A 140,496-nucleotide genomic window follows, 5' to 3' on the forward strand; every position below is an offset into this window, starting at 1 on the left:
ATAAGCCCCCTCCTGTACTCCCTGTTCACCTATTCCTGCCTGGCCATGCACACCTCCAACTCAATCATTAAGTTTGCAGACTAAACAGTATTAGGCCTGATTACCAACAATGATGACACAGCCTACATTTAGGGGGACAGGGCCCTGGCAGAGTGGGGCCAGGAAAATGAACTCTCTCTCAATGTCAACAAAATGAAGGCGCTGATCTTGGACTTAAGGAAACAGCAGAGGGAGCACGCTCCTATCCACATCGACGGGACCGCAGTGGAGAAGGTGGAAAGCTTCAAGTTCCTCGGCGTACACATCACTGACAATCTGAAATGGTCCACCCACACAGACAGTGTGGTGAAGAAGGCGCAACAACGCCTCTTCAACCTCAGGAGGCTGAAGAAATTTTGCTTGGCCCGTAAGACCTTCAGAAACTTTTACAGATGCACAATTGAGAGCATCTTGTCGGGCTTTATCACCTCCTGGTATGGAAACTGCACCGCCCGCAACCACAGGGCTCTCCAGAGGGTGGTACATTCCCGCCAATACATCACCGGGGGCGCACTGCCTGCCCTCCAGGACACCTACAGCACCTGATGTCACAGGAGGGCCAAAAATATAATCAAAGACATCAACCACCCGAGCCACGGCCTGTTCACACTGTTATCATCTAGAAGGTGAGGTCAGTACAGGTGCATCAAAGTTGGGACCGAGAGACTGAAAAACAGCTTCTGTCTCAAGGCCATCAGACTGTTAAGTAGCCATCACTAGCCGGTCACTTTAACTATGTTTACCTGCTGCTTTACTCATCTCATATGTATATACTGTATTTAGTCAATGCCAATCCGACATTGCTCATCCTAATATTTATATATTTCTTAATTCCAGTATTTTACTTTTAGATGTGTGTATTGTTGTGAATTCTTAGATACTACTGCACTGTTGGAGCTAGGAACACAAGCATTTCACTACATCTGCAATAACATCTGATAAATATGTGTGTGACCAATAAAATTTGATTTTGTATTACTTTCCTATTTATGTGCTAAAATATCGCAAAAAGTGATTCATCCATTGATCCTGAGAGACAGTGAACACAAATATAGCTTAGTTAAAATCAAAATGTTTTACCTACCCTACAGCCATCATTAGCATTGCTACTAGCGAAGCATGCCCAAATCCTCAAAGTGACTTCAAACCAACTGTTATAGCCACCAAAATACCATAACAAGTTGCACATATAGAATTTGAGGGTTTTATATGAATTATGGTTTTTACGGTGCGGTCTGAAATGATTTACACACTTGATAAAGATGAGTAAAAAAAATATTGTACAGTATGTAACAAAAATGGGAAATTATGTTATTTTACACTTAATACAATTGCTCAGAGAAAGAGATTTTGTTTAACAAGCAATACTTTTCAAAAAAAATATATATATATTGATATCCCTGTTTTCAACACCTTTTAATACCTCACCTTGTGAGTAAAATGGCACTGAGCCTTTTTTCTATGTCATCCAACAAATGTAACCGGTGCTTTGGTCAACTGACACAAAAATAGAGCTCTTTGGCATCGAAATGAGAATGCATACAAAGCTATACAGCTATCTTTGTAGATTCAGATCATATCTGAGTTCTGTATTGCAGTTCCATCAAGTATTTATACCATTGGCATACTTTTTATACCATTGGCAGATTTTATACTTACAAAAATAAGGTATTCTTTGCTTTGTACACTGTCATATGATATGTGGTATAGAATAATACAATCATAGGCGAGTACATGGGGAGCTATATCTCTGCAGATGATCTGTTTATTTGGTCAGAATCACTTATACATGTCCCCCTCCCTCCACCCTCTGGTGGTATCGATAACTTGTTATTATATCTCCAGAGAAAACTAGATTCAAATAAAGGTCCTATCTATCAAATTACTATAGGCAGAATTAGGTGTTTTTGTGGTATATGGCCAATATACCACTGTACTTGTAAAACACACAATTGTCAATTGCATTACAGCATATCAGACAATACCACAAGTATGACGCAGAACTACTTTATTACTGTTTATGTTCGTAACCGGCTTATAATAGCAGTGGGAGTTTGTGGTACATGGACAATATACCACTGCTAAGGGCTGTATCCAGGCACTTCAATTCATGTTGTGCCTAAGAACAGCCCTTAGGTGTGGTATATTTAAGAAATAAGGCCAAAGGTGGTGTGGTATATTGTCTGATATACACATGGCTGGAATGCTTTTTCAGCCAATCAGCATTCAGGACCAAAACTACCTGGTTTATAATTAAGAAATAAGGCACAAGGGGGTGTGGTATATTGCCAATGTACCACGGTTAAGTTCTGTTCTTATGCAGAACGTATCACGGAGTGCCTGGACACAACCCTTAGCCGTGGTATATTGGCCATATACCACAAACCCCCTGAGGTGCATTATTGCTATTAGAAACTGGTTACCAATGTAATTAGAGCTGTAAAAATACATTTCGTCATACCCGTGGTATACGGTCTGATATACCACGGCTGTCAGCCAATCCTACAAATCAGAGTGATCATTCTACAGTAGTCACTGCAGCATACGCTCAGACTGGTGTGATTACAACGCATATTTAGAACATCCAAAGAGCAGCATTTGAACTGGCCACACTGCTTTTTCACAGAAGCATTTTGCACAAACACAATACTTCCTTCTTCACGGTCCTTCCTTTTTCCAGTTCTTCAATAACACAGACTCCAAGGCAAATCAGGGGGAGAAAAATATATTTATTCAAAGAGAACAAATCATAGTTGTTATGCTGGAAAGTATTCTTCCCTGTCCTCAATCAAGAGCCAACTCCGGGATGCTGGCCTTCGAGGCAGAGTTCCTCTGTTCATTGTCTGTGTTCTTTTGCCCATCTTAATATTTTATTTTTATCGGCCAGTCTGAGTTACGGCTTTTTCTTTGCAACTCTGCCTAGAAGGCCAACATCCCGGAATCGCCTCTTCACTTTCAACTTTGAGACTGGTGTTTTACGGATTCTATTTAATAAAGCTTAAAGTTGAGGACTTGTGAGGCATCTGTTTCTCAAATTAGACACTCTAATGTACTTGTCCTCTTGCTCATTTGTGCACCGGGCCCTCTTTCTCTTCTGGTTAGAGCCAGTTTACACTGTTCTGTGAAGGGAGTAGTACACAGCGTTGTACAAGATCTTCAATTTCTTAACAGTTACTCGCATGGAATTGTCTTCATTTTTCAGAACAAGAATAGATTGACGAGATTCAGAAGAAAGGTCTTGGTTTCTGGCCATTTTTAGCCTGTAACCAAACCCACAAATGCCGATGCTCCAGATACTCAACTAGTTTAATTTGGGATAGGGGGCAGCATTTTCACTTTGGGATGAATAGCGTGCCCAGAGTGAACTGCCTCCTACTCTGTCCCAGATGCTAAAATATGCATATTATTATTAGTATTGGATAGAAAACACTCTGAAGTTTCTAAAACTGTTTGAATGATGTCTGTGAGTAATAACAGAACTCATATGGCAGGCAAAAACCTGAGAAAAAAATCCAACCAGGAAGTGGGAAATCTTAGTTTTGTAGATTTTCAACTCACCCCCCATTGAATATACAGGGTGATATTAGTTATGTTTCACTTCCCAAGGCGTCCACTAGATGTCAACAGTATTTAGAACCTGTTTTGGGGACTCTACTCTAAAGGAGGGGCTCATAAGGGCTCTTTGAGTGAGTGGTCTGGCAGAGTGCCACAGCCTCAGTCTGGCGCGCTCACGTGAAAGGTAGCTACGTTCCACTTAATTTGTACAGACAAAGGAATTGTCCGGTTGGAACATTAATTAAGTTTTATGTTAAGCAATGGCTTTTTTTCTGGACACTCTTCCATAAAGCCCAGCTCTGTGGATTGTACAGCTTAAATTGGTACTATGGATAGATATTCCAAACTCCCCTGTGGTGCTTTATAGCTCCTTCAGGTTTATCTTTGGTCTCTTTGTTGCCTCTCTGATTAAAGCCCTCCTTGCCTGGTCTGTGAGTTTTGGTGGGAAGCCCTTTCTTTGCAGGTTTTTCGTCGTGCCATATTCTTTACATTTTTTAATAATGGATTTAATGGTGCTCTGTGGGATGTTCAAAGTTCTGTACTGATCTGTACTTCTCCACAACCTTATCCCTGACCTGTTTGGAGAGCTCCTTGGTTTTCATGGTGCCACTTGCTTGGTGGTGCCCTTTGCTTACTGCTGTTGCAGACTCTGGGGCCTTTCAAAACAGGCGTATATTTACAAATCATGTGACAGATCATGTGACACTTAGATTGCACCAAGGTGGACTTTATTTCACTAATTATGTGACTTCCAATGGTAATTGGTTGCACCAGATCTTATTTAGGGGCTTCATAGTAAAGGGTGAATACATATAGACGCACCACTTTTCTGTTTGTTTTAAACAAGTTATTTCTCTGTTTCACTTGACCAATTTAAACTATTTTGTGTATGTCCATTACATTAAATCCAAATAAGAAAATCTGTTTAAATTACAGGTTGTAATGCAAAAAATTTTGGAAAAACGCCAAGGGAGATGAGTACTTTTGCAATGCACTGTATGAGGGGGCGTTGGAGAATTCACAGATAGATAGAGAGAGACAGAGACAGAGAGAGAGCTGAACCGTTTCACAGGAAGCCATCATCAGTTCCCCCTTCTGCTCAGTCTATTGCACTCCTCAATAGAAATATTGATGTTTCCTGTGTTGCTCACAACATAGGAAAGAAAACATGAAAAAACGACAATGGAGTGAAAACAGCAGGCATGTATTGATGCATCTTAACATTGACCATAGGCCAAAAAGGGAAAATATAGTCTACATTGGTTCCAGAATACATTTTCTACTGTAAATTATTGCAATTGAATGACGTGACCTGAGAACATGCTAGCTCCTTTCAGCTGTAGTGAAGAAAAAAATCTTTGATATTCTCCTGGTTCTCGACTGTTCTTCTTCTGACAAATCTGCTGACAAAATGCATGGTGACGTGTGGTGCACTACCTCTGTATCCACAGGGCTGTCAGGGAGCCTGTGATTGTAATGGGATTCATATATGAGCCATGACTTGAATAAAACAACATTTGATAAGACAGTTATCGATGCTATGTTATCGCTTTCACAAAGTATGCCATGTTGATGTAAAAATCCCACATTTCCAGCACTTGACGACCAACTGGTGGGCATGGATTCACATTGAGAACACAATGCGTCCTCTTGTGCAGTAATCGTTTGATAAGTTTGTGACTGTATGAACATAGTTGGAACTCTTTTGGATCAATCAGCTTACAATAATGGCATAACTGTACATTTGCCGGATTCCCGACATACTTCACTTCACTCTTTGGAAACCACATCAGTTGTGTAGCATAAAAGAAACTGTGTGTTTGATTGAAATACAAAAAGAAATTGAAGTTCATAAGCACTCAACTCCAAAGGGAGGTGTGGAGGAGAAAAGGGGGGGGGGGGGTAATATACTTTGTATTTCAGGTGTTTCATCATATTTACCTCACATTCCTCTCAGTTGAACACATCGTCCATGTACCAGAGTGACAACTTGACCCACTTCTCTAATCCTACACTACCACAGGATGTGCTGCATGTGCAACACGTTATCACTCCACTTCACAGTTCCTGCTTCTGTTCATCTGCTTCAGCCAAATTGAAGGGAAATTGAGGGTGAAAAAGAGAGGGGTATGGAGAAGATAGGCTAAGAACAAAATGTGTCAGCTTCACATCTATTAACAAGCATGTTACATTGAGTCGCAAGAACTAATGACTTTTTGGGAACTCACCAGTGGTAAAGGGAACACAACACAATCACCCCACTGACCACAGTCGTCAATTCAACGCCTGTTCCATTTTAGTTCAATGTAATTTCACTGAAATGAAATGGAAACAATGTTGATTCAAACAGTGTGTACCCAGTGGGACCAAATGCAGCGTGTCCTTAAAAATTAAGGTAAAAAAATAAATAAAAAAAACAGGAGAAAAAAAAGGAAATGACCAAGTTTGATTTTTTTCCTAATCCCGCTGTAATGGCATAGTCTTAGTGTCACAAAGAACTCCTTCCACAAACTCCTATAACAAACATACCCACACGCATTGTGTATAACAGTCAGTGCTCGCAACCAACTTTCTAAATATAACTGAATGTCCTCAGTATGCCCCGCTTTATTTGTCAGTGAATGAATATTCCATTGCCAGGGACCAGGGTCGTTTTCCAATCACTGCATCTGAGAGACGAGCCTCAGGGTGGCACTTAATGCATCTCAATCTCCCAATAAACTCATCAACATCACCCATCACTGATGTTTATTAAAAGTAAAGAGTGATTTAAGTGATTTAAGCCCACAGAACGTACAGTATGTTATTTATTCATTGTCTTCTATTACAGACCTCACAGATCACAATCCAGGGATTTGAGTTCTTCAGAGTCTTATAAAGATAGGATGGTAATCACAAGGTGACAAATAAACAGAGCAGCTATTTATTGGCACAACTCTAGGTTAAAGCATATTTGTAGTAGCCTAACCTTTCTCTACTTTGTCATTAGAGCTAGTCTTTTGAGTCATGTATTATATTGTGTGAATGATTTCAACACATGTTTATGTCACCACTCCTCCCTCTATTCACCAGCAGATGCCACTCTTTAATTTGTATTAAATCTCATTGTAAACATTATTAACTACTTTGATTATATATATATATATATATATATATATATATATAATCAAAGTAGTTAATAATGTTTACAATGAGATTTAATACAATGTCCATACAATACAATGTCCAAGCACAATGCAAATATAATGCAGTCAGTGTTTGGCAAAGATGCTGCTGTATTTGCTGTTTTGTGTCTGTGTCTGTGTGGCGTCCTCTGGAGGACATTTTACTACATCACACTTTAGTTGACGAAGAGCTTATTGAAACTCTGACAGATGTACTTCCCTCAGTTGTTTGTTAAAATTGTCATGGAAAGGCAACACATTTGAGAGTTAGTAAATACCCGTGTCTGTGTCCTGAAGTTAAATTTAAGTTATTCACAAACCACGGTTTTATGCATGTAGAGTCACACAGTATTAATAGAAATCAAGACAGCTGTGATGGAAACAGGAAGTTTCGATTCAATTGTAGAAATGGCTGAAGATAATTTTGGATCTTTTCGCTTCTGTAAAATCAATTATGCGCGAAATGCCAGTGGAAACGTCTTTATGCGCAAATATTGATATAATAACCATCATATTGAACTAAGGTTAGACACAATGATATGGTGTGTGGTCCTTCCACTACAACTCGGGAAATCAGGCAGTTTATTCGGCTACAGAGTCAATCATTTATGATGAACTTCACAGAGTGTTGAAAGTGCACGGTGGTCTGATTCTGGTGACATGATGATCTACACTTTACTGCCATTTGACAAATACAAATATTCTCGCTCTTATCTGTGAGCTGTTGGCTAGAGTGCAAGTGCTAAGACCAGAGCAGGCACATTTGCTATTTAATGCAACAGTGTTTGTGAGAAAACACTATCGGTAGCGAAAAAACAACAACATGAAAACACATTGAATTTGAGATTATTTTTTGGTAATGAAAACTTTTGATTAAAAAAGTATGTGTGCACTACATCTGATTTTTATCCGCAACGTCCATTTGGTGGAAACACACCACTTCTTGGTAAATGCGAATATTTTCTTCATGCTGATTTCTTTATAGTCACATGAAATCATCTGTCACCAATTGGATGGAAACCGAGCTTGTGTGGACAAAAGTTCTGGACTTCTGCAGGAAGAGTTACAGCAGATACATTCCACTGAGACCACAGGCATGGTGGCAACACTTGATTAAATGTGGTAAGGTGTAAAGTGAAACCACATCCTGCCAAGATAACAACACACTATGTCATTGGATTTCGTTTAAAAGTCTAGTGGAAAAAAAACATTGATTACTTTTTTCAAATCCAATCAGTTTTCCACGTTGATACAACATCAATGTTGATACAACATCAATGTTGATACAACTTCAACATCATCACATTGGATTTGTTGATGTTGTTGAAATGATGTGCCCAGTGGGATTGTTTCAGATGATCCAATATGGCTAATTTTACATGTATTAGCCTACACACTGATGTAAAAAATAAAATCAATAAATGAGTTTACCCTGATAATTTACTTGGTGTCTAACTCCCAGTCCACCATACTGTGAGATTGGAACGCTGTTTCAGTAAGAAAGTATTCTGCTTATTCTTAACAGCCTCTTTTGTTGCCATGACAAAACAAATCAAACCAGCATATCGCACCCAACACTACACTTGTCTGTCCAATGCATGTACATAGTTTACCTGCTCCATAGCAAGCTGCTCTATGCATTGGTGAAGTAATTTAATGTTGAGCTAAATTTAAAAATATATATATATATTTAAGAGGTTTAAAAAGGAACAGAAAGGAGCGACCCCTGACTACAACCAAGGTTCAATATCAAACAGTTACACAGGCATCCTCTCTTTGACCAAGTCCAAACAGAGAGAGAATGAGCCGTGGCCAACCTTTTTTACTACCACTGAGTAGGAAGGGGAAGCCATGCAAGCCACCAGCATTGTGACACACCCCAATGAACTTCCCCCTATCTCTAGCAGAAGCACACAATGCTGGATGGAGGTTGTATGTGAGGGTGATGGGTATTCCTCCTAAAACTACTGTAGAGAAAGAGTGACCGTGTCTGCATCAGTCACTCAGATACGGAGACCAGCAGCCAGAGGATATGGAGCCAAAACAGATCAAAGAAGGATACCTGGTCAAAAAGGTGTGGGTGATAGAGGAAAACATGTTCGTCTTAAAAAAAACTTGATTACTATAGGTCTTTGTGTTGAACTTGGGCCAGAATGTAATACTGTAGATGTGTTGTGGACGGCTTAGTTATCAGAAAATAGATGATCTCACATTTGAGAACGTTAGGGACAAGATCCATCAATGGAGAGACTGACTAGAGCTAGTAACATTGTCAGCTGGCACTATATTTGACTTTTTACATGTCCTACATAAGTTGTCAGTCAAGTGCTCTAAATTAAACTGGAAGTTAGTAGATTAGTTCTAGAACTATTTGCATTTGCCCTGAGACTTGATCGCTTCCCACATGAAAAAAATGATATAGTGTGTACTATGGTAGAAATACTACAGTATTCACTAATGTTGTTGCGGACTTTACTGCAGTATTTACTTCAGTCCGATAAAACACTACAGTGAATACTGTAGTATTTACTGCAGTATTTACAGTTTACTATAGTATAATTACTGTAGTAAAAAAAAGAGTAGTATATACTAAAGAAATTACTGTAGTGTTTTTGCTGATTGTAGTATGGTATACTGTAGTATTTACTGTACTGCATTTGCGGACTGTAATATACGTATGTAGTATTTACTGTAGTGTTTTGGGGGACATTACTGTAGTATTTACTGTAGTATTTTTGTTTTATTACCTTTGACATAGAAGTGGGGGGCTTTTTCCTTGAGGAAACCTACTGGAGAAATACTAAGAGAGAAAATGTGCCATAACCTGTAGGTAGGGCAAACTGGGTTCTGAACAGAGAATTCAGCGCTTCTGCTCTTGTCTATAACCATACGCTTTATACATGGCATGTAGGTTTCTTACTTACGAAGTGCACAAATTGGGATATGGGGGACGGGAATGGGCAGAATATATGCAAATTACATACTGTAGTATTTACTATAGCTAAAGAATGTAGTGTTTTTGTGGACTGTAGTGTTTTTGCAGAGGTTTTTGTAGTATTTACTACACTGTTTTTTTGTGTGGATAACACTGTAGTATTTACTATAGTATTCTACAGTATACTACAACATTCTAAACTAAGTACTACACATGATCGAGGAATAGTACAGTCTAGTATAAGTACTACACATGATCTAAGAATAGTACAGTGTGTAGTGTAGTTTTCTATAGCAAACTTAGTTTTTTTGTAAATTAGCTAAATTTGGAGAGAGACATGAGCAGATAGCAGCAACTGTTTCCCCCACATACCACATTATCTGAAAATAGTCTTCACTCTGTATTTCTCATGGCCTGACAAATGACTAACTCAGATGATTGGTCCCGTGACTCTAAGTTTGGGGTCAGATGAAGATGGATAACCCATGATGACCTCACTGGATTAATCATAATCTATATAACTTAATCTATTGAGTAGAAGATGATTCTGTCATGTCACATACTACAACTGTTCTTTGCGTATAAACTTTTGCCTGTGCTATTCTTATGCACTCCAATTGTTATCAGTTGTACAGTATCATTGGTTCATATTAGTAGAAGTATAGGTAGTGCCTGTGATACTTTTGCATCATAACTCTCTATGGTGAACCTTCATTAACAAAGATAAGTGAAACTGAAAAGAGAACATTTCACGAAATTGAGTTTTGGATTGATGATTTCCTATGGGTATGCTTCCTTTTTGTATAACCTTTTTCTTTTTTGCTCTTGAGAATATTCTCTATTTGTAAGGATTGATTAAGCAACATTAAAATATTAAAATACATTATTCATGTTAGCTATATATTTCATGCCCAGCATCCAGGCAAGCCGATATGGATTTGATAACACTTTACATGATACTTCTCTTATACCTGTCTATTAACAATGTAATCTACTTTAATCTACATGTTTCTAATTGCAATGTATTTGAATTTGAGGAACAGAGTTGAGAGGTTGTGGAATATCTGTGGTATAGGGACAGATTAACTTGTGTAATAACAGAAACAGCTCAACTCAATGACTACACAATCACAATGTGATTACAAATTCTATTATTATTATTATTATTATTATTCCTTTATTATTCAGGGCACAGTGCTGAACTCATGGAAGGTGGTGTGGGTGGTGTTGTCTGAAGATGGGGTGGAGTTCTTCAAGAGAAAGACAGACAACGCTCCTAAAGGAATGATCCCACTGAAGGGAGCTGTTCTGACCAGCCCCTGTCAGGACTTCAGCAAGAGGACGGTACAGTCACGTCACCTTTCAGTATTAAATATGAGTGTACGTGTCTATCCTTACTGTAGTGCCCCTCCCCCCCATGTACTGCAACATTGTCATTTTCTTGCAGTTTGTTTTTAAGCTGAGAACGGCCAAGAACCAGGACCATTACTTCCAGGCATCCCACCTGGAGGAGAGAGAGTCCTGGGTGAAGGACATCAAGAGAGTCATCAGCTGTCTGCAGGGGGACAGAAAGTTCACCAGGAAGTCCACAAGGAGATCCATTCGCCTCCCTGATACCATCAACCTCAGGTATGACCTATGACCTGACATACAAACTACCTATAATCCATGACTACACTTACAGGAGCTACATACAGGTAATTGCAACTAAGTCATTTGATAACTTACGAAGTCTTGTCTACTTTCTTGTCTGCCTTTTCTCAGTGAGCTGTACATTCTAATGAGAGACCAGGAGGATGGTGTCAAAGAGCTGAAGCTGGAGAAGGAGAAGAGAGTCTACAATCACTGCTTCACAGGTACAGTAGCACATAAATGTATTAGGACTTAGGTGACAGTGCATTTGCTTTAACTTGTTTTGAGTCATTGAATCTCATTGAGTTAGATCATACCACTTTTGATTATCTTCTTTATGCATGTCTCTTCAGGTGGTACGGTGGTGGACTGGCTGATTTCTAAGAACAAGGCCAGGAACAGGCATGAGGCTCTGATGTTGGCTACAGGACTCCTGACCGAAGGTTTCCTGCAGCCCGCAGGGGACCTGTCCAAAGAGGCAGTCGAGGGAGGAGCAGAGTCTGCCGTCCTCGATGATCCAGATGCACTCTATTACTTCGTGAGTGGATGGGTTGATTGTTGTTGTTAGTAATGTAGCTGTTAGTCTCAATATATTATTCCATATATGCTAGAAGATATGGAGATATAGTGGTCCTTTGCTAGAAGACACAGATTGAGATATGTTTGACCACTTCTGATGTTAGAAACATATATGTACTGTACGTATAGTACCAGTCAAAAGTTTGTACACACCTACTCATTCAAGTTTTACATTTTTATTTTTTTACTATTTTCTACTTTGTAGAATAATAGTGAAGACATCAAAACTATGAAATAACACAGAATCATGTAGTAACTAAAAAAGTAATTTAACAAATCAAAATATATTTTAGATACTTCAAAGTAGCTACCCTTGATGACAGCTGTGCCCACTGTTGGCCTTCTCTCAACCAGCTTCACCTGGAATGATTTTCCAACAGACTTGAAGGAGTTCCCACACATGCTGAGCAGTTTTTGGCTGCTTTTCCAACTCATCCCAAAACATCACAATTGGGTTGAGGTCGGGTGATTGTGGAGTCCAGGTCATCTGATGCAGCACTCCATCACTCTCCTTCTTGGTCAAATAGCCCTTACACAGCCTGGAGGTGTGCTGAGTCATTGTCCTGTTGAAAACAAATGATAGTCCCACTAAGCGCAAACCAGATGGGATGGTGTATCGCTGCAGAATTCTGTGGGAGCCATGGAGGTTAAGTGTGCCTTGAATTCTAAATAAATCACTGCACCCCCACACCATCACACCTCCTCCTCCATGCTTCACGGTGGGAACCACACATGCAGAGAACATCCGTTCACTTACTCTGCGTCTCACAAAGACATGGCGGTTGCAACCAAAAATCTCACATTTGGACTCATCAGACCAAAGGACAGATTTCCACCTGTCTAATGTCCATTGCTGGTGTTTCTTGGCCCAAGCAAGTCTCTTCATCTTATTGTTGTCATTTAGTGTTTCACGCAGTCTGATTCACGCAGTCTCCTCTGAACAGTTGATTTTGAGATGTGTGTTTTGCTTGAACTCTGAAGCATATATTTGGGCTGCAATTTCTGAGGCTGGTCTAATTAACTTATCCTCTGAAGCAGAAGTAACTCTGGGTCTTCCTTCCCTCATGAGAGGGAAAAATCTACAATGTATTATAAGTGAGTTTTAAATTATGAGATAATACTGTATCCAAATGGGAATTTACTTTGTATGGTGTGTTGCAGGCAGACAGTGGCTTCTTCTGTGAAGGCTACTCCAGTGATGAAGATGTGATTTTGAAGGAGGAGTTTAGGGGTAACATAATAAAACAGGGCTGCTTACTCAAACAGGTAAGACTGTCTAAAAACTCATTGAATATCTAGGGGATGAACAATTGTGATTATTACCGGTTACAATTGTGATTATTATTACCATACCACCCTGCATCCCACTGCCAGCTTGCTTCTGAAGCTAAGCAGGGTTGGTCCTGGTCAGTGCCTGGATGGGAGACCACATGCTGCTGGAAGTGGTTTTGGAGGGACAGCAGGAGGCACTCTTTCCTCTGGTCTTAAATAAATATCCCAATGTGCCAGGGCAGTGATTGGGGACATTTCCATGCTGTCTTTCAGATGGGATGTTAAACGGGTGTCCCGACTCTCTGATGTCATTAAAGATCCCATGGCACTTATCGTAAGAGTAGGGCTGTTAACCCCAGTGTCCTGGGTAAATTCCCAAGCTGTCTCTCATACCATCACAGTCACCTAATCATCCCCAGTTTACAATTGGCTCATTCATCCCCCTCCTCTCCTCTGTACCTATTCCCCAGGTTGTTGCTGTAAATGAGAATGTGTTCTCAGTCAATTTATCTGGTAAATAAAAAATGTGATATTTTGGGATGTCCTGAATGATGCTTTATTCCATACTTAAGGGGGTAATCTGCAGGCAGAAATTGTGTAAAGTGATAAATCTTTAAAAAGGATGTAAAGTACCCCACACACAGCACCATATCTGTGGTCGGTGCTGTTTTCACAACTGATAGTACCATCCATGAGGGTTTGTTTTCATGCTCTCTCTTTTCCCCCAGGGTCATCGGAGGAAAAACTGGAACGTGCGGAAGTTCATCCTCCGGGATGATCCTGCTTATATTCACTATTACGACCCCACCAAGGTACAGGATTACAGCAGAGTGGAACATGACAAAATTATTTTCAATTTCAATATAATTTTTCAAGAATATAAAAATGTGTCTTTCTCAATCTTTCCCTCGCTCTTGGCTAATGTCTTTCATTCATCTCCATCCTGACTTTGTCTCTCTCTAGCTAATCTGTTATTTTCTCTCTCTCTTTGCCCTCAATCCCTCTTTCTCCCCCTTCCCCACCCTCTCTTTCTGTAGGGTGATGAGAACCCTTTGGGGTCTATCCACCTGCGAGGGTCTGTGATCACAGCAGTTGAGTTTGTTCCTGAGGGTGAGTTAATTACTGGGGGGTGGATTTAGACCAATCCAAATCCCACACTGAGTTCATTTACATGCACAGTAATAATTCGATATTAAACTGATTATGGCAGCAGGCAGATTATGCAATAGTCATGTAAATGCCATACACTGCTTTTCTTAATTAGCGTACGGTCAAAATCGAAGTAAGTGTACGCCGATTAATAACACCTGTTTTTTTTTGTAATCTTTCAAATTGTTAGTACAGTGACAAGAAAACGTATGTGAACCCTTTTGAATGACCTGGATATCTGCATAAATTGGTCGTAACTTCACATCTGATATTCATCACAATAGTCAAACACAGTGTGCTTAAACTAATAACAAACAAATTATTTTATTTTTCTTGTCTATATTGAATACATCATTTAAACATTCACAGTGTAGGTTGGAAAAACTGTGAACCCAAAGCTATTGACCACCAAAAGTGAATTGGAGTCGGGATTCAGCTAACCTGGAGTCCAATCAATGAGACGAGATGTTGGTTAGAGCTGCCCTGCCCTACAAAAAAACACTCACAAGTAGAATTGCCTAATGTGAACCATGCCTCGAACAAAATAGATCTCAGAAGACCTAAGATTAAGAATAGTTTACTTTCAAAAAGCTGGAAAGGGTTACAAATGATCTCTAAAAGCCTTGATGATCATCAGTTCACGGTAAGACAAATTGTCTATAAATGGAAAAAATTCAACACTGCTGCTACTCTCCCTAGGAGTGGCCATCCTGCAAAGATTACTGCAAGATCACAGCACAAAATGCTCAATGAGGTTAAAAAGAATCCTAGTGTGTCAGCTAAAGTCTTGCAAAAATCTCTGGAACATGCTAACATCTCTGTTGACAAGTCTACGATATGTAAAACATTAAACAAGAATGGTGTTCAGGGGAAGACACCATGGAAGAAGCCACTGGTGTCCAAAAAAACCTGAAGATCGCAAAAGAGCACCTGGATTTTCAAAAAAATTATGTATACAATCTTTATATGTCCGAACTCAAAATCAAATATGCTTCCCGGAAATAAAATGGTCGCTGTGGTAGAACATTTATTTTGATTATTTTGATTTTCTGCATTAATCAGAATGCCATAAGGTAGCCTATTTTTAGATGTGTCCATATAAATATGTTTATTAGGGAAATCGTTCTTCTTGCAAGGCATGTAAACGTTGTAATCAAACTATTAAATTAATCTGACTATCTCCCACAATAATCACAATATTGTATGCATGTAACTGTACTCACTGTGACTTAGTGCTTGATTCATTGCGGTTGTTTTGGCGGTGTCAGAGGTGGAACTGAGTTAGAGCTGTCAAATCCACAAGTGGCTCCAGGCATTATACCTAAAGATGCCATTGCCCATGCAGCCTTGTTTACAAGTTTGAAACACTAGAATGTGACATATAATCTACACCTTGATTAGGATTGTAGAAATACTCAATATTTTGTTTCATGATTTTTCAATTTGAGTGTAAATATGGCCTACACTTTCTCATTCTGAACTACGTGAATGGGGTGGGTGTGGCTTCGTGACCATGATCACAAGAGCAGCTGCTCACCGATGTGACTGCTCCAACCCAGTTCCACCTCTGACACTGCCAAAACATCCACTATGCGGGTGTCTGCTATCCCGGTTAATGCTTGATCTGATTGAATCTAGGCCTAGGACTATGAAGTGTACTGTTTACTGTTAGCAATTCCCTTCAAACTCTTTTGACAATTTTTTCTTCTTCATTGTTTCTTGGTTCAGCCAAGAGGTATGATGTTGATGGGAATCTCTTTGAGATCATCACTTCAGACGACACACACTATTTCTTACAAGCGACTTCACCCGAGGAGAGGAAGAAGTGGATCAAAGCCATCCACACTGTGTCAAAAACCGGAAAGTAATCACAACAGGCCACATAGATAATTTGAACAACTTACATGGAGGGATATGGATTATGGTTGGCATGTACAAATACTTGTTGCAGAGCCAGAAGGAATCTGAATTGAAATCATTTAGCCCTAGAATTTGATGGATAAATGTCTGATCCAAAATTCAGCTTACGTGTTGTATGTTTCTTATTGTAATTATGTTGCATGATTACACATTTCCTGTACATATAGATAATATGCACCCTCACATGATTTTCATGATTCACCATGATGTGGGTCACTCTCACCTTTAGATATGAGATACAGGCAGACTGTGAAGAAGGGTACACTGTTTTGTGTAGAAAGGTGTGAAGTTCTGTAATGGTTTCTGGTGTGGCCTTCTGCTTTTCCATCCAGCTGCCTGAAAGAAATAGGAGTGTTAGAAGAATCTCACCATTGCAGACAGTTCCTACGACTGAACACACTTATCTGAACACACTTAACACTTTTCATATCCTGCCATTGAGGACCCTTGTCACTCTGTGGTTTTCATGATGTTCTTATCCCATTTCACTTGATATGCACATGGTCTATGTACTGACTGTATATCGCTGTGTTCTAAATCGAGTGTCTGTCAAAAAGTATCAATTAAATATCTACTCTATGTCTCCAACTTCTGGGTTCTGTCAAAAAGCAAATGTCCCAAAAAATGTGTTTTCAAACAACCAAGAATTGTGTGCCCCTACTATTTGACATGTATCTTTGACTCTCCTCGTGTTAATCTACTCTGACCAGGCGTTATGACATCCTGAAAGATGTATTGCCTCCCGGATACAATAAAAGGCAGGGTTCAGAACTTTCATGAAAAGCAGAATAGCAAACATATCATATCAAACTGTGCCTTTCCAAATCATGTCCAATCAATTTAATTGTCGATAGGTGCACTCCAATCAAGTTGAAGAAACATTTCACGGATGATCAATGGAAACAGGATGCACCTGAGCTCAATTTCGAGTCTCATAGCAAAGGGTCAGATACTTGGATACTTGTATGCTTGTATGCTCAGTCAGATTATATGCAACGCAGAACACGCTAGATAATATCAAGTAATATCATCAACCATGTGTAGTTAACTAGTGATTATGATTGATTGTTTTTTATAAGATAAGTTTAATGCTAGCTAGCAACTTACCTTGGTTTACTGCATTCGCATAACAGGCAGTCTCCTTGTGGAGTGCAACGAGAGAGAGGCAGGTCGTTATTGCGTTGGACTAGTTAACTGTAAGGTTGCAAGATTGAATCGCCCGAGCTGACAAGGTGAAAATCTGTCATTCTGTCCCTGAAGTTTCTAGGCCGTCATTGAAACTAAGAATGTGTTCTTAAACTGACTTGCCTAGTTAAATAAAGGTATTTTTAAAAAAAAATGAAATCGGCAAATCGGCGCCCAAAAATACCAATTTCAAATTGTTATGAAAACTTGAAATCGGCCCTAATTAATTGGCCATTCCGATTAATCGTCGACCTCTAGTCTCAACGTCAACAGTGAAGAGGCGACTCCAGGATTCTGGCCTTCTAGAGTTCCTCTGTCCAGTGTCTGTGTTCTTTTGCCCATCTTAATCTTTTCTTTTTATTGGCCAGTCTGAGATATGGCTTTTTCTAGAACTTTAGAAGGCAGATTTAAGTAAAAACTGTATATTGGCCACTCAGAAACATTCACTATCTTCTTGGTAAGCAAATCCTATGTATATTTGGACTTGTGTTGTAGGTTATTGTCCTGCTGAAAGGTGAATTCCTCTAGGAGTGTCTGTTGTGAAGCAGGTTTTCCTGAAGGAATCTTCCTGTACTTATCTCCATCCTATTTATTTTTTCCCCGGTACTGTACCGGGTAATCAAGCATACCAATACCATGATGCAGCCACCATCATGCTTGAAAATAAGGCGGCAGTTACTGTGTTGGATTGAACCCAAACGTAAGGCTTTGCATTTAGGCACAAACTTTTTTTTAGTGCTTTGTTGCATACAAGATGTATGTTTTGGAATATTTATATTCTGTAAATTTGTATTATTATTTTCACTCTGTCATTGAAATCATCCTCAGTTTTCTCCCATCACAGCCATTCAACTCTGTAACTGTTTCATTCGACTCATAATCAAATCCTGGAGCGGTTTCCTTCCTCTCTGGCAACCGAGTTAGGAAGTATGCCTGTAACTTTGTAGTGACTGGGTGTATTGATACAACATCCAAGGTATAATTAATAACTTCACTGCGCACAAAGGGATATTCTAAATCTGCTTTTTTCCCCATATATATGTACCAATAGGTGCCATTCTTTGAGTCATTGGAAAACCTCCCTGGTCTTTGATGTTGAATCTGTGTTTGAAATTGAGAGACCTTACAGATAATTGTGTGTATGGGGAACAGAGATGAGATAGTATTCCAAAAACATGCAACTTATAGTATGTGACTTGTTTAAGTAAATGTTTACTCCTGAACGTATTTAGGCTATAACAAAGGGGTTGAACTCTTATTGACTAAAGACATTATAGCTTTTAATTTTGTATGAATAAAAAAGTTAGATATAAAAACATAATTCCACTTTGACATTATGAGGTATCTAAATGTAATAATTTTAAATTCAGGGTGTAACACAACAAAATGTGGAAAAAGTCATGGGGCCTGAAATATTTTTGAAGGTGCTGTATAAACCATACAGAGTGTAGACATAGGAGCACCCTATTACCATACATACTGTACATAAGTACCAAGCAAACTTAGACAACACATTCTAATACTTAAAAAATCCTTAGTTGACACTAAAATGTATATTCTATACTCATTTGAAAATAAAAAATGTTATTATTTCTTTAATATGATAATATATTTTCAAAGGTGACTCCCTTTAAATGTCAGTGGAACGGACACTATTGGGGTCCCGACATCATGTTTGGGAACCACTAACCAAAATTATGAAAAGAGACCAGACATATCCGAATGACTCACAGGGGAGCACGTTGGTATCCAACATGACATTAACTGAAAAAAATGTATTATGTGGAGCCATTACTCAGACATAAAAATACCCTGTCCCCAGAGAGCTGCTTCCTGTTTGAACCTTCCTGTGTAGAATCATTACTGGGTGTCTAGCTTCACAGAAACCCAGGCATCAAATGAAACAGTGGAGCAAAGTATGCTATCCCACACATGCACACTTGAACCTTTCAACTTCAGGGCACTTTAAAGTAAAAGTCAAAAATAGATGTGTAGAGGTGTGTAGTTTTCTCTGATCTAAGATGCAAATCCTCAACAGAAAATAAGATGATATGAAACAGTTGATCATCAGCAGACTAGGGATTCAAGGCACTTTGACGACAACACCTTATTACAAGAATCAATGTGAATTGAAGTTTAAATCTACATGCGCAACTCCAACTCTAGATCAGGGATTGACAACTCCAATCCTCGGGAGCTGGAGTGGTGTCACAGTTTTCCCGATCTCTAGCAAACACAACTGATTAAACTAATTGTATTCTGAAGATCATAAATAGTTGAATATTGGTGTGTTAGCTGGGGCTGGGACAAAAGGCCCCGGTGGATTGGAGCTGCACATCCCTGGTCTAGATACTTATGTAACAATCATTATCTTGGCTTTTCTTTGCAGACACCAACGTCTACCACAATCAGAAACTGGATTTTCCCTCTCTTTTCTAACATAGTAACTTCACACTTCTCAAATGTGATCATTTTCTAATTTCACAACTCTCTGCTAGGATGTACCTCAGGGGTGTCAAACTGATTCCATGGAGGGCCGAGTGTCTGCGGGTTTTTGGATTTTCCTTTCAATTAAGACCTAGACAACGAGGTGAGGAGAGTTCCTTACAAATGTGTGGGTGCACATTTAGGTTTTAAACCCTAGCACTACACAGCTGATTCAACTAATCAAAGCTTGATGATGAGTTGGTTATTTGAATCCGCTGTGTTGTGCTAGAATGGAATAATGTCTGTAATGGTTTAAAACACATCCACTCCATTCCAGCATTTATTATGAGCCGTCCTCCCCTCAGCAGCCTCCAGTGCTGCACACACATTGATCTGTTAATCTTGACGCTACCCATCCCGTTGGCGGTATCATTTTCGTCAGCAACCGCTGAATAGCATAGCGCCACAGTCAAATAATATTTCTAAAAAATATTCATATTCATGAAATCACAAGTGCAATATTGCAAAACATAGTTTAGCCTTTTGTTAAACCACCTGTCGTCTCAGATTTTTAAATGATGCTTTACAGCGAAAGCAATCCAAGCGTTTGTGTAAGTTTATCGATAGCATACCAAAACATTATGTACACTAAGCATTAAGTAGCTAGGTCACGAAAATCAGAAACGCAATCAAATTAATCGTTTACCTTTGATGATTTTCGGATGTTTTCACTCACGAGACTCCCAGTTACACAACAAATGTTCCTTTTATTCCATAAAGATTATTTTTATACCCAAAATACCTCTGTTATGTTCAGAAATCCACAGGAAAGAGCGATCACGACAACGCAGACATAATATTCCAAATAATATCCATAATGTCCACATGTCAAACATTTTTTATAATCAAGCCTCAGGTTGTTTATAAAATATATATTCGATAATATATCAAACGGGTGTGTAGGTTTTACTCTTTACTCTGTAGCGCAAAACTCACTCTGAGAGCCCCCACCTATCCACTTACGCAATGTGATCTTTCACACTCATTTTTCAAAATAAAACCCTGACACTATGTCTAAAGACTGTTGACACCTTAGGGAAGACATAGAAAAATGAATCTGGTTGATATCCCTTTAAATGGAGGATAGGCATGCATAGGAACAGAGAGTTTTCAAAATAAGAGGCACTTCCTGATTGGATTTTCCTCAGGGTTTCGCCTGCAATATCAGTTCTGTTATACTCACAGACAATATTTTTACAGTTTTGAAAATTTTAGAGTGTTTTCTATCCTAATCTGACAATTATATGCATATTCTAGTTTCTGGAGCTGAGAAATAGGCAGTTTCAAATGGGTACGTTTTTTAGCCAAAAACGAAAATACTGCCCCCTACATGCAAAAGCTTCAGAGGTCAAGCTTATGTAATTGTATTCTTAACCTCTCTGCGCACCGAATCCGTTAGCAGTATGAAATTCCACAACATACGGTGATCGCTACATAAATGGTCATATTAAACAAATACAGGTGTCTCCCGTGTTTCGAAAGCCTAGAATCTTGCTAATCCAACTTCGTTGTCAGATTTAAAAAAGGATTTACTGCGAAATAATACAATGTGATTATCTGAGGATAGAGCCACATAAAAAAAAACAAATATTTCAACCAGCACAGGCGTAACAAAATCACAAACTGCAATAAAATAAATTGTTTACCTTTGACGATTTCCTCTGTTTGCAATCCCAATGCTCATTGTTACACAATGAAAGGTCTTTTGTTTGATAAAATCAATTTTTATAGCCTAACACGAAACGTTTTATGAACCGCTTGTGTCTTGAATTCCGTCTCATTCCATTTTCGACAACACATTCGATGAAAATACACAAACTAAACGTGACTTTTCCAGTCATGTTTGGTTTAATTGCAATCACCTGGTTTGTTTGTTACACAACCAAACCTGATGGGTCATTTCGCGGGACGTATTGATTCCCAAATGGAGGAATAGTTTTTGAACGGAGAGGGCATCGTTTTGGACTGGTAAGTTTTTCTCATGCCAATGCCGTTGTTTGAAATTAATAATATAAAATATAATTTGTGAAATGAAATAGCCTGGTTGAGGGGAGGGCAGGCCCACAACAATGGCCAAAGTGAAATGGAGACAGTAGATACAGCTGGTCTGTTGCAATATAATACAGACAGTAGATCTGGCTGAAATGTCATAATATAAATGAGACAGTAGATCTAGCAGGTCTATAATAATATATTCAACCTTATGTTCCCTGTACTCTATATACACCGTGGGACAAAAAATAATTTAGTCAGCCACCAATTGTGCAAGTTTGTCACGACTCCGACCGAAGGACACTCCCCTTCCCATTCGGGTGGCGCTCGGCGGTCATCGTCGCCGGCCTACTAGCTGCTACTGATTATTTCCTCCCCCTCCTTATGTGTTGATTGAGTGCACCTGTTTTGAATTAGGTAGTAGGCTTTATTAGTTAGCCGGCCCGCAGAGGTCCTTGTGCGGGATTAATTATTGTGACCATCTGTTTAGTGTACTTGTGTGCACGTCTATGGGGTTTTGTGTTTTCCCATTTTATGGGTTTTCCTTAGACCGTTTAAGTCCCCCTGTTTGGGGGCATTTGTTTGTTCATTACGCCCTGTGTGTTCGTGAGGGTTGGTTTATGTTCACTGTTTGTCGGTGCATTAAAATAGCACTCACCTGAACTCTCTGCTTCCTGCGCTTGACTCCTCACCCACTACACTCGGATCGTTACAAAATTCTCCAACTTAAAAAGATGAGAGAGGCCTGTAATTTTCATCATAGGTACATTTAAACTATGACAGACAAAATGAGAAGAAAAAAAATCCAGAAAATCACATTGTAGGATTTTTAAATGAATTTATTTGCAAATTATGGTGGAGAATAAGTATTCTAATTGAACATTTTCTTTCACAGTGACACTGACTCCGAATGAGAGCCCCCAGTGCCAAGGTGTCCATCCCCCACTGAAGCTGGTTGTGTACAGCTAATTTGTATACAGCATCCTTTCTAACCCATGAAAAACTGACAAAAACTAAATGAAAAGACCCCACACTTCTAAATCAAACAGACTATGAACCACTAACAAATATTAATTAACAACTGAGTTGTGTGTGGGTGCTGGCATTTGTGTGGCAAAAATCATAAGGTAAACACGGAAAAATGTCCAGGCCTTGCTTAATTTTGGAGGTTCTTTAACAGCTGGATCTGTGCACTTTTAACTGCTCTCGCAAGGCAACTGCCCCAGGACACTTTCAAGGTGAGAGATACGGAATCTTTGATAAACATGAAGAAAACAAAACTGTGCAACTGACATTCCATCAGTACTTGGAAGAAAGGAAATAAACATGTACTTTGTTTTCACTAACAAATATTTAAATCAGTCCTTAATCTTTTTGACTTGTTGCATTGACATATAATTATGTACAAACTGTCCCAAATTTCCCACTGTGTCTCTCACAGCCTGTTTGAGTTCAGTGTGTACTGGCGGCTTTCTATTGTTCAACAGGATGGTTTTCGCTAATCCAAACAACAGATGACTTAAACACAAGAGCGGTGGACCAGGCCTTGAAGAGTGAGCAGCCTCAAATGTAAAATTAGTTCCAATGCTGCATCCCTCTGTCGTACTTCTTCAAATTACTAAAATATTGCGTTATTGTTGAATATAAGATATGCATATTATTAGTAGATTTGGATAGAAAACACTCTGAAGTTTCTAAAACTGTTTGAATCATGTCTGTGACAATAACAGAACTTATGTAGCAGGCAGAACTCAGAGGACAAACCGTTCAGAAATTGTTTTTTTGAGGTCTCTGTCTGTTCAGTTTTTTCTCATTGGGAAAACAATATTTCTTAGGTACTTGTTTTAAGTTCCTACCGCTTCCACTGGATGTCACCAGTCTTTGGAATTTGGTTGAGGTTATTCCTTTGTGCAATGAAGAAGTACGGCCATCTAGGAAATGGGTAACACTGTTGAGAGTTGCTCAAGACTTGAAATGTAGCGTTAGTTTCCTCCCATCCTCTATTGAAAACAGATAGACCCGTCTTCAATTTGATCGATTATTAACGTTTGAAAATACCTAAAGTTGTATTACAAAAGTAGTTTGAAATGTTTTGGTAAAGTTTACAGGAAACTTTTGAGATATTTTGTAGTGACATTGCACAATTTGGAAGCTGTTTTTTTCTGGATCAAATGCGCCAAAATAAATGGACATTTTGGATATATATGGATGGAATTAATCGAACAAAAGGACCAATTGTGATGTTTATGGGACATATTGGAGTGCCAAAAAAAGAAGCTCGTCAAAGGTAAGGCATGTTTTATATTTTATTTCTGCGTTTTGTGTAGCGCCGCAGGGTTGAAATGTGCTACCCTCTTTGTTTACTGTTGTGCTATCATCAGATAATAGCTTCTTATGCTTTCACCGAAAAGCCTTTTTAGAATCTGACATGTTGGCTGGATTCACAACGAGTGTAGCTTTAATTTAGTATCTTACATGAGTGATTTAATGAAAGTTAGATTTTTATATAATTTTATTTGAATTTGCCGCGCTGCATTTTCCCTGGCTTTTGTTAAGAAAAGTGGGGGTGTGGCTATATACAGTGAGCGGAAAAAGTATTTGATCCCCTGCTGATTTTGTACGTATGCCCACTGACAAAGAAATGATCCGTCTATAATTTGAATGGTAGGTTTATTTGAACAGTGAGCGACAGAATAACAACAAAAAAATCCAGAAAAACGCATGTAAAAATGTTATAAATTGATTTGCATTTTAGGGAAATATGTATTAGACCCCTCTGCAAAACATGACTTAGTACTTGGTGGCAAAACCCTTGTTGACAATCAGAGGTCAGACATTTCTTGTAGTTGGCCACCAGGTTTGCTCACATCTCAGGAGCGATCTTCTCCAAGTCAAATCAAATCAAATCAAATCAAATTGTATTTGTCACATACACATGGTTAGCAGATGTTAATGCGAGTGTAGCGAAATGCTTGTGCTTCTTGTTCCAACAATGCAGTAATAACCAACAAGTAATCTAACTAACAATTCCAAAACTACTGTCTCATACACAGTGTAAGGGGATAAAGAATATGTACATAAAGATGAGTGAGTGATGGTACAGAGCAGCATAGGCAAGATACAGTAGATGGTATCGAGTACAGTATATACATATGAGATGAGTATGTAAACAGTGGCATAGTTAAAGTGGCTAGTGATACATGTATTACATAAGGATGCAGTCGATGATACTCTATATCAGTATATATATATATATATATATATACAGTATATACGTATGCATATGAGATGAATAATGTAGGGTATGTAACATTATATTAGGTAGCATTGTTTAAAGTGGCTAGTGATATATTTTACATCATTTCCCATCAATTCCCATTATTAAAGTGGCTGGAGTTGAGTCAGTGTCAGTGTGTTGGCAGCAGCCACTCAATGTTAGTGGTGGCTGTTTAACAGTCTGATGGCCTTGAGATAGAAGCTGTTTTTCAGTCTCTCGGTCCCAGCTTTGATGCACCTGTACTGACCTCGCCTTCTGGATGATAGCGGGGTGAACAGGTAGTGGCTCGGGTGGTTGATGTCCTTGATGATCTTTATGGCCTTCCTGTAACATCGGGTGGTGTAGGTGTCCTGGAGGGCAGGTAGTTTGCCCCCGGTGATGCGTTGTGCAGACCTCACTACCCTCTGGAGAGCCTTACGGTTGTGGGCAGAGCAGTTGCCGTACCAGGCGGTGATACAGCCCGCCAGGATGATCTCGATTGTGCATCTGTAGAAGTTTGTGAGTGCTTTTGGTGACAAGCCGAATTTCTTCATCCTCCTGATGTTGAAGAGGCGCTGCTGCGCCTTCTTCACGATGCTGTCTGTGTGAATTCAGCTTGTCTGTGATGTGTATGCCGAGGAACTTAAAACTTACTACCCTCTCCACTACTGTTCCATCGATGTGGATAGGGGGGTGTTCCCTCTGCTGTTTCCTGAAGTCCACAATCATCTCCTTAGTTTTGTCGACGTTGAGTGTGAGGTTATTTTCCTGACACCACACTCCGAGGGCCCTCACCTCCTCCCTGTAGGTCGTCTCGTCGTTGTTGATATTCAAGCCTACCACTGTTGTGTCGTCTGCAAACTTGATGATTGAGTTGGAGGCGTGCGTGGCCACGCAGTCGTGGGTGAACAGGGAGTACAGGAGAGGGCTCAGAACGCATCCTTGTGGGGCCCCAGTGTTGAGGATCAGCGGGGTGGGGATGTTGTTGCCTACCCTCACCACCTGGGGGCGGCCCGTCAGGAAGTCCAGTACCCATTTGCACAGGGCGGGGTCGAGACCCAGGGTCTCGAGCTTGATGACGAGCTTGGAGGGTACTATGGTGTTGAATGCCGTGCTGTAGTCGATGAACAGCATTCTCACATAGGTATTCCTCTTGTCCAGATGGGTTAGGGCAGTGAGTGCTACGGGGCGGTAGTCGTTTAGCTCAGTTACCTTGGCTTTCGTGGGAACAGGAACAATGGTGGCCCTCTTGAAGCATGTGGGAACAGCAGTCTGGTATAGGGATTGATTGAATATGTCCGTAAACACACCGGCCAGCTGGTCTGCGCATGCTCTGAGGGCGCGGCTGGGGATGCCGTCTGGGCCTGCAGCCTTGCGAGGGTTAACACGTTTAACCTCTTGCTCCTATCTGACACGCAGGCGTCCCATCTAGACATCTGGAAATGCAAATGCGTTAGGCTAAATGCTAATAGTACTAGTTAAAACTCAAACGTTCATTAAAATACACATGCAGGGTATTGAATTAAAGCAACACGAGGCGATGTATATTCTTTAGCTGTCCTTCTGGAAATAATGTCCGGGCAAATCTCAACCAAAATATCCGGTCGGAGACCGGAAGAACTGCGCTGCCTTGCGTCTATTTGACCAAGAAACAAATAGTAGGCAAATGACAAGACTCTAGACATCGTGTGGAAGCTGTAGGTATTGCAACCTCAGCCCCATTAAATGTGGTTCACCTTTATCAATGGGTTCAAGTCGCGCATGGATATATTTTTCAATTTTCAGTGATCAGATTTTCCTGCACTTTTTGATGAAACGCACGTTCTGTTATAGTCGCAGCCGTTATTTAACCAGTTTTATAAACGTCTGAGTGTTTTCTATCCACACATACTAATCATATGCATATAGTATATTCCTGGCATGAGCAGCAGGTCGCTGAAATGTTGCGCAATTTTTAACAGAATGTTCGAAAAAGTAGGGGGTAGGAGTAACAGGTTAAATGTTTTACTAACCTCCGCTGCAGTGAAGGAGAGTCCGCATGTTTTTGTTGCAGGCCATGTCAGTGGCACTGTTTTGTCCTCAAAGCGGGCAAAAAAGTTATTTAGTCTGCCTGGGAGCAAGACATCCTGGTCCGTGACTGGGCTGGTTTTCTTCTTGTAGTCTGTGATTGACTGTAGACCCTGCCACATACCTCTTGTGTCTGAGCCGTTGAATTGAGATTCTACTTTGTCTCTATACTGACGCTTAGCTTGTTTTGATAGCCTTGCGGAGGGAATAGCTGCACTGTTTGTATTCGGTCATGTTACCAGTCACCTTGCCCTGATTAAAAGCAGTGGTTCGCGCTTTCAGTTTCACACGAATGCTGCCATCAATCCACGGTTTCTGGTTAGGGAATGTTTTAATCGTTGCTATGGGAACAACATCTTCAACGCACGTTCTAATGAACTCGCACACCGAATCAGCGTATTCGTCAATGTTGTTATCTGACGCAATACGAAACATATCCCAGTCCACGTGATGGAAGCAGTCTTGGAGTGTGGAATCAGCTTGGTCGGACCAGGGTTGGACAGACCTCAGCGTGGGAGCTTCTTGTTTTAGTTTCTGTCTGTAGGCAGGGATCATCAAAATGGGTCGTGGTCAGCTTTTCCGAAAGGAAGGCGGGGCAGGGCCTTGTATGCGTCGCGGAAGTTAGAGTAATAATGATCCAATGTTTTTCCAGCCCTGGTTGCGCAATCGATATGCTGATACAATTTAGGGAGTCTTGTTTTCAGATTAGCCTTGTTAAAATCCCCAGCTACAATGAATGCAGCCTCAGGATGTATGGATTCCAGTTTGCAAAGAGTCAAATAAAGTTCGTTCAGAGCCATCGATGTGTCTGCTTGGGGGGGAATATATACGGCTGTGATTATAATCAAAGAGAATTCTCTTGGTAGTTAATGCGGTCGACATTTGATTGTGAGGAATTCTAAATCAGGTGAACAGAAGGATTTGAGTTCCTGTATGTTTCTTTGATCACACCACGTCTTGTTAGCCATAAGGCATACGCCCCCGCCCCTCTTCTTACCAGAAAGATGTTTGTTTCTGTCGGCACGATGCGTGGAGAAACCCGCTGGCTGCACCGCCTCCGATAGCGTCTCTCCAGTGAGCGATGTTTCTGTGAAGCAAAGAACGTTACAGTCTCTGATGTCCCTCTGGAATGCTACCCTTGCTCGGATTTCATCAACCTTGTTGTCAAGAGACTGGACATTGGCGAGAAGAATGCTAGGGAGTGGTGCACGATGTGCCCGTCTCCGGAGTCTAACCGGAAGACCGCCTCGTTTCCCTCTTTTACGGAGTTCTTTTTTTGGGGGTTCGCCGGCTGGGATCCATTCCGTTGTCCTGGTTGAAAGGCAGGACACAGGATCCGCGTCGCGAAAATCATATTCTTGGTCGTACTGATGGTGAGTTGACGCTGATCTTATATTCAGAATTGACGCTGATTTATATTCAGTATTCGACCATAATGTGCTTCTTCTTGAGCCACTCCTTTGCTGCTGTTGCTGTGTGTTTTGGGTCATTGTCATGCTGGAATACCCATCCACGACCCATTTTCAATGCCCTGGCTGAGGGAAGGAGGTTCTCACCCAAGATTTGACGGTACATGGCCCCGTCCATCGTCCCTTTGATGCGGTGAAATTGTCCTGTCCCCTTAGCAGAAAAACACCCCTGAAGCATAATGTTTCCAGCTCCATGTTTGACGGTGGGGATGATGTTCTTGGGGTCATAGGCAGCAATCCTCCTCCTCCAAACACGGCGAGTTGAGTTGATGCCAAAGAGCTCCAGACCAAATGTCTCATCTGACCACAACACTTTCACCCAGTTGTCCTCTGAATCATTCAGATGTTCAATGGCAAACTTCAGACGGGTATATATATATGTTTTCGTGAGTAGGGGGACCTTGCGGGCGCTGCAGGATTTCAGTACTTCACGGCGTAGTGTGTTACCAATTGTTTTTTTTGGTGACTGTGGTCCCAGCTGCCTTGAGATCACAAGAACCTCCCGTGTAGTTCTGTGCTGATTCCTCACCGTTCTCATGATAATTGCAACTCCACAAGGTGAGATCTTACATGGAGCCCCAGTCCAAGGGAGATTGACAGTTCTTTTGTGTTTTTTTACATTTGCGAATAATCGCACCAACTGTTGTCCCCTTCTCACCAAGCTGCTTGGCGATGGTCTTGTAGCCCATTCCAGCCTTGTGTAGGTCTACAATCTTGTCCCTGACATCCTTGGAGAGCTCTTTGGTCTTGGCCATGGTGGAGAGTTTGGAATCTGATTGATCACTTCTGTGGACATGTGTCTTTTATACAGGTAACAAGCTGAGATTAGGAGCACTCCCTTTAAGAGTGTGCTCCTAATCTCAGCTCGTTACCTATATTATTATTATTATTATATAAAAGACACCTGGGAGCCAGATATCTTTCTGATTGAGAGGGGGTGTTTTAATGAGCAGGCTTTCCTTCATGATTTGTTTTATTTTGACTGGAGCAAGATTGGGCTTATCCCTGATGTGGAAACTGCCTCGAAATTATTTCATGATGGTTTTTCCCAAATAGTAAACAAACATGCCCCATTCCGCAGGTTCAGAGTTAAACAGCTTGAAAATTCCAGAAAATTATGTCATGGCTTTAGAAGCTTCTGATAGGAAAAATGACATCATTTGAGGCAATTGGATGTGTATCTGTGGATGTATTTCAAGACCTACCTTCAAACTCAGTGCCTCTTTGATTGACGTCATGGGAAAATCAAAAGAAATCAGCCAAGACCTCTGAAAAAAACATTGTTGACCTCCACTAGTCTGGTTCATCCTTGGTACGACTGAGGGTACCACTTTCATCTGTACAAACAATAGTATGCAAGTATAAACACCATTGGACCATGCAGCCATCATACCGCTCAGGAAGGAGACGCATTCTGCTCCTAGAGATGAACGTACTTTGGTGCAAATCAATCCCAGAACAACAGCAAAGGACCTTGTGAAGATGCTGGAGGAAACAGCAAAATTATCTATATCCACAGTAAAACAAGTCTTATATGCACATAACCTGAAAGGCCGCTCAGCAAGGAAGAAGCCACTGCTCCAAAAAAAGCCAGACTACTACGGTTCAAAACTCCATATGGGGAGAAAGATCGTACTTTTTGGAGAAATATCCCCTGATTTGATTAAACAAAAATAGAACTGTTTGGCCATGATGACCATTGTTATGTTTGGAGGGAAAAGGGGGATGCTTGCAAGCCGAAGAACACCATCCCAACCATGAAGCACAGGGGTGACAGCATCATGTTGTGCGGGTGCTTTGGTGCAGGAGGGACTGGTGCACTTCACAAAATAGATGGCATCATGAGGTAGGAAAATTACGTGGATATATTGAAGCAACATCAAGACATCAGTAAGGAAGTTAAATCTTAGTCACAAATGGGTCTTCCAAATGGACAATGGCCCCAAGCATACTTCCAAAGTTGTGGCAAAATGGCTTAAAACTTCTTAGGGCGAGGGGTAAGTATTTGGACGTTCGGATGACTGACATGCCCAAAGTAAACTGCCTGTTACTCAGGCCCAGACACTAGGATATGCATATAATTGGTAATATTGGATAGAAAACACTCAGAGGTTTCAAGAACTGTTTAAATCATGTATGTGAGTGTAACAGAACTGATACTGCAGGTGAAAATCCGAGGAAAATTCACCTCGATTTATTTTTTTTTAGGTCACCACCCATTGAAAATAATTATTTATGGGAAATTCAAAGGAAATCCTCCCAGATTGCAGTTCCTATGGCTTCCACTAGATGTCAACAGTATTTAGAAAGTGTTTCAGACTTGTTTTTTGAAAGATGAGCTAGAATTTGTAGTTTGTCAAGGCGGCTCTAATTTTGTCTGTTGTCTTGTGGCGCATAGGTGAGGGCGCGCATTTCGTTATTTATCTCCGGTATTGAACACACTATTCTCCCTCTTAAATTGTATCATTTATTTACATATTAGGGTACCTAGGGATTGTTATAAATGTTTTTGGACTTGTTTGGTAACTTTTGGGATTCCATTGTATGCACTTTGAACGAGTGGAACAGGTGGATTACTGAATCAAGCGTGCCAACCAAACTGACTTTTTGGGGATATAAGGACTTTTTCGAAGAAAACAACCATTTGTTGTGTAACTGGGACCCTTGCGATTGCAAACAGAGGAAGATCTTCAAAGGTAAGTGATTTATTTTATTGCTATTTCTGACTTGTGACACCTCTGCTGGTTTGGATTTTTTTAAATGCTTTTGTATGCTGGGTGCTGTCCTCAGATTATCACATGGTATGCTTTTGCCGTAAAACCTTTTTTTGAAATCTGATGAAGCGGCTGGATTAACAAGAAGTTAAGCTTTTAAATGATGTATGGCAATTGTATTTTCATGAATGTTTAATATTACGATTTTTGTATTTTGAATTTTGCGCACTGTAATTTCACCGGATGTTGTCGGAATGGGGCGCTAGCGTCCCACCTTTCCCAACAAAGGTTTAAGGACAACAAGGCAAGGTATTGGAGTGGCCATCACAAAGCCCTGCCCTCAATCCCATAGAAAATTTGTGGGCAGAACTGAAAAAGCGTGTGTGAGCAAGGAGGCCTACAAATCTGACTCAGTTACACCAGCTCTGTCAGGAGGAATGGGCTAAAATTCACTCAGCTAATTGTGGGAAGCTTGTGGAAGGCTACCCAAAATGTTTGACCCAAGTTAAACAATTTAAAGGCAAAGCTACAAAATACTTATTGAGTGTATCTAAACTTCTGACCCACTGGGAATTTGATGGAAGACATACAAGCTGAAATAAATAATTCTCTCTACTATTATTCTGACATTTCAAATTCTTAAAATAAAGTGGTGATCCTAACTGACCTAAGACAGGTAATTTTTACTAGGATTAAATGTCAAGAATTGTGAGAAACTGAGTTTAAATTTATTCGGCTTTGGTATATGTAAAATTCCGATATATGACAATGAGGTAGTCACCTGGAATGCATTTCAATTAACAGGTGTGACTTGTTAAAAGTTAAATCGTGAAATGTATTTCCTTCTTAGCGCGTTTGAGCCAATCAGTTGTGTTGTGACAAGGTAGAGGTGGTATACAGAAGATAGCCCTATTTGGTAAAAGACCAAGTCCATATTATGGCAAGAACAGCTCAAATAAGCAGAGAAACAGGAAAGGAAGACCCAGAGTTACCTCTGCTGCGAGGAAGAAGTCCATTAGAGTTAACTACACCTCAGATTGCAGCCCAAATAAATGCTTCACAGAGTTCAAGTAACAGACACATCTCAACATCAACTGTTTAGAGGAGACTGCGTGAATCAGGCCTTCATGGTCAAATTAGTGCAAAGAAACCATTACTAAAGGACACCAATAACAAGAAGAGACTTGCTTGGGCCAAGAAACACAATTAATGGACATTAGTCCGGGGAAATCTGTCGTTTGGTCTGATGAGTTTTCAACCGCTGTGTCTTTGTTGAGACTCAGAGTTGGTGAATGGATGATCTCGGCATGTGTGGTTCCCACCATGAAGCATGGCGGAGGAGGTGTGATGGTGCTTTTCTGGTGACACTGTCAGTGATTTATTTAGAATTCAAGGCACACTTTACCATCATGGCTACCACAGCATTCTGCAGCGATACGCCATCCCATCTGGTTTGCGCGTAGTGGGACTATCATTTGTTTTTCAACAGGACAATTACCCAACACACCTCCAGGCTGTGTAAGGGCTATTTGACCAAAAAAGAGAGTGATGGAGTGCTGCATCAGATGACCTGGCCTCCACAATCACACGACCTCAACCCAATTGACATGGTTTGGGATGAGTTGGACTGCAGAGTGAAATAAAAGCAGCCAAAAAGTGCTCAGACTATGTGAGAACTCCTTCAAGACTGTTGGAAAATCATTACAGGTGAAGCTGGTTGAGAGAATGCCAAGAGTGTGCAACACTGTCATTAAGGCAAAGGGAGGCTACTTTGAATAATCAAAATATATTTTGATTTGTTTAACACTTTTTTGGTTACTACATGATTCCATGTTTGTTATTTCATAGTTTTGATGTCTTTACTATAATTCTAAAATGTAGAAAATAGTCAAAATAAAGAAAAACCCTTGAATGAGTAGGTGTGTCTAAAGTTTTGACTGGTACTGTATATTTACACAAGTTTTACACTTTTTTTGTTGTTGACCAATTGTGACCTAATCGGCCAGCCATCACTGAAACTATATCCTGTTTCAACCATCCATATGATCTTTCCTATGTAGGCTACAATAAGGAGAACACACTATTCTCTGGAGTTTACTAGCCTACATTTGGCACATTAGTAACTGTATATGGCCTGTAACAAACTGCACAGCATGCTATTTCCACTTTGTCATGTGGTAAATCAAGGCCATGTTCGAAAATTCCCCCAAACAAAGACCTAGAAAAACGGTTGATTGGAAACAAAGGGTCTCCTTATAATGGTATATTTGACACAGCAGTATTCTCCCTCGCTTGCCTTTTGTTTGTTTTTATTTTTTTTGGCTTGGTCATCATTGGCAGAGCGTTTGTAACGTCAGCCACAAAGGCTAACAAACTCTGGAAGGTCCCACGCGTGAGGCTTGCGTGGGAACAGGCCAGCGTGAGATTTGTGGGGGTCTATTTCGCAGGCGCCCAGGGCCAGGCAACCTTTAGTCTAGAATGAGACAGCCGAGGGTGAGCACCTGAGTTTTCACACACTAAAGGTGCCGCAGGGAAGAACGCACTCCGGGGATAACATCAACCGAGGCAGCGGGATAGCGACAACAACCACCATGTACAAGACCAGTTACCGGCGCGAGGTGCGCAAGGAGAAGTATGAGCGTTCTGATGTCTTCGAAGAGCCCTACGGCCCTGATGCATCCGCAGGCACCTCAGCCATCCAGGGCTGGGAGAGCCTGCAGGAGCTAAACAGCCGCTTCGCCCGCTATATTAATCGGGCACGCGTGCTGGAGCAGCGCAATTCCGTGTTCCGCAAGCAGCTAGAGACGCTGCAGCGGATGGAAGAGGCCAGTGGGCTTGAGGAGGCCTTTACTGAACAGATTGGCCTGAACCGGAGGCGCATCTGCGAGCTCTCTGCCGACCGTGCCAAACTTGAGCGCCAGCTGAAGGACGCATGCCGCATGCTGGACGAGTTCACCAACAAGTAAGTATGTGCTTGCTTATGAAAGTGTTAGTGCGTGTGTTTGTGTGTGCGTCAGTAGGGATATGTGTTTTTTTTAAACTGATGTGTGGATCAGAGAGAAGGAAAGTGTGTATGGGCCACTCTCTGTTCATGCACAGACAGGATTTAGATGAATGCTGCACAGGTGGTTGTGTTCTGAAAAAAGGGAATCAACAGCCATTGCAAGTGCTCTCAATGAGAGCCAGGTTGATTAAGGGCAATGACGAGTTAATCAATACAGACATTGTAAAGTCAGAATAGCCCTATAGATGAAAATCAATGTGCTCAACACACAAACGTGTTCAAATTAAAGATCAATAAAAGGTAGGTCACACATCATTGTGGAATTCCTGAATGTATGTTTTGTGATTTGTGTTTTGTCCTCCATAGATACAGAAATGAGTGTGAGTATCAAGAACAGCTGCGGGGTACATTGGAACAACTCAACAGGGTATGTGTGTTTGGCACAAAAAAAATATGTATTATATAATCTGTCTGGTTAATAATCTACAAGCTTTGTCCAGGGTGTCAGAATCATAATTAAATTGTGTAACTGCATCCCTGGTAGGACTTTTTGGTCTGAGAGACAAAGCTTATGAGATCAGGACAATACAGTGAGTGTGGTGATGTAACTGAATTAAAATAGCTTCTATTGATCTTAGAGGCTTTGGATTTAATGGAGGAATGTACTAGTGAAGAAAAAGGCTTTGTGTGGTGTTCAGTTCAACAATATCAGCATTGTCATACTGTTTGAGGCTTTATGAGAATTGGAGTCGATATATGGACCTATTGACTTCTCTTTCTTCTCTCCTTTTCTTCCATCTTCATCTCTTCCCTTCTCTCGTTTTTTTCTCTTCTTCTCTCCTCGCCACTCATCCTTTTCCCCTTTATTCTCCTTTCCTAGGAGGCTGACCATAACCTGCTCAGGAACCTGGAGTTTCAGATCCAGACTCAGTTCCTTCAGGATGACATCGACTCCACCAAAGACAGACACAGAAAGGTAAGAGGTGTACAGCATACAGTGCATTCGGAAAGTATTCAGACCACTTGACTTTGTCCACATTTTGTTATGTTACAGCCTTATTCTAAAATTGATATTTAAAAAAAAAAACTAATCAATCTGCACCCAATACCCCATAATGACAAAGCAAAAACCATTTTTTGGAAATGTTTGGAAATATATAAAAAATAAGAAAATGCTAAATCACATTTACATAAGTATTCAGAACCTTTACGCAGTACTTTGTTGAAGCACCTTTGGCAGCGATTACAGGCTTGAGTCTTCTTGGGTATGACGCTACAAGCTTAACACACCTGTATTTGGAGAGTTTCTCCCATTCTTCTCTGCAGATCCTCTCAAGCGCTATCACGTTAGATGGGGAGCGTCGCTGCACAGCTTTTTTCAGGTCTCTCCAGTGATGTTTGATCGAGTTCAAGTTTGGGCTCTGGCTTGGCCACTCAAGGACATTTAAAGACTTGTCCCGAAGCCACTCCTGGGTGGTCTTGGCTGTCTGCTTAGGATTGTTGTCCTGTTGAAAGGGGAACCTTCACTCCAGATGTGACGCTTGGCATTCAGGCCAAAGAGTTTATTTGTGGTTTCATCAGACCAGAGAATATTGTTTCTCATGGTCTGAGAATCTTTAGGTGCCTTTTGGCAAACTACAAGCCGGCTGTCATTTGCTTTTTACGGAGAAGTGTCTTTCTTCTGGCCACTCTACCATAAAGGCCTGATTGGTGGAGTGCTGCAGAGATTGTTGTCATTCTGGAAGGTTCTCCCATCTCCACAGAAGAACGCTGGAGCCCTGTCAGAGTGAACATCAGGTTCTTGGTCATCTCTCTGATCAAGGTCCTTCTCCCCTGATTGTTCAGTTTGGCCGGGTGGTCAGCTCTAGGAAGAGACTTGGTGGTTCCAAACTTCTTCCATTTAAGAATGATAATGGAGGCCACTGTGTTCTTGGGGACCTTCAATGCTGCAGAACTGTTTTTGTACCCTTCCCCAGATATGTGCCTCAACACAATCCTCTCGGAGTTCTACGGACAATTCCTTCGGTCTCATGGCTGTTTTGGCCCTGACATGCACTGTGAACTGTAGGACCTTATATAGACAGGTGTGTGTCTTTACAAATCATGCCCAATCAATTGATTTGACCACAGCTGGACTCCAATCAAGTTGCAGGAACATCTCAAAGATGATCAATGGAAACAGGATGAAATTGAATTCCTTTAGAATAAGGCTGTAACGTAATAAAATGTAGAAAAAGTCAAGGGGTCTGAATACTTTCCGAATGCACTGTACAAATCACCTGCAATCTATTACAAACTCATTCTGCCTTTATACTGTACATTTATACGTTTCCATCAGATTTATTGCAAATGATACAGATACAGTGTGCATAGCATCCCGTATTACAACTTACAAATGTAGGATCTTAATTTGACCAATTCTGTCACTGGTAAAATAATAGGGTGGGTGATTAGAGTACAAAGATATTGTGTACTATACTTGCAACCTTGTTAAATACACCCACCCTATATGACATTTCTCATTATTTTCCTCAGAGTTGTGTGCGCTGTGTATGTGGAGTCCAAGGTCTAATCATTTCTTGGGAAATTTCTCCTCCCCCCGTAGAACCTGTCAGAGATCCAGACCTACGTGAATATCCTGCACCAGATCAACCAGACGATACACCTGGTGCCAAATATGGCTGTGGGCACCTCTGAGGTAAGGTCTCCCCCTGTCACATGCATTTGTCTGTTTCCAGGGGAACCAGCTGAGTCAGACCAGAGGTGTCAGACCAGATAACAATAGGGCCTTGAAATCAGCTACGTGTGCAGAACTTTGTGGATAACCGTGTGTCCATGACTGGAAAATGTGTTGTGATGCTTTCGAATGTGTTCCAATGTGTTGAGGTGTACTGAGCTTTCTGTGAAGTGTGACTGCATTTTATAATAAGCTTCTGTGTGTTATGACAGGTAATCCCAGCTCACGTTGTGTCTCAGCAGAAAGATGCAGTCAGTTAGTCTGTAAGCTGCTTGCTTGTCTGTCTTTGAAGTTGCAAGTAAATATAATATATATATATATATATATATATATATATATATATATGCCATTTAGCATTTAATATAACAGGCCTGTCTTGCCTCTGTGTGATCAGTGTGTATTATAACTGGTATGTCCTCCCTCTGTGTGAAGGAGCAGGAGAAGCAGCTGGCCCAGAGGAGAGTTCCAGCCCTGCAGAGTCAGCTGGAGGAGTATAAGAGCGCCCTCTGTCAGCTCCAAGCACAGAAGCAGCATCTGCAGTACGAGGTAGGTCCCTGTCTCTGTCACTATGACAATTTAGGAAGCATCTCAAGCTCAATTGTTTGAAATTGTCCCACTCCAAATCAAACCATAAGCCCTACCCCCCTATGCATATTAGTGAGGAAGGGAGATGAGGTAGCCGCTTTACTTGAGGTAGAAAGTTGAGATGTACCCATTGAGTACAGTACATACTGTAAATTGGTTGTAGTTTCAAAGGGGTGCCAGTAGGTGCCAGTCATCACCTTCAGATTAGTGAGTAAAGGTGATAAAAGCTACAGAGAAGTAGGAAAATACAGGTGTATTTCTTAGAAAACTAATATTAGTAAAAAAAATAAGACAAACATCAAAGTCCATGTTTATTTTCTCAAAAGTTGTGAATCAATTGAATAATATTTTAGATGAACATCCCTTCAAATGAGTTTCATTCTGTCCCTACATATTTTTTCTACCTCAGCTTTACTCTGCAATTATGCTTTTCACTTTGTTCATTTTCTGTAGCTTGTACCTCATAGCTGTCTGTGTTCCCTAGAAAAAAATGTTTTCAAATTGTGTTCTATAACTGAAATACGTTTTATTTTAAAATGTTTGAATATAATTGTTGCAAGAAATCTGAATATTTTACCTAATGTTTTTCTCCATATATTCCTCTAAAGACTCAATTCCATTTTCAATCCGAGATAGGTTGCCATGAAATATTCAATATGTGGGTTGAACACCTTTGCAGTACTACAGCTGTCACCACAACATCCTCAAAGAGTACAGTAGTCATGAGTTTCTCTTGACAAAAGTTCTGATTTATTCTGTCTTTGTATAGCCAGGCACCTGGAACATGAGGTAGCTCAGTGACCACAGTAATCCACCAACTGAAGTTCAGTCATATTCAGATCCATGAAGGACAAAGATTGCATAAATAAATGCCATTTAGCAGACAATTTTACGTATGGGTGGTCCCAGGAATCGAACACACTACCTTGGCAATACAAGTCCATACTATCCCAACTGAGCTACAAAGGACCACACAAATACATAATCTGAATTAGGCAAGAAATGTTTGTTCACCCAACTCTGATATACAAGGTATGCTTTGGTTTAGTTTCCCTGGCAGTGGGTGGCACTGTTACCAAATGCTATTAATCAAACTAATGATATTTAATGAACTTTGGTGACCTTCACAATCAATTGTAGAGACTTTCGGATGATCTGGACATTACTTGAATGGGATTTGTGCCACAAATGCTAAAACGTTAGCATTTGGAAACAGTGCCAGAGAAACCTAACCAATGCATGGAGTGCTGTCACATCTTGAACATAGATGCTTTAGAGGGTAAGGACACCAATATGACATTTTGTAATTTGGGTGAACTATCCCTTTAAGTTTGGTTGTCATTAGCTTAACTCTTAATGGAAATATGAAATGCATTCAGTTTCTTTTAAAGAAGCAGTTTACAGTATCTCTCCGTCCATCCGTCTGCCTGTCTGTGTCAGACGTCAGTGTTGGAGAGTTCCATCATGAGCACCCAGGAGGGCTATGACGATGAGATCCAGCTGTACAACGAGCAGATTGAGTCTCTGAGGAAGGACATCGAGGAAGCCGAGAGATCCCTGGACAAATACACAAATGAGTGCCGCCACCTGGCCATGTACCAGACCTCACTGGAGAATGAGCTGGAGAGGTACAAAAGGATCATCGAGAACGAGGACAACAGGTAATTTTCTAACCACAACACACAGTGACCAGTGTCCTGCTGCTACTGGATATAGGCAGCACTTCAACGTGTTGGCTCTTGGAAAACCAGTAGTAGACTATACTGTATCAGACACATGGCGGCAATTTGAGATATTATATTTGTGTGTTTTCGACCTCAGATTTGTTTGATAATGGTTGAATATCTCTTCAGTGTTATTTATTTTTTATGTACTATTTAATTCCCTTTAATATTGCCAAATCTTTCTTTTGTTTACTGTATTAACATGTTTTCTTTTCAGTCTCTCAATGCAAAAATCTAAAAGTATACTGCACAAAAATATAAACACTCCCATGTTTCATGAGCTGAAATAAAAGATCCTAGAAATGTTCCATATGCACAGAAAGCGTATTTCTCTCAGATTTTGCGCACAAATGTGTTTACATCCCTGTCAATTGTAATTTCTCCATTGCAAAACTAATCCATCCACCTGACAGGTGTGGCATATCAAGAAGCTGATTAAACAGCATGATAATTACACAGGTGCATTTTGTGCTGGGGACAATAAAAGGCCACTCTAAAATGTGCAGTTTTGTCACACAACACAATGCCACAGATGTGTCAAGTTTTGGCATGCTGACTACAGGACTGTCCACCAGATCGGTTGCCAAATAATTAAATGTTAATTTCTCTACCAGTAGCCACCTCCAACTTTGTTTTAGAGAATTTGGCAGTACGTCCAACAGGGCTCACAACCACAGACCACATGTAACAACGCCAGCCCAGGACCTTCATATACGGTTTCTCCACCTGTGGGATCGTCTGAGACTTGCCACCCAGACAGCTGAAACTGTGGTTTTACACAACTAAATAATTTCTGCACAAACTGTCAGAAACCTTCTCAGGGAAGCACATCTGCATTGTAGTCCTCACCAGGGTCTTGACCTGACTGCAGTTTTGCGTCGTAACTGACTTCAGTGAGCAAATGCTCACCTTTGATGTCCTCTGGCACGCTGGAGAAGTGTGCTCTTCATGGACGAATCCCGGTTTCAACTGTACCAGGCAGATGACAGACAGCATGTATAACGTTGTGTGAGCGAGCGGTTTGCTGATGTTAATGTTGTTAATGTTGGCGGTGGGGTTATGGTTTTGGCACTCATAAGCGAACACAATTGCATTTTATCCATGGCAATTTGAATGCACAGAGATACAATGATGAGATCCTGAGGCCCATTGTCGTGCCATTCATTCGCCCTCATGTTTCAGCATGGTAAAGCATGGCCCCATGTTGCAAGGATCTGTACATAATTCCTGGAAGGTGAAAATGTCACATTTCTTCCATGGCCTGAATACTCAACAGACATGTCACCCATTGAGTATGTTTGGGATGCTCTGGATCGATGTATACGACAGCATGTTCCAGTTCCCACCAATATCTAGCAAGTTCGCACAGCGATTGAAGATGAGTTCGACAACATTCCACAGGCCACAATTAACAGCCTGATCAACTCTATGCGAAGGAGATGTGTCGCATTGCATGATCAACGCCCCTACCTTTTTTTTAAGGTACTTGTGACCAACAGATGCATACACTACATATGCAAAAGTATATGGATTCAGTTATTTCAGCCACACCCGTTGCTGACAGGTGTAGAACATCGAGCACACCGCCATGCAATCTCCATAGACAAACATTGGCAGTAGAATGGCCTTACTGAAGAGCACAGATGTTCAACGTGGCACCGTCATAAGATGCCACCTTTCCAACAAGTCAGTTCGTCAAATTTCTGCCCTGCAAGAGCTGCACCAGTCAACTGTACATGCTGTTATTGTGAAGTGGAAACACCTAGGAGCAACAGTGGCTCAGCCGCGAAAAGGTAGGCCACAAGCTCACAGAACGGGACCGCCGAGTGCTGAAGCGGGTAGCGCCTAAAAGTCGCCTGTCCTCGGTTGCAACACTCATTACTGAGTTTGAATCTGGCTCTGGAAACAACGTCAGCAAAATAACTGTTTGTCAGGAGCCTCATGAAATGGCTTTGCATGGCCGAGCAGCCGCACACAAGCCTAAGATCCCTATGCGTAATGCCAAGCGTCGGCTGGAGTTGTGTAAAGCTTGCTGCCATTGGACTCTGAAGCAGTGGAAACGTATTCTCTGAAGTGATGAATCATGCTTCACCATCTGGCAGTCCGACTGATGAATCTGGGTTTGGCGGATGCCAGGAGAACGCTACCTGCCCCAATGCATAGTGCAAACTGTAAAGTATGGTGGAAGAGGAATAATGGTCTGGGGCTGTTTTTAATGATTTGGGGCAGGGCCCTTACTTCCATTGAAGGGACATCTTAACACTACAGCATACAATGACATTCTAGATGATTCTGTGCTTCCAACTTTGTAGCAACAGTTTGGGGAAGGCCCTTTCCTGTTTCAGCATGACAATGCCCTGTGCACAAAGCGAAGTTCATACAGAAATGGTTTGTCGAGATTGGTTTGGAAGAACTTGACTGGTCTGCACATAGCCCTGACTTCAACCCTTTGGGATCCATTTTTTATTTAACTAGGCAAGTCAGTTAAGAACAAATTCTTATTTACAATGACAGCTGAGTAACAGTGGGTTAACTGCCTTGTTCAGGGGCAGAACAACAGATTTTTACCTTGTTAGCTCGGGGATTCGAGCTTCTGGTTACTTACTACCTTCTGATTACTAGTCCAATGCTCTAACCACTAGGCTACCTGTCACCCCATAATAATAATACAAATAATAGTAGTAATGTGTATTCTAAGATAAATTCATTAGTCTTTTTTTAAATTACACTGAACAAAAAATAAGAATGTGACATTCAACAATTTCAAATATTTTACTGGGTTACAGATCATATAAGGAAATCGGTCAATCGAAATAAATTCATTTGGCCCTAATCTATAGATTTCACCACTGGGAATACAGATACACCGATGTACATGACCAAAGTATGTGGACACCTGCTCGTCAAACATCTCATTCCAAAATCATGGGCATTAATATAGAGTTGCTCCCCCTATAACAAACCTCCACTCTTCTGTGAAGGCTTTCCACTAGATGTTGGAACATTGCTGCAGGGAGTTGCTTCCATTCAGCCACAAGAGCATTAGTGAGGTCAGGCACCGATGTTGGGCAATCAGACCTGTATCGCAGTCAGCTTTCAATTTGGGCGTTTCCGAGCAGCGCAGCGGTCTAATGCACTGCATCTCAGTGCTGGAGGATTCACTACAGACCCTGGTTCGATTGGGAGCCCCATAGGGTGGCGCGCAATTGGCCCAGCGGCGTGCGGGTTAGGGTTTGGCCGGGGTAGGCCATCATTGTAAAGAAGAATTTGTTCTTAACTGACTAGCCTAGTAAAATAAAAGGTTCAATAAAACATTTGTATAATGTTTATTACTAACACATAAAAATACACTATCACTTGCTGTGGTGGTAACTAACATTTCTTCATCATTCTCTTCCACAGGTTGAATTCAGCGATAATTGGGACTCCCATTACCTTGTTCACCACCAATTACCGCTACACCCACACACCCACTGTGTCGAGCAGGGGCAGAGGTGAGGACATGCCATGTCTCATTCCACAGCTGCTTCACACAGATAGTCTCCATACATACAGAGCAGACACATAACACCCCGTCGTCATCATTGGCTATAACCACACTAGCTAGAACCCTAATGTATACAGCCACACAGTGATGTGTATCCTACCCACTCAGATACAAAGACCATAGAACAGAAAGCACAATGGATCCTCCTGGGGTCTATTCATGGCAGATAAGGATGATCATGGTCCCATAGGGGTACTATCCTCCTTGGATAATGTATTTAGAATGTGAGCGTATTGTGTTGTTTTGTTGTCTCCAGACATCACGCAAGCCATCCAGGACATCACCAGTGTCAAGCCTCGCCAGAAGAACTTGAACAAGAAGGTCCTGAAGAAGAAGGAGATCAGCCCCAAAGATGTGATGGACAGTGGCCAGGAGGAGAGAGTCGGTGGAGCCGAACACATGGAGGACGAGAAGCGAGGGGTGGCAGGGGAGGAAGGCGAGGTGAAGAGGGAGGAGCAGAGGTCCCTGTACACGCCCCAGGATGTGCCAGACGGGGCTCAGATCAGCAAAGCCTTCGACACGCTTTGTAACATTGTCAGGGATCGAATGAGGAAGTACAAGAAGCCAGAGCCAATTGCTGACTTTTACACCAAGGGGCGCTATGTGCTGGTGACAGGCGATGGCAGCTACCCCCACCCTCACTTCTACACCTCCAGCCCCTCCGCCGGACACGTCTTTGTCACCATCCGCAATGGCATGGTCTCCCCTTATGACCCATTCGGGCCTTACACCCCCTCCCCCAACCCTCCTCAGCCCATGCCACCCCCTGGTCCCCTTACCCCCACCCAGCCCTCTGACGGAGAGGGGGGGAAAGGAGACGATAAGGGAGGAAAAGGTGGTGGGAAGGGGAAATCTAGGGGCGGAGACCCCGAGCCTAGGCCGAAGAACCCTACTCCCCCCCCACAGCCCAACCCTGCCCCCAAAGGCCCCAGCAATCCCTCCGGACCCAAGGGGGGTAAAGACGACAGTCACCGCAGGGGCCCTCCTCCCATGCCCTCCCCCCGTGGCGCTAGCAGCATGCCCCCTGACTCCATGAGCTACGAGAAGGTGGAGATGGTGGAGTCAGTGGAAAGGTTCTCCAATGACCGCAAGACCAAGGGCTATGAGGAGACAGCCATGGTGGTGGAGACCATGATCGAGAAGACCAGCAAAAAGAAGAACTGAGTCTGAGATAAGGTCGACCTTTGCCAAAATATCTCACAAGTTTTGCCTCACCTTATGCCAATAAGAACAAACACTGAGCCATTGTGTGACTCTGCTGAAGACACATTCTAAAGACATTGTTCCCACCCTATATGAAACCAACCTTAAAGAGAGTTCTTCCTGATACTGCTCCTCTATTCGCTCACGCTTTCTGGCTTTGCGTTCAGCAAGTGTTAGCTGGTTCCATAATGCTGCTATTGTCGTTTTCTACCTACGCCGTAACCTTACACATTTAATGTCTGAAAACAAGAAGTACGAACATCAAAACTACAAGCCCCCTTGTCATCTCAACCCCCAAAGTAGAGTAAACATGGCTTGATGTGTGAAAAAACCTCTAACATTTTTATAAATTGATGACATGCTACTGCCCTCATGGATGTTTGCCACCCTTCCAAACCAAAGCTGCCCCCAAACCCAAGAGCTCATTTGTTCAATTGGATGCCATCGACTGCCCTCAACACAGACTTTCTGTGTATAAAATTGCTTTAATAATAAAAAAGAATCAAGCTTTAAAAGCGTAAAGCTCTACTGTCTCTGTGTTTGGACATTAGCACCACTCTTATGACACACTCATAGCTTTGTTCCATTACAAATGAATGCCCCGATACTTCATATCATCTCATTTCAATCCATTGAAATGTGCCAAAGAGATATTAAATTATTCATATTATATTCTTTGAATAATAACAGCGGATGTTTCAGATTTTTACTTTTCGTATGAAGTTAAAGCATTATTGACTTACTTTATAATGATGGTAGAGGTGATGGATGCCTAGTTTTTAACTGATCACCCTGTTTGACTTGCATACTGGAGGTATATTAATTGTGTCATAGTGAGGAAACTAGACTGAGCTAGTGCAGTGTTTAGTAAACATTGGGTGTCTCTCAGCACGGAGTGATAGGTGCAGTTACTGAAGGAGAGTCATCCATTTTTCATTGAGATGAACTGGAGGAGCAGACAGCGACCTCTTAACTCTGCACAATCCACTTTCCCTTAGAGGGACAGACAAGAGAGAGAGAGAAAGAGAGAGCCAGAAAACGTGTGTGTGTGTGTGTGTGTGTGACAGAATAACAAAAGTAAGAGCTACAGAGAGTGGCAGAAGACGATGCTGTTTTATACTGTATTCCCGGTCCGGATCTCACACCCAGTGTGTGATGTAAATGTCCCTGTGCTTTGTGCTCTTGAGTGAACAGATAAGTGCTTCCCATTACAGCATAGACTTCAATTGTCTGGCATTGAACATTGACTTACCTTAGAAAGTGAAATTGGAATACAGAGCCACCTATCTTCCAGTTCCTATCTTTCTCTTCCTCATTCAAATGACAAGACATTTCTGCTACCTTGCATGTGCATTGCAGAGTGGTGCAAATCACTGAGGTGCTTTAACAAACAGCTGAATAGATTTATTATAGTATACGCAAAGGTTATTCTGCAATATGCTTTGAGGACCACAGGCTGCAAAATAAATCACACGATCCTTGTCTTGTTTATATAGAAACAGTTGCTCGTCACAAGAATAGAAACGGACGGAAGTATCACTCCTCTGTTTGCAAGATATTAAACTTTAAGTAGAATGACACTGAAAATAATTTACAGGCACAAACTGTACAACAGTTGGTTCACCAGAGGTGGAGGTGTGGGGGAAAGCAAGAACACCATATAGTGGGATGCATTATGTTTATATACATTTTTGTCATGTGTAAAAAATAAAAAAAAGACCGAAAGCCAGATAAGATCTTTTTGTTTTCTCTATAGAACAGATTACTTTAAGGTTACACTTTTATCATCATCATCGGATTACAAGAAACATTCATTGGAAGTAGATGGCTAATATAAACACAGAAAAACTAAAAGCAGAGAAAAAGGTGAAAGAAAGAAAATGAGAGAGGAGAGAAAGGGAGTCGGGAGAGAAGGTGTGAGAGAGGGCAAGATAAAGCGAGAAGGGGCAGAGAAAGTGAGAGAAGTGGAAAGTGTGAGAAAGAAAGAGAGGAGAAGTGAGAGAAAGATAGGAGAGAAGTAGAGAGCGAGACCGGCCCGGCATGCAGACCTGACCAGACGGTGTTTAGTTAGCTACGTCAGCTAGTTTTTACTCAGCAGACTTTTCAGACTCCTCTCCACTGCCTCGTCCAGCTCTTCCTCCAGCTCCTCCTTTTTTGACATGGCTAGTTTGGACTGGTAGTCGCGCACTATCTGGTCTATGTAAGGGGCACTTTGTGTTCCATGGAGCATGAGGGTCCACTCCTTCAGGGCCCCTCTCTGTGGCTGGTCTCCCTGGAAGCCCACCTCCAGGACCCAGGTCCCGCGGGGGTCCTCTCCCCAGGTGTGTGTGGTCATAAAGGGCCACTTGTCAAAGCCCACCTTGGCGTCGTCGTCCCGGGGCCGGCTGCTCAGCAGGATGGACTTGGTGCCCATGGGGGAGGTCATGTTGATGTTGAGGTCGCCACGGCGACTACCATTGACTGTGACCACAGCCTGAACGTGCTCCAGGTAGCGGACAAAGTTGTCCTTCCCCTGGCAGGAGTCAGTGGAGATGGTCAGGATCAGCTTGCCACCCGATTGGATCTTACTGAAGGGAAAGATGGGAGGGGGGATTAGGAAGGTGAAGGCAAAAGAAGAGTCAAGTGTGACAAAGGAACAAAAGGTGATAAAGGGAGGATAATGAAAAGGGACAACAGGGGGAGAGAGATGGACAGAGGGATGGAGAAGACTTGAAAGGGAGACAGAAGATGAAAGGTGGGAAAGGAAGGGTCAGAGAATGACAAAAATACAGGGAGATGGAGAAAGGAAAACATGACAGAAAGATATAGAGAAACGGGAATACAAAAATGTATTAAGGAAGAGAGATTTGAGAGAGGAAGAAACAGAAGGACAGAGAGAGAGAAATAATAACATAATCAGTATTCTGGTTAGCTCCTTGAGACCACAGGTGTCCCCTGTATCTAATTAAATCTGAGATTCAGCCTGCGGGTGTGGAGTATTTACCATAGCCCAGTCTGTCTAGACCTCTGCACTCACAGCTCCTTCTATTACCTGACCTACTTAGCATGGACCCAGCAGACCTGACTGAGCACTAGTGCTGCCTCAAATCCTGCTCCCCCACAGAAACCCAACAACTATAGAAACCATGCTTGGTTTGCCATGAAATTATTCTAGGAAACCGAAGTGGGCTTTTGGTTAGGCTTAGACTAGAAAATGTTACCTACCCCTATCTTAGCTGGCATTCATTATTGGAGAATGAGATTCACTTGATAAATAAAAATAAAGCATTTCATCATCATAAAATATGCAATTGTATTAACTTTTTCCTGCAAAATAAATATTTTTCCGTTGTAAAAACCTTTTCCGACAGTGAATATGATGATCACGGTGTTAATTTCATGCATGTCTCTCCTTTGAAACAGTTTCTTGATGTGAGGTGGCATAATTTCTCACATTTTTATTTTCTCTGGTGTGATGAATCACACTTTACCATGTGGCAGTCCGATGGACGAATCTGGCTTTGGCAGACTCCAGGAGAATTTTACCTGCCCCAAAGCATAGTGCCAACTCTAAAGTTTGGTGGAGGGAAATATTAACGCTACAGCATGCAATGACATTGAAGACAATTCTGTGCTTCCAACATTGTCGCAACAGTTTGGGGAAGGTACTTTCCCGTTTCAGTATGACAATTGCCCAGTGCACAAAGCGAGGTCCATACAAAAATGGTTTGGCGAGAATTGTTTGGAAGAACTTGCCTGGCCTGCACAGAGCCCTGACATCAACCCCATCAAGCACCTTTGGGATGAATTGGAAAGCTGACTGTGAGCCAGGCCTAATTGCCCCTCATCAGTGCTCAGCGTAGTAAGTTGGTGGTCTGTTGATATCCCTCTAGTGGTGTATCTATGCTGCAATAGTCTATGGCGGGGGGACTAGGGTCAGTCTGTTATATTTGGTGTAATTATCCTATTCTTTCTGGTGTCCTGTGTGAATTTAAGTATGATCCCCCTCCAGTTTCAATCTCTCTCTCTCTCTCTCTCTCTCTCTCTCTCTCTCTCTCTCTCTCTCTCTCTAAGCCAACTGACATTTACACCTGAGGTACTGACATGGTACGCCCTCTACAACCACTGTGATTATTATTTGACCCTGCTGGTCATCTATGAACGTTTGAACATCTTGAAGCAGGCAGGTGTGAGTGCATCTGTATGCACAGTGAGGCGAAGACTTTTGGAGGATGGCCTGGTGTCAAGAAGGGCAGCAAAGAAGCCACTATAAATATCAGGGACAGATGGATATTCTGCAAAAGGTATAGGGATTGGACTGCTGAGGACTGGGGTAAAGTGATTTTCTCTGATGAATCCCCTTTCTGATTGTTTGGGGCATCCGGAAAAAAGCTTGTCGGGAGAAGACAAGGTGAGCACTGACATCAGTCCTGTGTCATGCCAACAATAAAGCATCCTGAGACCATTCATGTGTGGGGTTGCTTCTCAGCCAAGGAAGTAGGCTCACTCACAATTTTGCCTAAGAACACAGCCATGAATAAAGAATGGTACCAACACATCCTCCGAGAGCAACTTCTCCCAACCATCCAGGAACAGTTTGGTGACGAACAATGCCTTTTCCAGCATGATGGAGCACCTTGCCATAAGGTAACTGTGATAACTAAGTGGCTCGGGGAACAAAACATCGATATTTTGGGTCCATGGCCAGGAAACTCCCCAGACCTTAATCCCATTGGGATCTTGTGGTCAATCCACAAGAGGTGGGTGGAAAAACAAAACCCCACAAATTCTGACAAACTCCAAGCATTGATTATGCAATAATGGGCTGCCATCAGTCAGGATGTGGCCCAGAAGTTAATTGACAGCATACCAGAGCAGATTGTAGAAGTCTTGAAAAAGAAGGGTCAACACTGCAAATATTGTCTCTTTGCATCAACTTCATGTAATTGTCAATAAAAGCCTTTGACACGTATCTAAAGACACTGAGGCAGCAGACTTTGTGAAAATGAATATGTGTGTCATTCTCAAAACTTTTGGCGATGACTGTACATCTTAGTACTAATCCTATTTTCAGCCAGGTCGGTAATGTATTGTCTGTACAGTGCCCGGTCACTTACTGGACATCCTGCAATGATCCAGCCACGCAGTGAAAACGCTCGGGGACAGTCTTCCACTCCTTGGCCATCTTGACCATGCCGCCAGCGTCCAGCACACCGTAACCAAACAGGTGGTTGAATTCCAGGCCCACGCCGTTCCTCCGCCACTGGTGCACCTCGTCATGTAGCTGGTTTCTCTTGGAGGTCAGCACGGACAAGTGCTGCATGTCCCTCCATGTCAGGTTAGGACTGCAGAGGGGATGAAGAGGTGAGGGGGAGAGACAAGACAGAGTTAGATTTTTATTTATTTTATTGAACCTTTATTTAACTAGGCAGTCAGTTAAGAATAAATTCTTATTTACAATGACGGCCTAGCCCGGTCAAACACTAACCCGGACGTCACTGGGCCAATTGTGCGCCGTCCTATGGGACTCCCAATCATGGCCGGTTGTGATACAGCCTGGAATTGAACCAAGGTCTGTAGTGATACCTTTAGCACTGAAATGCAGTGCCTTAGAGCACTGCACCACTTGGGAGCGCACTCGGGAGATGTGTGTATCAGGTGTATACAGGTGATAGATCAGGCAGTTAAAGGACGAAGGCAATCAAAAACTAGATTTTCCTATGTTTCATATACAAATGAAGTCGGGAGTTTACATTCACTTAGGTTGGAGTCATGATAAATAATTTTTCAACCACTCCACACATTTCATGTTAACAAAGTTTTGGCAAGTCGTTTAGGTTCTGTCTCCTAGAGATGAATGAACTTTGGTGCAAAAAGTGCAAATCAATCCCAGAACAACAGCAAAGGACCTTGTGAAGATGCTGGAGTAAACAGGTACAAAAGTATATATATCCACAGTAAAATGGGTTCTATATTGACATAACCTGAAAGGCTGCTCAGCAAAACCTCCATAAAAAAGCCAGACTACAGTTTGCACATGGGGACAAAGGTCGTACTTTTTGGAGAAATGTCCTCTGGTCTGATGAAACAAAAATAGAACTGTTTGGCCATAATGACCATTGTTATGTTTTGGGGGAAAAGGGGGATGCTTGCAAGCTGAACCACACCATCCCAACCGTGAAGCACGGGGGTGGCAGCATCATGCTGTGGGGGTGCTTTGCTGCAGGAGGGAATGGTGCTATTCACAAAATAGATGACATCACGAGGGAGGAAGATTATGTGGATATATTGAAGAAACAGCTCAAGACATCAGTCAGGAAGTTAAAGCTTGGTCGCAAATGGGTCTTCCAAATGGACAGTGACCCCAAGCATACTTCCAAAGTTGTGGCAAAATGGCTTAAGGACAACAAAGTCAAGTAATTGGAGTGTCCATCACAAAGCCATGAACTCATACCTATAGACAATTTGTGGGCAGAACTTAAAAAGTGTGTGTGAGCAAGGAGGCCTACAAACCTGACTCAGTTACACCAGCTCTGTCAGGAGGAATGGGCCAAATTTCACTCAAATTATTGTGGGAAGCTTGTGGAAGGCAACCCGGAACGTTTGACCCAAGTTAAACAATTTAAAGAGAAATACTAATTGAGTGTATGTAAACATCTGACCCACTGGGAATGTGATGGAAGAAATAAAAGCTAAAATAAATCATCCTCTCTACTATTATTCTGCCATTTCACATTCATAAAAAAGTGGTGATCCTCACTGTCCTAAAACAGGGAATTGTTACTAAGATTAAATGTCAGGAATTGTGAAAAACAGAGATTAAATGTATTTGGCTAATGTGTATGCAAACTTCCGACTTCAACTGTATATTACCACACTATGAGATTGGGATAATACTGTGAAATTGTGAAAATGATGATCATGTCATTTGAGTGTAAGAGCTGTTTGAAAAGACTGCCTGAAATGTCACCATGTTTTGTGTGGGATGGAGTTTTAGCCGGCCTGGTGTCATCAGTTAGATATATAAATAAATACTTAGCGAGATATCTAATTGTGTCGTTATCTGTGATATGATTCCTAAAAATAATAAGCCTGCTGGCTGTTGATTGCAAGAATAAATGTCGCCTAAGCCTAACCCTAACCCTTATGGTGATAGCTAGGTAGCTAGCCAATAGTTATGACTTTTGAAAGCTCGGGCTGGTAGTCAGCATAATAACTAAATCATCCTGGTTTAGTTTACAACTGTGAATGTTGTATTTTTGTTATGTACTATTAGGCTACATGTACACACACTGTATGCAATTATTTCTCTCTCCTCTCTGACACTGGTGGACTGTCCGCTCTCAGACCTTCTTGGGGACTACACTGTAGATATGTCACCTGTGCACCAGGCAGTCAATATTTGTTTATTTAACAAGGAAAGTCAGTGAAGAACAAATTCTTAGGAACAATGGCCCAGGAACAATGGATTAACTGCCTTGTTCAGGTGCAGAATGACAGATTTTTACCTTATCAGCTCAGGGATTCGATCAAGCAATCTTTCGGTTACTGTCCCAACTCTAACCACTAGGCTACCTGCCGCCCCAATAGAAGCTGTTCCTGTGCTGCCAAGGACAGACAGGGCTGGAGAGACTGGACAACATGCTGCCTAGTCTGCAGACAGGGCTGGAGAGACTGGACAACATGCTGCTGAGTCTGCAGACAGGGCTGGAGAGACTGGACAACATGCTGCTGAGTCTGCAGACAGGGCTGGAGAGACTGGACAACATGCTGCTGAGTCTGCAGACAGGGCTGGAGAGACTGGACAACATGCTGCTGAGGCTGCAGACAGGGCTGGAGAGACTGGACAACATGCTACTGAGGTTGCAGACAGGGCTGAGGGACAATCACACCCTCACAGCCTAGATTAAAATATAGAAAGGAGAATATGACGTGGTTTGTTTATGCTGCACCATAATGCAAGGGAAAGCAGTTATGCATCGTAGGGAACCAAAATTGTTTTAGGTTATGGTGCTCCAGTGAGTGTTACTCATTGTGGACATAGGCACGAGTAAAGGGAATCCTAGTCTTCACCCAAATAGCTCAGATTGTCACTGGTCATTTCACCTCCCATTGTTACGGTTTTCTTCCGTCGAAGGAGAGTCGGACCAAAATGCAGCGTGGTTAGTTCGATACATCTTTAATGAAAAAAAAACACGAACAATCTAAAAACAACAAACAGAATGTGAAAACCTATACAGCCTATCTGGTGACAACTAACACAGAGACAGGAACAATCACCCACGAAATACTCAAAGAATATGGCTGCCTAAATATGGTTCCCAATCAGAGACAACGATAATCACCTGACTCTGATTGAGAACCGCCTCAGGCAGCCATAGACTACGCTAGACACCCCACAAAACCCCAAGACAAAAACGCACCACAAAAACCCATGTCACACCCTGGCCTGACCAAATAAATGAAGACAAACATACTATACTTCGACCAGGGCGTGACACCCATGCATGCTTTTAATTTGTTCCCATTCTGACTCTTCATATATTAGGCTTTAGGCCTAGTGGAAGGTATAAGGCTATATGCCTTGTGTATTAGGCTATATGCCTAGTATGTACAGAAGCAATTGAAGTTGTAAAAGTTAATTATTGTTATTATTTGCCTTATTTTTATCATATTTTGTGATTCCAAAGTTTGATGTAACTTGCACATTGTTTTCAGGTTTGCATAACAAGATGTATTATTATTAAATTATTTCAATAAAGTTCTTGATTTCTTTATATTTTATTATTTGTGTATGTTTTTCCCATATCATATTTGATACTACATTTAATTTGTAATATCTTTTGGTGCAGATATGTGTTTAATAATCAAACCAGATAAGAAAGTGTTGGTAAAACTTTACAACAAGATACCATTTGTAAAGGGTTTATAAAGGGTTTGTAATTACATTATTGATGGTTATTTAATCATTTGTAAATGCATTATAAACCATTAATACATGGGTTATAACAAACTGGTCAAAATGCTGTGATAGCCAGTCAGTGCTTTCCAAATAGTGAGCCACTATTTGTGTCCAGCTATTCACCATTTATACATGCACTTACAAATGTGTATACTATTGAACCTTTATGTATCATCGTGCAACATTGTTTTAAGTTGTTGCACAGTTAAACAATGGTTATTTTATCACTTTTGGGTGTGATGCATTGTTCCTCTGTCCCAAGAACAGAAAGAGTTCCCATGATGTGTCTTGCCGACTTTTGAAACCTTGATGATGCATTGGTACACTTATTTATTCTAGGAAGGCCTCATTTGAAGATCTTAAGCCATATTATTGGTGTTGGCTTCTGAGAAATTCCCCCGACTTTGTGAGATCTGCCCATCTATGAAACTTGTTGAAGTGAAGACGACCTGGAATATGCCCAGAATTTTGTGTTGACATTGACATCATGTGACGGTGTGTCTGTCTGTCACGCCCTGATCTGTTTCACCTGTCTTTGTGTCTCCACCCACATCCAGGTGTAACCTGTTTTTCTCATTAGTCCCTGGGTACTTATTTCTGTGTTCCCTGCTTGTCTGTTGCCAGTTTGTCTTGTTTGTCAAGTCAACCAGCGTGTTTTTCCCATTCTCCTGCTTTTTCCTTCTATCTGTTTTGCTAGTCCTCCCGGTTGTGACCCTTGCCTGTCTGGACTCTGAACCTGCCTGCCTGACCATTCTGCCTGCCCTGACCTCGAGCCTGCCTGCCACTCAGTACCTTCTGGACTCTGACCTGATTTTGTCTGTCCATGACCATTCTCTTGCATTCCCCTTGGATTATAATAAATATCAGAGACTCAAACCATCTGCCTCCCGTGATTGCATCTGGGTCTCGCCTTGTACCCTTATAGTGTTGTGAAGAATGTATACAGAATTTATGCTGGATGATTAAGCATGCTGCTCAGCTAGCTAAGTAGCTAGCTAGCGAGTTAATGTTTGCTAGCACCTCTGTCCTACATAGCTTGCTAGGAAACGTTAGCTTGCTAGCTAGCATTAGGTAAAACCTAAAACGTATTTTTGAATAAAGAAATTCTGCTAGATGATTTAGCGCAAGATGATCTTTGTTATGATATAGTTAGATAGCTAAGTAGATCACGTTTGCTGACTAGATAACTTTGCCAGCTAGCAAACATTAGCTGCCAGCTAGCTAGCTAACATCGACATGACAGAATTTCCAATGCAATTGCTTTAGATTGCTTTTTTGGATTAGTACGCTAGTTAGTTATCTAACTTTTGAATTCGGGTCCTGTCTCTAGCTTGTTAGCTGGTACAAGTGTAACACATACTGACTAATGAGATGACAGCAGTTGTTGAGCACCAAATGCTTATGTACTAACATCAAACCTCAAAATATAAATGGAAAAACCAAAGCCTGTAACACCTTACCTTTAAGACAACAAATATATTCCATATTTTTGTTCAAAAAGTTTGCTACAACTTATCACAACATGATCAATTTAAAATGTGTCGCTACTCGCCTTCTCCAATATAAATATGGTGTCAACTGCTGTCAACAATTAAATAAAAGACAAAACGGCAAAATATATATAAATATAAACTCGGCAAAAAAGTAAACGTCCCTGTCTTTCAAAGATAATTTGTAAGAATCACAGATCTTCATTGTAAAGGGTTTAATTAAACACTGTTTCCCATGCTTGTTCAATGAACCATAAACAATTAATGAACATGCACCTGTGGAACGATCATTAAGAAACTAACAGCTTACAGACGGTAGGTAATTAAGGTCACAGTTATGAAAACTTAGGACACTAAAGAAGCCTTTCTACTGACTCTGAAAAACACCAAAAGAAAGATGCCCAGGGTCCCTGCTCATCTGCATGAACGTGCCTTAGGCATGCTGCAAGGAGGCATGAGGACTGCAGATGTGGCCAGGGAAATAAATTGCAATGTCCGTACTGTGAGACGCCTAAGACAGCGCTACAGGGAGACAGGATGGAAAGCTGATTGTCCACACGGTGGCTGATAACGTGTAACAACACCTGCACAGGATTGGTACATCCGAACGTCACACCTGCGGGACAGGTACAGGATGGCAACAACAACTGTCCGAGTTGCACCAGGAACGCACAATCCCTTCATCAGTGCTCAGTCTGTCCGCAATAGACTGAGAGAGGCTGGAATGAGCGCGTGTAGGCCTGTTGTATGTAAAGGCAGGTCCTCACCAGACATCACCGGCAACAACGTCGCCTATGGGCACAAACCCACCATTGCTGGACCAGACAGGACTGGCAAGAAGTGCTCTTCACTGACAAGTCATGGTTTTGTCTCACCAGGGGTGATGGTCGGATTTGCATTTATCGTAGAAGGAATGAGTCTTACACAGAGGCCTGTATGGAGCGGGATCGATTTGGAGGTGGACGGTCCATCGTGGTCTGGGGCGGTGTGTCACAGCATCATCGGACTGAGCTTGTTGTCATTGCAGGCAATCTCAACGCTATGCGTTACAGGGAAGACATCCTCCTCCCTCATGTGATACCCTTCCTGCAGGCTCATCCTTACATGACCCTCCAGCATGACAATGCCACCAGCCATACTAGACACCAGATATTGACTGTTACTTTTGATTTTGACCTCCGCTTTGTTCAGGGACACATCAGGGTTATTTATTTGTACTATTTTCTACATTGTAGAAGTTGTGAAAACATCAAAACTATGAAATAACGCATATGGAATCATGTAGTAACCAAAATAAGTGTTAAAAAAATCAAAATAAAATGTTAGATTATAGATTCTTCAAAGTAGCCACTCTTTTCCTTGATGACAGCTTTGCACACTCTTGGAATTCTTTCAACCAGCTTCACTTGGAATACATTTCCAATGGTCTTGAAGGAGTTCCCACATAGTCTGAGCACTGTTGGCTGCTTTTCCTTTACTCTGTGGTACAACTCATTCCAAACTATCTCAATTTGGTTGAGGTCGTGGGATTGTGGAGGCCAGGTCATCTGATGCAGCACTCCATCACTCTACTTCTTGGTCAAATTACACAGCCTGGAGGTGTGTTTTGAGTCATTGTCTTTTTGAAAAAACAAATGATAGTCCCACTAAGTGAAGACCAGATGGGATGGCGTATCACTGCAGAATGCTGTGGAAGCCATGCTGGTTAAGTGTGCCATGAATTCTAAATAAAACACAGACAGTGTCACCAGCAAAGCACCCCGACAAACCTCACACCTCCTCCTCTATGCTTCACGGTGGGAACCACACATGCAGAGATCATACGTTCACCTACCATGTAGACACAGTGGTTGGAACCAAAAACCAAAAATCTCAAATTTCGTCAGACCAAAGGACACATTTCCCCAGGCTAATGTCCATTAATTGTGTTTCTTGGCCCAAGCAAGTCTCTTTTATTATTGGTGTTTCTTCACAGCAAATCAACCATGAAGGCCTGATTCACGCAGTCCATTCTGAACAGTTGATGTTGAGATGTGTCTGTTACTTGAACTCTGCGAAGCATTTATTTGGGCTGCAATCTGCAGTGCAGTTAACTCTAATGAACTTATCCTCCGCACCAGAAGTAACTCTGGGTCTTCCTTTCCTGTGGCGGTCCTCATGAGAGCCGGTTTCAACACAGCGCTGGATGGTTTTTGAGACTGCATTTGAAGAAATGTTCAATCTTGTTGAAGTCGGAAGTTTACATACACTTAGGTTGGAATCATTAAAACTTGTTTTCAACCACTCCACAAATTTATTGGGGAGGGGGAAGCTTGCAAGCCGAAGAACACCATCCCAGCCGTGAAGCACGGGGGTGGCAGGATCATGTTGCAACAGGTGCTTTGCTGCAGGAAAGACTGGTGCACTTCACAAAATAGATGGCATCATGAGGGATGAAAATGATGTGGATATATTGAAACAACATCTCAAGACATCAGTCAGGAAGTTCAATCTTGGTCGCAAATGGGTCGTCCAAATGGACAATGACCCCAAGCATACTTCCAAAGTTGTGGCAAAATAGCTTAAGGACAACAAAGTCAATGTATTGGTATTGGAGTTGCCATCACATGGCCCTTACCTCAATTCTATAGAAAATGTGTGGGCAGAACTGAAAAAGCATGTGCGAGCAAGGAGGCCTACAAACCTGACTCAGTTACGCCAGCTCTGTCAGGAGGAATGGGTCGAAATTCACCCAACTTATTGTGGGAAACATGTGGAAGGCTACCTTTAACGTTTGACTCAAGTTAAACAATTTAAAGGCAATGCTACAAAATACTAATTGAGTGTATGTAAACTTCTGACCCACTGGGAATGTGATGAAATAAAAGTTGAAATATATAATTCTCTCTACTCTTATTCTGACATTTCACATTCTTAAAATAATGTTGTGATCCTAACTGACCTCAGACAGGGAATTTTTACTAGGATTAAATGATTGCCCTCAGGCCTGGAGGGAAGCTAAAGTAATTCCGCTACCCAAGAACAGTTAAGCCCCCTTTTTTACTGGCTCAAATAGCTGACCAATCAGCCTGTTACCAACCCTTAGTTCGCTTCTGGAAAAAATAGTGTTTGACCAGATACAATGCTATTTCACAGTAAACAAATTGACAACAACATTTCTGCATCTTATAGGGAAGGACACTCAACAAACACAGCACTTACACAAATGACTGATGATTGGCTGAGAGAAATTGATGATAAAATGATAGTGGGGTCTGTCTTGTTAGACTTCAGTGCAGCTTTTGACATTATCGATCATAGTCTGGTGCTGGAAAAACATATGTGTTTTGGCTTTAAACCCCCTGCTATAATGTGGATAAAGAGTTACTTGTCTAACAGAACACAGAGGGGTTTCTCTAATGGAAGCCTCTCAAATATAATCCAGTTAGAATAAAAAAATCCCCAGAGTAGCTGTTTAGACGCCTTACTTTTTTCAATTTTTCCTAATGACATGCCATTGACTTTGATTAAAACCAGAGTGTCTATGTATGCGGATGACTCAACACTATACACGTCAGCGACTACAGCAACTGAAATGACTGCAACACTCAACAAAGAGCTGCAGTTAGTTTCAGAGTGGGTGGCAAGGAATAAGTTAGCCCTAAATATTTCTAAAAATAAAAGCATTGTATTTGGAAAAAAACACTCACTAAACCCTGAGCCTCAACTAAAACTTGTAATAAATAATGTGGAAATTGAGCAAATTGAGATGATAACCTGCTTGGAGTAACCTTAGATTGCAAAACCTCATGGTCAACCTTATTGATACAGTAGTAGCTAAGATGGGGAGAAGTCTGTCTATAATAAAGCGATGCTCTGCCTTCTTATTAACAACACTATCAACAAGGCAGGTTCTACAGGCCTTAGTTTTGTCGCACCTTGACTACTGTTCAGTCGTGTGGTCAGGTGCCACAAAAAATGACTTTGGAAAATTGCAATTGGCTCAGAACAGGGTAGCACGGCTGGGCTTTGGATGTACACAGAAGCTAATATTAATAGTATGCATGTCAATCTCTCCTGGCAGAAAGTGGAGGAGAGATTGACTTCATCACTACTTTTATTTATGAGAGGTATTGACATGTTGAATGCACCAAGCTGTCTGTCTAAACTACTGGCACACAGCTCGGAAACCCATACATACCCCACAAGACATGCCACAAGAGGTCTCTTCAAAGTCCAGAACAGACTATGGTAGGCAAACAGTACTACATAGAGCCATGACTACATAGAACTCTATTCCACATCAAGTAACTGACACAAGCAGTAAAATTTGATTTAAAAAACAGATTAAAAACACCTTATGGAACAGCAGGGACTGTGAAGCAACTGAAACATTGGCACAGCCACGCACACACACACACACGCACAGACACACACACACGATAACATACTCACTATACATACACATGGATTTAGAATACAGCATATACACTGCACAAAAATGTGACTTGTTTCAGGAAACTAGGCATATTGTCACTCCCTGACCTTAGAGAGCCTTTTTATGTCTCTATTTTGGTTTGGTCAGGGCGTGAGTTGGGGTGGGCATTCTATGTTTTGTGTTTCTATGATTTTCTATTTCTATGTTTTGGACAGGTATGGTTCTCAATCAGGGACAGCTGTCTATCATTGTCTCTGCTTGGGAACCATACTTAGGTACCCTTTTTCCCACCTGTATTTGTGGAAAGTTGACTTTGTTCGATGGCACATATCCTTAAGCGTCACGTTTTTTTGGAGACATCTACTATTAAAAGTATGTATGCTCACCTTGCTGCACCTTGGTCCAGTTCTTTTAACGGCCGTTACACATATGTCACTACTTCACAGGAGAGGCATTTGAACGTTAATGTGCCTGAATAACAAACTTGTATGCCATATGTAAGTACAAATAAAATAGTTAAATTACGAGCCTAGTTATTGCAGCCATGGACAAAGACAGGGACCTTCCCGCAAGCTATGATTAGATGAGATAATGAATGGGCTGGCCATGCCGAGAGATGAGTTTGGATTGTTCTGCCATGTAATATCTTCTGTTCATAGATAAGGTGATTAATACAATTCTGGCATTTGATTGCAAATGCGTAGGGAGTCAAAAAGGGAACACAGAAGGCAGTTGTATAAAACAGTTGTATCTGGATTACATCATCAAACTAAGGTCAACCATGGCATTTGCAACCATGGCATTTGTGACAGAGAGGAAGAAAAATGTGATCAGTCTTACAGCATTGCACACGGACAGTGTGAACCAGAGTGACTTGACACTATGGGCCTAGCAATCTGTACAAACAAAACAGAAATTAGACAGGGCATCTCATTTAAAGAAAGGGTTTGCAGTCTTCCATGAAGAGATCAAATTGTATAAGTTTCTAATTTTGTCATAAAGTCATTTTCTTTGCAAGTTAAAGCGTACTGTTAGATAGCTAGCTAATGTTAGCTGACTCGCTCTCTATCTAACATTTCATGTATGATCTGTGTAGTAATATTATTCATATCTCAGAGCCATTAGCATTGCTAGTTATTGCCTAATGTTAGTTAGCTAACTAAAATTGAATCTAGTTGGTTAGCTTTTGCTAGCTGTAACAATCGGTCTGTATTGCTATACTCTATAGGTTGGGAATATGGTTCATTGCTTATCTAGCTACATGTCTAAACAAAATACTTCAAGTTAAAGCATACTGTTAGCTAGCTAAAGCTGGCTGGCTAGCTAACGTGACCTTATGGGTTGGGATTATGGTTCATTGTTAAACTAGCTTGCTGCATGTCTCAGATGTTTACATGACCCATCAAGTTAACCAGGTGTGTCTGGCGGTGATTACGGACAATTATTGGTCTTCCATGTAATACTTTCTAAAATCCTGTTTTTGCTTTGTCATTATGGGGTACTGTGCGTAGATTGATGAGGTAAAACAAAATATTTAATCAATTTTAGAAAACGGCTGTAATGTAACAAAATGTGGAAAAAGGAAAGGGGTCTGAATACTTTCCGAATGCACTGCAGTGTGTGTTTACCAGAGACGGTAATGTGAAGAAAACATGACCTGCACCAAAGTCAGACTAGGATATAAGCCAAGGACTAGATCTGGGTGTATTTACCTGGAGTATTTCCTTATTATAGGCTACTACTTTTACCACGTTTTGTCTTGAAATCTTTGGTTGTTTACTACACTACTCAATCGGATTAGCACAAGGCCTCACATGTGAATCTTTAAAGAGATGGATGGGGCTAAGGTTTAACAAGATAAGAACGACGCTGAAAGGGTGTAGACAAAGAAGAGCTCTCCAGTAGGTGTACCAAAGGGGAGTCACAAATATAAACAAAACATGCAACAATTTCAATGATTTTACTGAGTTACAGTTCATATAAGGAAATCAGTCAAATAAATTAGGCCCTATTCTATGGATTTCACATGACTGGGAATATACATATGGATCTGGTGGTCATAGATACCTTAAAAAAACATAGGGGTGTGGTTCAGAAAACCAGTCAGTATCTGGTGTGACCACCATTAGCCTCATGCAGCTGGGTACATCTTCTTTGCAGAGTTGATCGGGCTGTTGATTGTGTCCTTTGGAATGTTTTCCCACTCCTACTCAATGGCTGTGCGAAATTGCTGTACATTGGCGGAAACTGGAACTTGCTGTCGTGCACGTTGATCCAGAGCATCCCAAACGTGCTCAATGGGTGACATGTCTGGTGAGTATGCAGGCCACGGAAGAACTGGAACATTTTCAGCTTCCAGCAATTGTGTACAGATCCTTGTGACAATGGGCCATGCATTATAAGGCTGAAACATGAGCTGATGGGCCTCAGTATCTCATCACGGAATCTCTGTGCATTCAAATTGCCATTAAGAAAATGCAATTGTGTTCATTGTTCATATTTTATGCCTGCCCATACCATAACCTTAACGCCACAAAGGGGCACTCTGTTCACAACATTGACATCAGCAAACCACTCACGACGCTATACACGCTGTCTGCCATCTGCCCGGTACAGTTGAAACCAGGATTCATCTAGGAAGAGCACACTTCTCCAGCATGCCAGAGGCCATCGAAGGTGAGCATTTTCCCACTGAAGTCGGATTCGACACCGAACTGCAGTCAGGTCAAGACCCTGGTAAAGACGATGAGCAAGCAGATGAGCTTCCCTGAGACGGTTTCTGACAGTTAGTGCAGAAATTCTTCGGTTGTGCAAACCCAAAGTTTCATCAGCTGTCAGGGTGGCTGGTCTCAAACGATCCCACAGGTGAAGAAGCCGGGCTGGCGTAATTATGCGTGGTCTGCGATTGTGAGTCCGGTTGGACGTACTGACAAATTCCTTTAAAAAATGTTGGAGGCGGCTTATGGTAGACAAACATTCAATTCTCCGGCAACAGCTCTGGTGGACATTCCTGCAATCAGCATGTCAATTGCACGCTCCCTCAAAAATTGAGACGTCTGTGGCATTGTGTTGTGTGACAAAACCGCACATCTTTTTAAGTGGGAGAACTTGCACAATTGGTGGCTGACTAAATACTTTTTTGCCCCCACTGTATTTAAATGTGAAATTTCAGATTATAATTTTTTTCTCTAAACACCTGTTTTTGCTGGCAAGGGGTCCTAATAGTTTCCGACGGCACTGTATGAAGTGGGTAAAACAATATGTAAACATAATTATAGTGAACAGTGTTCAATGACTATGTACATAGGGCAGCAGTCTCTAACATGCAGGGTTGAGTACCAGGTGGTAGCCGGCTAGTAACAGTGACTAATGTTCAGGGCAGTCTACTGGGTGGAGACTAGTGATGATTATTTAACAGTCTGATGGCCTGGAGATAGAAGTTGTTTTTCAGTCTCTCTATCCCAGCATTGATGCACCTGTACTCTCTTTGCATTCTAGATGGTAGCGGGGTGAACAGAACGTGTCTCAAGTGGCAGAGGTCCTTGATGATCTTCTTGGCCTTCCTGTGACAGCGGTTGATGTAGTGGAGGTAAGACAGTCTGCACCCAGTAATGTGTTGGGCTGAACACACCACCCACTGGAGAGCCCTGCGATTTCGGATGGTGCAGTTGCCGTACCAGGCAGTGATGCAGCCCAGCAGGATGCTCTCAATGTTGCATCTGTAGAAGTAAATGAGGGTCTTAGAGACCAAGCTGAATTCCTTCAACCTCCTGAGGTTGATGAGGCGCTGATGCCTTTTCTTCACCACACTTGGATGGACCATTTCAATTTGTCCGTGATGTGCATGCTGAGGAACTTGAAGCTTTTCAGTCTCCCATCAATTCGGATGGGAGTGTACTCCATCTGCTGTCTACTGAAGTTCACATTCTGCTCCTTCATTTTATTGACATTGAGAAGAGATTATTTTCTTGGCACCACTCCGCTAGGGCCCTCACCTCCTCCCTGTAGGCTGTCTCATCGTTGTCGGTAATCAGGACTACCACTGTTATGCGAACAGGGAGTACAGGAGGTGGCTGAGCACATTTAGTTTAGTTACCTTTACTTTATTGGGTACCTGAACAATGGTGGACATCTTGAAGCAATTGGGGACAACAGATTGGGATAGGTATAGATTGAAAATGTCAGTACACACTCTGCACATGCTCTGAGGATACAGCCTGGGATGCCGTCTGGGCCGACAGCTTTGTGAGGGTTAACACGCTTAAATTTCTTACTCACTTCGACCATGGAGAACGAGAGCTCACGCTGTTTGCCCGCCTAGGCAGCACTGTGTTTTCCTTGAAGCGGGTGAAGAAGGTGTTTAGCTTGTCCGGGAGCAAGGCATTGGTGTCCGCTATTCAGCTTGTTTTCCCTTTATAATCCATGATTGTCTGGATTCCCTGCCACATATGTCTCATGTCTGAACCTCTGGATTGCAGCTCTACTTTGATGTTTAGCCCGTTTGATTGCCTTATGAAGGGCATAGCTGGATTGTTTGTGCTTGTCCATCTTCCCAGTCACCTTGCCATGGTTAAGTTCGGGGGTTTGCACGAATGCTGCTATCTAGCCACATTTTCTGGTTTGGGTGAGTTCTAATTGTCACAGTGAGAACACCATTGTCTATACATTTCCTGATGTAGCAAAGGTCAAGAATTCTTGATGAGTGAGTAGCGGAGACGATGTGTTGATAAAACTTCGGTAGCGTTTTCCTCCGATTTGCTTTATTAAGAAATGTTCTTGGAAGAACTGGCCCACATAAGGTTCTTTGTGGAGCCAGAAAACTCATATGGTTCTAACTTAAAACCTTTATTTTTAAGAGTGTATGTACAAAAGACAGAATTAAAAGGATTGAAAATTATTGGGAGAGTAGGTGAAACCTTTCTAAACATTCTGTTGCTTGTACTTAAGATAGTATATTCGGAACATTCTACATTTATATTGTTTTAGGACCTTATCCCTGTATCCTGGAGACACCGTACCCTGGAGCCTGGCCATAGAGGAGCTCATAGACGAGCTCTCTATGGTCAGTGGCAGGACTCCACCCTACATGCTCCCACAGTGTCTACAGTAACTATCAAGTCAAATATATTGTATTATATTGTTCAGATCAAATGTGCCAATTGCCTTCCCTAGTATAAGTTTTAAATTTTTGCGATCATAAGGACGAAATTTAAAGTTTTCACATCGGCTATGAATTCATGATGTTTGAAATTTAAAATTATCACTATTCACATTGTGCTAATCTTTGTTGAACATAATAGAACCCCAAAACAAAACTATGCATTACTATTCTGGATTTTATCATCGTAGAACTGGGCTGAGGTATTCCTCTGGTTTACTTGTCAACAACGTGACTTACGCGTCCCGGATGGAATTGCTGGGAGAACACTCCAACATCTTACATCACCAGCTAGTGCTGAGTCGCTCTGTTTCATGTATATGTGCCTTTCGGTAATTAATAAAATATGAATGTGCGCTTTGAGCGCAGTCTTCAATATAAAATGTTTTATTTTTCTGCCATGTAATGAGGTATAAAGAACACCAGGCAGGCCAAACATTATTTGTATCCCTGGCACGAACACAGAGTAAAAACTGGCGAGACAACACTTTTTTTCATGCCGTAAGTCTGTGGGCCTAATGGCAGGTTTGGTAAATAAGTGATTCAATGAAGAGAGAAGATATGAAGTGGTCTGAAAAGGAGGAGAGCAATTGAGGGAGATAAGAAGAAGAAAGGCCCTGATGAGGAGAGAGAGAGAAAGCGAGAGAAAGAGAAATTTGAACTTGAATTTAACTCTGGGAGAGAAAGACAGAGAAAGGAATAGGTAGTTCGTAATGAGACATTCATGGTATCAGTCACTGTGGAGCTGCATTTATTCAAAACATCTCATCCATGTTAATATAGTGAGAACAGCAAAAGCCATATTCTGTGTAAGTTTTTCAGACACTGACCGGTAAGGACTGTATAAATATTTAAGCGGCAGCATTAGTCCATGGGCGTGGGGGGCAAATGATGAGGAGGGCAGATGAGGTGTGTGTGTGTGTGTGTGTGTGTGTGTGTGTGTGTGTGTGTGTGTGTGTGTGTGTGTGTGTGTGTGTGTGTGTGTGTGTGTGTGTGTGTGTGTGTGTGTGTGTGTGTGTGTGTGTGTGTGTGTGTGTGTGTGTGTGTGTGTGTGTGTGTGTGCGTGCATACTTGGCCTCTAACGCCAAGGCAAACACTCCGGCTGCTTCAGGAGCTGCTGCTGATGTTCCAGAGTGGCGCAGGGTGCAGTTTCCATACAGGTCCGTGGTGGCCTACCATAACACAACGATGGAAGACGAAGACTGTAGTCATATCAGTGAGCTAACAACATTCAACAAGAGGAGAGGAGAGGAGAGGAGAGGAGAGGAGAGGAGAGGAGAGGAGAGGAGAGGAGAGGAGAGAGGAGAGGAGAGGAGAGGAGAGGAGAGGAGAGGAGAGGAGAGGATACTTCAAGAATGCAAATTATTCAATAAACATTTGATTCAGATGTGTAGTTTAATTCCAGATAATCAGAGATCTTATCCAACGCACCAGCGGAACCCATCTAACTTGAAGGAACTGGAGCAGTTTTGCCTTGAAGAATGGGCAAATATCCCAGTGGCTAGATTTGACAAGCTTATAGAGACACCCCAAGAGACCTGCAGCTGAAATTGCTGCAAAATGTAGCTCTACAAAGTGTTGCCCTTGGGGGGAGTGAAAAGTTATGCTCAGGTTTTCTGTTTTGTTGTCTTATTTCTTCTTTGTTTCACAATAAATAATATTTTGCGTCTTCAAAGTGGTAGGCATGTTGTGTAAATCAAATGATACAAACACCCCCAAAAACATTTTAATTCCAGTTTGTAAGGCAGCAAAATAGGAAAAATTTCAAGGGGGGTGAATACTTTCTCAAGCCACTGTATTACCAAAGCGTACTTTGGAGATTAAGTGAAACATTTACAATATTAACATCATTAAAATCGTAATAATCAAGATTGTCCCATTGGCAATCAGTATCAACAATAATCAAGGGTCAAAATAACCATACATTGAGCAGTAACAATAACATAGAGGACATGTGCAGGTTGGTTGGTCTGTCAGACACTGTCCCTCATTTTATGGCAGGTAGCAATGTAGTGCTTTGCCAACCAACTGCTCTCTGCGTCCTCCCTCAACAGGACGCGTAAACTATTCTCATCAGAGAGGTCTTCGAATCCTTTAGTAAGTCTTTCAAATTTGTGGAAATTGCATTCTCTTTATATTTTTTACATCGTGTCAGGAAATGCAGCTCTGTCTTGGGTTCTGCTGTGGTGCTGTGGTTGCACAGCCTTTCCTCAACAGGGAGACAGAGCTTGTACTTTGTCAAGGTTTTGATCAGTAACCAATGTCAAATAGTTTGCCATAGTGATGTGTCAATTTAGGGCCTATCTCATCCCTCTCCCCCTCCCTTCCGCCCACTATGGCACAGAGGATTCATACATTGTCTTGTGATAACTCTGCACGTGGAGATAATTCCCCAGATAAATGCAGATATAACAACCAAGCAGAAAGTTATAGTCCATCTCTCTCTGCTATGTCATTGTCCCAGTCCTCTACTCTGATGGCAGATATATGCACTCGGTGTACTCAAAGTACTCAGCCTGAGGATACCAATGAGATGAACTTGGTCAACCACCCCCTCTCTCTCTTTTTTTCACACCCCTTCTCACACACTCACCACGCCAGCCTCAGGGTTCCTCTTGCGTCCGTTGCTGAAGGTGGATGCGAGGGTGGATGAGCAACTCTCGTCATACAAGGCCGTGCGGCCGTCGTTGATGGCTGAGTTGATGGAGATGGTCCACATGCTGGAGGCGTAACCATCGCAGTTACAGTCATCATAGCTACCACCGTCTCCAGAGGCCCATACGTAGATACTGCCTTTCCCTCCTCGGCCCTACAAGACAACACATCAACTGGCTTCAGGATGTGTTATAGGGGTAGAAGCAGATGTAGATCTTAATTTTATCACCCTGTTGTAGGAGAACTTTCCTGCAATGCAGGAAATATAAAACGTATAGTGTATATGAGGTTTAAAAAGGCTTCTGAAGTTTGTAATTTCCACTTATACATTTCAGACTTGATTTTTATTTACGAAAAATGTATCAACACCTACAAAAAAATAATTAATTATAATCCAGATAACAATTCACATTTCCAGTTGCTGCAGGTTTATTTTCCTAATGTAGCAAACTGACTCAAATTAAGATCCAACATCTGTAGTGATAGCAGTACATTGGTAGTAGTGCTGGGGTGGTAGGTAGACTAGTGGTTAGACTCTAACCGTTAGAGCGTTGGGCCAGTAACTCAAATCACTGAGCTGACAAGGTAAAAATATGTTGTTCTGCCCATGAACAAGGCAGTTAACCCACTGTTCCCCAGTAGACAGTCATTGTAAAAAAAGTATTGGTTCTTAACATGTGTTATTACTTCTCTCTTTCTATAAGCAATCAGTTACAAGGTAAAATACAGATTAATAAAACTATTTCAAGGCCTACCTTCAAACTCAGTGACTCTTTGCTTGAAATCCTGGGAAAATCAAAATAAATCAACCAAGACCTCAGAAAACAAATTGTAGACCTCCACAAGCCTGCTTCATCATTGCGAGCAATTTCAAAATGCCTGAATGTACCACGTTCATCTGTACAAACAATAGTATGCAAGTATAAACACCATGGGACCACGCAGCTGTCAAACCGATCAGGAAGGAGACGTGTTCTGTCTCCCAGAACAATAGCAAAGAACTGTGAAGATGCTGGAGGAAACAGGTACAAAGGTATCTATATCCACAGTAAAATTGAGTCCTATATTGACATAACCTGAAAGGCCGCTCAGCAAGGAAGAAGCCACTGCTCCAAAACCGCCATAAAAAAAGCCAGACTACGGTGGTGACAAAGATCATACGTTTTAGAGAAATGTCCTCTGGTCTCATGAAACAAAAAAATAACAGTTTGGCCATAATGACCATCGTTATGTTTGGAGCAAAAAGGGGGAGCTTGCAAACCGAAGAAGACCATCCCAACCGTGAAGCACGGGGTGGCAGCATCATGTTGTGGGGAAGCTTTGCTGCATTAGGGACTGGTGCACTTCACAAAATAGATGGCATCATGCGGGTTGAAAATAATGTGGATATATTGAAGCAACATCTCAATAGAGGAAGTTAAAGCTTGGTCGTAAATGGGTCTTCCAAATGGACAATGACCCCAAGCATACTTCCAAAGTTGTGGCAAAATGGCTTAAAGACAACAAAGTCAAGGTATTGGTTTTGTAGTGGCCATCACAAAGCCCTGACTTCAATCCTATAGAACATTTGTGGACAGAACTGAAAATACTTGTGCGAGCAAACTCTGCCTACAAACCAGCTCTGTCAGGAGGAATGGGCCAAAATTCACCCAATTTATTGTGGGAAGCTTGTGGAAGGTCACCTGAAACGTTTGACCCATTCAGCTTTTATTTATTTAAAATCTGAAAAAAATCATTCTCTTTACTATTATTCTGATACTTCACATTCTTAAAATAAAGTGCTGATCCTAACTGATCTAAGACAGGGCATTTTTACTGGGATTAAATGTCAGGAATTGTATAAAAAAAACTCAGTTTAAATGTATTTGGTTAAGGTGTATGTAATCTTCCAACTTCAACTGTATGTAACAAATGTTACGAATTGCAAAGTTTGAAATACAGTGAGATTACATATGTGCACGGCTATTGTCTCCAGCGCTCCCCAAATGAAGCACTCTTATGTATCTAGTTCCGCTTCCAGATTATTCCATCCATATGATTTATTTCCATTATCCATGTCAATATGCAAAACGAAGCCACCTCGCTCAAGATGCAAAGTAAGTGTCTTGTTTAGAGTGAAGTGATTGTACCGGGGTGGGGGTGACAAGTGTTCCCCAGCTGTTGAAGAGAATAACAAAAAACATGAATGGCTGTTTAATGGAGAAAAAAAACTAATTGAATTATTCTCATCTTAGGTCGGTGGAAAAGAAAGTACTATTTTTGTGGTTGTACAACGTGCATTGTGCCTAGCCTACGTAATGGTTTACATACGTGATCATTAGCATGAGAGAGGCTGAGTGGAATACTGCTTGATTAGTTGTGTTTATCTTAGCCATGCTTAGAGCACAATTTGTACCTCCTCAACAACACTGGATTAGATAGGGTGAGAGCAGATCAGACCACCCCCCTGTATGGTATTGTGAATCATCAAGCAGCTAATTGCCACTGGCAGTATGCTAACTAACTGTGTGTGTCTCGGGGTGTCTGTGAAAGTGTGTAACTGCAAGGCTGTTCTTTTTCCTATTCTGTGTCTTGAGTCTAATATAACGTATGCCTCTTCAAAGAACACTGTTACCCTAGTAACACAAATACAGGTACTCTATAAGCCTGCTATTTCCAGTCAGCCCAGTGTGTGTGTGTGTGTGTGAGTGCGTGTGTGTGTGTGTGTGTGAACCTTGTTGACTCCGTCAGCCATGGCTTGCAAAGTGAGCTCTCTGGGTCCGTCTACGGTCTTGCCGTCATCGGTGGGACCCCAACTTGCACTGTAGATGTCAATGTCCTGGGGCATATGGCTGATGGATGATGCCTCGATGATGTCTGTCATGAAGGGTTGGTCCAGCATACGGATACCTGGGGGAGGAGTAGAGGATGGGTGGGGAGAGACATGTAGTGTAAGATACACATTGTCTATCATATGAATCAGTCAAGCCATTGGTTACACATTATTCAAATGCTAAGTCACTGTTGACCAAATATATTTTGTATGGCTTGACTATTGCTTTAAAAACTGGAGAAAGTACTTTATAACAAAATATACCAGTTAGCAATTAGGTCATTTGTGTTGGTACTACAGTTTAACCTACATCTCTTTATGTTAGGCCAGTCTTTATACAAACTGTATATATGAAACATATTCAGCCACCGTTGATGCACCTATTTGGAGAAAAAGTTATGTAAACATAATCAAATCTCAACATCAAAGCCTTCATTATGGTGCTTCCATAACTCCTTTCAACCTGTATGGAAATTGATGAGTTGATGAGAGGTTATTAACAACATACTGATGAAGAAGTCTCTCAATTGGAAATTTGAATTCCACCCAAAACAATGTGTGACATGTCGTGGCAATTACCAAATGTCAGAGTTATACATAAACTTCATCTTTAATAATATGAGCTTTACCGTAGCCCTGTGACTTTCAACAATTCACTATATAATGCCTTGCGGTTGAGGGCGGTGCAGTTGACATACCAGGCGGTGATACAGCCTGACAGAATGCTCTCAATTGTGCACCTGTAAGAGTTTGTCAGGGTTTCAGGTGACAATGCAAATGTATTGCTGTTTAGCAGTCTGATGGCCTTGAGAATCTGTTATTCAGTCTCTCGGTTCCAGCTTTGATGCACCTGTACAGATCTCACCATCTGTTGTGCCTGCTTCACCACACTGTCTGTGTGGGTGAACCATTTCAGTTTGTCTGTGAAGTGTACGCTGAGGAACTTAAAACTTTCCACCTTCTCCACTACTCTGCTGTTTCCTGAAGTCCACGATTATCTCCTTTGTTTTGTTGAGTGAGAGGTGGGGGGGGGTCCAGGACCCAATTTAACAGGGCGTGGTTGATACCTAGGACCTCCAGCTCGATGATGACCTTGGATGGAACTTGGTGTTGAATGCTGAGCTGTAGTCAATGAACAGCATTCTTACGTAGGTATTCCTCTTGTCCAGATGGGATATGGCAGTGTGCAGTGTGATGGAGATTGCATTGTCTGTGGACCTGTCGAGGCGGTATGCAAACTGAAGTGGGTCTAGGGAGGCAGGTAAGTTGGAGGTGATATGATCCTTGACTAGTCTCTCAAAGCACTTCATGATGACAGAAGTGAGTGCTACGGGGAGACAGTCATTTAGTTCAGTTATCCTTGTCTTCTTGGGTAGAGGAACAATGGTGGTCATCCTGAAGCAGGGACAGCAAACTGAGATTCGGAGTGATTGAATATGTCCGTAAACACACCAGCCAGCTTGCCTGCGCATGCTCTGAGGACGCGGCTAGGGGTGCCGTCTCAGCAGCCTTGCGAGGGTTAACACTTTTAAATGTCTTACTCATGTCAGCCACGGAGAAGGAGAGGGGGGGCCTTGTTAGTGGTCCATGTCGTTGGCACTGTATTGTCCTGAAAGTGGGCAAAGAAGGTGTTTAGTTTGTCTGGAAGCAATACATCGGTGTCCGTGAAGTGGCTGGTTTTCTTTATTTTTGTAGTCCGTAATTGCCTGTAAACCCTGCCACATATGTCTTGTGACTGAGCCGTTGAATTGCGACTCCACTTTGTCCCTATACCAACATTGCGCTTGTTTGATTGCCTTGCGGAGGGAATAACTATACTGTTTATATTCGGCAATATTCCCAGTCCTCTTTCCATGGTTAAATGCGGTGGTTCGCGCTTTTACTTTTGTGCAAAGGCTGCAATCCATCCATAATTTTTGGTTAGGGTAGGTTTTAATATTCACAGTGTGTACAACATTTTCAATGCACTTCCTTATAAACTCACTCACCGAGTCAGCGTGCAGATCAATGTTATTCTCTGAGGCTACCCGGAACATTTCTGTGTCCATTATTATACTGTGCGGCATACTTAATAAATATGAGATGCATTTCACAATTGTAGGTAATAATGAGAGAAGTAATTATTATTTGAGTATAGCTGCCATTAGTATTGTTATGATCACTACCATAGCACTACTAACACTGTTATTCTCACTGCCACTTTTATACATTTTCTGACATTACTGTGATCACTATTACTTTTACTTCAAAGCCGGCTGTTATTTACCACAGTATTAGAGCAGTCTACATACCTGCCACCTTAGAGTTGTAAGCCACTCCCACTCCGCAGATGTTGTTGTTGGCTGCTGCAGACACCTCACCAGCACACCTAGTTCCATGACTACACACAGAAACACACAGGTAGATTGGGGAATGGGGATGAAGTTGGAAAACACAGTGGGGATTGGTTACTCGTCAATGTGTCATGTCATTCACCACCTATTGTTCAATTATATTCTTCTTACTATAAAATCATATAATATAAAATAATGTCACAGAAATTATCTTGTCAGCTGAATGAACAAGTCTACAGCCTATGGCATGGAGCATAGCCAGATAACAGATTAGCCAACTAATATTCTCTTCTTCTGAAATACAATTTCTTCATATCATAATGTTTCTTTAGACCTGACGAAAATAAACAATGGATTCATTGTGATGGTGTATATTAAATGATTTATTAGACTTTTTAATTGTAGATGTTCCAAAGGCGTGCATCAGTGGCTTGTATGTGTGAAAGCCTGAAGATGCTAAACATGTTTATATTAATAATTAACGGTTAATTACCATTTGGCATGACAATAACTGTCTGATAATGTGTCTACATGTATGTATGTGTGTGTGAGTGTTCCTGTGTGGGCTTCGCACAGGGTAATTGCAGCGAGCCCTCTCTGCACTCCCAGCATGCTTTGCCAAAGACAGTCTGCTATTTATAAACAACAAGCTAATTAGCCAACTAGTCCTATACTGCACTAACTCAGCAGCGGCAACACTGAGATGTCTAATGTCACAACCTGGGTGACAGCTAGGCATGCACTGTTGAACAGGCACAAGAAATGCAATGCTGCTGATGACTGCTTTTGGGCAGATGACCTTGGAGGGACACGGGCTGGCCAGCTAGTCTTTACCTGTTAAACCAGTCATTCGTGTAGCGGGGATATGGGTATGGGTCATTGCTGCTGAAGTCAAAGCTGGCCTCTGCATTCTGAAAGGACAGGACACAAACCATTAAAACCATGCAGAGTACAAGACACAATAGGAGGAAGATTGAGGGTGAAACGAGTAGCGTTAACACAAAAGTACAGACCATCCCTTAAAGGTGCAATGACCTTCTCTAATCTAGTCTTGTCTTGTCCAGACCCAACCTAGACTGCTGTGATGTGTCTGCTTTACTAACGACTGAACTGATGTTTTTGTTGTAGCTGTCTCTCTGAATCTATGTTCCCTCTAAGCTGTGCGCATGCGCGGGTACCCCTCTCCCCTTGGACTGCCGCACAGAAGAAATATCAGCCCATGCAGATTGAACTTCACTCAGATTTCTAGTTTTCCCCTTCAGATAAGACTATCAACGTTTTGCTCTACTGTGGGAATTGTGCTCGAATCACTGCAATATTAGGCTAGTTAATGTAACATAACGAAACGAAACTAACTATACAAGACTTAGTATGCAAAACTATCTGTGCAAGAGATTCCTTGTAGGCAGAACGCATTGGAGAGGATTATATTGCATTGAAAGGCACGACTCAGGTCGGTACTCAGAGTTGCAGTAGGCCTATATGCAAATAGCCATTGCCATATATGGTAGCCAAAAGCTGAAGAACATATAGACATCCAGGTAATTTCCGCAGGTGCTGGAGTTGTAGGCAAACTCATGGAGAATAGAAAGGAAAACGCTGCACACTGCTGCTCATGCTCCCAGGGGATTTTATTTATAACAATGTTTTGACCCTTAGGTCTTCATTTTTATTTTATTTTTTATTTCACCTTTATTTAACCAGGTAGGCTAGTTGAGAACAAGTTCTCATTTACAACTGTGACCCGGCCAAGATAAAGCATAGCAGTGTGGACAGACAACACAGAGTTACACATGGAGTAAACAATTAACAAGTCAATAACACAGTAGAAAAAAAATAAAGAAAAAAAGAGTCTATATACATTGTGTGCAAAAGGCATGAGGAGGTAGGCGAATAATTTCAATTTTGCAGATTAACACTGGAGTGATAAATGATCAGATGGTCATGTACAGGTAGAGATACTGGTGTGCAAAAGAGCAGAAAAGTAAATAAATATAAACAGTATGGGGATGAGGTAGGTAAATTGGGTGGGCTATTTACCGATAGACTATGTACAGCTGCTGCGATCGGTTAGCTGTTCAGATAGCAGATGTTTGAAGTTGGTGAGGGAGATAAAAGTCTCCAACTTCAGCAATTTTTGCAATTCGTTCCAGTCACAGGCAGCAGAGAACTGGAACGAAAGGCGGCCAAATGAAGTGTTGGCTTTAGGGATGATCAGTGAGATACACGTGCTGGAGCACGTGCTACGGGTGGGTGTTGCCATCGTGACCAGTGAACTGAGATAAGGCGGAGCCTTACCTACCATGGACTTGTAGATGACCTGGAGCCAGTGGGTCTGGCGACGAATATGTAGCGAGGGCCAGCCGAGTAGAGTGTACAGGTCGCAGTGGTGGGTGGTATAAGGTGCTTTAGTAACAAAACGGATGGCACTGTGATAAACTGCATTCAGTTTGCTGAGTAGAGTATTGTAAGCTATTTTGTAGATGACATCGCCGAAGTCGAGGATCGGTATGATGGTCAGTTTTACTAGGGTAAGTTTGGCGGCGTGAGTGAAGGAGGTTTTGTTGTGGAATAGAAAGCCGACTCTAGATTTGATTTTCGATTGGAGATGTTTGATATGAGTCTGGAAGGAGAGTTTACAGTCTAGCCAGACAGCTAGGTACTTAAAGATGTCCACATATTCTAGGTCGGAACCATCCAGGGTGGTGATGCTAGTCGGGCGTGCGGATGCAGGCAGCGAAGGGTTGAAAAGCATGCATTTGGTTTTACTAGCGTTTAAGAGCAGTTGGAGGCCACGGAAGGAGTGTTGTATGGCGTTGAGGCTCGTTTGGAGGTTAGCTAGCACAGTGTCCAAGGAAGGGCCGGAAGTATACAGAATGGTGTCGTCTGCGTAGAGGTGGATCAGGGAATCGCCCGCAGCAAGAGCAACAGCATTGATATATACAGAGAAAAGAGTCTGCCCGAGAATTGAACCCTGTGGCACCCAATGGATTCCTGTGGCATCAGGCATCCATTGGGAGCATGAGCAGCAGTGGGCAGCATTTTCCTTTCTGTTTTCCATATATGGTAGCCAATACACACACACACACACACACACACACACACACACACACACACACACACACACACACACACACACACACACACACACACACACACACACACACACACACACACACAGCACTAATATGAATGGCCACAGTAATGCATAGTCACTGCAAGGAACAGCAGCTGAGACACTGACACACCAATTACTCCCGCCATTTAATTCCACATGTCCAAATGTAATAGGAGTGGAAATAACAGCGGAAAAGCAGGAGAAAACCGATGCATTACATGCACACATCTGTCGGAGAGTCATCAACCCAGCCTACCTCATCAGCAAATGCCTGCTCTGCAAAATAATCACACACACACACACTCACGAAGGCATGCACACACCCACACACGCAAATCTATAAATCCACCAACCACTACAGGAATCTCTATCGGTTCTTTACTTGAAAACTATTTTTCTCTTTACACCTTTCCCTCTTTTTCTATCGCACCTGCTTCTCTTTGAGATTGCTATTTTGAAACAATCTTCAAATAATGTATCCCTCAAACTCTCTTGTTGTCTGAAAGCCACTCTTTCTTTCATGTTCCTCATCCTCTTTATACCACTCTTCTAACCCAAACATTTTCAAACAGACACCTTCAACAAGCCTCCTGTCACTGTCTTTCCCCTTTTTCTCTCTCTGACAGTCTGTCTTTCTCTTTTTCTCTCTCTCTCTCTCTCTCTCTCTCTCTCTCTCTCTCTCTCTCTCTTTATAACTCTCCACTCCTCGCTCTCATATTACTTTCTCCTTTAGCTCAGTCCCAATCAAAACCTTGTCTTTTCTAATTACCATTCCCCCTCATCTCTCGATTTGTAGCTTGTCGTCTGTATGGGTGGCGTTCGTGACTCAGGGAGTTTTTAAAGAGCTGTGTCCTCGGTCACCAGAGAAACAATGGAGATGGTCGGTGAGTGTGGCGGAGGTCGTTAGGAGTATAGAGCAGAACCTATCAGATCATTCACTGGGCCAGCGGCCTGCTCAGACCTTAGTGTGATACTGGCTGACATTTACCAGCGAGGATATAGGAATGACTCAGGGACAAAGAGATGCCAAACACTACAGTCTACTGCTCTGTTGTATCTGCTGTATCAGTAATTACAGACGTTTGGAGCAGGTAAGAAGGTGAAGAGAATGACTTCCAGCACTGTGCCTGTAGTATGAGTAGGATTGTTTGGAGGGGTTGATACCTCTGTATACAGAGAGGGTTGAGGCTGAGTCTCGATGATAGGGCAAGAAAGTACTGGTGTTAGGCGCTGGTGTTATATACTGGTGTTAGGTACTGGTTTTAACTTCTTGGATATAGGGGGCGCTATTTTAATTTATGGATAAAAAAAAAAATCCCGTTTTAAACAAGATATTTTGTCATGAAAAGATGCTCGACTATGCATATAATTGACAGCTTTGGAAAGAAAACACTCTGACGTTTCCAAAACTGCAAAGATATTGTCTGTGAGTGCCAGAGAACTAATGCTACAGGCGAAACCAAGATGAAATTTCATACAGGAAGTGCCCCAGATTTTGAATGCGCTGTGTTCCATGGGTCATGAATGAGCTTAGACTTTCTGTCGTTTCCCTAAGGTGTCGACAGCATTGTGACGTATTTGTAGGCAAATCATTGGAAGATTGACCTTAAGAGACTACATCTACCAGGTGGCCGATTGGTGTCCTCCGTTGCAATTATTGTGTAATCTCCAGCTGCGTGTATTTTTCGTTTGCTTCGAGGAGAAACACAGCTGCCACGAATGATTTATCATCGAATAGATATGTGAAAAACACCTTGAGGTTTGATTCTAAACAACGTTTGCCATGTTTCTGTCGATATTATGGAGTTAATTTGGTAAAACGTTCGTCGTTGTAGAGACTGCATTTTCGGATTTTTTTCTTAGCCAGATGTGATGAACAAAACGGAGCGATTTCTCCTACACAAGTAATCTTTTTGGAAAAACTGAACATTTGCTATCTAACTGAGTCTCCTCATTGAAAACATCCAAAGTTCTTCAAAGGTAAATGATTTTATTTGAACGCTTTTCTTGTTTTTGTGAAAATGTTGCCTGCTGAATGCTTAATGCTAAGCTAGCTATCAATACTCTTACACAAATGCTTGTGTAGCTTTGGTTGAAAAGCATATTTTGAAAATCTGAGATGACAGTGTTGTTAACAAAAGGCTAAGCTTGTGAGTGAATATATTTCTTTCATTTCATTTGCGATTTTCATTAATAGTTAACTTTGCGTTATGGTAATGAGCTTGAGGCTATAATTACGCTCCCGGATACGGGAGGTTAAGGTACTGGTGTTAGGCTAAACATGATATGGTTTGGGCTGATCCTTTGTTCACACTTAATATCATACTTACTGTAAGCTGTAAAACATATGAAAGGGTTCAAACAGGGTTTAATGTTCAAAAAGTTAGATTGGGATGAACAAGTCTCCAAGCTCAACTTTGGAGACTATGAGATATGTCAGCACTGCTTAGATAATATAATATAATAATATATGCCATTTAGCAGACGCTTTTATCCAAAGCGACTTACAGTCATGTGTGCATACATTCTACGTATGGGTGGTCCCGGGAATCGAACCCACTACCCTGGCGTTACAAGCACCATGCTCTACCAACTGAGCTACAGAAGATCTTCAATCCCTTGCCGTATTGAAATAGTAGGCTACCACATCCTCAAATGACCTATATACTAGAAATGCTCTCATGCATCTCTCAGAGTACCACTTATTATATTCTCATTATGACCAAAAAAAGTACAATAATCTAAAGGAGCTGTACGGTCAGTAGCTTCTGAATATGGAGTGTCATTGTCAAAGTTCCCTGAGGTCTCATATACTGTAGAGTACATTCGTAAAGTATTCAGACCCCTTGACTTTTTCCACATTTTCTTAAGTTACAGCCTTATTCTAAAATGTATTAAATAAATGTTTCTCCTCATCAATCAACACACAATAGCATATAATGACAAAGTGAAAGGTTTTTAGGACATTTTTGAAAATGCATTACAAAATAAAAAAACAGAAATACATTATTTACATACGTATTCAGACCCTTTGCTATGAGACTCAAAATTTTGCTCATATGCATCTTCTTTCCATTGATCATTCTTGAGATGCTTCAACAACTTGGATTGGAGTCCACCTGTGGTAAATTCAACTGATTGGATATGATTTGGAAAGGCACACACCTTTCTATATAAAGTCCCACAGTTGACAGTACATGCCAGAGCAAAAATCAAGCCAGGAGGTTGAAGGAATTGTCTGTAGAGCTTCGAGACAGGATTGTGTCGAGGCACAGATCTGGGGAAGGGTACCAACATTTTTTTGCAGCATTAAAAATCCGCAAGAACACATTGGCCTCCACCATTCTTAAACGGAAGAAGTTTGGAACCACTAAGGCTCTACTTAGAGCTGGCCGCCCTTCCTAACTGAGCAATCCGGGGAGAGGGGCCTTAGTCAGGGAGGTGACCAAGAACCCAATGGTCACTCTGACAGAGCTCCAGAGTTCCTTTGTGGAGATGGTAGAACCTTTCAGAAGGTCAACCATCTCTACAGCACCCCACCAATCAGGCTTTTATGGTAGAGTTGCGAGACGGAAGCCACTCTTCCGTAAAAGGCAAATGACAGCCCACTTGGAGTTTGCCAAAAGGCACCTAAAGGACTCTCAGACCATGAGAAACAAGATGTTCTGGTCTGATGAAACCAAGATTGAACTCTTTGGCCGGAATGCCAAACAACACGTCTGGAGGAAACATGCTGTGTGGATGTTTTTCAGCAGCAGGGACTGGGACACTAGTCAGGACTGACAGAAAAAATGAATGGAGCAAAGTACAGAGAGATCCTAAAAACACAGCCAAGACAACGCTCTGGCCCAGCCAGAGTGGAAACCTGATCGAATATCTCTGGAGAGACCTGAGAATAGCTGTGCAACGGTGCTCCCCATCCAATCTGACAGAGCTTGGGAAGAACTGCAGAGAAGAATGGGAGAAACAAATATGTGTAAAAATCTGTTTTTGCTTTGTTATTATTGGGCAATATGTATAGACTGATGGGGGGATGATGATTTAATCAATTTTAGAATAAGGCTGTAATGTAACAAAATGTGGAAAAAGTCAAGAGGTCTGAATACTTTCCGAATACACTGTATCAACCTTCTTCCTTAATTCTGGCATCGGTGGAGATTCTAGAATTTGCGTTGCCAACCAATTATTGTGTTTATTAAACTGTTGCATATACATGTTTTCATTGATAAATCAGAGCCATACTATATTTGTGCGCTCGCGAACGAGCTTCACAACTTAAGCATGGTTAACACCCTCCATTCACCTTTCATATTATAATAACTGCACTGCCACGGTGGTAGATTTACTAATCTCACCTATTTACCGAGTGTATCACCATCCAGAGCAAGAGCCTGGCATGAAATTACATTGACTGGCTTTAGATTTAACTGTCATTCAATAGGCAATGAATGTTAAAATCTCCAATGCAGCCATTTGTTTATCTTAATATCACATTTCTGAGTAACAATTCAGTACCTTACCGTGATTGTTTTGAATTAAAATGGTCAAAAGGAAACACAATGTGATGCTTAGCAAAGAGAAACTTCTCAAGCAAGAATCTTGCTAGGACTGAGAGTGGTCTGAGTGGGGAGGAGAAAATAGAAAACTAGCTGTTATAGGCAGAGAGATTTGGAACTCTCTTTCTTATTGGTCTATTAAAGTCTCTTATGGATCAAATCCCGTTAACGGGATAGATTTTACAACATCCGGTGAAATTGCAGATCGCAAAATTCAAATTACAGAAATAGTCATATTTAACTTTCATGAAATTCACAAGTGTAATACATCAAAATAAACGTAACTTCTTGTTAATCCAGCCGCTGTCAGATCTCAAAAAGGCTTTACGGCGAATGCACACCATGCGATTATCTGAGGACTGCGCCCCGCACACAAAAGCATCAAAAGCATTTTTTTCAACCAGGCAGGTGCGCCACGAAAGTCAGAATTAGCGATAAAATAAACGCCTTACCTATGAAGATCTTCTTCTTCAAATGGTCTTTTTGTTCAATAATGTCCTTCTTTATATCCCCCAAAACTCAGTTTAGCTGGCGTGCTTTATTCAATAATCCACCAGTTTCCCTCCTTCAAAATGCATACAAAATGAATCCCAAACGTTACCAATAAACTTCTCCAAACAAGTCAAACAATGTTTATAATCATACCTCAGGTACCCTAATACGTAAATAAATGATACAATTTAAGACGGAGAATCGTTATTGTCTTTACCGGAGATAAACAACAAAGAACGCGCTCTCATCCATGTGCATGAAAACACTGGAGACACTTAGAAAACTACAAATTCGAGCTAATTTTTCCAAAAACAAGCCTGAGACTCTTTCTAAAGACTGTTGACATCTAGTGGAAGCACTAGGAACTGCAATCTGGGAGGTTTTCACCTCATAATTAACGTGACAGCCATTGGAAATAGTGGTAGGCTGAATATTTTATTTTTTTGGATGGTTTATCCTCAGGGTTTCACCTGCCATATCAGTTCTGTTATACTCACATACACTATTTGAACAGTTTAGAGTTTTTCCTATCCAAATATACCAATTATATGTATATCCTAGCTTCTGGGCCTGAGTAACAGGCAGTTTACTTTGGGCACGCTTTGGGACGTCAAAATACAATAGCCCAGAGAAGTTTTAACAAATTCACCAGGCAGGCCAAAACTCCACCCCATCAAACATATTTTACACTAAAAGGGCATTATCATAATTTTCAACATTTTACACTATTATTCCAACCTCATAGTGTGGAAATATATATAAAACACAGGAAAATCACATTTTTGACTGCACTGGGTCTTTAACAACTCTTCGTCACAAAGATAATAGGGAAAGGTAGAAATTATATCAAAACAACTTCGGCCCTGGAAGAGAGTGAAGATGCACTAAATTAGTTTATCAGCCTCTTACACACACGCGCACACACACACTCAGACACACGCACAAATGTATTTCAATCTCAATTGAATGATGAATGGCATATTCAATACGTTATAGTTTTACTGATAGTTGGGGGAATTATTGCTGCAGAGGATCAGCATGAAAAGATCAGGAAACAGTGATCTATACAAACACATACACACGCGCATATACATCACACAAATACACTACACACACACACACACACACACACACACACAGGAAGTGTGTTGCGCTAAGTTAGTTTTAGATCCCTACACATGATCCATCAGCCGAGTAGAGCATGCTCCTCCTGCATCAACCCGACTGCCAAGCTCACGGCTATTTTTCAGCTTAGACTCATCCCCGTTCACAGACAAGAAATAAACACACACACACACACACATACAGGAATCATGCATGAACCACAAAGTTTATGACAGTTTGAAGCTTTTCCAATATCCTCAGAGTGAAAGAAAATTGTTGACATTATCTCTCTCCCTTCCACTCTCTCCCTCCCTCCCTCTCTTTTGCAGTCTCATCTCTCACCTTCTCATTTCGGAAGCTCTAAATCTGTGTGTGTGTGTGTGTGTGTGTGTGTGTGTGTGTGTGTGTGTGTGTGTGTGTGTGTGTGTGTGTGTGTGTGTGTGTGTGTGTGTGTGTGTGTGTGTGTGTGTGTGTGTGTGTGTGTGTGTGTGTGTGTGTGTGTGTCCAACTACACTTATGCAGCAAACCTTTCAGTGCTGTTCATTACTGTGTTTCTATAAGAGAACACATTATTGGATGGTGCTATTTTACAAAAGACTGTTTCCCTGTATCAGCAATGGACTGCTATAAAGCCTCTGTCATTGGCTCAGATCTGACACGATAAGAATCACAGCTCTCACTATCAGTCAAAGCAAAACAGCCATTTCAGGATTTCAGAATTTGGCCATTTAACACTGCACACTGAGCTTGTTGAATACATAGCCCGGAGATGTTCATTAGTACTGCAATGTTAATAGTCAGTGTTAAATAATATGTTTTGTAATGTGAGTTCCATTTTTACATTTACATTTGAGTCATTTAGCCGATGCTCTTATCCATTGTTACTTACAATTAGTGCATTCATCTTAAAATAGTTAGGACAGACACCAACATATCACGATCGTATCAATTATATTTTCCCTCAACAAGGTATTTATAAGCAAAGTCAGTGCTACTGTCACGCCCTGACCTTAGTATTCTTTGATTTCTTTATTATTTTGGTTAGGTCAGGGTGTGACATGGGTGATATGTGTGTTTTTGTCTTATTCTAGGGTGTTTGTACTGTCTAGGGTTTTTTGTAGATTTATGGGGTTGTTTTCATCTAGGTGTTTATGTTGGTCTGTGGTTGCCTAGATTGGTTCTTAATTAGAGGCACGTGTTTATCGTTGTCTCTGATTGGCAGCCATCTTCTTTGGGTATTCCGTGGGTTATTGTCTATGTGTAGTTGCCTGTCTCAGCACTCGTTATCATTGCATCACGTTTGTTTTGTTGTTTTTGTTTAAGTGTTCTTTGTCATTCAATAAAATAATGGATTCACACCACGCTGCGCTTTGGTCCCCTCCATACGACGATCGTGACAGCAACTAGGAAAAGACAAGTGACATTTCTGGGGGGAGGTGAGCGTGGTGAGAGTTATTTAAGATACACTTCAAAGATGTAGTTCCTTACTTTTACTCCTTCCTCTTTTCCCTCTTTCTGGCCAGCGACATTGACAGTTCTTTGAGGTGTTATTATCAGTATTCAGAAGTTGGAGCCTCACATTATGCGGCGCTAGCTACCCTGGCATTATCTGTGCTAGTGACAGATCGGCCTGCCATCCCGCCTGCCACAGTGCTGAGCGCATTAACATTAAACAGCTTGGTTGGCTGGCTGCCCGTCTCCCTGTCCTCAAAGGACACAAGGAGACTTGCCAACCATGAAGGAAACTTAGAATACACCTGCCACTGGCACCGTCACTGGCACTCAACAACAGACCAGCCAAAAACGGCACTTCAAAGCGAGATTTTATTTCAGAACAGCAATACAGGGAATTATTGGAGAATATTGTGACTACTTACGTAGTTTGATGCAAGATCTGGGTGGAGATAATCGATCCCTGTAACATAATTTCAACAGAAATGTATGAGGTAATGCTCCAATTTTTTTCTTCAAAAGAATACAGGTCTTGAGGGGAGATTTGGACTTTTAGAAGAAAATCTGAAACAGGAAATGGTGACTTTAATTTTACATTGTACTTATTACATTTGAATTGGGAGCTGGTCTGTACATGTACGCTGTACATGTCATTTACTTAAAAGTTACAGTGGCTTGCGAAGGTATTCACCCCCTTGGCATTTTTCCTATTTTGTTGCCTTACAACCTGGAATTAAAATAGATTTTTTTGGGGGATTGTATCATTTGATTTACACAACATGCCTATCACTTATCACCACATGCCTAAAACAAGATGAAAGACAAAAAAACAGAACTTGAGCGTGCATAACTATTCAGCCCCCAAAGTCTTGGAGTATGTCTCTATAAGCTTGGCACATCTATCCACTGGGATTTTTGCGAATTCTTCAAGGCAAAACTTTTTTCTTTAATTAAGCAATGGCTTTTTTGGGCCACTCTTCTGTAAAGCCTAGCTGTGTGGCATGTACGGCGTAAAGTGGTCCTATGGACAGATACTCCAATCTCCGCTGTGGAGCTTTACAGATCCTTCAGGGTTATCTTTGGTCTCTTTGTTGCCTCTCTGATTAATGCCCTCCTTGCCTGGTCCGTGAGTTTTGTTGGGCAGCCCTCTCTTGGCAGGTTTGTTATGGTGCCATGTTCTTTCCATTTTTTAAATAATGGATTTAATGGTGCTCTGTGGGATGTTCAAAGTTTTGGATATTTTTTTATAACCCAACCCTGATCTGTACTTCTACACAACTTTGTCCCAGACCTGTTTGGAGAGCTCCTTGTTTTTCATGGTGCTGCTTCCTTAGTGGTGCCCCTTGCTTAGTGGTGTTGCAGACTCTGGGGCCTTTCAGAACAGGTGTGTATATATACTGAGATCATGTGACAGATCATGTGACACTTAGATTGACAGGTTGTAATGCAACAAAATAGGAAAAACACCAAGGGGGATGAATACATTTGCAAGGCACTGTAATTAGTTAATTAACCACATGTCACAATGAACTATAATTAACCACAATAACAAGTGGATGAATATTATCTTTCAAGCTATTTCTAATCAAAATACAATGTAGTAGCCACCGATGGTTACCGATGGCTACCAACTCTGGTCTTGAAGAGCTACAGGGTGTAAAGCAGGGGTATCAAACATACAGCCCCTGGCCTGTGGGTGAATTGACAAAATAAAAAAATAACGTCAATCTATATTTAATTACTAAAACCAAATCGAAACTGTGTAGAAATTATAGTTGCTCTACATTATACATTCTCTTCACTCTGTTCAGCTTGCAAGCAATCACCGAAAAGAAAGCTCAACAGTGAGGGCTAATCAAAAATTTAAAAAAAACATTGAACTTTTATTAATTGCACATTTTGACAATGAGGAAATATAACCGAATTTTCAACCATCTGGCACTCGGTGAAGACAGAATGTGGCCCCCGGGCAAAATGAGTTTGACACCCCTGGTGTAAAGGATTTAACTCCAGCCCAGAACTACACTCCCAGTGATAATCTCTACTGAGATAGTGATTCAACTTCAACTGTAAGGCCTATACCGGTACCTACCATCGTCCATGATAGCTATGGTGATGCCTCTCCCAGTGTAACCCAGTCCCCAAGCCTCAGCCACATTCAGGTCGAGTCCGGGGGTCCCATCAGCCTGGCCAGTGTTGATCTAATTTGTCACACAAACAATATGGAGACAGGCCATGATGCAGGACACCCAGCCGAGGAGTCATTAGAGAACTACTCAACACGGAGGAAGATAAGAGGGAGGAAGAGATGAGGTGTGGAGGATGAGAGGGAGGGGGAAAGCAAATGTCACGGATATGGTACTTTGCTGGGAACCTACTGGGGAGCGTTTAATCTGACAAGTGGAATAATGGCCTAATGAAAAGACATCATCTCCATAGGAGGAGCAGCAGTGAATATGTCTGGGATCAGTGATCAGTGATCAGTGGGTGAGATAACATAATTGAGGCTGATATGAAATGATGAATGATGACTACTCACCAGATACCACTGTTTGCTGAATAGGGGGTCGGTCATTTTGATATAAATTTCATCGATGCTTCTGTACCCTCTCTTCTGTCGGCCGAAACCCTCTTGGGCCAACACATTCTTTACCTGAGGAAGGAAATGCAAATATCACACCATGAGCCCTTAATATTGAGAGTCATCAGAATCAATATAGTCAGAGTGTATAATAAGAATGTACGTCAGTATGTATATTGTAACTTTACAATAAAACTCACTTATAAACACTTTACCTAGAAAGTAATTTGTATAACTGTAGACAGTGTACATTGGAGAGAATATATGTTAATTCGAAAGGGAATGCTTTTAATTGGCATAATGTTGTATCTTTTAAATCAAAGCACATTGGTACATTGGAACTACACGTGGGTTTAAAAGTACATCCCTAATGCCCTCCCACGTCCAGCTGTGTCTCTGGTGTAGGGAGGAGGACATCACATTAAACAGGGTAATTCTATTTGTCCTAGTCATCTAAATCACACAGGGCCTACACCTGGGGCCGTGGGTCCCTACAGTACCACAACACACACACATAGAGACTGTGTCAGATGGTGTCCTTGCAAACAAAATAACATCCCAATTGGCCTGACAACGTCCTTGTGTTTATTCCCATCATCAAAGACACTTTGGGGTGGATCAAAGAGAATTATGATTTTTACTAAAGAGCTTATTCACGGCTGCAATGTGGACCCTTTATGCAAAAACAGGATCAACATCAGAGGGTGTTTTTTTCATGATATCATAAAGATTTACAATGGTGTTTCTGAAGGAGAGGTTTGTTAATATCTGGGTTATATAGTCTGATCTAATCAAGATAAACTGACTGTGGAAACAAACAGTATTCCACATGAAAGGTAGACATTAATGATCTAGTGAAGGGGCAGTGTGTTTTCCTGGATGCAATGTAATTTAAGCCTATTTAGCATTTAGTCCAAAAATCCAATTAGGAAACAATTGAACTGTCAAGCATTAAAAGCAGAGGTATCTCCACATATGCAAATGTATTAAAATCCACACGCTTTCGTCTATAATTTACTGTACAGCAAAATGCACGATATCATCATCAATAAAATGGATGAAGTCTGAAAATATAACCAATACTGCTACATGAACTTGCAACCTGGCTGAATATTTTATTGGACCTCATCTAACAGATAAAAGCCTTGAATCATATGCCCTTCTCAGTGACACAGAAGAAGTCAAATTAAGGTAAAGAAAGGTATAGCAATGAAGATGAATCGGACAGCGATCAGAGCCAAATCAAGTGCCTGTATAGTAATGCTTTATTCTCTCTCCAGCCCTATCTGGAAGTTATTAGAGAGAGAAAAGGACCTTGCTCTACTTGTCACCAGCTACTCAAGGACACTGTAATTTAGTTGGAAGGTTTAGAACTCCTTGCTCAGAATGACTGGTACAGTACACAGTGCTGTCTTAAGACAAGCTCTAAAAACGTATCTCTCTCCTGCTAACAGCTTATCCGGAGATTGAATTAACATGATTTTGCATAATCTCAGGTTACATTTTCATCACAACGCTACAAATTAATTCAAAATATTTCAATTCCCTTTAAAGACTTGACTTAAAATATAACAACTTGCAGCTATTGGCAAAATATTGCCCAATAGTGATTCAACCATTTCTAGATTTTAAGTTACTAATATTGAATAAACCCACTGTCAGTATTTGTTTTCAACTGCGTGCTTGTTGAAAATGGTCAGATATGGAATGAGAGAAAGTCCCCCCAGTGTTTAAATGGGCAAACACACATGGTGGAGAGTGAGCGGACTAGTCATCGTCCGATGTTTTTTACCACCATAGATAAGGGATCAGCCATTAAGCCTGCTCTTTACAAGACTAGAAGACACAAACACTGCAAAAAAAGAAATGTCCCTTTTCAGGACCCTGTCTTTGAAAGATAATTCGCAAAAATCTAAATAACTTCACAGATCTTCATTGTAAAGGGTTTAAACACTGTTTCCCATGCTTGTTCAATGAACCATAAACAATTAATGAACATGCACCTGTGGAACGGTCATTAAGACACTAACAGCTTACAGACGGTAGGCAATTAAGGTCACAGTTATGATTACTTAGGACACTAAAGAGGCCTTTCTACTGACTCTGAAAAACACCAAAAGAAAGATGTCCAGGGTCCCTGCTCATCTGCATGAACGTGCCTTAGGCATGCTGCAATGAGACATGAGGACTGCAGATGTGGCCAGGGCAATATATTGCAATGTCTGTACTGTGAGACTCCTAAGACAGCGCTACAGGGGGGACAGGACGGACAGCTGATCATCCTCGCAGTGGGAGACCACGTGTAACAACACCCGCACAGGATCGGTACATCCGAACATCACACCTGCTGGACAGGTACAGGATGGCAACAACAACTGCCCGAGTTACACCAGGAACGCACAATCCCTCCATCAGTGCTCAGACTGTCCACAATAAGCTGAGAGTGGCTGGACTGAGGGCTTGTAGGCCTGTTGTAAGGCAGGTCCTCACCAGACATCACCGGCAACAACGTCGCCTATGGGCACAAACCCACCAGTCCTGACCAGACAGGACTGGCAAAAAGTGCTCTTCACTGACGAGTCACGGTTTTGTCTCACCAGGGGTGATGGTCGGATTCGCGTTTATCGTTGAAGGAATGAGCGTTACACCGAGGCCTGTACTCTGGAACGGGATAGATTTTGTGTGTCAGAGCATCATCGAACTGAGCTTGTTGTCATCTCAACGCTGTGCGTTACAGGGAACAAATCATCCTCCCTCATATGGTACCCTTCCTGCAGGCTCATCCTGACATGACCCTACGGCATGATGATGCCACCAGCCATACTACTCATTCTGTGCCTGATTTCCTGCAAGACAGGAACAGTGTTCTGCCATGGCCAACGAAGAGCCCCGATCTCAATCCCATTGAGCACGTCTGGAACCTGTTGGATCGGAACGTGAGGGCTAGGACCATTCCCCCCAGAAATGTCTGGGAACTTCCAGGTGGAAGAGTGGGGTAACATCTCACATCAAGTATTTGCAAATCTGGCACAGTCCACGAGGAGGAGATGCACTGCAATACGTAATGCAGCTGGTGGCCACACCAGATACTGACTGTTACTTTTTATTTTGACCCCTTTGTTCAGGGATACATTATTCCATTTCTGTTCGTCACAAGTCTGTGGAACTTGTTCAGTTTATATCTCAGTTGTTGAATCTTGTTTTGTTCAAAGTTTGCTGAAAATAAATGCAGTTGACTGTGAGAGGATGTTTTTTTTGTAGCTGAGTTTATTGTTGTCTTTAAAAGGGACCAAGCCCATAAATAATGAATTTGTCTTTTTTATTGCCTAAGTACCCACAACCGATATACGTAGCACTCAGTATGAACCCATGACAATCCTATGTTACAGAAAAAAGGTTAAGCATTTTGCCACAAAAGGATTGCAGACTCAGTCAGACGCATTGTATGTTTTGTATCCTGTATACCGTTTCCTTTAGCTACAGTAAACTGTCCAACAACATAGATGGAAAATAGACTCGTGTACACTTTAAAGTAACCACCCATCTTCCTTCATCTCTCTCCCTTTCTCCTTCAATGTGCCTATCTCCCTCCATCTTCCTCCATCCTTCCATCAATCCATCAGCGGTTCTTTCCATTACATCACTGGTGTTTCCCTCGAGACGGCCCTCGCATCATCAGACGGAGCCAGCGCCCCGCCACCCTCTCTGCTCCCCACCCACTCTCCGGCTGCTCCTTGTTCCAGCTGCATGCTAGCAATGCCAACAACCCAGACATAATTTCAAAGGGCTGTGCTGTACTCCTTTATTTCTCTATCGCTCGCTCCCTCCCTTTCTCTCTCTCTCTAAATCATCTCTATTTCAGAGCACCAAGATACAGCACATTTAGATGGGTTCATTCCCTTCAAACATGTTACTCTGTCTCAACAAGGGGTGGATTTTTTTTAAATGTCTTGTGATATCAAAGATGGTATAAAGTACAAAGATAGTGTACCTTTTACATTGTTGGTCAGAAATGTAGGACAATGGATTATAATTGAAAGGTCATATTCATCTAGTGGAACGAATGTCATGATATGAAAGGACAGGGAAGAGGGATCATGTAAAAATGAAGACACAAGCAGATGTGTCACAGACCTGTAGTTAACTTGAGGGAAAAGTTGCACTTAACCAGATCTAGAATCACATTAGCCAACCCCCAACATTTTCTATTGGAGAGATGGAAAAACAGCTAAACCAGAAACTCCTAATCAATACTCTACTTAAGTCAACAAGCCACTTAAAAATTTGGGGGGCTGGCTTGCTGGACGATCAGGATGACTCCGTGTGTCTGTTTAAATACATTTTCAGAGGCTCATGAATGGAGCAAAATTACACCAACCTGGGTATTTGTTTTCTAATTCAGATTAATGACAATGACACAAGAGTGGCAAAAAGGACAGTTGCTTTCAAAGCAATTGAAAGGCTCATACAATCCATTGTGATTGGAGAAACATACAAAAGACAACATAATAACCAGCTAGTAATGCTTCAAAGGAGATGGAGGCAGCAACAATTTGCAGCTAACCTTTCCCAACACTTCAGAACCCCCAAGAATCTAAAACCCATAACTGCAGGACCACATAGGATCATGTCAAGCAGACAGCTGATTAAAACAGAGCATCCCAGATGTAGATCTGCTCGTGTTAGTGCTGTTTTATGTCCATTTGCCGGATTAGTGATATCACGCTCATATCTTCATACATTATTTACTCACAAAGCTGAACTTTCTGCTGTGCCACAAAGTATGTCGCATTAGTAAAAGTCCCATACAGATGCATTACTCATCTCTGCACTAAGCAAAATAGTGTCATCTGCACTGCTATTTTAGTTATCAGTTAATCTGACTATTCTCTCATTATTGATTTAATTGACTTATTTCAGCAATTTGAGGGATTTCTGTATAGTTGTCTAATGTTGGTGGAGAATATTATACTCCTGAATCACTATGATGAATATAATAGTTTTACTTGAGTGTATTTTTAACAAAGCTGAGTGTTACTTTGAAGTCCAAAGTGTAGGAATACAGGTGAAATCAGTTATTGACACAGACATGCTGGCGTAGTGATTACTTTCAAAAAAGCTATTATTTCAATACCCTAAAAAGCCTGCCCCCCCCAAAAAAAAAATTGGTCTATTTGTTTGGCTCGTGGCCCACCACTTAGATCATATTTTGGCCCACCAAGCCCAAAAGTTTGAGCACCCTTTCTGTATAGCCTTGCTCGGTGTATAATATATCATAATGGTTGTGGTTAGGCCTGCCTATTGCATCTTTGACCAAATTGCTTTCGCTCTTAAACACAGAAACTGCATTCCATATTCCTGATAAAAGCAACCCGGTCATGAAGAAGTACTGATATTGTGCTTTTCTTTTCAGCCGCTGAATGAAATCTGCAGCAGTTTTGAGGCCATTTCTATATGCTTGGTGTAACCTATTTTAGGTGCCTATTTGATGTAGGCATTCTTTTCAAGCCAGTAACCAAGGGGCTGTCGATGCCTTTTTCACCTTTACGATATATCTATGTGAATAAACTTGGCTAGATAGTGAAATATTTAACGTTAACCTCTTTGATGTTAAATCCCATATATTGGGAACTTCTAGCAGTTCTGGACCAGTTCCGACTGACATTTTTGCGTACAAACAGCTCTGTGAACATCACAGAGTCCAGTGCCTTATAGTGCCAGAAAACCCCATCGGCCTGCTCTCCAGTTACCACTCTGTCAGTGGAGCTGACTTGAACTGTCAGGTTTCACACCCAACACTTGCATATGGTGTGACACTTGCATATGGAGTGGTGTGACACATATTCTGTCCTATCCATACAAAGAATTGATTTGCTCTCCCTTGGATCGACGGAGCCCAACCTGCGAGATAGCACAAGAAAGGGGGCAGTCTAGCAATCATAATCTCATTTTGCTGTGATATTCTCAGCTGGATTTAGAGCTCTCAACATGAAAAAATACTAAATCATTTCATAGAATTGAAAAACAACCACTTTCTCTTGGTCACAGAGGGATGTAATCACGTTGTGTGTGAAGACGAAGTTGTAACGACTCTGCAGACATTCAAATGGTGTCTGTCTCTGCATTGCTCTGAGGAGGCTTGGCAGATAATGCTCCGTCGTCAATTACAGTGCCTTCAGAAAGTATTCGCCCCTTGACTAACCTCCAAATTTAGTTGTGTTACAAAGTGGGATTAAAATGGATTTAATGTCATCTTTGGTCAACGATCTACACAAAATACTCCGTAATGTCAATTTTCTTATGAGAAATATCACATTAACATATCTTGATTAGATAACTATTCACCCCCCTGAGATAATGCATGTTAGAAACACATTTGGCATTGATTACAGCTGTGAGTCTTTTTGGGTAAGTCTCTAAGAGTTTTGCACACCTGGATTATACAATATTTTCCCATTTCTATTTTCAAAATTCTTCGGAACATTTACATTTTAAAAAGTGAGAGATTGTCCTACCGTTCCTATGCGTTTCTTCAGACAATGAAATTCTCAGGTTGGAACCTTATTGCTGATTAATGTTTAAAACATCCTAAATATGGATTGCATTCATCGTTTGACTTGTTTCTACGACCTGTAACGGAACTTTTTGAGTTTTTGTCTGGAAGAATTGCTCGTGCTTTTTGAGGATTGAATGCTAGGCTGATCAAGCTAACAACAAGTGGCTAAATGATGTGCTTTTTGCAACTTTATGGAACAAATCAGTCATTTGTTGTCGAACTGGGATTCCTGGAACTAACTTCTGATGAAAATATTCAAAGGTAAGTGAATATTTATAGTGTTTTTGTAGCTTCTGTTGACGCCAAAATGGCGGCTATTTCTTTGGGTTCTGAGCGCCGTTCTCAGATTATTATTTTTCTTTAAAGTTTGTTTTTTAAATCTGACACAGTGGTTGCATAGAGGATACATGTATCTTTAATTCTGTGAATAACACATCTTTTATCAATGTTTATTGTGAGTATTTCTGCAAAATCACCGGATGTTTTGGAATTGTAACGTTCCGGGTGTCGTGGGTGTGGAGTCAGACGCAGGAAACAGAGAGTGCGAGGCTGTGCTATTTAATGTCCAAAAAACACAACACAGGGTGCTCACAACCAAAATATACGACCAGGAACAAACACACTCCTCTACATACAAAACAGAAGGTCACAATAATCAATCCCGCACAAATAAACAGGCGGGCCGGCTGACTAATAAAGCCTCACTAATTATACCCAACTCAAAACAGGTGTACTCAATAAACACATGAGGGGGAAGAAAGAATCAGTGGCAGCTAGTAGGCCGGCGACGACGACCGCCGAGCGCCACCCGAACGGGAAGGGGAGCCACCGTCGGTCGGAGTCGTGACAGGAATAAAAACATTTCTGCACGTAATGCGCCAATGTAAACTGAGATTTTTTATATATATATAAAAAATCTCAGTTTACATTGGCGCATTACGTGCAGAAATGTATATATATATATGCACATTATTGAACAAAACACACAATACATGTATAACATGATGTCTGATGGAGATAATCAAAGGTTAGTGATTAATTTTGTCTATATTTATGCTTTTGTGACTGTGAAATACCGCTCTGTGTGTTTTGAATTTGGTGGTCATCTAACATAAATATACGTTGTGTTTTCGCTGTAAAATATTTAAAGAATCGGTCACGATGGGTAGATTATTAATTTACTAGCAGACAAGATTTACTTAGAATATTATTTTATAGTATGAAGAATACAAATGAAAATAGAAAAGATATTTTCTCCAAACAATTTGAGGTAGTTCATTTAGAGTTCTTTATGTAACTAGTTGTGATAAAAATGTTGGTCTATATGTTTTGATTTTTAATACACTCTTAAGGCTGCATGAAGCGGCTCTCATGATTATTTGAAATAAGTTGCATGAAAGGCATGAGCTCTGCTCTATTTTGTGTGCAGGCTGTACATACTTCATCAGTCTCTAATTCACAATTTGACAAGCACTTGATAATGCCTCAAATTTCCCAGCTGCATCCCCTCTGTGTGGCCGTAATGCCCCCTAAAAAAATCCATGCCTTTTGCGGCAAGCGACCGTTGTGCCCTTGGGCTGAAAATAATAATTATAATACCCTTTTCCCGGCTGCTTGCTGAAGCACCTCTCACTCACATGGCTCTTCGTCACGTGTTCGGGTCTTTCTCACAGGCTACAAGTGAAGACAATCCAAATGTATTTTTCGTCAGCCAAGTAGGCCTACCAAACCGCAAAAGCACTAGCGTATGTCAATCTACTATCCCCCATAGTACAAAAGTTGACCTATTCTGTGCAAGAAATAAATATTCTAAACATAGTCTGGGATAGTTGTGGAATGCGATCGATCCCAAATGAATACAACCACTAGCATAAAAAAACTGTATTAAGTATTGAGCCTGAGGAAAAAAATGAGAATGTTTAGCTTAAAATGATAAACTATTATGATATTACTTCAAATCATATGTGCAGCAATGCACAAACAGCAGTAGGCTATAAGCATGAATATTCCATTGGCAGGAAAACACCATTCTCCAAAGTGACCACAAATATGATTATGCATGAATTGCTTTTATTATAAAGTTGCATTTTTATGGTGAAAATTTTCTTCCCCAAACTTGAAACGTATGGCTGCATATGTATGCCAGATATGCTCTACACCTCTCGTAAAGGGGATTAGTGTACTTTATTTTAAGAAGTTATTTGGCCACTTTTGTGGTAATCTTAACATATAGGTCTTAGGGCTTGGCTAACTGTTCCAAATGTCCAAACTGATTTTGTTAAAAGGGCTTTCATGTACTCTGCGCCATCGGTTTGGAATGCCTTACAAAATACTTTTCAACCTGAAACACTTGTCCCTATTGATGAAGGATTTTGAGGCTGATTCCCTGACCTGTCAATGTTTTTAATTGGCTGTTTATTGATTTTGTTATACTTTTGTGAATTCAATCTTTTTTTACTAGATTACCTATAGTTTTCATGTTGTCTGTCTAGTCTTTGTGTAATGACTTGGTGCTGCCTATCTTGGCCAGGACGCTCTTGAAAAAGAGATTTCAAATCTCAATGAGCCCTTCCTGGTTAAGTAAAGGTTAAATAAAAGATAAATAAAACTTGATTTGAAAAAGTCGCAAAAAAAGAATGTGCTTGTTTGCCTTAAAATGGGCATCATTCACAAGTGATAGGCTAATATTGTCACCCATCACACTATTCTTATTTGAATCCTGTTTTTACATATACTAAATAATATATGTGTGAAATTAGTTTTGATTTAGAATGGACCATTGTCATGCACCTGTCACAAAACAGGGGCAGAGGAAAAAAACGACATGTCATCTATGCACCTAAATAGCGAATGGTGGATGCTTTTCATGTGGTCCATTTACATGCCAGCCAGGTAGGCTATACTCCTGTTGAAAAGAGAAGTAATGTGCTTAATATCAGGAAAGTTGAGAAATAAATATAGTAGGCCTAGCCTGTAGGACGCTGATATGATCCTCCTCTTTTTAATAGAGGCCATCACACTGTTTTCTCACGCAATTGCATAAACTATAGAAATGTTGAGCAACATAAGCTCATGGGCTCTCTTGAAGGGCTTGATTCAATTTTCACTAACATTTGCATTGTTGTCAGAGTGATTAGAGGGACAACAGAGTGCGGGGTTGGTAGGCTACTACTGACCAGCAGCATCAGAACTTGAAGAAGCCTAATTACCGTCACTAAATGGTCACCTGGAATTTGACTGCCTTCAAGATAGTAATAGTGTCACCATAACAGCCCTAAGCATGATACAGCTCCCACCATGCTTGAAAATATGAAATATGAAAATACCTTTTCCCCTTGCGCCTGTCTTGTCTATAGTTCCTGGTTTTCTAGTTTGCCCGGTTTTGACATTTCTGTCTGTCCTGACCCTGAGCCTGCCTGCCGTCCTGTACCTTTGTCGCACTACTCTGTATTACTGACTTCTTTCTGACCTGACTCTGAGCCTGCCTGCCGTCCTGTACCTTTGCCTGCCCGTGTTTGATTTAACAAACTTTTGTTACTTCGACACTGTCTGCACTTGGGTCTTACCTTCAAACCTGATAAGTGTATTACAGCCCAAGCGTCTCCTAATCAGTATATTCATACCGCAGAATGAGTGATTTAAAAAATACTATTGTGTGCCAAGACAAGACGATACATTTGATAAAAACATTTGTTCTTGGCTAGTTTGTCCGTTGTGGAGCTCGCCTCAAATTTGAACCATTGTTTTGCATTGGCGGGGGATCTGGGCACATATCCATGGGAACCAATGTGTGTGTGTATGTGTGTGTGTGTGTGCAAACATGCATGTGTGCGTGTGTGTTTTACTTACCCTGCGGTCCTTCTCCAGGTGCTGTCTGTGGCGAAGGCTGCGTTTGCTCCTCCTCTGATGGGTGTCCTGGGGGTAGAAGTGAAAAAGACCCTCTCCAAAGGGAAGCTGGGAAAGAGAAAGAAAATTGTGTGAGAGAATGTGAGAAAGAGAGAGGGAGGGATTGAGTGAGAAGTTGGTGGAGGGAGAAGGAAAGTAAAAAGATGACAGGATGGAAATAAAAATGGGGGAATGAGAAAGAGGGGTTGACAGAGGCAGAGAGAGTGATAGAGAGAGAAGTACACAGGTGAGAAAGTAAAAATGAAGCAATAGACAGAAATATATAAAAAATTGAAAGTAATGGTGTGAGTGACAGGATGAATAGAGAGCAGATGAAAGAGAGAGAGAGAGAGAGAGAGAGAGAGAGAGAGAGAGAGAGAGAGAGCTACAAGGTCAGCATCAATACATTTTCACTACACAGGGTCTATTTTAAGACAGTGGAGTGCACTGCTGGAATCAACTAGAATAAATCATTGGGGGAAGAACATAGATGCATGGTATGAGCCATGCCTAAGGCTCCCATTTCAAATTAAATACCTCCATATGCTGTAATAAAGGCTGGCGTGCCAGGTCACTGTTTTTAATTAAACACATTCTTATGGGCCATTCTCATGTGCCAGTCTAATCTATGGGAATCAGTATGCTTATGGAGCTATGGTAATGTCTGATTAGCAGACTTCACTGCAATGGTACAGTACAGTAAGCCTGGCCGTAAATAGCCGATATGAGAGGATATTCAAGAAGAAATCCCGGCTTCCCTTTTCACTGGATGTTAGCTACAGTAAATGCTGGTGATTTCAAGTCAAATCAAAGTGTATTGGTCATGTACACAGATTTGCAGATGTTATAGCAGGTACACTGAAATGCTTGTGTTACTAGCTCCTACAGTGCAGTATTGCCTAGCAATAATAAATCAAATAAATGCATAATCCACGTGTTCTTTTTTTTAAATGAAGATTAATTAATAAATATCAGAATGATCAATGACCAAAATAAGAATATATAAATATAATGGTGTATAAAGTCACTATGGACAGTATATCAATATAAAAGGTGTGTACAGCATTAGTTACATAAGATGAGTCATGACTAGAATACAGTATATACATATAAAGTGGGTAAAACAGTATGTAAACATTATTAAAGTGACCAGGGTTCAATGACTATATATTACTTTCCTTTACTTTCAACCTAATAAATAAAAGGTGTACAGCCATGTACAGTGCCTTGCAAAAAGTATTGATCCCCTTTGAGTTTTTTCTATTTTGTTGCATTACAACCTGTAACGTAAATATATTTTTATTTGTATTTCATGTAATGGACATACACAAAATAGTTTAAATTGGTGAAGTGAAAAGGAAAATATCACTTGTTTCAAAATAAATAAAAAAAATACAAAACGGAAAAGTGGTGCGTGCACATGTATTCCCCACCTTTGCTTTAAAATTCCTAAATAAGATCTGGTGCAACCAATTACCTTCAGATTAGTCACATAATTAGTTAGATTGCACACAGGTGGACTTTATTTAACTGTCACATGATCTGTCACCTGATCTCAGTATATATACACACCTGTTCTGAAAGGCCCCACAGTCTGCAAGGGGCACCACAAAGCAAGCGGCACCATGAAGACCAAGGAGCTCTCCAAACAGGTCAGGGGAAAAGTTGTGGAGAAGCACAGATCAGGGTTGGGTTATAAAAAAATATCAGAAATGTTGAACATCCCACAGAGCACCATTAATATCCATTATTTAAAAAATGAAAGAATATGGCACCACAACAAACCTGCCAAGAGAGGGCCACCCACCAAAACCCATGGACCAGGCAAGGAGGGCATTAATCAGAGAGGCAACAAAGAGACCAAAGATACCCCTGAAGGAGCTGCAAAGCTCAACTGCGGAGATTGGAGTATCTGTCCATAGGACCACTTTAAGCCGTATACTCCACAGAGCTAGGCTTTAAAGAAGAGTGTCCAGAAAAAAAGCCATTGCTTAAAGAAAAAAATAAGCAAACACTTCCCAAACATATTGAAGAAGGTACTCTGGTCACATGAGTCTAAAATTAAGCTTTTTGTCCATCAATGAAAATGCTATTTCTGGCAGAAACCCAACACCTCTCATCACCCCGAGAACTCCATCCCCACAGTGAAGCATGGTGGTGGTAGCATCATGCTGTAGGGACGTTTTTACTCAACGGGGACTGGGAAACTGATCAGAATTGAAGGAATGATGGGTGGTGCTAAATACAGGGAAATTCTTTAGGGGAAATCTGTTTCAGTCTTCCAGAGAATTGAGACTGCGATGGAGGTTCACCTTCCAGCAGAACAATAGCCCCAAGCATACTGCTAAAGCGACACTCAAAATGTATTGGAATGGGCTAGTCAAAGGCCAGACCTCAATCGAATTGAGAATCTGTGGTATGACTTAAAGATTGCTGTACACCAGTGGAACCCAACCAACTTGAATGAGCTGGAGAGGTTTTCCTTGAAGAATGCTCAACTTTTCTGATTTTTTTAATCTAATATCTTGTTTGTTTCACAATAAAAAATATATTTTGCATCTTCAAAGTGGTAGTCATGTTGTGTAAATCAAATTATACAAACCCCCCAAAAATCTATTTTAATTCCAGGTTGTAAGGCAAAAAAATAGGAAAAATGCCAATGGGGGTGAATATATTCGCAAGCCACTGTACAAACGGTACAAACACAGCAAAACGATACAGCCCCTTCAACCTGTGGTAGAGTCGCACTGAACAGATACAACTTTGGGAGATGACATCATCAAAGGGGTAACGGCACGGTCAAGGCCAATGCCAATAATAACCTTGAACACGTGAGTAGTAATCATACTATCCTGCAAGTAAGTACAATAACCTATTCAATGTAATTATGTATATATATATATATATATATATATATATATATATATATATATATATATATAACATTTCTCCCTCTTAATTTCAATCCCCACTGTGAGAAAATAACATAAAATTAACAAGTAAACCATATCAGTGTTTCCTTTTCTTTACAACACTTTAGAACTTCTGCTGGTGTTACTGTAAATGTAAACAAACAAAAAATGGCAGTCCTCATTTCTTTTCAACTAAGTCTGCTGTGTCACGATTGTCGTAAGAACGGGACCAAGGCGCAGCGTATATTGAGTTCCACATATTTATTCCAAAGTGAAGCATAAGCCAAAACAATAAATCAAATAAACGAACAACGGAACGTGACTACGTGGTGCACATGCACAAACACAAAATAATATCCCAAAAACACAGGTGGGATAAATATCTACTTAAATATGATCCCCAATTAGAGACAATGATTACCAGCTGCCTCTAATTGGAAATCATACAAAAACACCAACATAGAAAACATTAACTAGAACACAACAGAAATTATAACCATAGAGAAACAAGGGCTCTCTATGGTCAGGGTGTGGCACTGCTGTTCCAAACAGGCACTAACACCACAAGCCTCTCAGTCTCAACTACAGAGTTAGTTATTTCAGGAGGCTTGTGACTACGCTGTGATCTGCGCAATACTCCTGGTGTGCCACAAGACACAGGTAAGCGTGTCCCAGTGGAGATGGGTCTGAGGGCACAGGAGCGGGTTGGGTGTTTGTGAAAGGAAGTCCATCACCCTCTGCAGGAACCACTGAATGCCCATGTTCCTCAAATACTGTGTCCTGTGGGGTTTCCACTTGTATACTACCACCCACAGCTGTTCAGTCTGAAAACATGACATTTCCTTTGTCATAGCACAGGTGAATGTGGTCCTGGTGTCTGTGCATGACTCGTCCATCAGTCGGTTTGACCACAAAGGAGACTGGGCCACTCTGTCTCAGAATGGTACGTGGCAACCAACATTGGCTGCTTGTGAAGTTGCGGATGTAGACAGTGTCATTGGGTTTTAACTGTCTCTCCCTCGTGTGGTGGTCATGTCTCTCTTTGTTGTTTCTCTTGTCTCTCTTGTTTGTTTCACCTGCTTCCGTTCCACTCGTACTTTGATGTCTGGACGCAGTAGATCCAGGTGAGCTTTTGGCTTTCTGCCATCAACTTCTCAACTGGAGCCTGTCCTGCTGTTTGTGGCGTGATGCGGTACTGGAACAAGAACCGAGAGAGCTTCGTTGTGATGGTTCCCCCAGTCATCTTTTTGAGCCCCTCTTTCAGTGTCTGCACAGCCCCCTCTAAGCCGTTCAAGGCCAGGCATGGCAAATTCCGTTTCTCCGCAATAATTCTTAGAGGGATAACGCATTAAGAAGGAAAGAAATAGTCTTAATCCATTCCTTACTTAGATGTACGTGTATTTTTGGTATTTGATGTGAAACTGTTAGATATTACTTGCTAGATATTACTGCACTGTCGGAGATAGAAGCACATGCATTTCACTACACCCTCAATAACATCTGCTAAACATGTGTACATGACCAATAAATTTGATTTTGACTTATGTTTTTTTCACTTTATTACTCAAAAAATGGCAACGAAACGACCACAACATATCATTGTGCAAGAGGCTGTGTTGGTTGGTGATACGGATTCAGACACTTCCTTTCACTTTGAAAGCGATGATGATGTAGAGGTGAGTGAAACAAGTAAGCAGATATTTGGTGTTAAAGAAGTTTGGTGCTGTGAAACTTGGAGAATAGCTCTCAGATTAGCAAATCCTGTCATGATCACCAGGTTGATACAGGTGAGCACATGGAGCATTGTTAAGCAGTAGGCTTATACTAACTTGTTGATTATTTTGTCTTGTTTCTACCAAAGTAATTTATATGGAAAAGAACCAAGCTGCTTGGTATAGACAGCGAACTAGCTGGCTAACTCCCAAATGTTTCTGTCAGGCTAGCTAGAAAAGTTGTGTGATGTTAAATGTGTGCTGTGCTCATGAAGCGTGAAGCCGTCACTTTCACTACCTAACATTAGCCATACAGAAAACCAGCTAGCTCTCCACAAAATAGAGTGTTTATCTGTTGGACTTGCTAGTTACAGATATTCAGATTACTTCATTTTACTATTAATTTGACAGCTTGCTTAGCTGACATGTTATGGTAAAAGCTTACGCAGTGGCACTGAAATGATATTGACTTGCAGTGATAGTTGTTTACATAGCCAGCTAACAAGATTATTGTATCCTCCTGTTTCTACCGGTAACTAATTGGCTAACATTAGCAGGGAACGGTCAAACTTTAAACAATTGTTACCCAGATGAAAATGGGGGAGGGTCATGGTTTTTCAATTTCAGTCAGGGAAAGGGTTTAGTATTTATTTTTTTTAGTCCAGGGGAGGGTTATGTAATTTGTAAATGATTACATGTCATATTATGTAATAAAATTGTCATAAAATTAAATATTGCTCAGGGTTTGAGAATGAGTTGCTTATTGTAGTATCTCGATGTGTGCCCGTGATTCCCCTCATCCCTGATTCACTGATGGGCGCGCAACATCAAGTGCACCTAGTGTGATCTAAATAAAATTATGTATAGCCTATAGTATATGCTATAGGCCTAGGCTATACAAAGAGCATACTCGGTGAAGCATTGGGCAAAGTTATATTTCTAAGAAAATGTAGTTCCTTCCCAAGTTTTTTGCGCTGCTGGGATGGTGTACAGTACCAGTCAAAGGTTTGAACACACCTACTCATTCAAGGGTTTTTTCTTTATTTCTTCATTGTAGAATAATAGTGAAGACATCAAAACTATGAAATAACACATATGGAATAATGTAGTAACCAAATCAAAATATATGTTATATTTGAGATTCTTCAAAGTAGCCACGCTCTGCCTTGATGACAGCTTTGCACACTCTAGGCATTCTCTCAACCAGCTTCATGAGGTAGTCACCTGGAATGCATTTCAATTAACAGGTGTGCCTTGTTAAAAGTTAATTTGTGGAATTGATTTCCTTCTTAATGCATTTGAGCCAATCAGTTGTGTTGAGACAAGGTAGGAGTGGTATACAGAAGATTACCCTATTTGGTAAAAGAGCAAGTCCATATCAAGGCAAGAACAGCTCAAATAAGGTTAAACGACAGTCCATCAGATTAAGGTCTCTTCAAGTGCAGTCGCAAAAACAATCAAGTTCTATGATGAAACTGGTAACACTGTCTGTGATTTATTAAGAATTCACGGCATTAACCAGCATTGCTACACCAGCATTCTGCAGCGATATGCAATCCCATCTGGTTTGTGCTTAGTGGGACTGCCATTTGTTTTTCAACAGGACAATGACCTAACACACCTCCAGGCTGTGTAAGGGCTATTTGACCAAGAAGGAGAGTGATGGAGTGCGTCATCAGATGATCTGGCTTCCACAATCACCCGACCTCAACACAATTGAGATGGTTTGGGATGAGTTGGACTGCAGAGTGAAGGACAAGCAGCCAACAAGTGCTCAGCATATGTGGGAACTCCTTGGAACTGTTGGAAAAGCATTCCAGGTTAAGCTGGTTGAGAAAATGCCTAGAGTGCACAAAGCTGTCATCAAGGCAAAGAGTGGCAACTTCTATATATCAAATATTTGGAGTTGTTTTTTATCACTATATGACTCCATGTGTTATTTCATAGTTTTGATGTCTTCACTATTATTCTCCAATGTAGAAAATAGTAAAAATAAAGAAAACCCTGGAATGAGTATGTGTGTCCAAACTTTTGACTGGTACTGTATATAAAACTAGTCCTTCTGTAGCTCAGTTGGTAGAGCATGGCGCTTGTAACGCCAGGGTAGTGGGTTCGATTCCCGGGACCACCCATACGTAGAATGTATGCACACATGACTGTAAGTCGCATTGGATAAAAGCGTCTGCTAAATGGCATATATTATTATTATATTATACACTGCATCACACACTGCAATGGATTGGCATTCCTATTCATGAGCCCCGGCCTGCACTGCTGTTTCTGATGTAAAGCCTTTTGCGTTGTGTACGGTGGCACTTCAGGAGGCAAGTCAAAGGCTTCTTCCAAAAATGATTTCTTTATTTGTAAAAAAGAAAAGAAAAAGAAGCAATATCTGTGTGCACGGACTAGGTCTTCTGATGTCCTGTTTAGTCTGAAAAGTAGACCGTGAAGATGGGAAGAAGGACCGGAGGTAAGCTTGCGACCTTTATAATTGATTTTATTCAAAACGATATGTTTTGTTGCCCATAATGAATCCATCAGAGTTATTGTCCTCACAATAAGCCATATTTGAGTAATTTACATCACTTACATTACTCTGAAGTGGCAGCCGCTGAGATGGACAGAGCATGGCTGCTGAAAGTAGGCTAATTCGAGAAGGCCTGATTCATTTAAAGTCTTCGTTTTAAATGTACTTTTGGCTACTAACAACAAGAGGCCTTTGTGCTGAAACTATTTGTTCCTATTCAAGAAATAAGATGCAGGCCTACCTGTTTGACATATTACATTATATTCTACTATCCATAGATTTGGCAGCCAATTCCTTCAGTCCTTATGCACTCCTTAAATATGTCAGTGTCAGTGAAGAGCTTGGTGTGTTAAGTTAAACGCAGGGCTCGCATTGATGGGGTATGTGAGGGTATTGTGGCTTTTGTTAAAGAAAATGGCTAAAAGCATAGGCCTACCCCTTGTTAGCTTAAAATGTTATCTGATTATATAAAGCAATCTTTCGGTCTTTCATTCAAATTTTGCAACACAACTTCCCCAAACAATTTCACCCATGGCAAACCCTCTCTGTGGATGAGGCAATGATCAAATTTGACAGGAGACAAAAGAGATGTGTATTTTCTGTCCACAAATAGCTCAGGGGAGGAGTTGTTACTCATAATTTGAAAGCAGACCACTCCCTGGAGAAGTTTGAAGGACACAAGATAGGGTGTGTGGTGTGTATCCAGAGTGAACGCAGGGCAAAGAATGGGAGATGTGTAGAAACCTCTACGTGTTCTGTGCCACTTTGTAGGATGGGCCTGTGCTTCCAAAAGTTCCATGACATATTGCAGCCTAAATGCAAATACTTAAATGACAGTGTGAAATATGAATGTGTCCTACAATCTTATAGGGAAATTGAGTACTTTAAAAAATTGTATCAACAGTTTTTGTGTTTTGTATCTTATCTCTATCTGTTATCTAATACTTAATAAAGTAATTTACTGAATTGTTGTCAAAGTTGGCATAATTTTGTTCATGTCTAGTCTGTACTAAGTCTTACTGAGAGAGGTTATCTTCATTTTAAAATAGTTACAGAAGAAATAATCTTTGGCAATCCAAGAGCATACTTTGTATGGGTTTTGAAATACTCTGAATATTGTTCTCTGGTCCCATTCTGGAATATGTTTGAAATATTTCAATTCAAATAACATTTTGAAGTTTAAAATATTATACTTGGTACATTTTGACTGAGTAATTTTATCAAATTTGCGACAATTGAAATACTATAAAGGTTTTTCTTGTGTTGGGTGGTAATATATTTTTGATATTGAGTGTCTATACAATTGAAGACAAAATTAATGTTATTCCTATTGACATGAATGTGGTGTCATATTAAGTTGTGCTTATTAAAACTAAGTTAAAACCTCTTGAGGTATAGGGGGCAGCATTTTCACTTTTGGATAAATAGTGTGCCCAATTTCAACTTCCTGCTACTCAAGCCAGGAATATATGATATGCATATTATTAGTAGATGTGGATAGAAAACACTCTGAGGTTTCTAAAACTGTTCGAATCATGTCTGTGAATATAACAGAACTTATGTAGCCGGTCAAAACCCTGAGGACTAACTGTTCAGAATTATTATTATTTTTGCCTCTGACTGTTCCCTCAATTGTCTTTGCCATGGGATATTTGATAGGAACCTGTTTTCAGTTCCTACCACTTTCACTGGATGTCACCAGTCTTTGGAATTTGGTTGAGGTTATTAATTTGTGCAACGAAGAAGAAGCACATCCTGGAACAACGTTACAATATTGAGAGTTGCGCAAGACGTAAAAAGGAGCATGGTTTGTTTACTTGATGTATTGAATACAGATTTCCCAGTCTACAATTTGATCAATTATTAACATTTTAAAATACCTAAAGTTGTATTACGAAAGTAGTTTGAAATATTTTGGCAAAGTTCATAGGCAACTTTTGAAATGTTTTGTAGTGACGTTGCGTTTTTGTAAGCTGTTAGCTTTTTCTGGATCAAACACGCTTTATAAATTGACACGAATTGACGGAATTAATCGAACAAAAGGACCAATTGTGATGTTTATGGGACATATTGGAGTGCCAACAAAAGAAGCTTGTCAAAGGTAATGCATGTTTTATATTTTATTTCAACGTTTTGTGTAGCGCCTGCAGGGTTTAAATATCCTACCCTCTTTGTTTACTATTGTGCTATCATCAGATAATAGCTTCTTATGCTTCTGCCTGAAAAGCTTTTTAAAATCTGACATGTTGGTTGGATTCACAACGAGTGTAGCTTTAATAGAGTATCTTACATGTGTGATTTAATGAATGTTTGATTTGATATCATTATTTGAATTTGCCGGCGCTGCATTTTCCCTGTTTTTTTTCCAAGTGGGACGCAAGTGTCCCCTATTCCATAAGAAGTTTTAAGGATCCGCCCCTTTCATTCAATTTTAAACAGAAATTACATACCCAAATCTAACTGTCTGTAGGTCAGGACCTGAAGAAAGGATATGCATATTCTTGATATCATTTGAAAGGAAACACTTCGAAGTTTGTGGAAATTTGTAATGAATGTAGGAGAATATAACACATTAGATCTGGTAAAAGATAATACAAAGAAAAAAATGATGATGTACCATCATCTTTGAAATGCAAGAGAAAGGCCATAATGTATTATTCCAGCTCAGGCACAATTTAGATTTTGTCCCCTAGGTGGCAGCATGGGAATGATCATTGAGCATTGAGACTGATACAATGAACCATTGCATTTCTGTTCAAAATGTTGTATCATGACTGCCCAAATGTAACTAATTGGTATATTAATAACATTTCAAGTGCATAACTGTGCACTCTTCTCAAACAATAGCATGGTAAAATCAGATATGTCTATGTCCTGAGAATTGGTTCTTGTTACTTACAACATCATGCTAATCACACAAGCACACATTATCTCAACCGTCCCACGGGTGGGAGACCGATCTTTAGAGACTTGTAATTGTCATTTGTTCTTAATTTTTTACCTATGTCTGTTTGTTTGTTTGAAATAAGTTTTATCTTGAAAATTCTCAGTAATCTTAAGCAGCATTCTAGAATTCTATTGAGGTCTAAATGGTTAAAGTTCCAAACTACAGTACAAGCGGCCTCAGGATTTAGGCCTTTCCCTGTAGTCCATGATCAGCTCTTTTGTCTTGCTCACATTGAGGGAGAGGTTGTTGTTCTGGCACCACACTGACAGTTCTCTGACCTCCTCCTTATAGGCCGTCTCATCATTGTCGGTGATCAGGCCTACCACTGTTGTGTCGTCAGCAAACTTAATGATGGTGTTGGAGTTGTGTTTGGCCACGCAGTCGAGGGTGAACAAGGAATACAGGAGGGGACTTAATACACACCATTGAGGGGCCCTAGTGTTAAGGATCAGCGTGGCAGACATATTGTAGCCTACTCTTACCACCTGGGGCGGCCCGTCAGGAAGTACAGGATCCAGTTGCAGAGGGAGGTGTTTAGTCCCAAAGTCCTTAGCTTAGTGATGAGCTTCGTGGGCACTCTGGTGTTGAACGCTGAGCTGCAGTCAACGAACAGCATTCTCACATAGGTGTTCCTTTTGTCCAGGTGAGAATGGGTGGTGTGGAGTACAATTGAGATTGAGTCATCTGTGGACCAGCCTTTCAAAGCACTTCATGGCTACCGACATGAGTACCAAGGGGTGGTAATCATTTAGGCAGGTTACCTTCACTTCCTTGGGCACAGGGACTTAGTTGGTCTGCTTGAAACATGTAGTTTTTACAGACTATGTCAGGGTGAGGTTGAAAATGTCAGTGAAGACACTTGACAGTTGGTCCGTGCATGCTTTGAGTACACGTCCTGGTAATCCGTCTGGCCAGGGGCTTTGTTAATGTTGACCATGTTTGAAGGTTTTGTTCACATCGGCCACTGAGAGCATTATCACACAGTCATCAAGAACAGCTGGTGCTCACGTGCATGCTTCAGTGTTGCTTGCCTCGAAGTGGCATTTAGCTCATCTGGTAGGCTCACGTCACTGAGAAGCTTGTGTCTGGGTTTCCCTTTGTAGTCCATAATAGTTTTCAAGCCCTGCGACATCCGAGGAGCATCAGAACCGGTGTAGTAGGATTCAATCTTAATCCTGTATTGACGCTTTGCTTGTTTGATGGTTCGTCTGAGGGCATAGCGGGATTTCTTATAAGCGTCCAGATTAGTCTCCCGCTCCTGGAAAGCGGCAGCTCTAGACTTTAGCTTGCTGCAGTTGTTGCCTGTAATCCATGGCTTCTGGTTGGGATATGTACATACAGTCACTGTGAGGAAGATGTTGTCGATGCACTTATTGATGAAGCCAATGACTGAGGTGGTGTATTCCTCAATGCCATTGGATGAATCCCGGATGAATCCTAGCAAAACAGTCCTGTAATGTAGCATCCACGTCATCTGACCGGTTCCATTTTGAGCGAGTCTCTGTAAGGAGATCCTCGCCTTGAGCTCGCCTACATTATTGTCCAGGGACTGAACATTAGTGAGTAATATACTTGGAAGCGGTGGATGGTATGCACGCCGCCTGAGTCTGAATAGGACCCCACTCTTTCTACCTCTACTCCGACGTCACCATTTTGGTGCAGCCCCCAGAATGAATATGGCTACACAAAGGATCCAGGTCAGGGAAATCGAATTTCTACTCAAAATTCTGGTGAGTGACTGCAGATCTAATATCCGAAAGTTATTTCTGGCTGTAGGTATTACAGTTTTTTCCAACTGCTTACACACAAAATCTTTTCATGTCACACGATTTTTGAAACCTCTCACTCAGTGCAAAACTACACACCAAACATCAAAAACCATAACCTATTTCTCAGCCTTTGACTCAGTTGTCAATTGCATAAAACACTTTTTTCAAAACGCTACACACAATTCTCTGCCTAAAACACAAAAATCTAACAAGAAGTGACTTGCTTTCCTTTTCCAAACACAACCAATCAAAATGCTACACTTATTCACAAGGTCACACACACACTCCTCAAATGTGCAAACACTAATAGCTTAACTGATGACTAACCAATCACTGCTTTACTGTAGTATAGGCCTATAAATAGGTCAAAGGTCAGATTACCTGTTTTGAACAATGGATGCCAACAATGGACAGAGAGCAAGAGGAGTAGGAGGGAGAGGAAGAGGAAGAAGAGGGCAAAGAAGAGAAGGAAGGAGAGCCATCTCTGATGAGATTAGGGCAACACTTGTTGATCATGTGATCAACCACGGTTTGACCATGAGAGAGGCTGGACTGTGAGTCCAACTTGAGTCGATTTACAGTGGCGTTTCAAAACTTCAGAAATGAGAACCGGTATGCAACTATCTAATGACTATTTAAGCATCACAGTAATGTACTGTAAAATACATGACTGCATAGTATTGCATAAACATTTGTAACTCTAAGCCATCCATTTACTGCACTGCATTGAATGAATGAGGTTGGTTATCATGCTGTACTAATTTCTTTTGTACATTGTTTACAATTCCTATGCTGAACACATACTGTGTTTGAATTCTGTACAGAGTGGAAAGGCAAAGACATCATGGAGGACGAGCACACTTGTTTACAGATGTACAAGAGACTACAATTATAAATATGGTTTTGGCCAACAATGCAATTAGGATTCGAGAGATAAGAGAGCATATCTCGAATAATGACACCATATTTAACAACATCAATGCTGTAAGCCTGTCGACCATACAATGCATCCTCCAACGGCACCGAGTGACGATGAAACAACTTTACAACGTGCCATTTGAGAAAAACTCTGACAGAGTCAAGAATATGCGACATGACTTTGTAGAGGTATGCAACACTACTTGCAAAGTGTATGCAACACTACTTCCAGTACTTTAGACATACCATATTTCCTCATCTATATATACTTTTGTCTGTTACAGAGAGTATTGGAGCTGGATGCCCATGTAATTCGCCATTCATTTATTTATGTGGATGAGGTTGGCTTCAACCTCACCAAAACCAGGCGCCTCGGAAGAAATGTAATAGGACAGAGGGCAATTACCAATGTCCCTGGACAGCGTGGGGGTAATATAATTATGTGTGCTGCCATCACTCAAAACGGGGTCCTCCATCACAATGCCACACTGGGTCCGTACAACACCGGCCATATGCTCACTTTTCTGGATGCAATTTATCACAATGCTTGTCCCTGATCCAGATCAGGAGCCTGCTAGATTTGTGGTTTTATGAGACAATGTTCGTTTTCACCGGGCTGTTCTGGTTTGCCACCCATTCACAATTTGTAGTTCTGTACCTACCCCCATATTCACCTTTTCTAAATCCCATAGAGGAATTATTCTCAGCCTGGCGCTGGAAAGTGTATGATCGCCAACCCTATTCCCACATGCCGCTTCTCCAGCCAATGGAGGACGCGTGTGGGGACATAGAGGTTGCCTCTGTCCAAGGTTGGATACGCCATGCTAGGAGATACTTCCCTCGATGTTTGGCAAGAGAAAACGTATCTTGTGATGTGGATGAAGTATTGTGGCCAGACCCAGGCCAGAGAAGAGATTACTGGTGACTGCACTGGTGACTGCCCCTCTCAGCAGATTACTTTCACTGTAGAACATTGTAGAACATTGTATTGACATGTAGATATAAGCCTATGAAAGACCAAGAGCTTAAGATTTAGAACAACAGTGTTTACATGGTATATCCAAAAATGTACTATTATGAAAGCAGTGTTTGCCATTTGATGCAAATGCTTCATTCTGACATGTGTTTATGGCATGCTGAATGCAGTGTTACATTTTGAAGGAGATGTGAGGCATTTTGCTTTTTGTGTGTGCAGTTTTGGGAATTGTGTGTAGAGTTTTGAAAAAAAGGAGGCAGTTTTGAAAACGTGTTTAAGCAGTTGGAAACAACTGTAATACAAGAAACGTTCTGAGCGGATAATGTAAGAAATAACACTGGGGAAAAAAACATACTGCAAAGTTAGTAGCTTGAAACAGGGCGACCGTGTCTGTCGGCACCATCTTGTGTGTGTGTGTGTGTGTGTGTGTGTGTGTGTGTGTGTGTGTGTGTGTGTGTGTGTGTGTGTGTGTGTGTGTGTGTGTGTGTGTGTGTGTGTGTGTGTGTGTGTGTGTGTGTGTGTGTGTGTGTGTGTGTGTGTGCGTGCGTGTGTGCGTGCATTGTATTTTTGTTTTGAAGTATATGCACCGGTATGTGTTTCCAGGCTTGCTAAATTAATTAAGCATGAATAAGAGATCATTGAATCTGCACAGATATGGATACAAATAACGCTGGAGATGACATAATCCAGAGGCGATGTGAAGCAGTGAAGGAGTGGATGGGGGCAGCCTACTGAGGGCAGCCTACTGCATGATAGTGTCTACAGTACCACTCAGAGATGCTGCCATTAAACCTCAGTCAAAACAAAACGCATTCAGTATCTAATTATCCATGTCAAATGAAACATTAAATCACGAGTAACCGTTATTTGTATGCTGAGGTGAACATCTTAATTCACAACACCACAATACCCTCGATTTCTAGGCTACGCCTCAGTGCCTTGCTCTCCAGCTAATTGCACTTACACTCTTATTCTGACATTTGACAAGGCAGTACAGTCAGGGGGATAATTGTCCCTCTTCAGACAAGGCCTGCATTCACAGGGCTGTTTAATAAGTGGTTGGATAAATAGATGGGTGATCAACTGCCACATCCGAAGAGGAAGCAATCTGCTGATTTCTGATAAAATGGTGTCAATTTTCTACATCTTGAAGAAAGAGGATGAAGCATACGGTGCCTTCAGAAAGTATTCACACCTCTTGCCCTTTTCCACATTTTGTTGTGTTACAGCCTGAATATAAAATGCATTAAATTTAGATTTTGTGTCACTGGCCTACACACAACACCCCATAATGTCAAAATGGAATTAGGTTTTTAGAAATGAGTTGAGTCAATAAGTATTCAACCCCTTTGTTATGGCAAGCCTAAATAATTTCAGAAGTAAATATTTGCTAAACAAGTCACACTATAAGTTGCAAGGACTCATTCCATGATTTTGTAAGGACTACCTCATCTCTGTCCCCCACACATAGAATTATCTGTAAGGTCCCTCAGTTGAGCAGTGAGTTTCAAACACAGATTCAGTCACATAGACCAAGGAGGTTTTCCAATGTCTCGCAAAGAAGGGCACCTGTTGATTATATGGGTAAAAATACAAATGCAGACGTTGAATATTCCTTTGAGCATGGTGAAGTTATTAAATACACTTTGGATGGTGTATCAATACACCCATCTGCTACAGATATACAGGCGTCCTTCCTAACTCAATTGCCGGAGAGGAATGACACCGCTCAGGGATTTCACCATCAGCCCAATGGTGACTTTTGGTCACCTTTCGGTCCCTGTCCCAATGCTTTTAACCACTAGGCTACAGCATCCATTCCCACATTCATGATTGTCAACGGAAGAGGCAAGTGCAGAATCTTCAATTCTTGCAGTTCAACCTCAAGTTACAGCTGGTGATTTGAACACTGTGCTTGACAATGCCTGCCGAACGGTAAATAATGGCAAATGATCAAATACATAAAACAATGTTAAACATAAAGACATTTCAGAAAAGGGGGATCTAATTCTCCACTGGACATGATTCAAAATGTCATAATGGTGTTTAGAAGCTTTAGAGGGAGGAAAGGACACCAAAAGAGAAAGTATCTAATTCTGCACTGAACAGGACTAGAAACACAAACATATTGTTATCAATCTTTTCTGTTAGTTCTCCCAGTCCCTGGGAAGGTGTTGCACGATACTTGATTTAGTGGTGTTATGTTCCATATAATGTTTCAAAACATCTCAGGATGATGTGTTTCAATACTCCAGTCAAGTTCAAGTTTCGTCTCCTTCAAGTTTGTGGCAGCTCAGTTGCCACTAGTTTTGTTGTACAAAGCACTTAATTTTAACACTGTGCTATTAGCCTGCCTTAATTCACGTAGTCTATTCACCCCACATTTCTCATTTCCAAAATTACTGGGGGATAAAAAATAGATGGGAAAATGTTAGAATTTAGCAGAAATTAAGGCTGATTTTATATTTATGTTAATGTAGCCTAAGGCTTAATGAGGCAACATGGGCCTAGATATTATGTAACAAAATGAATTAGACAGATCAACTTAATTGAAGGTCATCTGAAAAACAAAACAAATAGGCGCAGGCATACTTCAAATAACAGGCTACATATTTAAATGTTTTAACTGAAGTCATATCAAGTATTTATGTTGGTAAAATCACAGCCAAAATAGGATTTTTTTATATTCTATGCAATATAAATAAAAATAAGAAACATGAGCATTTAAAAAAAATAGTGGAGTTGAGTGACAAAAACACTGCACATGTTCATCAATGCAAATGATTGGCTTGATGGGAATATCGAATCGATAGCCCATCATTAGCCTACATTATGCACATTTTCTGCAACATTGTAGCCTAACATGTCTTACCTTCCGGGCACTATGAAACCCGTGCTCTGTTGCAAGTTGGTGCGCTTCATCATATGCACCTTCATGCAACTGAACCAAGAGATGATTTGTGAAGATCCCATCCTCTGTGGCGTGTGTCGCAAGAAACAGTGCTTTTAGTAATATCAATATAACTGCTGTCCCATGTGTGAGAGATCCAATCATCATTTCTAGCTTGTATCAAGGTGCCTGTCGAAGTGAATTCTGTGTGCGGGATGCTCCTTTGAAGAGATGTATGATTCAGTCCTTTTGGGAATACATCTCCTCCGCAGCGGAGGGCTAGTGGAAGTTGGCGATGCTACGAGACAATTCGATGGATGATTGTTTACCAAACCTGCATCCTCAGCTCTCTCTCCTCCTTCATCTATCATTTATCAGCCCCTCTGTTCGGGTCCTCTATTCGTGACGTTCCACCAATCGGCTCCGGCGGGTGTGTCTCCCTCCTCTCTCTCTCCGCTCTGGTGCGTTTTTGAAGAGAGGAATGTTCGCACTTTCCAGCGCACGAGGACACTTTCAGGACCCTGGAGAATTCCTTCTCTGGTCAGAAATTGTGCTAAGCACACTAGCGTGGCAGACAAGGAAAATCCTGAAATGAAACACCGACAGCAACTAGGCCTATACTGTGCTCCTCAAATAACTTTGTGTATGATTTCTTGTGTTATTAGACTGTGTGGTGTGCAGAAAAATACACGTGTCCAAGTACAGCACCAGGCATAAACATTGGCGATATATGCTGTAGACTTTGTAGCGTTGGGCATAGAAAACGTGGTGCCTCAATTATTTATTTCATGCACAACGATATAGACTGTAGCCTATACTTGAATGGACAACATATTTTACTGCTGTATGGTGGTATTAATGGGCTGTAGTCTCTATGTGGGCAGCTGGTTCACAGACACTATTATACTGTAACAAAGACTGTGTTGAGAAGCAAAATTAAACAAAGAAAACATGTAATCAAATTTGGGAGTTTTACATTGAGCCAATCTGATACCCAAGTTGTTTCTAAATATTGTGGTGCAAATGTGTGTGGAGAGAATTTGTGAATGTGTGTCTGGGATTGGGCTCCCAGATTCAGACATGATATGTTCCTTTTTCTCTGCTTGCTGTATGACGGGTCTGAGGCTATCTTCTTCTATGTGAAATGAACCAGAAAATGCCATTCAGGTCTCTAAAGGGGGCATTGGTTGAAAGTATGGACCCAACGCAAACCAGGGTACAGGTCTTTGAGTCTATAACACAATACCATGTAGCATAAAACCTTGTCTTTTCACACAAGCAGCTATGAACATTTGGTTGATTTCATTACATGTTCTTGCAAGGATCGTGTCTGGCACCATTGTGATCTACCCATCAATAGAGCAGATCTTTGCAGGTCCGTGACTCTTTATAACCGTGGGAGATCAGACATTGGTGCTCCTATGGCACTGTAATCAACAGGAGAATTGAGATGATGTGAGGAGCTTCAAAACAACAGTCAAAGCAATGTTTTTCACTATATCCGTAATATTATTCCAGAGCTGTGTTGTACACAACATGCTGTAGATCTATTACGTCCTACACTGCTTTATGAAAGGCAACCTCTCACATTATGACTGCCCCTGAAAAAAGTAGATTTTCTCAAAGAGAAAGCATTATCTGCTGAGTATGTTTGGGGATATTTGGAAATGAACCAATACCAAACAGCACGTTATCGTATTATTAATTCTCTCATTACAATTCGCAGACACAATCTTGAATAAGGGCAAGCCAAAATGTGTGTCATCATTCTCAATTTAAGGATTCCATGATATCTGTAGCAGTATATCGCTCAGGTACAGTGGCCTCATCTCAAAGGTGTATCTGAGGATGGAAACAGCGAAACCAGACATGAGTCATCTTGGACTGCTTTCATTTTCTTATTTCTTTGTTTTTTATATTACAGCATTACACATGTTTTCTATCTATCACTTAGAGTAAATCTGTGTCAATTACAGTTACTAACATGCCAGATAAAGGTTTGGCATGATGGATCATGCAAGATAATGCCTATACAGTAGTATCCTCCCCAGAGACTGACCTGATATCGTCATGGAAAAAGACATAGATCCTACTAATGAGATGTGTTTTTATATAACATTATCTTCTCCAGTAATCAGTGTTTCCATTCTCCCTGCAGACTCCCTCCCACACACCTGCTTTTTTTACAGTGGCGAGACAATGATTTATTTAGCCAGGCAAGGTAAGCATCCTTATTTCTTCCTGCGGCAAAGAAAACTGTAAGTCACAAACTAGGCACACCAGGCATCTGCAAACCAATGTTGACAAACGCGGAGGTCAGAACATTCTTAATGGTCTTAAATAGCAAATATTTGACCATTTTCTCACACAAATTGTCACTTTTTTGTTTCTCGTTAAAAGACTGAATCCATCAATCAAATCCATTACTCCATTACATGAAATAGCTATTTGATTGTAATAACAAAACAATTACAAAGCTCAATAAACATTGTGTGGGGGTGTTCATTTCAGTCGCATAGTCAGAAATGACCATGTCCCTTAGCAAATGAGCCCATTATTTTTATTTTATTTTACCTTTATTTAACTAGGCAAGTCAGTTAAAGAACAAATTCTTATTTTCAATGACGGCCTAGGAACAGTGGGTTAACTGCCTGTTCAGGGGCAGAACGACATATTTGTACCTTGTCAGCTCGGGAATTTGCAACCTTTCGGTTAGACAGAACAGGCAGACTGTCCGAGTCCAACTGTAAACAAACAAAATGAAATATACAACATAATAGGCTGTGTGTGAGTTTCATGTTTGTGGAAGCAGCTCAGCCCAGAATGTTGCGTTGACACTGACATCGTGTGACAGGGTGTCATGAAGATTCATGATGGATGTGGCTATAAGAAGTGTTTCAAGTAAATTCTCTATGCAATTTGTTTCACTTTGTTCTGCTGATTGATTCAGCACACTGCTCAGCTAGCTAAGTAGCTAGCTAGATAGCTAACATTTGAAATGCACCTCTGTCCTATCTATCTAGCTAGGAAATTTTAGCTACCCAGCTAGCGAGAATGAGGTAAAACCTCAAAAGCTCCCTCTGCAACTGGATCCTGAACTTCCTTACGGGCCAGGGGGTAAGGGTAGACAACAACACATCTGTCACGCTGATCCTCAACACGGAGACCCCCGAGGGGTGCGTGATTAGTCCCCTCCTGTAGTCCATGTTCACGCACGACTGCCTGGCCAAGCATGACACCAACACCATCATTACGTTTGCTGACGACAAAACAGTGGTAGGCCTGATCACCGACAACGATGAGACACACTGCCAGGACAACAACCTCCCCACAACGTGAGCAAGACAAAGGAGCTGACCGTGAACTACAGGAAAGGGAGGGCCAAACACGACACCATTCACATCGACGGAGCTGTAGTGGAGCTGGTTGAGAGATTCAAGTTCCTTGGTGTCCACATTACCAACAAGCTATAATGGTCCAAACACACCAAGACAGTCGTGAAGAGGGCCCTTTCCCCCTCAGGAGATGGAATAGTTTTGACATTGGTCCCCAGATCCTCAAAAAGTTCTACAGCTGCACCATCGAGAGCATCCTGACCGGGTGCATCACCGCCTGGTATGGCAACTTGGCATCCAACCATAAGGTGCTACAGAGGACGGTGCATATGGCCCAGTACATCACCGGGGACAAGCTTCTTGCCATCCAGGGCCTACAGTTAAAGTCTGAAGTTTACACATACTTAGGTTGGAGTCATTAAAACTTGTTTTTCAACCACTCCACAAATTTGTTGATAACAAACTATAGTTTTGGCAAGTTGATTAGGACGTCTATTTTGTACATGACACAAGTCATTTTCAAACAATTATTTACAGACATATTATTTAACTTATAATTCACTGTATCACAATTCCAGTGGGTCAGAAGTTTACATACACTAACTTTACTGTGCCTTTAAACAGCTTGGAAAATTACAGAAAATGATGTCATGACTTTAGAAGCTTCTGATAGGCTAGTTGACATCATTTGAGTCAACAGGAGGTGTACCTGTGGATGTATTTCAAGGCCTACCTTCAAACTCAGTGCCTCTTTGCTTGACATCATGGGAAAATCAAAAGAAATCAGAAAAGACCTCCACAAGTCTGCTTCATCATTGGGAGCAATTTCCAAATGCCTGAAGGTACCACGTTCACCTGTAGAAACAATAGTATGCAAGTATAAACACCATGGGACCACACAGCCGTCATACCACTCAGGAAGGAGACGCGTTCTGTCACCTAGAGATGAAGGTTTATTGATGCAAAAGGTACAAATCAATCCCAGATCAACATCAAAGGACCTTGTAAAGATGCTGGAGGAAACAGGTACAAAAGTATCTATATCCACAGTAACACGAGTCCTATATCAACATAACCTGAAAGGCCGCTCAACAAGGAAGAAGCCACTGCTACAAAACTACTATAAAAAAGCCAGACTACGCTTTGCAACTGCACATGGGGACAAAGATCGGACTTTTTGGAGAAATGTCCTCTGGTCTGATGAAACAAAAATAGAACTGTTTAGCCATAATGACCATTCTTAAGTTAGGAGGAAAAAGGTGGAGGGCTTGCAAGCCAAAGAACACCATCCCAACCGTGATTCACGGGGGTGGCAGCATCATGTTGTGAGGGTGCTTTGCTGCAGGAGGGACTGGTGCACTTCACAAAATAGATGGCTTCTTCGGGAAGGAAAATTATGTGGATATATTGAAGCAACATCTCAAGACATCAGTCAGGAAGTTAAAGCTTGGTCGCAAATGGGTCTTCGAAATGAACAATGACCCCAAGCATACTTCTAAAGTTGTGGCAAAATGGCTTAAGGACAACAAAGTCAAGGTATTGGAGTGTTCATCACATGGCCCTGACCTCAAACCTATAGACGATTTGTGGGCAGAACTGAAAAAGCGTGTGCGAGCAAAGAGGCCTACAAACATGACTCAGTTACACTTGCTCTGTCAGGAGGAAATGGCCAAAACTTACCCAACTTATTGTGAGAAGCTTGTGGAAGGCTACCCGAAACATTTGACCCAAGACAAACAATTTGAAGGCAATAATACCAAATACTAATTGACTGTATGTAAACTTCTGACCCACTGGAAATGTGATGAATGAAATAAAAGCTGAAATAAATAATTTTCTCTACTATTATTCTGACATTTCACATTCTTAAAATAAACTTGTGATCCTAACCGAATGTCACGCCCTGGACTTAGTATTCTGTGTTTTCTTTATTATGTTGGTTAGGCCAGGGTGTGACATGGGTGATTTATGTGTCTTGTTTTGTCTAGGAGTTTTGTAGTCTATGGGGTTGTGTTCAGTTGAGTGTTCTAGGTACGTCTATGGTTGCCTGGAGTGGTTCTCAATCAGAGGCAGGTGTTTATAGTTGTCTCTGATTGGGAACCATATTTAGGCAGCCATATTCTTTCGGTATCTGGTGGGTGATTGTTCCTGTCTCTGTGTTTTGCACCAGTTAGGACTGTTTCGGTTTTTCCACGTTTTCTTATTTTGTATAGTGTTCGCGTTTTCATCTTTCACTAAAGATGTTTATAAATAACCACGCTGCATTTTGTTCCTCCTCTCCTTCCCAGGAAGAAAACTGTTACACTGACCTAAGACAGGGAATTCTTACTCGGATTAAATGTCATGAATTGTGAAAAACTGAGTTTAAATGTATTTGGCTAAGGTGTATGTAAACTTCCGAAATCAACTGTATATACTAGACTGTGTCAGAGGAATTACCTAAAAATGTCCAAAAGCTTTTTTGTGGATTTGATTACAGACTCAAAATGGCCTGAAACAAAGGACTTTCTTCTGAAACTCGTCAGTCTATTCTTGTTTTGAGAAATGAATTTCTATGCGAGAAATTGCCAAGAAACTGAAGATCTCGTACAACGCTGTGTACTACTCCCTTCACAGAACAGCGCAAACTGGCTGTAACCAGAATAGAAAGAGGAGTGGGAGGCCCCGGTGCACAACTGAGCAAGAGGACAAGTACATTTAGAGTGTCAAGTTTGAGAAACAGAAGCCTCACAAGTCCTCAACTGGCAACTTCATTAAATAGGTCCCGCAAAACACCAGTCTCAACGTCAACTGTGAAGAGGCGACTCTGGGATGCTGGACTTCTAGGCAGAGTTGCAAAGATAAAGCCATCTCAGACTGGCCAATAAAAAGAAAATATTAAGATGGACAAAATAACACAGAGACTGGACAGAGGAGCTCTGCATAGAAGGCCAGTGTTACGGAGTCGGCTCTTCACTGTCGACGTTGAGACTGGTGTTTTCCTCCTCTTGACAGTTTAATACTTTCTGAGAAGTAACCATTATATACCATGTAACACTTAGGGTTACTATAAATATTATATATAAACCCAGTCGTACTTTAACAAAAAGCCTTTTCAAAGTCAGCAATGAATACCAGGCCTGGTTTACAGAAAACGTTGGTTTCCCAGATGTTTCATAGTGTTCTATTGTTTCCAGTACGTGTATTATATTCTCTCCAATCTACCATCCATATAAAAAAAACCTGTCTGATTAGGATGAATAATATCCGACAATACCTACAAACAAGCAAGATTTCTGGCTCTCACAGACCTGTAACTTCTTCTTTAAGAGGCTCCTCTGTCCTCCACTCATTACCTGTATTAATGGCACCTGTTTGAACTTGTTATGAGTTTAAAAGACACCTGTCCACAACCTCAAACAGTCACACTCAAAAACTCCACTATGGCCAAGACCAAAGAGCTGTCAAAGGACACCAGAAACAAAATTGTAGACCTGCACCAGGCTGGGAAGACTGAATCTGCAATGGGTAAGCAGCTTGGTTTGAAGAAATCAACTGTGGGAGCAATTATGAAGAAATGGAAGACATACAAGACCACTGATAATCTACCTCGATCTGAGGCTCCACTCAAGGACCTAGTGAATGACCTGCAGAGAGCTGGGACCAAAGTAACAAAGCCTACCATCAGTAACACACTACGCCCTAAGGGACTCAAATCCTGCAGTGCCAGACGTGTCCCCCTGCTTAAGCCAGTACATGTCCAGGCCCGTCTGAAGTTTGCTGGAGAGCATTTGGATGATCCAGAAGAAGATTGGGAGAATGTCATATGGTCAGATGAAAAAAATATATAACTTTTTGGTAAAAACTCAACTCGTCGTGTTTGGAGGGCAAAGAATGCTGAGTTGCATCCAAAGAACACCATACCTACTGTGACGCATGGGGGTGGAAACATCATGCTTTGGGGCTGTTTTTCTGCAAAGGGACCAGGATGACTGATCCATGTAAAGGAAAGAATGAATGGGGCCATGTATCGTGAGATTTTGAGTGAAAACCTCCTTCCATCAGCAAGGACATTGAAGATGAAACGTGGCTTGGTCTTTCAGCATGACAATGATCCCAAACACACCGCCCGGGCAATGAAGGAGTGGCTTCGTAAGGAGCATTTCAAGGTCCTGGAGTGGCCTAGCCAGTCTCCAGATCTCAACCCCATAGAAAATCTTTGAACGGAGTTGAAATCCTGTGTTGCCCAGCAACAGGCCCAAAACATCACTGCTCTAGAGGAGATCTGCATGGAGGAATGGGCCAAAATACCAGCAACAGTGTGTGGAAACCTTGTGAAGACCTACAGAAAACGTTTGACCTCTGTCATTGCCAACAAAGGGCATATAACAAAGTATTGAAAGAAACTTTTTTCAAATACTTATTTTCCACCATAATTTGCAAATAAATTCATTAAAAATCCTACAATGTGATTTAAAAAAAAAAAAATCCTCATTTTGTCTGGCTTAGTTGAAGTGTACCTATGATGAAAATACAGGCCTCTCTCATCTTTTTAAGTTGAAGAACTTGCACAATTGGTGTCTGACTAAATACTTTTTTGCCCCACTGTATATCACTTGATCTTTCTTGAATAAGTTCCTCCAGTTCTTTTTGTTGTTCCTCTAACTTATAACTCCTCTAACTTATACTGTGCCTCTATGGTACAGTTTCCATTGCTATCTACTGTATCTGTACTATTAGTCCGTCTATTTTCTTTGTTAATATGAACTATTTTGAACTAAATTGCTTTTGTTTTAAAGATGAGTATTGAATTGCATGGCCTCTAAAGGCACGTTTAAAAGTGTCCCATACAATAACAGGATCTGCTGTACCTATGTTATGTTAGAAAAGTCTGTTATAAATGATTCTGGGCTGGTTAAAAATAAAGTTGTCATCCAATAGGCTTTGATTAAATTCCATTTGGAAGTTCCGTAAGAGTACAGTATATGCCAATTATTTGATGGTCCGACTCATTCTGTCCCTTTCTGTCCCTCAACACTTTGTTTTTACTTTTGGTGCCAGCAAAAATGACATGAGAAAGTAGACAAGACGACTAGCTTGATTAAGCCTCGGCCATGTGTATCTCACCATATATCCACTAGTTCCAATATATCCATGATATTCGTGATTTCTTAAAGTGCATGAGCGCAAGATAGTTTGTTATGTGATTTCCTTTACGATCCATTGAGGTATTTAAAACCGTATTATAATCTCCCACCAAAATAATAGAGTCTTGTGTTGATTGTACACTTGATAAATTATTATATTTTCCAAGAAATGTGGATCATCATTATTTTAACCATATAGATTAATAATCCAAATCTGTTTATGGTCCAATAACATATTTAAAATAATCCATCTACCTTGAGATATAGTATCTGTTTGGACAATTTTTCACATTCGGATCAAAATTATTGTTAATTAATGCCACCGCCCCTTTTGAGGTCCTTTTTCCACACAACTTCATTAAAAATTGTTGAATGGGTTTCCTGTAAACATTAGATATTATATTCAGTAGATAACAGTAGATATTATATATTTAAGACAGGTAAATACTGATCGTATTTTCTTATTTGCTCAGCCATTACAGTTATAACTGGCTATAATTACGTTACCATTTACCATAATGAGATACAAGTTTCAATTATATTTATCATATTATATGTTTGTAAACATACCATTAAAAAGTACCATGATGATTGAGTGTCCATATTGCTGTACCATGATACTTGCGCTGTTACTGAGTAAACCTATAATTGTTTTCTACTATTCCACCTGCTAAAACCTCCACTATAATCCCACGTTTCCTTGTGATGCCAGCGAGTGGCAGACCACCCCATCCACCTGGATCCTTTGAGAAATTGGGACCCATCCTTTAAAAAGAGCACAAAGTGCCACCTAGAGAATAGGAACAGATTAACAGACAAAAGCATTGCCAAAACGCTCACCTCGATTGTATTGTAAACTGTTATTTAAAATATATATATATATATATATATATATATATATATATATATATATATATATATATATATATATATATATATATACATATATATATATATATATATACACTGCTCAAAAAAATAAAGGGAACACTAAAATAACACATCCTAGATCTGAATGAATGAAATATTCTTATTAAATACTTTTTTCTTTACATAGTTGAATGTGCTGACAACAAAATCACACAAAAATGATCAATGGAAATTCAATTTATCAACCCATAGAGGTCTGGATTTGGAGTCACACAAAATTAAAGTAGAAAACCACACTTCAGGCTGATCCAACTTTGATGTAATGTCCTTTAAAACAAGTCCAAATGAGGCTCAGTAGTGTGTGTGGCCTCCACGTGCCTGTATGACCTCCCTACAACGCCTGGGCATGCTGGAAAGGGCAGGGTGGAGTGAAATAGGAATTGCATCATCTGTGGATCTGTTGGGGTGGTATTCAAATTGGAGTGTGTCTAAGGTTTCTGGGATAATGGTTTAGATGTGAGCTGTGACCATCCTTTCAAAGCACTTCATGTCTACAGATGTGAGTACTACGGGTTGGTAGCCATTTAGACAGGTTACCTTAGTGTTCTTGAGCACAGGCACTATGGTGGTCTGCTTAAAACATGTTGGTACAGTATTACAGGCTCGGACAGGGAGATGTTGAAAATGTCAGTGAAGACAATTGCCAGTTGGTCAGCGCATGCTCGCAGTACACGTCCTGGTAATCCGTCTGGCCCTGCGGCCTTGTGAATGTTGACCTGTTTAAAGGTTTTACCCACATCTGCTACGGAGAGCGTGATCGCACAGTCTTCCAAAACAGCTGGTGCTCTCATGCATATTTCAGTGTTATTTGCCTCGAAGCGAGCGTAGAAGTAGTTTAACTCGTCTGGTAGGCTCGTGTCACTGGGCAGCTCTCGGCTGTGCTTCCCTTTGCAGTCTGTAATGGTTAGCAAGCCCTGCCACATCCCACAGGCATCAGAGCCAGTGTAGTATGATTCAGTCTTAGTCCAGTATTGACGCTTTGCCTGTTTGATGGTTCGTCGGAGGGCATAGCAGGATTTCTTACAAGCTTCCGGGTTAGAGTCCCGCTTCTTGGAAGTGGCAGCTCTACCCTTTATCTCAGTGCGGACGTTGCCTGTAATCCATGGGTTATGTATGTACGATCACTTTGGGAATGACGTCATCGATGCACTTATTGACGAAGCCAATGACTGATATGGTGTACTTCTCAATGACTTCCGAGGAATCCCGGAACATATTCCAGTCTGTGCTAGCAAAACAGTCCTGTAGCTTAGCATCTGCTTCATCTGACAACTTTTTTATTGATCTAGTCACTTGTGCTTCCTGCTTTAATTTTAGCTTGTAAGCAGGAATCAGGAGAATATAATTTTGTTCGGATTTGCCAAATGGAGGGCGAGGGAGAGCTTTGTATGCGTCTCTGTGTATGGAGTAAAGGTGGTCCAGAGTTTTTTTTCCCACTGGCTGCACTTTTAACATGCTGATAGAAATTTGGTAAAACGGATTCCCTGCACTAAAGTCCCCAGCTACTAGGAGCGCCGCCTCTGGGTGAGTGTTTTCTTGTTTGCTTATGTCGGAATACAGCTCATTCAATGCTGTCTTAGTGCCGTCCTCTGTCTCAGGTGGTATGTAAACAGCTACGAAAAATACAGATGAAAACTCTCTAGGTAGATGGTGTGGTCTACAACTTATCAGACTTTGTTAGAAGTTAAAACAAAAAAAGGATTCTGCCAGTCCGTGGTGAGTAATCGCAGTCCTGATGTCCAGAAGTTAGGGGCAACATTATATACATAATATGTTTAAAAAATACGTTACACACAAATCAAATAAACAAACAAAAAAACACAATCAGTTCGGGATACGTAGAACGTCAGCCTTCTCCTCCGGCGCCATTTTACACCCCTTTCCCCTGAAACACACACATGCTGGTCCCTTGTTGTGACCATTTTCCCAAGCATCTGAGCAGTCAGATCTTTTGATTATTTTGTGCCGCCAGGGCCAAGATAATTTGCACCCTCTCTGATTGTCCGAGTGTGACCATCTCCCCATGGGTTACTGCAGCTAATGTTGCCAGAACTTCCAGTACCTGGGTGAGGGTCTCCACCAGAATTCCCACTATTTAGGTACAAGGTCGTCAAGGTTCTCATTACCAGCTTTGAGAAATTCCTTGTATATTATGCTCACCCACACGGGGGCTTTGGTTTTGTTGCACCAACCCTGCCAGGCAGGCTCAGACTCTTGAGGGGGCAGTGCTGCTTTAGTGGGTATCTGACTGCATTTATCTTTCTTTCTTGGCTGCGTATAAGCTACTTGCAGTGGCCTATAAAAAAGATAAGGACTTCTCCTTAGTGAGTGAGTCACTCAGGTGGGTGTCTATGGTATAGGGATAGGGATCGTTCCATCATGATAGAGAAATAAATAAATATAATATATATGTTATTTATTGTGAAATGTGTATCCCATATCTGCACAAAATTGAAAACTCTCTCTGGCATAACTCCTGCTCGCAGACAATACATGGGATTTAGCATTTGAAACCATCTTCCTTTTTCACTCTCTTAACTCAACACACTTTTCCAATCACAAAAACACACACCCCATCTTCCACCACAACCAGACTCTCCCCACATATGCACCCCCACATACTCACATGTGCCTTCTATGCAGTCTGTTTGCTTGGTTTTTAATCTCTATCATGTTGATTCATACCTTATTTCGGTTATCATACCTTAGTTGGTTATCAATGTACAGTTTATCGATTATGAGAGCTCCACGTTTCGCTTTTAATCGATTCACTTTGAGGGGAGGGTACAGAACTTTGCACTGTTCTGCAATTTCCTTCGAGAACAGATCATTCATGCCTCTTTTCATGGCTTCAAGTCTTTTGCCCAGGCTGTTAACCATTATTTTATCCTTAAAGAATGCATCTGTGGCAATGATTGGGTGCTCGTATCGCTGTCCTCTCTGTCTGAAATGATGTGCACATTTGAGTTTGATTTTGTCAACAGTATAATCTGGGATCTGTAGCGCGTTAACCAGAAAATCTTTCACCACACTCTGGATCTTCACCTTCATTCTCTTTCAAACTTATTTGGGATTGGGGCAGTATTTATCACATCCGGATGAAAAGCGTGCCCAGAGTAAACTGCCTTATACTCAGGCCCAGAAGCCAATATATGCATATTATTAGTAGATTTGGATAGAAAGCACAAGTTTCTAAAACTGTTGGAATGATGTCTGTGAGTATAACAGAACTCATATGGCAGGTGAAAACCTGAGAAAAATCCAACCAGGAAGTGGGAAATCTGAGGTTTGTCGTTTTTCAAGTGATTGCCTATCCAATATTCAGTGTAAATGGGGTCAGGTTGCACTTCCTAAGGCTTCTATTAGATGTCAACAGTCTTTAGAACATTGTTTCAGGCTTCTACTGTGAAAGGGGAGCTAAGAGCTGTTTCAACCAGTGGTCTGGCTGAAAGCTTGAGTTGTTTAACGCACGCGGCCGTGAGCACGAGCTCCGTTCCCTTTCCTTTCTAAAGACAAAGGAATTGTCGGGTTGAAACATTATTGAAGATTTATGATAAAAACATCCTAAAAAATGTATTATATACATCGTTTGACATGTTTCTACGAACTGTAATGGAACTTTTTAGACTTTTCTTCTGGACTTAGTGCCCGCACCTTGTGCATTTGGATTGGTGAACTAAACGCACAAACAAAAAGGAGGTATTTGGACATGAAAATTAACTTTTTCGAACAAAACAAAAATTTATTGTGGAACTGGGATTCCTGGGAGTGCATTCCCATGAAGATCATCAAAGGTAAGTGAATATTTATAACTCTATTTCTGACTTTTGTTGACTCCACAACATGGCTGGTATCTGTATGGCTTATTTCTATGATATCTGTGGCTGAGCGCTGTACTCAGATAATCGCATGGTGTGCTTTTGCCGTAAAGCTTTTTTGAAATCTGACACAGCGGTTGCATTAAGGAGAAGAGTACCTATCATCAACGTTTATGATGAGTATTTCTATAAATTGATGTGGCTCTCTGCAAAATCACAGGATGTTTTGGAGGCAGAACATTACTGAACATAACACTCCAATGTAAACTGAGATTTTTGGATATAGATATGAACTTTATCAAACAAAACATCCATGTATTGTGTAACATGAAGTCCTATGAGTGCCATCTGATGAAGATCATCAAAGTTTAGTGATTCATTTTATCTCTATTTCTGCTTTTTGTGACTCCTCTCTTTGGCTGGAAAATGGCTGTATGTTTTTGTGACTAGGCGCTGTCCTCAGATAATCGCAATGTATGCTTTCGCCGTAAAGCCTTTTTGAAATCGGACACTGTGGTTGGATTAACAAGAAGTTTATCTTTAAAATGGTGTATAATACTTGTATGTTTGAGGAATTTTAATTATGAGATTTATGTTGTTTGAATTTGGCACCCTGCACTTTCACTGGATGTTGGTCAGGTGGGACGGTAAGTGTCCCATCTAGCCCAGAGAGATTTTAATAGCGGGAAGTACCAGATTTTCTCGCATAGTCTGTATTTCAAATAAGGCTTCTCTCAGAAACATGTTTTCTTTTTTAAGTTCTTTAACGTCCGTTTCAATGGTTTCAATGTTGTTGACTACCTTTCCAGCTTGTTTGTTTCTTTTTCCATTGTCATGGCTGGAGCTGTCACTACTTTCTTTTCACACACGCCTTGAAAGCTCTTGCGTTATTTAAAAAATAATCATTTAACTAGGCAAGTCAGTTAAGAACAAGTTCTTATTTACAATGACGGCCTATGCCGGCCAAATGCGGACTATGCTGGGCCAATCATGTGTCACCCTATGGGACTCCCAATCACGGCCGGATGTGATGCAGCCTGGATCGAACCAGGGACTGCAGTGACACCTCTTGCACTGAGATGCAGTGTCTTAGACTGCTGATCCACTCGGGAGCCCAAAAAGGCTACCAAGGCAGCGAAGCCCAAAGCCGCCAAGCCCAAGGCAGCCAAGGCCAATAAGGCAGCCCCCAAGAAGGAGTAAACATATTGCAAACAGTGTTCTACTCGACACGTTACTGTAGGTGTGTGTGTGTGTGTGTGTGTGTGTGTGTGTGTGTGTGTGTGTGTGTGTGTGTGTGTGTGTGTGTGTGTGTGTGTGTGTGTGTGTGTGTGCACCTGTGTTTTTTTCAATGGCATGATGTCCCCTGGCTTTCTCAGATTCTACATGGCCTCATTGTGGGTTTACCCTTCAGACACCATCCTCTGTCCATCTGTCTGTGGGTCTGATGAAAATGAGATACAGAAGGTGCACTAACAGAAGAGGCTCTTAGCCTCTACTGGTCACTGTCTCTCTGTGACTCAGGGCCTACCTGACCATGTCACGGGCTAGCACTGGATGGTAGTAAACACTATAAGCTCTCCAATGTACACTGAGCGTGAAAAACATTAGGAACTCCATCCTAATATTGAGTTGCACCCCTTTTTGCCCTCAGAACATATTTAATTCGTCGGGGCATGGACTCTACAAGGAGTCGAAAGCGTTCGACAGGGATGCTGGCCCCTGTTGATTCCAATGCTTTCCACAGGTATGTCAAGTTGGCTGGATGTACTTTGGGTAGTGGACCATTCTTGATACACAGGGAAATGTTGAGCATGAAAAAACCAGCAGCGTTGCAATTCTTGACATGCTCAAACCGGTGAACCTGGTACCTACTACCATACCCCTTTCAAAGGCACTTAAATAATTTGACTTGCCCATTCACGCTCTGAATGGCACACATACACAATCTGGTCTCAATTGTCTCAAGACTTAAAAATCCTTATTTAACCTGTCTCCTCCCCTTCATCTGCACTGAATGAAGTGGATTGAACAGGTGACATCAATAAGAGATCATAGCTTTCACCTGGATTCACCTAGTCAGTCTGGTCATGTCATAGAAAGAGCATGTTTTGTACACTCAGTGTTTATAGTGGCTTTATACAAAACATTAGGACAAAACATTAGGAATATTTGCTCTTTCCATGACACAGACTGACCAGGTGAATATAGGTGAAAGCTGATTTCAAGAAATTGTAAGGTATGCCCTGTCGAATTGAGGCTGTTCTGAGGGCAAAACAGAGTGCAACTCAATATTAAAAAAGTGTTCCTAATATTTTGTACACTCAGTGTACATTACTTTGCACTTGTTTGCTATTCTTGCTATTGAACACCACTGTAAACATTTTACCTATCAAACAAAGGTATTTTGGTTTTCAAGTGACTTATAGTGTTACATTTCAGGCTGTGTAGAGGATTCTTACCAACCTCCCAGTCTGCAATTTTTAGGCCTTTCATATTGGCTCCTCAATTTAAATCCTTAAGTGTCTATTGACGCACCCGTGTGTCAATCTAAATAACAGAATACAAAAATCCCTATCAAAATCCGTAAATTTGAGCTAGCTATATCTGTTTTTTTGTTTTGCATGGGCTTCGTCTCAATCCACCACATCCGCCTAAGTCAGACTTCCGCGCTGTTTGTCCGACCAGGAGACGTCCCGAAAAGCCAACGGTTTGGCCTACTAACTAATATGACCCCACTATGGAAAGATGAGACTGAATGGAAGTATGGAGGTAGTTTTGTGCCAACAAAAAAAGGGTTTAAATATGTGTCCAAAAAAACAAAAACATTTTTGAGTTTTCTTTTTTCTCTTAAATATAGGACAGACAATTAAAAACCTTATTCCTTATTATTTCTTTTTTTACTCTTAAAAAAAAACATTTTTTATGGTCTATAGTAGTAGTAAAGGCCAAATCTAATATTTTATCAAGTAATAGTCGCTAAATGATCCATGGTATGACCATCGTAAAAAATGCAATATGTTAGGGTAGTAGAACCCCGCCCCCTAAAGGCTTAGACTTTGGAGTTAATTTAATAGACCCTGCATTGTCCAGAAATACAAGCAAAAAGAAAAGAAACGGACAATGGTCCTTCTGTAGCTCAGTCGGTAGAGCATGGCGCTTGTAACACCAGGGTAGTGGGTTCGATTCCCGGGACCACCCATATGTAGAATGTATGCACACATGACTGTAAGTCGCTTTGGATAAAAGCGTCTGCTAAATGGCATATATATACAATGAACTGTATTGTATTGGCTACATTCAGTCCAATATTTGTTTGTGTAGACACTGTATAATCTATCCAATATTTCATTTAAAGATGCATCCTCCCCTTGTGGACACAAACACAGAGGGATGTAATGTCACTTCAAATAAACCATACATTATCCATGAGTAGGCCAATAAAACTAAGGGCTGGGTTGTGTCTGGAGATGTTGAACAAGGATCCCATTTCTCACTCCCTGGCTGAGATGAGGAAGGATACACAAACGAATCAATACAAGGACCATTAGGCTTAACAAACCCAGCTCCTCCACAAACTGCCATGCAAAAGACTCTGTAAATGAACATCAGATTACCCAGGGACAAAAGGTTTACTCATACAGCTGGAACATGAAGAGCTTGGTGCTGTAACAGTGTAACAAATCAAATCAAATTGTATTTGTCACATACACATGGTTAGCAGATGTTAATGCGAGTGTAGCGAAATGCTTCTGCTTCTAGTTCCGACAATGCAGTAATAACCAACGAGTAATCTAACCTAACAATTCCACAACTACTACAGTATTCACACAAGTGTAGAGGGACAAAGACTATGTACATAAAGATATATGAATGAGTGATGGTACAGAATGGCATAGGCAAGATGCAGTAGATGGTATAGAGTACAGTATATACATATGCGATGAGTAATGTAGGGTATATAAACATAAAGTGGCATAGTTTAAAGTGGCTAGTGATACATGTATTACATAAAGATGGCAAGATGCAGTAGATGATATAGAGTACAGTATATACATATGCAATGAGTAATGTAGGGTATATAAACATAAAGTGGCATTGTTTAAAGTGGCTAGTGATACATTTTTTAAATCAATTTCCATCAATTTCCATTATTAAAGTGGCTGGAGTTGAGTCAGAATGTTGGCAGCAGCCACTCAATGTTAGTGGTGGCTGTTTAACAGTCTGATGGCCTTGAGATAGAAGCTGTTTTTCAGTCTCTCGGTCCCTGCTTTGATGCACCTGTACTGACCTCGCCTTCTGGATGATAGCGGGGTGAACAGGCAGTGGCTTGGGTGGTTGTTGTCCTTGATGATCTTCATGGCCTTCCTGTGACGTCGGATGGTGTCGGTGTCCTTGGAGGGCAAGTAGTTTGCCCCCGGTGATGCGTTGTGCAGAACTCACTACCATCTGGAGAGCCTTACGGTTGTGGGCGGAGATGTTGCCATAACAGGTGGTGATTCAGCCCGACAGGATGCTCTTGATTGTGCATCTGTAGAAGTTTGTGAGTGCTTTTGGTGACACGCTGAATTTCTTCAGCCTCCTGAGGTTGAAGAGGCGCTGCTGTGTCTTCTTCACAACGCTGTCTGTGTGGGTGGACCAATTCAGTTCGTCTGTGATGTGTACGCCGAGGAACTTAAAACTTACTACCCTCTCCACTACTGTCCCGTCGATGTGGATAGGGGGTGCTCCCTCTGCTGTTTCCTGAAGTCCACAATCATCTCCTTTGCTTTGTTGATGTTGAGTGTGAGGTTATTTTCCTGATACCACACTCCGAGGGCCCTCACCTCCTCCCTTTAGGCCGTCTCGTCGTTGTTGGTTATCAAGCCTACCACTGTAGTGTCGTCCGCAAACTTGTTGATTGAGTTGGAGGCATGCATGGCCACGCAGTTATGGGTGAACAGTGAGTACAGGAGAGGGCTAAGAACGCACCCTTGTGGGGCCCCAGTGTTGAGGATCAGCGGGGTGGAGATGTTGTTACCTACCCTCACCACCTGGGGGCGGCCCGCCAGGAAGTCCAGTACCAAGATGCACAGGATTCTATAGGATTCTATAGGGCACTTTAACACCTAGATTGTTGGAGGTGTTTTAGCGTAGTTTGCAGGTATTATTTAGTTCATTTGGAAGCCTATGTGAATTATGTAGTGATTACGTAACATGCATTATGGGGCAGATCAAAAAACACCAATCATTGTCTAGATCAGTGGTTCTTAACCTGGGTTCGATCGAACCCCAGGGGTTTGGTGAGTCAGTCTCAGGGGTTCAGCGGAGGTCAAGACACACATCCGATTCATATGATTCGTGATGACACGCCCCGCTTGGCCATCATTGGCTGCAGGTGATCACGCTACATCGCTTGGCCTATCTGTGCTGCAGGGAATTTGGTGTGCTCAGTAGTCGACTTGTGACTGTCGTGATGGTATGTCTTGTGATTTCTTTCTTAATATTTGAATCCCTTCATACTTACTATGTCAAGCAAAAAAAGAAAATGGTCGGACGAATGTACAATATGGATTCACATGTATAACGGAACGTGATGGGAGTCAGTGTCCTAACTGCATGATTTGCATTGCCAAGTTGAGCAATTCTAGTCTAGCACCGGCAAAACTAAGAGAACACTTCCTTAAGCTGCATGGAGATGGAAAATACAAGAACACAACGCTCGCTGAATTCAAGGTGAAGAGAGACAGATTCGATGAAAAGGCTACTCTGCCTGTTCTCGGCTTTGTACTCATCAACAAACCGATCCTCACAGCATCGTACGAAGTTGCTTACCTGATCGCAAAGCAGGGCAAACCACACACCATTGGTGAAACACTCATAAAACCAGCTGTGTTGAAGATGGCGAATATCATGCTGGGAAAAGAGGCTGAAGTTAAGTTATCCCAAATTCCTCTTACAAATGACATCATCAGCGACAGAATAGAGGACATGAGCAAAGACATCTTGGCTCAAGGAGTTGCAGATCTGATTTCAAGCCCGGCAAAATTCGATGAGACCACAGACGTTTCCAATCTAAGCCAGCTTGCTGTATTCGTGCGCTATGTGAAAGACGACGTGATAAAGGAAGATTTTTTATTTTGTAAGCCTCTTACAACAACAACTAAGGCAGCCGATGTGAAGAAACTTGTGGATGACTTCTTCAAAGACAACAATCTTTCGTGGGATATGGTTTCTGCAGTTTGTTCGGACGGAGCTCCAGTCATGCTGGGAAGAAAGTCTGGTTTTGGTGCGCTAGTGAAAGCCGATGCATCATTGTTACACATTGTATTCTGCACAGGCATGCGTTGGCAACAAAAACCTTGCCTCCAAAACTGGCAGAAGTATTAAAAATTGTAGTGGAATGCGTGAACTATGTGCGAACTAGTGCTCTGTGGCATCGCATCTTCAGTGAGCTGTGTAAAGAAATGGGCTCTGAATTCGAGGTACTTCTGTACCATTCTAACGTTCGGTGGTTATCTCGGGGACACGCTGTGCGTGTGGAATTAGCCCTGTTTTTGCAAGAGCACCAACATTGTCATGCAGATTGCTTCAAAAATTCTGAGTTCATTCTCATTTTACAGTACATGGCTGATATCTGCGCAGCTCTCAATCATCTCAATCAAAAGATGCAGGGCGGTGGAGTCAACATCATCGAAGCGGAGGAAAACCTGAAGGCTTTTCAAAAAAAGCTACCGTTATGGAAACGACGAACAGAGAACAATAACTTCGCAAACTTTCCCCTGCTGGATGACTGTGTAAGTAAGATCGAAGATGTACCTCACAGAACTGAACTACTCACGGAACTGAAGCAAGCAATTGCCACGCACTTAGATGAGCTTGCAAAGTCTCTCGACAGATGCTTCCCTACAAGAGAGTCATATCCAGCATGGGTGAGACAGCCGTTCACGTTTAGTGTTGAGACAACAGATGTCAATGATGAATACCTCGATGAAATCATTGAAATTCAACAGAGCCAGGTTCAACAGCAACTTTTCAGAACAACAACGCTTTCAACGTTTTGGTGTCAACAAATGGTAATGTACCATTATTGCTAAGAAAGCTCTGGAGATTTTCATACCGTTTGTTACAACATATCTTTGAGAGCAATCCTTTTTGAGGATGCTGGACATAAAAACGAAGAAAAGGAACAGACTTTGTTGTGAAAATGACATGAGAGTGGCACTTGCCAAGGTGAAGCCGCGCATTTCTGAACTGGTCTCTGAAAGGCAACAGCAGAAGTCACACTGATTTGCAGTAAATATTCATTATTATGTTTTTGTTTTTGTGTGAAAATCATGTTTTGATGATTTTGTTCTTTGAACACAGTGATGTTGATGCACGGTTCATTTTGTGCACCAGTCAAATATATACCTATGTTTTGAATTTGAATTTTTTTTTTTTTTTTCCAATTAAGAAGGGTTCGGTGAATGCACATATGAAACTGGTGGGGTTCAGTACCTCCAACAAGGTTAAGAACCACTGGTCTAGATGTTCTGTGTGTGTGTGTGTGTGTGTGTGTGTGTGTGTGTGTGTGTGTGTGTGTGTGTGTGTGTGTGTGTGTGTGTGTGTGTGTGTGTGTGTGTGTGTGTGTGTGTGTGCGCTGTATTGTATTGTATTTGTTGTGCCTGTTTGTCAGTGCATGCCTAGCTGTCACCCAGGATGTGACATTAGATGAGGGCATGTTTCTCCTAATGAGTAGCTGTACTGGACCTCAGTATTATCAGCAGCAGCCTGGCAACAAGCTCTCTGTACGACAGAGATATGAGGCTAATATAACATATTAATTGATTTTGAAGAAAAATGCACTTAAATTAAACCACCCTGGCTTCTGTTTAGGACTCCTACACTGTACATCACGTTCCACGGTTCAGAGGAGTAGTAATTGTGTACCAGCTAATCTAATTATGGATTCTATAGAAAGAACACATGCAGGGTGCAACCATGTTTAAATAAGAATGTAGTCAGTTCAGAGTTTTTACAATTAAAATATCCATTGCAACAAGCACAGCATTGAATTTGAATGTTCATTTTATTTTGTATTTATCTAGCCCTTATTTTACCAGGTAAATTGACTGAGAACACATTTTAATTTACAGCCACGCCATGGTGGGTAGTTACAGGAGAGAGGAGGGGGATGAATGAGCCAATTGGAAGCTGGGGATGATTAGGTGCCATGTTGGTATGCCAGATTGGGAATTTAGCCAGAGCATTGGGCTTAGGCTCATTATATAATATGTAGTTAAGTTATGGTGCACTATACTGACCGTACAGGCTACACTACCTCTACAAGTAGGCTGGGAAATTAAATATAAGTCACAGCTACATAAGCACACACATTGACACACACGAGCACCTACACACACCACACTCAATCTGTCTTTCTCTCACAGACAGAGGCATAGTCACATGCACAATTTTGTTTCACCCCGTAATTGCCTTAATTAGCATCACTGCTTTTGCAATGGATAAATGGTTGTCATGACAAATACTAGCCAGACACTGAGCCGAGACACAGAGCGCTGCAAAACCACAGTGGCCACAAAGGAACTAAAATACCATTGGAGTGACAGGGCCAATTTCTGATGGAAACATGCCACGTCCCCACAGCTAAGTGGATGGAAATAATTAACTATTTCTTTCTGCTCTCCCGTCTCCCCGGTAATCTGTAAATCCATTTAAGGGGAGGCATGGCGAAAATGAAGGGTAAAACCAAAGCACTACCATAGCCTTTCCGCTCTGCACACAATGAAACAGTCCTTGACTAACAGCCATATCTCTTGACATTAAGACTCAATTCAGACTAGATTCAGCGGGAGAGGAGAGTCCTCACACTAGAGAAACTTCCACCTGATGGCTAGGGAAATGCCAATGCTATCATGCATATTCATGGAAAATTATCCCATTTGAAAAATAACTCCTAAATTGAACTCCATTTTGGGTTCAGTGAGATGTCAGGGTATTGGTGTGAAAAGAAATGCCTGGTGGATCATTAAACTTCTCAGTGCATAGTATCTTGAATTGAACAGTATATCTAAAACCTGAAGAAAAACCTGCCGATGAAAATGACATGTTGTGACACATCAATTTGCTTAGATACTATACATCAACTCTATTTATCTCAGGGCTCCCGAGTGGCGCAGCTGTCTAAGGAACTGCATTTCAGTGCTGGAGGCGTCACTACAGACCCTGGTTCCATTCCAGGCTGTATCACAACCGGCCGTGATTGGGAGTCCCATAGGGAGGCGCACAATTGTCCCAGCGTCGTCCGGGTTAGCGTTTGGCCGGGGTAGGCCGTCATTGTAAATAAGAATTTGTTCTTAACTAACTTGACTTGTTAAATAAATGTTAAATAAATACATGAAATTAAACGTTCTCTCTCTTACACACTCCCATCAAGGATCTGGAAGGATTCTTTATGGAGGAATGGTTTAAGATCCCCCCGACATGTTTTCCAACTCATTAAAAAAAATGTAAAGGCTCAGTGCTGTTTTCCTCGCAAGGTGAGGTATTAAAAGGCATTGAAAACAGGGGTGTCAATAATTTTGACCTCTACCTTTTTGAGAAACAAAATATTACTTGTATTAGTATAAAATGATACAATTTCCCACTTTTTATGAGCATACAATATAGCTCAGTATTTGAATTATTAAGGTTATACAGTCACTTCAAATCAAAATTTATTTGTCACATGCGCTGAATACAACAGTGAAATGCTTACTTACAGGCTCTAACCAATAGTGCAAAAAAAGGTATTAGGTGAACAATTGATAGGTAAAGAAATAAAACAACAGTAAAAAGACAGGCTATATACAGTAGTGAGACTATAAAAGTAGCTTGGCTACATACAGACGCCGGTTAGTCAGGCTGATTGAGGTAGTATGTACATGTAGATATGGTTAAAGTGACTCTGGGTAGCCATTTGATTACCTGTTCAGGAGTCTTCTGGCTTGGGGGTAAAAACTGTTGAGAAGCCTTTTTGTCCTAGACTTGGCACTCCGGTACCGCTTACCATGCGTTAGTAGAGAGAACAGTCTATGACTGGGGTGGCTGGGGTCTTTGACAATTTTTAGGGCCTTCCTCTGACACCGCCTGGTGTGGAGGTCCTGGATAGCAGGCAGCTTATCCCCCGTGATGTACTGGGCGGTACGCACTACCCTCTGTAGTGCCTTGCAGTCAGAGGCAGAGCAATTGACATACAAGGCAATGAAGGGTACTTTTGCTCATCTTTATCAACCAAGTGATCAATATTCTGAGTGGGCTGTCCCACTGGGCACAATCTGGTTGAATCAACTTTGAATTGACATCTGTGCCCAGTGGGGTGTGTCACATGCTGACCAAACTGCTTGTGTGCGTGCAACTGTGCGTGCCATCACATACATGTTGATTTTGTAACCCGATACCAGACACAATCAGGACACGGAGGTTGAAATATCCAAACAAACTCTGAACCAATTATATTAAAAGGTCGAAAAGCATTAAACATTTATGGCAATTTAGCTAGCTAACTTGCTGTTGCTAGCTCATTTGTCCTGGGATATAAAAATTGGGTTGTTATTTTACCTGAAATGCACAAGGTCCTCTGACAATTAATCCACAGATAATACATTAAACCAAATTAGTTTCTTGTCATCCTCTTTTTCTTCTTTGGACTTAATATGGTGGTTGGCAACCAACTTTACAGTGCATTACTACAAACGACTGGAGAGTGGACGTCAGTTCATCTTCAATCAACCACGTGGGTATATGCTCCTAAAAACCAATGAGGAGATTTGAGAGGCAGGACATACAGCGCGTTAAGCATAACAAATAGAACCAAGTTCTATTTTAGCACCTGGCCACGCAGACGCTCACTGTTGATCGCAAGTAGAGTGGGTGCAATGATTGAATAACATGTATGTGTACATTTATTTTGCAACACTTGCGTACACGACGTGTCCAGTCTGGTTAGCGTGTCAAGGTTGTGAGATGGTACCTGTTGTGCAGTCGGCTTCGGTGTGTGATGTGCGTGCAATCTTGGGTGGACAGAGCCTCGCTCCTTCGCTCCTGGAACACACTCCTTATTGACCGACAGGTGCAGTAATTTCTCCTCACCTGTCACACACACACTGTCCTTCAGGAGAGAGAAGACCGATTACAACAGATCATGATTACCTCAAACAGTCCAAACCACTGAGACTGAGGCCAGTTCTATTTACCTCTTTATACAGTGCCTTGCAGTATTCATCCCTGTCACGCCCCGACCATAGTGAGCCTTGTTATTCTCTCTTTTGGTTAGGTCGGGGTGTGACTAAGTGGGGTGTTCCTATCTAGGTTGTTTGTATTTCTATGATGGCCTGGTATGGTTCCCAATCAGAGACAGCTGTTTATCGTTGTCTCTGATTGGGGATCATATTTAGTCAGCAATTTCCCCATTGTGCTTTGTGGGATCTTGTTTTTGTGTAGTGCCTGTGAGCAGTCCATTACTTAATGTTTCATTTGTTTCTGTATTGTTTTGGTGAGTTTCAATAATTAAACATGTGGAACTCTATGCACGCCGTGCCTTGGTCCATTTATTCATTAAACGATCATGACAAATCCCCATTGACGTTTTTCCTATTTTGTTGCATTACAACTTGTAATTTAAATTCATTTTTATTTGGATTTAATATAATCGATATACACAAAATAGTTTCAATTGGTGAAGTGAAATGGAAAAAATAACTTTCTTAAATTTTTTTTTTTTTAATTAAATGAAAATTGATGTGTGCATATCTATTCACCCCCTTTGCTATTAAGCCCCTAAATAAGATATGGTGGAACCAATTCCCTTCAGAAGTTGCAACATTAATGAAATAAAGTCCACCTGTGTGCAATCTAAGTGTCACATGATCTGTCACATGATCTCAGTATATATACACCTGATCTGCAAGGCCCCAGAGTCTGCAACACCACTAAGCAAGGGGCACCACCAAGCAAGTGGCACCATGAAGACCAAGGAGCTCTCCAAACAGGTCAGGGACAAAGTTGTGGAGAAGTACAGATCAGGGTTGGGTTATTTTTTTTAAATCCTGAAACTTTGAACATCCCACAGAGCACCATTAAATACATTATTTAAATAATGAAAGAATATTGTGCCACAAAAAACCTGTCAAGAGAGGGCCAACCACCAAAACGCACAGACCAGGCAAGGAGGGCATTAATCAGATAGAGACCAAAGAGACTAAAGAGACCAAAGATAACCCTGAAGGAGCTGCAAAGCTCCACAGCGAAGATTGGAGTATCTGTCCATAGGACCACTTTAAACCATACACTCAACAGACCATGTCTTTACAGAAGAGTGGCCAGAAAAAAGCCATTGCTTAAAGAAAAAATAAGCAAACACGTTTGGTGTTCATGTGGGAGACTCCCCAAACATATGGAAGAAGTTACTCTGATCAGATTAGACTAAAATTAAGCTTTTTGGCCATCAACGGAAATGCTATTTTTGGTATGAACCCAACACCTCCCATCACCCCAAGAACACCATCCCACAGTGATGCATGGTGGTGGCAGCATCATGCTGTGGGGATGTTTTTCATTGGCAAGGACTGGGAAACTGGTCAGAATTGAAGGAATGATGGATGGTGCTAAATCCTGTGAAATTCTTGAGGGAAACCTGTTTCAGTCTTCCAGAGATTTGAGACTGGGATGGAGGTTCGCCTTCCAGCAGGACAATGACCCTAAGCAAACTGCTAAAGCAACACTTGAATGGTTTAAGGGTAAACATTTAAATGTCTTGGAATGGCCTAGTCAAAGCCCAGACCTCAATCCAAATCAAATCAAATCAAATTTGATTTGTCACATACACATGGTTAGCAGATGTTAATGCGAGTGTAGCGAAATGCTTGTGCTTCTAGTTCCGACAATGCAGTAATAACCAACAAGTAATCTAGCTAACAATTCCAAAACTACTACCTTATAGACACAAGTGTAAAGGGATAAAGAATATGTACATAAAGATATATGAATGACTGATTGTACAGAGCGGCATAGGCACGATACAGTAGATGGTATTGAGTGCAGTATATACATATGAGATGAGTATGTAAACAAAGTGGCATAGTTAAAGTGGCTAGTGATACATGTATTACATAAAGATGCAGTAGATGATATAGAGTACAGTATATACATATACATATGAGATGAATAATGTAGGGTATGTAAACATTATATTAGGTAGCATTGTTTAAAGTGGCTAGTGATACATTTTACATAATTTCCCATCAATTCCCATTATTAAAGTGGCTGGAGTTGAGTCAGTGTGTTGGCAGCAGCCACTCAATGTTAGTGGTGGCTGTTTAACAGTTTGATGGCCTTGAGATAGAAGCTGTTTTTCAGTCTCTCGGTCCCAGCTTTGATGCACCTGTACTGACCTCGCCTTCTGGATGATAGCGGGGTGAACAAGCAGTGGCTCGGGTGGTTGTTGTCCTTGATTAACTTTATGGCCTTCCTGTGACATCGGGTGGTGTAGGTGTCCTGGAGGGCAGGCAGTTTGCCCCCGGTGATGCGTTGTGCAGACCTCACTACCCTCTGGAGAGCCTTACGGTTGTGGGCGGAGCAGTTGCAGTACCAGGCGGTGATACAGCCCGACAGGATGCTCTCGATTGTGCATCTGTAGAAGTTTGTGAGTGCTTTTGGTGACAATCCAAATTTCTTCAGCCTCCTGAGGTTGAAGAGGCGCTGCTGCGCCTTCTTCACGATGCTGTCTGTGTGGGTGGACCAATTCAGTTTGTACGCCGAGGAACTTAAAACTTACTACCCTCTCCACTACTGTTCCATCGATGTGGATAGGGGGGTGTTCCCTCTGCTGTTTCCTGAAGTCCACAATCATCTCCTTAGTTTTGTTGACGTTGAGTGTGAGTTTATTTTCCTGACACCACACTCCGAGGGCCCTCACCTCCTCCCCCTGTAGGCCGTCTCGTCGTTGTTGGTAATCAAAACCGCAAACTTGATGATTGAGTTGGAGGCGTGCATGGCCACGCAGTCGTGGGTGAACAGGGAGTACAGGAGAGGGCTCAGAACGCACCCTTGTGGGGCCCCAGTGTTGAGGATCAGCGGGGTGGAAATGTTGTTGCCTACCCTCACCACCTGGGGGCAGCCCGTCAGGAAGTCCAGTACCCAGTTGCACAGGGCGGGGTCGAGACCCAGGGTCTCGAGCTTGATGACGAGCTTGTAGGGCACTATGGTGTTAAATGCTGAGCTGTAGTCGATGAACAGCATTCTCACATAGGTATTCCTCTTGTCCAGATGGGTTAGGGCAGTGTGCAGTGTGTTTGAGATTGCATCGTCTGTGGACCTATTTGGGCGGTAAGCAAATTGGAGTGGGTCTAGGGTGTCAGGTAGGGTGGAGGTGATATGGTCCTTGACTAGTCTCTCAAAGCACTTCATGATGACGGAAGTGAATGCTACGGGGCAGTAGTCGTTTAGCTCAGTTACCATAGCTTTCTTGGGAACAGTAACAATGGTGGCCCTCTTGAAGCATGTGGGAACAACAGACTGGGATAGGGATTGATTGAATATGTCCATAAACACACCAGCCAGCTGGTCTGCGCATGCTCTGAGGGCGCGGCTGGGGATGCCATCTGGGCCTGCAGCCTTGCGAGGGTTGACACGTTTAAATGTTTTCCTCACGTCGGCTGCAGTGAAGGAGAGTCCGCATGTTTTAGTTGCGGGCCGTGTCAGTGGCACTGTATTGTCCTCAAAGCGGGCAAAAAAGTTGAGAATTGAGAATCTGTGGTATGACTTAAAGATTGCTGTACATCAGTGGAACCCATCCAACTTGAAGGAGCTGAAGCTGTTTTGCCTTGAAGAATGAGCAAAAATCCCAGTGGCAAG

General features: G+C 41.4%; 3 protein-coding genes across 4 annotated transcripts; 2 read left to right on the forward strand and 1 right to left on the reverse strand.

Moving 5' to 3' along the window:
• The first annotated feature begins 8,656 nt into the window (after positions 1-8,656).
• Positions 8,657-16,833, forward strand: LOC118400223 (pleckstrin-like). The gene is made up of 9 exons (XM_035796873.2): positions 8,657-8,832; positions 10,882-11,037; positions 11,141-11,322; positions 11,458-11,549; positions 11,679-11,863; positions 13,066-13,170; positions 13,905-13,988; positions 14,214-14,286; positions 16,054-16,833. The coding sequence occupies exons 1-9, from the start codon at positions 8,791-8,793 to the stop codon at positions 16,191-16,193; spliced, it is 1,059 nt and encodes a 352-aa protein (XP_035652766.1). The 5' UTR covers positions 8,657-8,790; the 3' UTR covers positions 16,194-16,833.
• A 16,652-nt stretch (positions 16,834-33,485) lies between these two features.
• Positions 33,486-44,730, forward strand: LOC118400231 (filensin-like). 2 transcript variants are annotated; one of them, XM_035796884.2, is made up of 8 exons: positions 33,486-34,377; positions 34,786-34,846; positions 35,300-35,395; positions 37,025-37,117; positions 37,589-37,702; positions 39,182-39,402; positions 42,868-42,959; positions 43,269-44,730. In XM_035796884.2, exons 1-8 carry the CDS (start codon positions 34,007-34,009, stop codon positions 44,174-44,176), a joined length of 1,956 nt encoding a protein of 651 aa, XP_035652777.1. In that variant the 5' UTR covers positions 33,486-34,006; the 3' UTR covers positions 44,177-44,730. The 2 variants fall into 2 exon arrangements, with proteins under 2 accessions (XP_035652777.1, XP_035652787.1); XM_035796894.2 differs by having other exon boundaries at positions 37,595-37,702.
• Positions 44,731-45,604: 874 nt separating this feature from the next.
• LOC118400241 (neuroendocrine convertase 2-like) lies at positions 45,605-112,838 on the reverse strand. Its single transcript, XM_035796905.2, has 12 exons — positions 112,399-112,838; positions 95,730-95,834; positions 85,283-85,396; positions 84,836-84,944; positions 83,169-83,206; positions 72,856-72,932; positions 71,980-72,068; positions 69,590-69,765; positions 66,815-67,030; positions 65,293-65,393; positions 49,312-49,539; positions 45,605-46,782 (listed from the first exon to the last, which is right to left on the reverse strand). The coding sequence occupies exons 1-12, from the start codon at positions 112,582-112,584 to the stop codon at positions 46,296-46,298; spliced, it is 1,926 nt and encodes a 641-aa protein (XP_035652798.2). The 5' UTR covers positions 112,585-112,838; the 3' UTR covers positions 45,605-46,295.
• Between the last annotated feature and the right edge of the window lie 27,658 nt (positions 112,839-140,496).

Source organism: Oncorhynchus keta, chromosome 2 (assembly GCF_023373465.1).
Source record: "Oncorhynchus keta strain PuntledgeMale-10-30-2019 chromosome 2, Oket_V2, whole genome shotgun sequence".
Taxonomy (NCBI): Eukaryota; Metazoa; Chordata; class Actinopteri; order Salmoniformes; family Salmonidae; genus Oncorhynchus; species Oncorhynchus keta.

Excerpts from the sequence above, each read along its gene's own strand:
- LOC118400223 (XM_035796873.2), top strand. The coding sequence starts at position 8,791 with ATGGAGCCAAAACAGATCAAAGAAGGATACCTGGTCAAAAAG. Across the intron at positions 8,833-10,881 it reads AAGGATACCTGGTCAAAAAG|GGCACAGTGCTGAACTCATG; the intron begins GTGTGGGTGATA and ends TTTATTATTCAG. Across the intron at positions 11,038-11,140 it reads AGGACTTCAGCAAGAGGACG|TTTGTTTTTAAGCTGAGAAC; the intron begins GTACAGTCACGT and ends ATTTTCTTGCAG.
- LOC118400231 (XM_035796884.2), top strand. The coding sequence starts at position 34,007 with ATGTACAAGACCAGTTACCGGCGCGAGGTGCGCAAGGAGAAGTATGAG. Across the intron at positions 37,703-39,181 it reads AGCAGCATCTGCAGTACGAG|ACGTCAGTGTTGGAGAGTTC; the intron begins GTAGGTCCCTGT and ends TGTCTGTGTCAG. Across the intron at positions 42,960-43,268 it reads TGTGTCGAGCAGGGGCAGAG|ACATCACGCAAGCCATCCAG; the intron begins GTGAGGACATGC and ends TGTTGTCTCCAG.
- LOC118400241 (XM_035796905.2), bottom strand. The coding sequence starts at position 112,584 with ATGATGATTGGATCTCTCACACATGGGACAGCAGTTATATTGATATTA. Across the intron at positions 95,835-112,398 it reads GGTTTCATAGTGCCCGGAAG|CTTCCCTTTGGAGAGGGTCT; the intron begins GTAAGACATGTT and ends TCTCTTTCCCAG. Across the intron at positions 69,766-71,979 it reads TTACAACTCTAAGGTGGCAG|GTATCCGTATGCTGGACCAA; the intron begins GTATGTAGACTG and ends CTCCTCCCCCAG.